The sequence below is a fragment of the Rattus norvegicus genome, chromosome 17 (genome assembly GCF_036323735.1).
Source record: "Rattus norvegicus strain BN/NHsdMcwi chromosome 17, GRCr8, whole genome shotgun sequence".
Taxonomy (NCBI): domain Eukaryota; kingdom Metazoa; phylum Chordata; class Mammalia; order Rodentia; family Muridae; genus Rattus; species Rattus norvegicus.
The window spans coordinates 74,114,730-74,257,500 of NC_086035.1; the positions used below are offsets into that span (position 1 = coordinate 74,114,730).

At 39.2% G+C, this 142,771-nt stretch overlaps 3 long non-coding RNA genes across 9 annotated transcripts in view; all 3 read left to right on the forward strand.

Moving 5' to 3' along the window:
* Positions 1–5,502, forward strand: part of LOC134482601 (uncharacterized) — a 13,463-nt gene extending 7,961 nt beyond the window's left edge. Inside the window, exons 2-6 of one of the 7 annotated variants that reach the window (XR_010058982.1) lie at positions 1–310; positions 401–447; positions 2,480–2,580; positions 3,507–3,652; positions 4,616–5,502. The exon at positions 1–310 is cut by the window's left edge and continues 6,589 nt beyond it. This is a non-coding gene — a long non-coding RNA (uncharacterized LOC134482601). Of the gene's footprint in view, positions 3,653–4,615 lie in introns of all 7 variants that reach the window. The other 6 variants (XR_010058979.1, XR_010058978.1, XR_010058981.1 and 3 more) reach the window with 6 other exon arrangements.
* A 16,886-nt stretch (positions 5,503–22,388) lies between these two features.
* LOC102546763 (uncharacterized) lies at positions 22,389–116,832 on the forward strand. The gene is made up of 16 exons (XR_005495511.2): positions 22,389–22,728; positions 25,563–25,818; positions 26,485–26,562; positions 27,302–27,372; positions 30,198–30,308; positions 34,765–34,861; positions 35,421–35,528; positions 47,147–47,326; positions 49,326–57,589; positions 57,787–57,950; positions 58,393–58,657; positions 60,645–60,754; positions 62,313–63,820; positions 110,274–110,357; positions 112,648–112,739; positions 116,484–116,832. It is a non-coding gene; the product is annotated as an uncharacterized LOC102546763 (long non-coding RNA).
* Positions 116,833–137,185: 20,353 nt separating this feature from the next.
* Positions 137,186–142,771, forward strand: part of LOC134482602 (uncharacterized) — a 21,997-nt gene continuing 16,411 nt past the window's right edge. Inside the window, exon 1 of the long non-coding RNA XR_010058984.1 lies at positions 137,186–137,961. This is a non-coding gene — a long non-coding RNA (uncharacterized LOC134482602). The remainder of the gene's footprint in view (positions 137,962–142,771) is intronic.

A 142,771-nucleotide genomic window follows, 5' to 3' on the forward strand; every position in this document is an offset into this window, starting at 1 on the left:
GCTCTACCCACTTAGTTATAACGTAGTTGGGAGCAAAAGTACCAGAATGTAACCCACTGGGAAAATCAAGTCAGGAAAGAAGACCTGGTGCTGAGAATTTGCCTAAGGAGCATCTCTTAGGCATTTCAAGGCCCATCTGTCACTCACCAGCTGGGTGTTCTTCCCAAGACTCAGAAGTTCTAATTTCTCTGACCTAAATTGAAAACACCCATTTCCTTTATATTACAGGTGGACATGGTTCATTCCCATCTGTATTTTGAGAGTGACTTGTCCCTAAAGACACCACTGAAATATAAAAAGGAAGCCAGGAGTAAGTTGTGTCATACAACTCATCCAATGAAGAACAAGGGGCGGTGCCCCGTAGATCATGAATTTCTATCTGCTACCCTTCTCTCAACAGGAAACACATCCCCGCCTTTGGTTTGAATCCAACTGTCTTTAATCTGGGTATGTGATCATTTGTGGGGAGCATGACAGGTATAGTATTCCTTAGGGCTATCAAATTTCTGCCATTAGAAGAAAAAGTTGTGTGCGCCCATGTGCGTTTTTAGGAGAGCTTTCCCTGACTGTAAGATTTTCTCAGTGACACAGGATACCAAAAAAGACGAAGAGCCATCGATGTCATGACCCAACATGATGGATTGTAAAAAGTCGTCCCATATTGGGATGACACGACTTTTACTGCTTGGGAGGATTCCTTTGGTTTGGGAAGGATCATGAGGATTATCCCCCAATCCTTAGAGCCAGGAGGTCATCTTCCCTGACGTAGCTTCTCTATTACTCGAGAAATTGTGGTGTGGTTTTTAGCTGTGGTTAGTTCCTTTATGCTTTTTGTTTTGTTTTGTTTTTAATTTTTTTTTTGATTTTGCTTTTTGCGGGGAAGGTAGTGCTGAGGACTGAACCCCAAGGCTTTACAAGTGCCAGACCTCCGTCAGTATTGCCATATGGCACCTCTCATTTCCCAAAACGTACTCTGACAATTGGTAGGACTTTGAGGATGAAGGAAAAGGAAAGCACACATCAGGAATTCAAACTCTGTGAGAATTTTCCTACTTCTCCTTTAGTCTCCAAAGCCACCAAGTCTTTACTGAGAGCCTGGTGCAGCCAGAAGCGTAGATTAAAAACTCATTTGTAAAGGGATCAGTCCTTAAACAGATCTCCAAAGGGATGGGAGCTTTCAAAGGTCCCACCAATTCTTTAGTGTTAGTATCTGTTACTCAAGAGTTTACCAAGTTTTACTTGGAGAAACTCACCCAACATACACTGTAGCGCACAGATCATAATAAATCCAAGTGGTTATGTTTTCTTATCTTTAAAACGAGAGCAGTCAGATTCCCTTTCATATGCAGAAACTGCCTAAGCAAATATTTTCTTAGTGCACAGTACAATGGCAGACCAATATGCATTTGAGCTATGTTTCCTATTATAATTACAGTTATGAATACAGTAGAGTTTGCAGAACAGGAAACTGAGAAACACAGAAGTAGGGAGCTTGCACGAAGGGTTACCCTTATATTAACGTTTGCTTATTCAATCTTCATTGAGTCTATGTTTTAAAAATTCATCTATTTTATTTATGTAGTTGGTATGTGTGTGTGTGTGTGTGTGTGTGTGTGTGTGAGAGAGAGAGAGAGAGAGAGAGAGAGAGAGAGAGAGAGAGGGAGAGAGGGAGAGAGAGAGGGAGAGAGAGAGAATGTGTGAGCATTTGCATCCATGGTGTATACGTAGAGGACAACTTGTAGGGGCCTCTTCTTGCTTTCTGCCATGCAGGTCCCCGGGTTTGGTGGCTGGTACCTTTATCCACTGAACCATCTGGCTGGCCCAAATCTAAGTTTTACCATTTGCTAGGAATTGAAAGTTAGTTCAGCAGGGCCATATTAATGTTCTTCCGTATGTATATGCTCATGTGTGTGTAGAAGTGTATGTGTGTGCACCTGCACATATGTGTGTATGCATTTGGAGGCCATTGGTCAATCTTGGGTCTTTTTCCCCAAGGGTCATCTATTTTGTGATACATGCTTTCTAAACTGACCTTGGGCTCACCTGTTACACAACCGTGGCTCACTAGTGAGCTCCAGGAATCCACCTCTCTCTACCCAGACATCAGTGGGAATACAACCACATGCAACTGTGTGTGACGTTTTATGTAGGGTCTGGGCATCAAAATCAAGTCCTTACTCTTGCATAGTGTAAGTACGTCTCTGACCGAGCTGTTTCCACAGAGCAGAACTTACTTAACTCATCTTCATTTGGAGCTTCTTTTTCCTCCATCTTCATTGGATGTCATATTTTAATGGGTTCTTTTTACTTATCTAAAAAATGGATCGATAAAAAAAAATGGATCGGACCTATATTTGCTCCAGATTCTATGTTTTAGAGTTAAGAGATCTAAAGGAAATGACCATCCAAATCTATTTAGTATTTTCTGCTACTGTGGGGGCATTTGTGTCTTTCTGATACTGTTTGTGTTAATTGGCAGGAAGGAAGGACCCTATTAGGAGAAATTTGGACATGGTAAGGAAGATCCTTTTTAAAATGTATTTGTGTGGTGTTGGTTATTCACCCGTGGAACCTTTGAAGGTAAGGAGCACCCATATGGCTTATAGAATAGTATGTTTCTAGTAGGGACTAAATATTTATATATGACAAAGAACATTTGTGGTCACTCGGTTTCAGGGAAAAACACAGCTCCATCAATCTTAGCGCTGTGAAGGCAAGTACTGTTCCCTCCACAGAATATTATGTTGCAGGGAGGTGAGGTGTGTTTAAGGAGCTCCTGACTGAGTGGAAAAGGATGGAAAGCAAAGTGACCTAACTACATGCAATCCCGTCATCCTTCTGATGCTGTTGCCTATGTTCAGTGCCATTGTGACTTCTTCCCTTCTGCCCTGGGCACCGAGCTTGATGAATCACATGCCACTCCTTCTCACCACTCTTGTGGCCATCGTTCAAGTTGCTGACATGGCTCTCTATATCTGGGTACCTGGGAGAGTCATGGCCACACGTTGTGAGACAATGTTTCCTGTTGGCTTGTTTAGGGGAGAAGAGAGGGATAAGCTAAAAATTTGACTTCTGTTTTCAACCAAACATTTTGTCTGTCGTGGAAAATTTAGTCATATTAACACCAGTAAGAAAAAGGCTCTGTTTAAATTTGTTATTTAAGGTAATAATGGAATGACTGATACCTGGCTAGCTCTCTGTAACGAGAAACTTGCAAGTCAAGAACATCATTGATCTTTCTTATGAACGTGGTTTTGGTTGCCATTCTGTAAAAGTGTGTTAAGATGTTCAATACAGTAGCTACTGGTCCCAGGTAACTACTGAACACATGAAATGTGAGTTCAAGTCCAGATGTATTTGTAAGTATGAGATATGTTATACACATGACGTCACAGACCACAATGATTTTTGTGTATTGAAGGCTGAAAGGAACTATTTGGAAACTATTGTACAGGATGTCATAGACTTCAAGTAAAAGACAGCTCAATAATTTCTTTTCATTGTAGGTTGAAAGGGAAATATTTTAGAAGTATGATATAGCTGCCTCCTGAGAAGCTCTGCCAGAGCCTGACAAATACAGAGAGGTGTATGCTCGCAGCCAACCGTTGGACTGAGAACGGATCCCCAATGGAAGAGTTAGAGAAAGGCTGAGGTAACTGAGGGGGTTGCAACCCCATAGGAAGAACAACAATATCAACCAACCAGTTGTCCCAGAGCTCCCAGGGACTAAACCACCAACCAAAAAGTACACATGGAGGGACCCATGGCTCCAGCTGCATATGTAGCAGAGGATGGGCCTTGTCAGACATCAGTGGGAGGAGAAGCCCTTGGTCCTGTGAAGGCTCCATGGCCCAGTGTAGGGGAATGTCAGGAAGGAGTGGGTGGGTGGGTGGGTGGGGGAGCACACTCATGGAGGCAGGGGGTGGGAGGTTGGGATGGGGGTTTGCTGGAGGGGAAACTGGGAAAGGGGATAACACTTGAAATGTAAATAAAGAAAATATCCAATAAAAACTATCAAACTCAATGCCACCAATTTCCTTTTCTCTCTCATCTCTAGCTATTAGAAAAATTTAAAATTTACCTGGCCTTTGCATTATATTTCTGCTGGCTAGTATGTTCTTTCCACCGAGTCACCTGACTGAGCAGCCTAGGTTTCCAAGTCAGTGATCTTAGCTGGAGCTTGGATGCCTTGGGCACTTCTCATCATGAGCACAAGTCAAAACATTATTTGTATTCTCCTAACTGGAGAGGAACAAAGCCATGGACTGTTCAGGACATTTTCTTTTGCTGAGGGTGCTTGTCAAATTCCAAATGTCACCTGTTGGATATGCACACAATCACAAAGATGACTTTTGTGAGAAAAAAATCTGGAGGCAACAAACCCTGTTTCATGAAGATATGACTTCTGACTGACACAATACCATTAGTTCCTAGGTAGGAGGAGCGATCGAAGGCAGTCATTAGACAGTGATAAATTGAAGATGTACGTGTGTGCGTGTGTGCATACGCATGTGCATGTGAACCCAGAGGGAACGTTCTGGAGTTGTTCTTCAGGATGCCTTAAACTGGTTTTGTTTGCTCCTTTGTTTTTTGTTTTGCTTTGTTTTTGATGCAGGATATCAGCCTGGCCTGGGCTTGGCTGGCCATCAAGACTCAGGGACTTGCCTGACTCAGCCTCTCTGGTATTGTGACCCAAGGCGTGGCAGTAACCATGACTCTGGACTATTTAAAACTGTGAATCCTGGAGATGGAAGTCTGATCCTCGTGCTTGCATGGCAATCATGTTACTCTAAACTAGTACCCAAACCTTGTTCCATTTATATGAAATGTCCAAAATGCTGAACCATAGAAAGAAGCGAGTGGTTCCCTAAGGGTGAGGGTGGGAATTTAGGAGATAGGAAGTAAAGGACCTATCTTTATGTGTGCTTGATGATAAAAACTGGTTTGAACTGGACTATTAAAACATTTGCACAATGATATGAATGTGCTACAGCTATTAAATTGTCTCCCTTATAAGGCAAATTTTATGGTATGTTCCTCAGTGAAGCTGTGAAAATCCGAAGTGTATTGCCCTTTCTTCTTTATTGAATTGGTGCCTTGTGGATACAGGATTCCAACGAAGGAACATTGCCTTTGGAGACATAAGATCTTAGACTAATAAAGGAACATTCCAAACATAATCCGGAAATGATGACAAAACATAACAATGGTTCTCAAAGCTTCTGAAAAGTTAGAGATGCCCGAATGTCAAAAGCTGGGATTACAAGTGCCCAGAGATTGGAGAACAAATCTGGAGGAATGGGCTTTGTTTCAACACCTGCCTCTGGACTGAGAGTCCTAATCTAATGATCTAATGATCGCCGAAGAGATGCAGGCTCAGCAAAGGCCAAGGCAAAAAAAAAAAAGAAAAGTAAGAAATGTGTTCAATAGAAAATTTCTCCATCCACCCCAAAAGTGCAATCCCCGTTCATTCCTATGCAGAATAAAGATTTCTTACAAAAATTTCATTTGTTCTATGAGACTTTTATCCAATGTACTTTGATCTTACTCACCTAATACCTCCCAGACCAAAAGCTTCAGGGGAGGTATTCACAACCTAGTACTGGACTTAGTATTGCCCAAACTCTGGCTTCTGGGATGAGCTTTTCCATCTATGTAGGTCAACTCCAATTAACTTTATGTGAATGAGCTGCCATCCTCCTGTGGGCACTTTGTCTGAGGATGATTCTGCATCCTCTAATAGTCTCCTTTTTGTAGCCAGTAGGTGAGGTGACATAGGCCAGACTCTTGTCTCTATCAAAGACTACTTTTACAAAGCACCTTAGCCCCATGGCTCAACTGCTTTCTCTGCATGGGTTGTCCTCGTTTTCTTTCCACTGCTGTTGATGTTCATCTCGAGGACAATTCCTAATATAGACCTATCTCTCTCAGAGGACCTATCTCTCTCTCTCTGAGGCCATTGCATATGGCAATTGCTATTATTGTTATTTAAAACACAGGGTAGGTCAGTTTTATACATATAAGAATTCAGTACACACACACACACACACTCGCGCACACACACACACACACACACACACAAAAGTGATAGAGGTCTGATTAAAGAAGAAAAGAACAAGTCATTAAGAAATAAACAATAAAAAAACCCAACCAAATAGAACTTTCACAATGGAAAATAATCATGAAAATTGAAATGCAAAGGACAAAATGATTGATAATTAAGTGCAGGTGAAGAAGGCAAAGACTAGAAGTCAGATACGAAAAAATGATCTGGAACGAAGTACACACAAAGTTAGAAAGTCTTAAGAGGTTAACATACTGAGGATTCAAAAGTTCTTATACACGTCTGTGGGAAAGGGGGAAAAAACGGAAAACAGAAATATAAAAAATACAATGGCTGCTAATTGAAAAAAATGAAAAATATAAAGATTTCAAATGTACAAGGATATACGTTTTTCCAAAGGCCTAAAAGTCATTTTGCCATCTAGTGGGTAAGATGCAGTCAACCATCAATAGATCTGAAATCCACTAGATGGAAAAGATTCCTAGAAAGAGGAAACAATACAGTGACAACAGACATTGAAAAAGTAACACTCAGAAGAACTTCAGAGTGCCATCAGCCTTGAATGGAAGAGACATTACTATTAGTTTAAAAGTCTGTACCTAGTTTTTTACTACATAAGAAAAAGATCAAATTAAAATATTATTACACCGAGAGAATGAGAGGCTACTTATATACCTTACCTATTATTGAGGTTGATTGGAGAAGAGATTTAACTCCAAAGACTGTATGAGTGTTATTCATGTTAAAATCCTTATTAAGGGATTCATAAACAGGTGAATTTAAATAAGTCTAGACAATGTTAATTTGAGTGCTGCTGATACTGCTATAAATAATAATAATAATAATAATAATAATAATAATAATAATAATATGTTTTAAGACAGTATTAGCAACAAACAGATTTAACTTAGAAAGGGTTAAAATAATGAATAGAATAGAAGGTTCAGAGACATGGTTCAGTGGTTAAGAGTATTTGCTGTGCTTTTGAAGGATTTAAGCTCAGTTCTTGTGTCTGGCAGCTCACGATCACCTGTAATTACAGCTCCAGGGCATCAGACACTATCTTCTGTCATACATAATCACATGCATGCAGACAGAATACATACATACGTACCACACACACACACACACACACACACACACACACACAGAGACAGAGAGAGAGAGAGAAGAGACAGAGAGAGAGAGAAGAGACAGAGATAGAGAGACAGAGAGACAGAGACAGAGACAGAGAGGCAGAAAGGGAGACACACACACACAGACACACACAGAGAGAGACAGAGACACACAGAGAGAGACAGACAGAGAGTGAAACAAAGTGATAATAAAATAAAATGATGACCAGAAAAATAAACTAAGGTTAAAAGAGAAGAGAATGTAGAAGTAGTTTATATATAGATGTATAAAAGTGAGACTATTTGATTTGTAACCTAGACATCACAAATCAGAGAAGAATTGACAGACTAATTAAAAGTGATTCCTGGGAAGTCAATTCTCCCGACAGAGGAGAATCTGAAGATCTCAATATGAAAGTCAGAATGTAAAACTTGGATTAGGATATATTCATGATATTAGGTAAGGAAACGTTTTCTACAACGATGTAAAAAGCAAAAACGTTGAAACATTTGAATAGTGTTGTGTGCTCCAACCTTAAAAAGAGAAACCCTTATTTAAAGAAAAGGGAGTGGAATGGACCTGAAAAATGTAACAAGAACAGTTCATAGTACAAGAAGACAATACTGGTTCTGTTCTCAGAGGCAATTTTTTAATGTATATGAGTGTTTGCAAGGATGTGTGTGCATCCTGTGTGTGCAGTGCCCTCAGAGGCCAAGAGAGGGCACCAGAGCCACCACCGTGTAGATTCTGGAACCACACTCTGATCCTTTGCAAAAGCAAATGCTCCTAACCATAGAGCTATCTCTCTAGAAGCTTGTTGCTTTCTTCTGTATATACCACGTTTTCATGGATTCTAACTTCCATTTCCAAATAGTTTTTCCTCTTTAAAACACAAGCTATCATTTAGTTCCCACCCTGAAGACATAAATCCTGCATATTCTGCACTTCATATTCTTCATAGATTCATATACTCTCCCCCACAAGTTTCCTCTGATAGCTCTCCTTTAGACCACAGCTTCTGCGTTACTGACCATATTCCTTAACCATATTGTCATGGTGCATGTTTTCTTTTCTGTCATCTGGATTTCTTACTATTTGTTCCTTGGATTGAACTTGATTCTCTCTGATGGTATCTCTGGCTTCACCAATGCATTTCTCATCTGATCTTTGGCCAATAAACTCCTTCGTCAGGCAGTATGCTCACCAGTAAATCATAATTTAATATAGGGAAGGAATCTCCTATTACATCTACTGAGCATATTTTTTTCCTCCCCATTTAAGTTACAAGGGCTAAATTTAGCAAACAAAGCAACGATTATTACCCCAGTGTTCACTGGCTTTGTAAAAACCTCTCCTTTCTCTTCTGAAGGCAGCTCTGTGATGAAAGATACTCAGACACTACCGATGCCCTCAGGTCTCTGTTTGCTGACCTGAACTTCAAAGTCTCAGGAGCTGTGTTGATGATCTTTGATGACTATGTCAGGTCTTCCTACATGAATCAGAATGAGTGGGTAGTGAACCTTAATTATTCCTGGCAGGTCCTCTGCCATAACTTATGTATGCTCTGGGAACATGGCATACATCCCAATTTGCTCCATCAGAATGATATGCATTTATCTCCTTCTCTACTCACTTGGTATTGCTACCTTGAGGATCTTCTTCAACTCTGAGATATCACAATCAGTTTCAAAATTGCTCTCCTATGGACAATCAGATATTCAATGTAGACACGTATGCTATTTCTCCTTTCTGGCATAGCAATCCAGAAATGATAAATTAGAGAGTACATTTAATAAGGAAAATAAGGATTTGGCCGAGAGAGAGAGAGAGAGAGAGAGAGAGAGAGAGAGAGAGAGAGAGAGAGAGAGAGAGGAAGGGGAGGAGGGGGGAGGGAGGGAGGGGAGAGAGAGACAGAGACAGAGAGAGACAGAGAGACAGAGAGAACAAAATTTGCTTGATAAGTCTTATGTCCTCAATGCTAAGTTTTCTAGGGTTTCACATAAGCTATCCCTATTCAGGTATATAATTTAATGGGGAACATTTTAATCAAAAGTGTTATTCTAATCAGAAAGTCATTTCTCCTTTGTCTCTTTTCTGTTCTAACCCCCGATATATCCACAGACTCACATCTCTTCTTTGCTCCCTTGGAGACTTTCTCTCTCTGGCTGTCCTCTTGGAATACTTTCCTCCTTCTGGTCTAAGAATCCTGAGTAGTCATTAGTAATTTGGAGTGATGAAAGGCACAGTTTAAGGGCTTTACATTGCCTTTTATCAGGAAGATGAGATCGCACTTGTCACAAATAGGTTGCTCCTCACCTTGGACTTCTGGGGGACAGTCCCAATCTCCTCAGCCAACTGCATCTGCTCCTACTGTCTCTTTGTATCTCTAACTCAACTAATAATTTTGAAGATTTACCCGTGAGCATCCCTTCAAACTTATTTATCCTTGCATGCATAACAAGATCTTCTCTGTGGGAGCTCAACCTGGGAAGAAGTTTCACATATCCAGGGAGAACCTTCTTTGAAGTCTGGCAGGCTCAGAATATTTCCATAGATATCAGATAGATGTTGCCTACAGCACTGATTCATAAAGCCTGTCTTGTTCTCATTAATATGTGAGGACAATGGACACTCTAGTTGAGAACAAAAAACAGGCTCAGTGTCAATAAAAGAGCAGTTTATGCATTCGTGAGTTGTTACTTGCCGATGTAACAGATGTGGAACAGTTAAAACAAAGGGCTGGTATTTCTTCTTGCTTCTAGTTTAGAATTTTTGAAATATATAGAAACATGTGAAGATGGGAAAACACCTAAACAAAATCTACCTCTTCTTAACGCAAACAATTACCTCTTTAATGAGATAACAGTAAGAGTGGGTAATAGAAACGGTGACTGAGATGAGATACAGCACCCAGGCTGTGTGGTTCTCTTGCTGTGCTTTAGTCCTTAGTCTGTTTCCTACCTGCAATTACTTCTTAGATGGCTACCTCAAGGACCCTAGAATAATCGCAGTGCCAGGAGAACAGGTGCTAGCCATTTACTCACATTGCTTTCCTGAATTGCTGTCATGACCCTTTATGGTACATATGGGGCCTCATCATTCCCATTTTTATATAGGGAAATAGCCCATGGTCAAGTTTCCAAGGCTAGTGAGCAGGGTAACTGGGGATTTAAATACCTCTTTGAAGAGCGTCTTTACTCTTGGGCACTGTCATGGGCTTTACTGGTTGACTGAGCTGCTTCAGTTGAAGGGGTCTCAGGTGTGGTCTTTGCCAAGTTGGTAACTCAGAACCAGAGAATGGAGCAATTTACCGAAGAAAATAGAAATAGGGAATGGCCTTGATCAGCACCCAGGTCTCCTTACTGCTGGGAAGTGCTCTTTCTGTTCAATGGCACTCCAGGTAGGGATGTAGAGAGAAATGGGATTGCTAACCATCGGACAGTTTATATCAGAGATTAAAAACCCCAGTGCTGAGGGCTGAACTCATGGCCTGTGCATGCTATGTAGGTAGTCACTGCCTCTGAGCTAAACCTCCAACCTTCATGGGAACTTTCTTCTTTAAATATTTTATAAGCTACTTGAGATTATAGAAATATATTGAATATATTGAAATATATTGAAATATAGAATTTATAGTTCTCTAGAATTTATTTTTAATTACTAAGCATCTGTACATAGACCACTGTTTTATTGAAACACACAAAGCCCGAAATATTTCTTCATTTTAAACAATTTTTTCTATAAAGTATGTGTGTGTGTGTGTGTGTGTGTGTGTGTGTGTGTGCGCGCGCACATATCAGGCCATTATCTGTTCCAACTTTATTTTTTGTCGTTGTTGTGTTTTGTATTTGTGATTGTTTTATGAGTATAGCATGTTTACATATGCATTGCATGATGCATATGTGTTTATGTATGTGTATGTTCATATGTATGCCTACACATGTAAAATTCAGAGGCCAACCTTGGGTGTCAGTCCTTGCCTTCTAATTGTTTGAACGAGGACCTTTTTCTGACCTTCTAGTTCATGCAACAGGCCAATCAGTCCTGGGTATCTCCCGTTTTCACTTCTCACAGAGGTTCTGTGACTACAGGAGCTCACACCTGCTTTCTTCATGGCCTCTGTGGTTTCTAACGCGGGTATTTATGCTCATGTAGAAACAATTCACCTTGACGCTGTCTCTGCAACACTTAGTTTCTTGAGAAATTTAGATGAGTATTCAAGGCAGCCAGGTATCCCCAGTTGGCTTTGACCTTGGTTGCAATCCTTCTGAGTCAGCTGTCTGAGGGCTGAGGTTATAGACAGGAGCCACCACGTGTCCAGCTTCTGCCTACTTTTCCCTTCCCTTTACTTTTTTGCAGTTGCCTTAAACAATACCCAGCATACACTATTTATACATAATTGTTGGCCCGAGCATGATAACTAGATATATGTATAATGCGGATGATCGGATCAGAACCACCAGCATAGTTACTCCCTCCTCTTTCCTGGTTCTTCATAAAATGTCAAAGTGACAGTCGCTGTAGTCTGCTATACAACTGATTTCTTCCACGGAACAATATTTTGTGACTGTCACCCAGTCTTCCTCTAGCTTCCTTTATAAACTCCAGTGATCTATATTCTACTTTATATCCTTATGGCTTTAAAACCCATTTTAGGGAATTATTTCACACTATTCCCTGAACATCATTTTTGGTGCCATTGTGGTAGCCATCCTGTTAGGCAACTTCCAGAACAACAAGAAGATGAACAATCGTCTTGCATTTCATTTATTTAAGTATTTTTCCCTCACGATCAGAATTCACCCAGGAAAAGTGAAGTTCTGTCTCCAGGTTGTTAGACTCCCCATTCTAAGAAACTCAAGGCAGTCTCTGAAAGCCAAAATTCCAATCCCATTTAAGTCATGAGATGGACTTTTGGCTCCTCAGCTCCAATTGTTAATACACTTTTCGAGTACTCATTATAGATCAAAAAGAAGAGAAAACGGACTGAAAAGCACGTCTCTAACTGAGACAGAAAGCCTTGCTGTGTGGTGAAGGGCATGGGCTTATAAATGTAGCTCCAGGGATAGACCAAGGTAAGGTGTCTTTATTCTTTGAGTGGCCATGAAAGCCTTAAACGTTTTGTCTTTGCACTTTTCAATCAACAGAAGCTCCCTGTATGGCAGAGAGGAGCAGAGCTTGAAGGAAGAGGCAAGGCAGGAAGGGAAATATTTAAGGTCAAAAGGTGAGCAAACATGAGGAGCCAAGAAAAGAATTCCAGGGAAATCATCTGTAAGAAACAATGGGCCATGTCTTCTCCTAACAAGGATCCTAGTGGACAAGCACATGTTGGGCAATCCTCCTGTTTTCTTCTTGGATTCTCTATGCTCAGTCTCTGTCTCCAAACATTTTACCTATTACTTAATGTGTTTCTTTAATTTCTTGTGTTCACTGAGGAGATGGTGAAAGGGCACAGAAGTCTTTGCCACACTTCTTGCCAGTCACTCATCAGATAGACAAGAAAATAATCTCATTGCCTTGGACATCAACAGAATGAATATTATTCAATGTAACTATTAAATTCCATGGGTGCATAAAAGAGACATGGCCTTCCTTTCTCTTGTTCCTAGGCATATTTACAGAAGAAAAATATCCTGGAGTGTTTGAGGGATTTGAATTTCTTGTTTTACTTTCCTTCCACAAGATATAAATCATCTACAGTTTCAAAATTTTCATATTTATTTATTTATTCATTTATACGTGTGCAAATGCCATATGTGTACATGGAGATCAACTTGCAAGAATTGGTTTTCTGGTTCCACTGTTGAGTCCTGGGGATTGAGCTCAGGCTTGGTAGGTGGTAAGTGTTTTTGCCACCTAAGTCATCTTACTGGCCCCTATGTGTGTTTTTAATTAGACATATACTTTTGGAGAAAATTTTTGAGCCTTTTACCCCCTTTTTTTTAATTCTGAAAAGCAATCTACGCTTACTTCATCCTCACGTCAGGCATCGTATTGGAAGGTCAGACATGTTTTGTAGATGAGAGAGACGATATAAGCCAAACAAGGATCAGGTATCAACTTATGTCATCTCCATGATTTTCAACATAGAAAAAAATCATCTGGCGGTTGATAATGTTTGCCAGTAATTAATTATTATAGGTCAATTTACTGGGCTCGTTTTAAAGTTGGATCCGTGATGAGAAAACCTGCACTATTACAAACGTTAGCAATTCTTGAGGATGCTGTGGGGGCGATCTACACTGAAGGCCATGCTGTGTGCTCCTTTGTCTTCTCTAGGCTTCAGTCTTATGAGTTTGGCAGCAAGTAACCCATCATACTTTTCATGCCCCTAGGGTACCAAATGCTACTCTCCACTTTGCATATCTGATGGTGGGTTGGTTTTACAAAACCTACCAGATCTGTCCTTTCTCCCTATAATGACTTATCAATTCCTTTATCGCTCAGCTAAGTAGAGGAGCTTACTTAGTTGGCTACACTTACCGAGGAATTAAAGATAACCATCATCAATAAATATTTATTGAGTGCCCTATTATGGTTAAGAGACTATACCAGGCACTGTGCAAAACCTGATTACAAGCCCACAGCTACTGCCCAAAGCATCTAGCAATCTAATTACAGATAATCCAGAGCAGATAAGTTCTTGCCAGGCCTGCCCACAATGTTCATCAGAGAATTGGAAATAAAAAGGGAGAGAGAGAGAGAGAGAGAGAGAGAGAGAGAGAGAGAGAGAGAGAGAGAGAACAATTCAGTTTATTGGGTTGCTATTTGACATTTCTTCTCCCCTTTTGTGTTTATTTGAAGCTGGATTAAGGAAAATAAATTTGAATTGGAGCAGATACTGAAATCCATGAGGTCTTATGGAGGAATGATTAAATTTAACACGCACTTCATAATTCGTCTCTTCTCCTACCTCATTGGCCTCTTCTGCCTCCCCAGGCTAGATCACTAATTAATGCCATTCACAAGAGGAACAAGTGGTCTCCTAAGACCTCTTCAGTGACAGCAAGGTTTATGACCCTCAGTTTGCTCCAAGTTACAACAGCAGCAGACAGGATGAGGTGAGAAACAAAATACTGAAGTTTAAACAACTGATCCCTGGGACTTAGAATAGTCATCTAAATGGAATAGTCAGACCACTGCATGAGCATCGTTTGGACCCTTGTTAGAAATGTTTGCTCAGTTTCCAGTGGGGGATCAAGGACCTAGGCTTCTAATGAGACTGGTAAGGTTATTCTGAAGTGGACACGGGCAGCTGCTGCTTGGTGTTCTTAGTAACTGAAAGAAAATGTGTGTGTGTGTATGTGTATGTGTGTGTGTGTGTGTGTGTGTGTGTGTGTGTGTGTGTGTGTGTGTGTGTGTTTAGGTGCAGATGGATGTGAAGGCCAAAGGACAAGTTTGTCCCTCATGTGCTGTCTATCCTTTAAGGTCTAGTTCTTTTGAGATGGGATCTCTAACTGGCTTAGATATTGCATAGTAGCCAAGACTGGCTGACCTCGGAGATCCTGCTTTTTCTGCCTCCCCAGTGCTAGGATTGTAAACGTGGGTCATTCCACTTGAGTTTCTTCATGGATCCTTGGAATTGAATTCTGGTCTTCATGGAAGCACTTCACGACCAAGCTACACCCCACACCTCAGTAATTCTGGGGCAGATCTATTGCTGTGAATTGGTACAAAAAGCTTCAACCAAAGACATAGCTTTACCATTCTGGAGTCTACAAGACAAGAAGATTTAGGATATGAGCAAAGAAAGACAGAATAAACATGTAGGGTGTGGATAATCCAGAAGCTTTCTGGAAGATTTGCTTCCTAGATAGTCTCTAGGTGATTTCAGAGAAACCTGAGAGTCAGTGCAGAGAAAGGAAGCAGGAGAAAATGAGGGAGGGGTGGGTGAGTGGGTGTTGGCAGCCAAACATACCATTCTTCCAGAAAATAAAAACATATGTGTGTGACATGCAATCCTGTATGTATGTTATTATTTTATGTACCTAGATTCTATATGTATATGACAGTGCAGAGGCCTGTGAATCGATTATCCAAGGGAAGAATGAAAGGGAGGAGAAGAGAAAGACAAATCTGAAGATTCAGGAGAGAGACACAGAAACAAGTCAGGAGTGTGTAAACGTGACCACATTTCCTCTCTTGATCCTCAGTTTTAGAGGCACCGGGTAAAGTCTTTAGAGTTGTAAATACTGGAGTCAGGAGTTGAACCCAGGTTTGGTACTTAACCCAGGAGAATCCTAACAGGTAGAATTATTAGGAGAGGCACCACAGTAAGACTTGGATTTGAATACTTAATGTATTTCACGGTGATCCTCCTTCCCAGGTAAGGCAACCAAAGACATAGACCTTATCTCCTCCTCGGAAGATGTTTACAGTGTGCAGAAGGATCTTACCTTCCCTATATGAGAATGTTGGAGATAGACATGGATCGAAAACTGATCTCTTTCATGCAAAAGAGCAGGTATTTGCAAGAGTTGTCTTATTCTCTTTGCCATCATTCATGTGGCTACTTCCAACGTTGGAAAATCAACAGTAATACCAATAGTGACACAAAAATGAGGACAAGAAGCCTCATCCTGGAAAGTCCTTCTTGGGAGGAACATGCTCCCTCTTGAGTCACCTATAGGCCCCTTGCAAGGACTCATGAACTAATGAGCCATTTCTAAGCTGTTTGTGTCTCTTAATTTTCAAGTTTCTTTTTGAAAGTAACTCCCTAGGAGTAGCCAAGTACTCTGAAAATGTAGGGCTTGAATTGATTAAAGACATTCTACTAGGAATTAGCTAAAATTAAAAAAGAATATATGTGCTTAATTTCAATTTAAATTAATAGCCACATATTATTTAATATGGGTGTTACTCTGATGCTCAACAATTTAATTTTAAAATGAGTGTAAAAGCTTCCTCTTCCTAATGTTTTTTACAATGTAATTAAAAAGTGAATTCATTTAGCTATAATGTGCATATATATATTCTTTGGTATAATTATGTATGTATGCCACAGTTAGCCATTTATAGAATTAACTATGCATAATTTTATAGATTTAACCACATACAAACATAATATTTAAAAGTCTTATTAATATTAAATATTTACATAAATCTCTGTATTCATTAATATTAAAATGAATACAAAGGCAAACAGTGGATATATTGTTTTCAGTTTAGGCTTTGTTGTATTTCAAGGGGATATATTTAAAAGATTTGTTTTAATTTAAAATACCCCAGTAAAGTTACTTATTAAAATATAGTACATTGGTTTGTTTGATAAAGAATGATGCAATTTAAAGAAATACTAGCTCATTATGTCCTAATGACAACCATAATTAGGAATGTCTGTCTCTGAATTTCACAAGAATAGAAGAAAAGTTGTTGTTCAACCAGAGCCAAAAGCATACTCCCCACCCCATCTGAGTAATTGAAACCCGGGCTGAATTGGGAAAAGGACAGGTGTAATTGGCCTAGTCTCGGCTACTTCCAGCCTTACAATTACCATAATAAGGTTGTCTATAGAGAGGTCAGAAGCTAACGGCCAGTTTGGCTGCGTCCTTCTAAGACTGTCATCAGCTAAAGAACAAGGAGTCCATTCGGTCAGAAGGAAAAGCTGAATAGTTATTGATAATTGGCCTAGTGACAGGAGGCTCTGCCAGAAGGCAAGAGACAGAGGGAGGGAGGAGCCATGAAAGACAAGGTAGCAACAATGACAACGTAATAATATAGGATGAGTGACTTCAGTGAATTTATCATAGCATTGTAAATAAGGCTGGGGGAAGGGCCGTTAGTTATCTAAAGCATTGTGTATTGATGCTAAGTGCATGAAGAGAAATAGACGTGTACCTCTAAGCAGTTCATGAAGAAACAGATTCAAGTACTTGGGCCTAGTTATCTAGTTATCTGGATTTATCCAAATGATTCTGGTCCTTCTGCAAATATCTGCAGAGGAGAAAACTCTGCAGAAGCAATGGAGTTTAATTAATAAATTCCATTAATGGAGCACTCTGGTGGAGCGTGCCTCGAACACCAGTCAACAGGGCTCTGTTTCAGCTCAGAGTATTCTGTTGTAGGAAGTAGGTCTGGTGGCCCTGGAAGCAGAGGATGAGTTCCACACTGCAAGCCTGATTCCCAGGATGGGGTCTTGGGGGATTGACTCTCATTCTTTCTAATTTGCAGCTGCAGGGGTCTCTCTAGTCTGAACTAAGAGCCTGCTAATCACACGCCCTTCCTATACTTTTCCCTGCAGATTGCAACATCTGCTTCCTCCACGTCAGTTCCCTTGACCAGATCAAAGTTTGAAGGGTCCTTTATGGGGGCATTGTCACCAACTCCGTAACCTCTCTTTTCCACTGAGAATGCACTCAGAATCATTCCACATGATGCTCATTTTGGGTAACTTCAAAGAATGAGCTGTAGTTTCCATGATAAAATTATGTTTTATGATATGAGCTACTGTGGATTTCTAAGACTAGGTCCTTCAAATTGTGTTTGGGGGAAAAAGGACAAAAAGGGGATAGGAAGGATGAGAGGGCACAGCTACTTTGCTTTCTGGTTTTGTCTTCTATGGAGTGACATCATCTGTGAGAACATTCAGAATGTTTCTCCAAGCATTTTAGCACAAGACAACAGCTTTACCTAATTTGACTTTCCTTTACCTGTGGTCAGCTTCAGTCTAACAATTTTCAATGGAAAATTCCAGAAATATCTCATGAGTTTAAACTGCATGCCTTTCTGAGTAGCATGATAAAATCTCACATTGCTGCATATGCAACCTGCTCATTAGTGACCAAGGATCCACCTGGGTTATCAGATCAGCTAGGACTCTATCACAGTACTTGTCTTCCAGTAACCTTTTCATGGTCCCCAAACTGGGGCAATTACAGTGTTGACAATTTGGATATGCTAAAGGGACATTATAAGGTACCTGTCATAAGAGAAAAGGTACAAGTATACTACGACATTTGATAGAAGGGACACCACGTTCACATAGAGTTTTATACTAAGAATATTTTAGTATGGTTGTTTAATCACTGGCTTTGTAGTTAAGCTTCTATTATGATTAACACATAAATTAATTTCTATATCAAGCATGTATATAGAATAAAGTATTATGTACTACATAAAGGCATTTTGGCTAATGATGGGTTGCATATGTAAAGATGGTCCCATGAATGTATATTATCTGGTGAGGTTGTAACTAATTCAGTTAGTGTAAATATACTTTATGATCTTCCCACCACAAATGAACAACCAACTAAGACATTTGTCAAAATCTGTGACTATGATTAAGTGATGCATGGCTATGTGTAGAGCTAGGCATTGCCCAAAGATTCAATCGAGGTTTTGAAACATACATCTTACAGATAAGGGAGTATTGCCACATATTTTCATGGTAAATTTAATACATCATAGGTAGTATACCATACATCTATATGCATATCTATGTACATGTACATAAAATTATATATATTTATACACACTAGGCACACATACAGTTCTATGTGAGATAAAGAAGAGACATTTACCATATCCATGCATGTAGATGGATGCCAGGGAGAGCTACCTGATGTGAGCATGAGATGAGAAAGAGACAAATTAATTAATTTGATTATCAATGTCTGGTTAACTAATTAATTAGGGTTGGATTTCTGGAAGAAGTTGGAAACTTGAGCCAAAAAAATAACATCATATAAATAAAAATGTTAGAAGACAGGAAGAAGTAGAAGAGGATATAGGGAGACAAAAATAGTTGCATCATAGAGAGATTCATGAAACACATTTAAACTTAAAACTGGATGAAAGGTTTATAGCATACCAAAGATTCTCTTTACAGGATATCAAAGACAGGAATGCTGCAGTGCATGTGTATTGTCTATGTATAAATATGTATAACTTCCAGCTTTAGAGAAAGAAAGAAGAAAGAAAGGAAGAAAGAAAGAAAGAAGAAAAAGGAGGAGGAAAAGGAAAAGGAAGAGGAGGAAGAGGAGGAGGAGGAGAAAGAAGAGGAGGAAGAAGAAGAAGAGGAAGAAGAAGAACGGCAACAACAACAATTCTGAGTTCATTTAATATTTTTGAAAATAGTCTCTCTTCGGTTAAGGCTGGATTTGAACTCACCATTTATTCCATATTATTCTAAGGGAGTATTCATTATACCTAAACCTCCTCAAAGCTGGAATTAGATGAGGTACAACTATGTCTGACCAGGTAAAACTGAAATTCCAATAAGTAAGGAACAATTTTGAGTGTGTCACTGAATCACACTAAAACACTACGGTGGACTGACCCGAAGATTTCATTGAAATGAAATTTTTTTCTCTTTTATTATGTTAAGTGTGTGGATGATGGGTTTGAAAGAACTTTTTGCAAGAGAATGAGAACCGATTAGATAAGTAGTGAGTGGCTAGACAAGAGGAGGATGATATGCACATCCAAGAAAACTGATTCTAAGTTGGATAAAGAAATCTCTTTAACTCAAATGACTCCACTGAATTAGATCCTAGGTCTCTTCTGACTTTTGAAGTCACATCTTATTCCCAGTGGCCCACTCCTCCCTTAAGTGGATTCTTCACTCCTAAGCCTCATTAAAATTGAAATCCACTCGATCATTTACAAGGAGTCATTGCTGTTATACAAATATACTGAGTGCAAACTATTGTCAAAACTTAATTATTCTGAAACAAGAGGGTCCCCTTGGATCTGTTAATGCTCAAAGTCATTTTAACATTATCTTTCTTAGCAGATGCTGCAAGCACCATGGCTTCTCTAAAGTGTATGCCTACATTAACAATAAAAATCAAGTTGAGATAATTTAAGAATTACTTCTGGTGTTGGCTTGTTCCCCACTGTTAATCTTTATTGACTCACGAAAGTTCTTTCCTTGTGTAGCTCTTTCCTCCTGTTTTAGTTTTACAGTGACCTTAGGAAGTGATTTTTAACTCAGTAATTTCAATTCAAAGGAACAAGGACAGCACAGCTAGGTTAGGCCTTAGAAGTTAATGGAGCTGCTTATGATAGTCTCAAATTCAAGTGTCTAGCGACAAAAACCAGAAATATGAAATAGATCTTAAAAACTACAGAGACTCAGATATCCTGGTCAAGCTTACCAGCCCCATGAGCATCTATAAGTTACTTTTAAACATAGGACACGTAAAAATGGGGAAAAATATTTTCACCGCATTTTAATAATAAAGACTAATTCTTCTAAACATAATTTTCATAGATATCACCACATAACCTAATAGATGGTATTTGTAACCCAATGACAATTTCTGACATGTAAACTGTATTAATTACTTGCTCCATTGGTGTAGTACAATACCTGTTAAGAAACTTAAGGGAGGAAAGGATATGATACAGTGAGTCTTGGTGGGGAAGTCATGACAGTGGAAGCAGGAAGTCATTACATTGCCCTGTAGTCAGGAAGGCAAGAGACTGTACAGAAAGTGGGACTGGTCTGTGCTATCATTTTCTCCATGTCTCAAACCAAACCAAAGCCAAAACCAATCCCCAAATTCTACAAGGTCTAAAACCAATGACTCCTTTCTTTGAGTAATGTTTGACCAAAAATTCTACAACATTCCTAAATGAGTATTCAATCACATACAACTTTAAAAACATTTAACACTCAGCCACAACACAAACCCAAGTAAACTGCTCACTTAATTCCAAGTATTTAATTATGAGAAAATAATTGATTATGATTGACTCCTTATAACTATTTTATCATATGTCACCTACAAATATACTCCTTAGACTCTGTTTGGTAGGACTTTTTTATGATATTTAAAAGCTGAGACTTGTTTTAATGTTCATTTCTCTTGGATCTTTCTAATAGAATTTAGTTCTTGAGTATAAAACTAACGTCATTAAATATTCTCACCTTAGAACAGGAGAATATAAAGACACCAGTATGATGTAGTTTTGTCTTTATTCTTATAATAATAAAATATTAACTAGATGGAGAAAATGAACTAAAGCAATATTTAAAGCGATATTTTATGGAAACATACATATATATATATATATTCTTTTGATTAACTAATCTAGTTCAACTAGATGATCAAAATTAGTTGACGACGGGGAAGTAGTATGCATATAGGGTGAAACTAGTACATTAGCTAGTACATTTTGTCATCCCTATGTTCAAGTATTTGAGAGAAGCAGCATTAAAACAGAAAGATTTATTTTGGCTCCTGGTTTCAGAGAGTTCAGTCTGTGGATGTTTGGGTTCACACGCTCAAGTTGAACATCATGCATCCAGAGAGTGTGCCACAGGACAGTGCTTCATCTCATTGTTAACAGGAAGTACAGAATAAGACAGACAGTGGCCAAGAAGATGAGAGCCTAAGGCCCGCTCACTGCTCATGACGTACGTCTGCCAGATAAATCTCATTTCTTAGTTTCTAGAATCTTCCCCTCCTAAAAAACCTCACAAACCAAACCAGAAACAAACAAACAAGACAAAAACAAAACAACCAAAAATGACCAGCAACTGGTCAAGTGCTCAGTAATAAGTGGGCCGATAGTTCATATTCAAACCATAAAAGTTACTTCAGGCCAACCCAAAATTTCATAGTGTTTCTACCTCTACATACTTCTGTCGGTAGTATAAAATTCTAGTATTTCAAAGTTTACTTTGAAGAAAGTTTCAAGTCTTCCTTTTGAAAAGTAACTCATAATTGTTCTTTGAGTTACTAGAATAATCAAACAGTTAAAGATGTCTGATGCTGCTTCGTGATTCAGAAAACTGTTGTTGATTTATTTCCTGTTGATTATATATATATATATATATATATATAAAATCTTCCACACAGGATCTTATGTTAAAAGAGAGAATAACATCTTTATCCATTTTTTTAACTGTGTGAAGAGACAAAGAAATAAGTAAGAAATGACAACATTTTGTCTGAAAATAAACTTCAAATCTCTAGACTGGAGTATGGTGGTCCTGTGTTATTTTAAGCTTGCTGAGAAATATAAGTAATTTAATAAGACAGTTTGTTTCTGTTTTCCCTGGACTATACAGCCTTTGCCCCTTCCTTTCCCTCTACCAATTCAGAGGCCAATCTTGGGTCAAATTTGGAAGTCAAGTGCTGGTAATATAAATACGTGTTGCTGGGTAATGTTAAGAGTGGAGTGTGGTCCGTGATCTGCCCTCTGGCTTTTTATTTCTTCATTTTGGGGGAGAGAATGTTGATTGAAGTCTTTAAAAGCATTTTAACCTGGCGTGCTTTCAGTTTCTCAGCCCGAGCGGGCAATTATCTGGAGGAAAATAGTTGATTGCATCAATGAAAGGGTTTTCATCTGGGTTTGCCAAGGCATTTTTTTTTTACTAATGTGAATTAATTAACTTTGCTAACGTTAAAGGCAGAAGAACAACTTTATTAGGCTTAATGGAAGGATCAGGCTGTGCAAGTAAGAGAGGTTGGATGGCATCATTCAAGATGTGGCTGGAGGGATCAGTAGCACTCACGCTGTTGGTGTCCAGAGAAGTTTGAAGTCTTAAAGAACAGTTGAAGAGAAAGTCAGATTGAACCACAAGTGACCTGCCTCAGGTATTTCCCTATACCTCTGCTTCAAATCTTAAGTGTGAAGACAAGGCCCTTCTGCAGTAGGAGACCTTAGTGAGCTCTGCCCTTGGCTCTCTTCATCCCCTTCCCCCATCTGTTGTAATTTGTGACAAGCTCAGCAAATTTCTTCTGAGTGGTCCTGCATTTTAGTCAAATTTTCAAAAGCTGTGACGGAGAATGGAATAACTGTGTGGATCATTCTGAAGGAAGAGTTTCCATCTAGATTCTAAACGTGATCCTTTTAGCACTTCATTTTCTTTGGTAAGTGAGCTCCTATTAATCTGAGCTTGCATTTATGGATGAGTATAAACCAATAAAAGAAAAAATACTGGCTGGTTAGAAAACAATACAGGACCGGGAATTTGGGGTTTTAGATCATTGATAAATTATTCAACTCTTTGCATATAAAGCGAATGTTGACTTTTTCTTGCCTTGTATTCCTGGGGATTGAAGCCGGGAAGCACTTCAGTAGACTGTTGGGTAGTTATGATATATTGCCTGGCCTTTACTCACAGTCAGTGACTCTTAACTTGGACTCAAGAAAGTAAAAGGAGAGATAATAATAACGGACTAATTTCGAAAAAAATAAGAGAAATATGTGGGAAGGTAATTCATTAACATCAAATACACAACATGTCGAGATGGTTAGCAATATTTCATAGCTTTCAAAGAAAATTCAATGTACTTATTTACATATCTGTTTTGAGAAATATATATTTGATATTTTTCTTTGTCAAAAGGCAGAAATAATTACCAAATGAGAGAATGCTCTATTTCCTTTAAACTGCTTTTGTTCTTCTCATCACTTGAGGGTTTAGTTCTCAATTGTGTTAAGAAAACCGCAAACTTATCAGCATCTCATCCAGCCCCTTTCTCACTGCAGGCATAGATCTCACTATTTGATTTGATATTTCCTTTTGATTAACAGTTCAATGGGTCATATTTCCTGGCTCTGATCTAAACTCTGTCGCTTGTGGCTCACGACATTCTTTCTGAAAAATTGTCCAGTCCTTAATCCAGGTTAGCCACACGCAATTTGCAAATTTGTTTATAAGCAGCGCTCAAATGAATCTCATGTTGAGTGAAGGTCGTTTTGCTCTTCTTGGTGCCTTGATGCTGGGTATCCCATGGTTAGGCAACTATAACTGTCATCTGCTATCATGGTGTGAAAAGAACTACCCTTGATTAAGAAACCCGATTCCAACAACCATTCATAACCTCAGAAAGTGTTTTCTTCTGTTTCAAAAGCTCTTTAGTGCTTTGATAATTGTTATAGAGTTATACAATCTAATGGCCACAGTGAATTTCAGATTCCACCCAATCAACTGTGACCAACATTTCCTCAAGTTTGAAGACCAATGGGAAAGAAAGGGGAAGAGAAGCTGGATGTTGGTGGTCAGAAGGCAGTTCTCTCTTTTATGATGTAATCATCAAAGTCTTTCCCTACACCACAGGTTTCTGCCTCCTACATTCCCTACAAATTGAACTGGCCAGTGTGAAAGGACTTGGCTTTCTTTAGCAGGCTTTCTCCCTAGTTGTGTAGAAAATTCTGAGCTTGGTTCTATGAGGTAATTTATGAAAAATTTCTCTCTCACTCTCTCTGTTTGTTGTTGTTGTTGTTTTTTTTTGCATAAAATCTGGCAGCCATTTGGTTAGTTGGTGGATCTCTTTTGGCATAGAGATCTGGAATTAAGCCACGATCCTCCTTGTTTGTAATACATTCGGTTTCTGAATTAAAACAGGAAATGCCAAAACAGATGAAGATGGAAACAGCCGCAAGCACTATTTTCCAAACATGAATAAAATATCAGTTTGAAACAGTGGGGATTTCCATGACCAAAAACTTTTTTCATTTCCCTAATTCTGTTAAGAATTGCTTTCTCCATCTGGAATGGCTATATCCCACTGACAGGCACCGATGAAAGATGAGCACAAGATAAAGAAAAGAGATGCCTGGGGAAGGAATCAAGTAGAGCTCCACACTCATGGAGGTGCCCAGTGCACCTGACGAGTGTCCAGTCAGGCACCATGGGGTATGGGGTTTGATGTGTTCTCTCTCTCTCTCTCTCTCTCTCTCTCTCTCTCTCTCTCTCTCTCTCTCTGTGTGTGTCTCTCTGTCTCTCTGTGGTGTGTGTGTGTGTGCTTGTGTGTCTCCCCCCTCTGTCTCCGTCTCTTTCTGTGTTTGTCTTTGTCTTTTTCTTTTTCTCTCTGTCTCTCTTTTTGTGTCTGCATCTGTCTCTGTCTCTGTCTCTCTGTCTCTCTCTGTCTCTGTGTGTGTGCATGTGCGCGTGTGTGTCTCTACCCTCTGTCTCTTTGTCTCTTTCTTCTCTCTTGTTTCTCTTTTTGTGTCTGTCTCTGTCTCTCTGTCTCTGTCTCTGTCTCTGACTGTGTCTGTGTCTCTGTGTCTATGGCTATCTGTCTGTCTGTCTCTGTGTGTGTGTGTGTGTGTGTGTGTGTGTGTGTGTTAGTAGCTCCAGACTCCCACATGTCTTTAGATTTGCTTATGATTAAACCATGGATTTAGTTGATAAAGTTCCCACAAGATTGAAGCTGAAGGTAGGAATGGACATTTGGAAGCCAAAACTTTTTTACATCACCAGTGTAGAGCTGCTCTCTGAAAGGACGTATTTGTAGTATGAACATTTTACTTGAACATCTTTCTCTTTTGAAACAGGATCTTACTGTCATCCATACTGCATTGATGTTGTGGTGCTCATGCCTTAACCCCCACCCACACTGAGATGACATGCGTGAGCCACCACTCCTGGTAACCTGAACACTAAAGCTGCCATTTCTCTGTCAAAAATTTTCCTTTTCAGACAGAAACTAAGTTTTTTTTTCCAAAAAAAAAAATTCACCACCAAGGAAGAGTTAGAGTGCAATGTCTAAATGGCCTAACGTCTAAAACCTGCAGTTTGATGATGCAAGAGGGAACAGAGATTGATTCTGCCTGCCGTGAAGTCTGGCTTGATGGCTGGAATAGGTCCTGAGAAGTGCTATGCCTGCAACATAAACCAATAAACATTTCTTTCAGTGGATGCTAAATCTCTGGGTGGAGCTGCAGAATCCAGAATGGTACTATTCATATTTCATTTCTAAAAAAAATAAGAAAACATATTCATTTGTCTGTCAACATTTCTTTTTGCCTTTTTGTCTCCCTTTCTTCCTCTACTTTTCTATCTGTTCTCTTCCCCTTCCTCTCTTTCTCTTTCTCTTTCTCTTTTCTTCTTCTTTTACCTTAATGTTTTGGGATAAGTTCTTATGAAGGTCTTATGATGGCCTCAAGTTCTGTCTTACCCTGGGCCTCTTCAGAACTAGGGTCATAGGTGTGTGTCACTGTGCTTGGCAACCACCTATTTATATTATGGAATAGTTGACTGTGATGACCTCCCCTTATTATTTGGTAAATGATGTGTTCATAGATGTGGCAGGAGGCCAATCCTTTGGTCTTCATTGGTCAGGCTCATGAAATCTCTTTCCCTCATATGAAGATCACAAGGGCGCAGAGAGGAATACAGCTAGGAGGTTACTTGACCTGTTACTGAGTCAATGGGATAAAATAGTGTGTGTGAAAACCCTCTGTGAAGTGCACACCTCTACATAAATGTCACGTGTTAATCACCAGTACAGCTTTTCTGCTAGAGGATACAGTGTGTTCCTAATGGGCAGCTCCTGAGCTGATCTGCTTAATGATAAAACGGTCCAGAAAAGCACTGACCTGTTCATTTCTCTTGCCCTTAGTCATACACTGAGCAGATCATCTTCGGAACAAATTTAATGTACTCACTGGCTCAAGTCTAGATAGGAAGAGCTAAAGAGGTAATTACTGTTCTATCCTATTAAATTAATACTGAAACATGCACTCTGTTAAATGGCAGAATTCTGAGAGGAGTCACCTGCCCTGTAATTGAGAAATGACTTCGATTAGACCCATCCCTAATAACCCAATAGCACATTCTCTCTAAATTGAATAAGTTATGACAACTCGCTCATGTGGCATGCTACTACTGGGTAACATGGAGGCCCGGCCTTGTACCTAAGAATTCCTATTGTTTTGTTTACATGTTTTGGGGAAGAAGATCAGAAAAATGCATTATTCAAGGAAAAATGTATTCAATGAAGAGCATCAAGTGATCATATAACAATCATATTGACCAGAAAAAGTATTTGTGTTTTGTACTAAAAAGTGTTGAAATAAATATTCTCACTGTCTGCTGTATTGATGTCAAAGATATATAAATTCTTTGTAGTAAAAGGCAGAAAGCATGATGTTTCTGTTGGCCTTTGACTTGAATTTCAAGGAAATATTTAAATATTTAAATCCTGTGGAAACATGCTCCTATGAATAAGAAATGCCATATCATCAAGTAATTTATAATATGGCATAATGAGAGGGAGACAGAACATATGTAATGAAACATGAAAAGAGGAACTAATTAGTGATGATGTTTATATGACTTGGGAACACACAGGGACTAGAGACTCCACATATACAAGTCCTACAGATTTCTAAATAACAAATAGAGATACTCTTTGTCACCTTTTCTTTTTTTTAAAGCTCCATAAGAGAAAAAGCTTCAGATAAATGTAGAATGACCTGGCTCAAGTCTGTCTCGGAAGAACACAGAGGTGAGAGAGAGAGGGGGGTGGTACAGCCTAACATCAAGAACCATGAGCCCATGACTGGGTCACTGGCTTAAGTCAAAAGGGGATGAGTGACATTTTTGAGGGTGCCTGATACCTGACTCACCTCCCTGTATCTGACGTGACAACGTGGCTCATTTATAATCTTGTCATAATCTCCTATTTTTCACCCAGAGTAATTTTTTCTGTTCTCTCTTCTTAGAGACAATGATTCTTAACCTTCATTGTCACTGTTTTTCCATGAAGCTAGGTTAGAACAGAGGACCCTCTCATGTGCCCTGTAAGTACTCATCAGGGGGTGTTTGTCACCCTTCACACACTTGTCATTGGCTTGTATCACTAGACAGACCGGAAACTTGATGACATTATGGCCTATGACTGTTTCCTAGTTTCTTTACTATTCTGAGTCATATTTCTCCTCTCCTAGATCCTATGAGCTCCTTACCTTATCCCCTTTGCACTGTTAGTTACCCAGGTTGATAATGCTGATTCTGCAACCCTATCTACTTGAGTCTTAGCCAAAAATCTCCCCTGTACTCTTTAGAAGCCATTTTCTACACTTAGCTCCTCAGTGCTGGGTCTGTTGTCCTGCTGACTTCTCTTCTGACCCTATGTTAAATTGCACATCCTATGCTAGAACCCAGGAGTAGGTCAGATAGGACTGTGAAATGCACATCTTCGTTCATTTTCTAGAACTTTCTAGGGAAATAATACTAATTTGGTTATTCTTAAAAAGAATTGACTTTTAAAAAGGCTTTAAAATATTTAGTTATTTGTGTGTGTGCATGCACACACATACACACACATGAATGTGGGTACCTGAAGAGGCTAGGAATGGGTGTTAGGACTGCCAGAGCTGGAGTTCTTGGTGGTTGAGAGTGACCCTATGTGGGAACAGAACTCTAGTCTTCAGAAAGAGCCTTCAGAGAGCTCTGAACTACTGATCTATCTCTCTAGACCCTTCATTTATTTTATGCATCAAAGTATATGATGTGGTCAGGCCCGGTAAAGTCACCTGCAATAAAACCCCAAAGTAAAAACCGTTAACTTTTTATTTTTTTGAGAAACAAGTAATGGAAAACACAAAGAACAAAACTAGATCCTACAGCCACAATGATGCTCAAACATTGCTCTGTGTGACCTTTTCTGTGATATGGTGGTCACAGGCTGGAAGATAAATTTTACCACTCTGGACAAATGGGAGCAGAAGGGTTGAGACTTCTCGGTGTCATTTTATAGTAAAGGGAGCATGAAACAGGCTATTTTAAAAATGGGTATTTCTTTGAGTTAGCAAAAATCTAATAAACTTTGTATTAGTTTAAAAAGATATTGATACTTACTGTGTCATTCAAGATTTAAAAATAGTTGTAAGACTAAATCAAGAGCTGTGTGCTAGTTTATGATTATCTTATTTCTGTCATAGAACAAATTAAGAAATCATCTTTAAGACTTCCCACATGTAGTTTCTTATGTGTATGTGGATGCAGATTTAATATTTATATAAACTGTGCCATTACAATTTTAAAAATATTTATATGCCTAATTTTTATTTAACATGTGCTCATGTGCCTGAATGCAGATGTAGATGTGCACATGTGCTTAAGGCTATATACATGCATCTGGAGGTATGTGTGTGCATGCTGGCCCATGTTCTGTGCTATATAATACATGTGGAGGTCAGAGAATAAACTGTGGTAATTGGTTCATTCCTTCTGCTAGGTGAATCTTGAGAACTGAACTCAGTTATCAGGCCTAGTGGCAAACTACTTTGATAACCTGCAGTTAAATTTACCGAGGTGTAAAGCCTTAAACTCCCTCTTTTTTCAGACAGAGATAAAGACAGAGAGACAGAGAGAGACGGAGAGACAAGGACACAATGGGTAGAGGTGGATATATTTTAAGTACATTCTTTAAAAACAACTTAATGTGGACAAAGGCTACCATCCTGGTTTCACTTGTCAACTAAATTCATAACAGGGCAGAGAAGGATGACTGGTTTTGGAAAACATTTCTTTCCTTGAACAAAAATAAGTCAAGGTTAGCCCAAGAAGACTGATTCTATGACTTCCTTCTATCTACATGAACATTAATTTTCCTTTGCCCTGTGGGACTGTAAAGCAGAGTGGAATTAGTTCTAACAAGAGACTTGCGGCCATATTACTGAATGACATGAGGAGTTGGTTTGGTGTTTGTTCTGGGGACTTTTCATATTTCAACATTGAATTAATATTCCTGCTCAATATTTTATTGTAACCTTTGTTGTAATAGGAAGGTTTATTTTGTAAAATAAATATATAAATAAAATGATGTCTATATAAATATAGACTTTAATTCACCAATAATTTGTTTTTGGCACTTGTTTTTCTCTCATTTGTCTCCACGGTACAATAATATCATTGACCAGTAGTGTCTTTAGCCAAAGGATACTACCCGTGAGACCAATTAGAAAACAAGGCTATGTATTTATAAATAGCCCAATGTAAGCAGTACTCATCATGTAAATGTATATTTATCTAAGATCACAATCTAGAAACAATAGAAGACATGAATACAATTGAGGTTGTTTCTCTATAATGACAGTGTACAATATTTGCTGGTGTACAAAAGCTATATATTTCTCGAGGATTTGATAAAATTCCCCATGCATTACCATCAACCCAACAAGGCAGGAAAGCTTGAAGCTATGAAGGACTTCCATGCCCCTGAGAGCAGCGGCATCCAAACTCCTTCCAGCAAGCTTTTCTCACCTCTCAATAGCCTTGCTTTGTATCACTCACCAGCATCATTTTCTCTGTGCTTGACTTCTCAAGTTGATCCAAAGGGATGACATTGAGCTTTGTTCTGACTCTTCTACTCCACCGTTGTTCTTACATGAGAAGCCGGAAGAGAGAAAAACTAAACTCAAATTATACGTAAGCAACGTGAGTCTCATTATCTTAGATTTTCTTTTTAAGAATAATGTATTTCTGATTTCCTTGGCTTTGCTTCTCCATGCTTACTTGTTAATATTTTGCATATATATAGTTATAAAGTTTTGTATGTGTTCCCACATGTATGTGCGTATGTACTGGTACATATATGGAGATAAGAGGATAACTTTCAGTTGTTGGCTCTGTCTTTCTACCACTCAGATTCTGAAGTCTAAACTCAGGTAGTTTTAGTTTTGGTTGCAATTGTCTTAATCCACTGAGCCCTTTTGCCAGCTCCATAATTATTTGTTATTTTAAAGAATGTAGAGGACCATTTCCATCTTTCTGGTAGCTCTCCCAGAGTTGGTTATTTGCAGCTTGTACATAAGGTCCTCAAAGTATCTTTGGTCTCCTCCCAGTCTTTGCTGCTTGGTGTTTTTCAACAGGACCATTTTTCCTTTCAGTTACTGTTGTCAAATGTCCAAAGGTTTATGGAGCCAAACTTGAGTCTCAGAAATATATTATTAGGCCCTCTTCATATCAGGGAAATGTTACCAATTATATTTTCTTATTCAAATGTCCAATCATTATAACTTGGTCTCACAGGGTAGTGAAATGTTCTGATATATACACAAAGAGGCACATGAAGGATTCATATTTTGGAGTTATTTAACAACCCTGAAATAATAAAAATTATTAAACAGGAGGTAGTCTGAAGATGTGACCCAGCAGTTAATGGTCCCATACTACTCTTAAATAAAAGCTATTTAGTTTCCAGCTGCAACACTGAGGGCTCACAACTGCTTGTAACTCTGCCTGTAGGCAGAATCTAACACGTTCCCTTCCAGGGATACTACATGCATGTAGCATATATTTCCACAAATACATACAAATAAATCTAAAAGTCCTAGAACTAATTTAACAGTACAACAACAAATATGCTTATCAAATGATGAGTTTGTTATGGAATATTATATGCTCACTAAAGTAATAATGAAGAACTGATACATACACACTCAAGTATTTATGACAGTTGGTCAAGCAAATAGAGTTTCCTGATTACAACTTTGCAAAAGAATTTTTTTTCAGGTAGGGTAGTTTGTGTTTCCCCCTACTCTGAGGAGGCCACATGGGCTGGTGAAATCAAGTATTGCCTCAAGTATTCTTCTGAATAACAGACATTGACTTCTTTCCACTAATGAGGGCTTTGCTGAGAGGCAACTTGAATTATTCTTCACGGAAGACCCCCTCAAGCTTTCCAGCTATAGAATGAACAAGACACCAAATTCAGCCAATTAAAAATCTATTATAGACAGAATAAAAACTATATGAAATCCAATGTCGAATTTAAAGGTGGCTTGGTCAAGGCATTGCTCTTACAAATGAATCGTGTATCATAGAGCAGGCTGGGGTTGGGGGTGGGGGGAGAGAACAGAGCCGAATCAGAGCCTGCTGGGGCTGCCGCCTCATCACACATTCATTTTTTTCCCCTCCCACAGTCAAATGTTGCCAAACAGAATGTGTTCTCCAGTTTCTGGCAAGAGGCTGCTGTGAACTATCACCAGCTTTAGCAATGGGGACTTTCTGTTCTATCGTTATATACATATAAAAATGTAAGATTGGGCAAGCCGATAAACCTTTTGTGTACATAATTAATAACTCACACTTGAATTTCTGTATCTCATTAGAGGTAGTTGTCTCACCTTTAACTAGAGAAGACAAGCTTTATTTTTGTAGTGCTCTGCCCTATTATGTTCAACAATAATAATTCACAGTGACAGATGTAATCCACCAAACTCATTATTTTCAACCCCGATCCATTTATTTTGCATTACCAATACAGTGTTGATGCCTATCGTTCCCTGGACTGGAGTGCTTGATGAAATGTTTTATTGCAATATGTCAGAGTCTAAATAATTAACGGCAGGAGTAAGGCTGAAGCCTTCCAAAAGTTACTGTGTGCATTATAAAGTATGTAATGCACCCTGAACTCAGAAGATCAGGTCTTAGAGATGTGGTTTTGATAAGATGGTTATTTTTGGGTTAAGAATAGAGCATATCTTTTATAGAGAGTCACGTCCCTTTGAAGATTCAATATATGGATATATTTATATATACTCACATTCTCGGTTTATCAAGGAGAAAAGCAAACACTTTTGGAATCGTTTTTCTTTGGGGGGGGGAGCTAAAAATCCGCTGTGAAAAATAGCACTCGTAATTTAACATATTGTCCTATAAAAACAGTATGCTTTCTATGATTTATATTCCATCAAAATTCTGGGGTGGAACAGAAGGACATTGTCATCTGATAGGCCAAGTAGGGCTGTGTGACTTTTCTTTGACTTTAAAGGAATTGTGGGGAAGTCTGAATTGCAGCTATTCAACCTTGAAGGGAGAGAAACTAAATGAAACACCTGTTTTTCTGATTACTGCGCCACAAGGCCTTTTAATTAGTTTGTGGAAATAGAAGTTTTAGTTATTGAAGCATATGGTTATTTTCCCCCAAGAAAATGGACATGGGACTACACACCATTAATTTGTGATTATTATTAAACTAAGAAGGCAATTTAAGCGATTGTATATTAATAGATGTATTTTCTAGACTAGAAAAGAGACGGAGAATAAAACAGGAGAAAATTTCACATAAGAATTCTAGTCTTTGACAGTAGTGCCGTTGGGTGTCTCCATCGTGACGCTCGGAGGGTCAGTTAGCTCCTCTGGATGAACGTGCCAAACTTATTTTATGGATATTTTCCTCTCTTAATCGCATGGGACTCCTCTTTCAAAACCGCAGAGAGCAAGCTAGTCCGAAAAACAACGGCAGTGTAACGAAGAAGGCCAGGGTCCTCAGCATGGCGAGGACCACACACCTCTGTCGTTTTCAGAAATGGAAAACTCTTCTTAAAATGTTCTAATGCTTTCATGGGGAAATTAAAAACAACCCATAGAATTGTCAAGGAATCCTTTCATTACTTAGATGTCATCCTAAGGTCACCTTAAGTCTGGCCTGTCATGATAGATCAGGGAAATATTTGGTTTGCTTCTGATTCGTTCCTAGACACTCGTCGGACGCAGTGCTGAGAAAGGTTTCTGTGGAGCAACTAGGGTTCCTAGCATTTAGCCCTGACACCTCAGAGCAGACAAACTCACAGTTGTGAATTAATATCAGGGACCCTGGACCCGGGGACGAGGAGAATGAGCTTACTCACATTCCTGATCACAGCTTGCCTTGTGTCCTATCCCTTTCCAGGTCACTATTTACTCTGAACGATAAGCAGCTGATAAAGACTTAATCAGTGGAAAGGGTTCTGTCAAATGACTCCATGGTAACGAATCAAATGAGCACGTGTGATAATTTAAACGTAAAGAAAGACCCCCACACACCAGAGGCATCGTTAATAAAAATCACGAGAAACTACAAACAAATAAGTGTTCACAGAGGCAGATGTGACTCAACTCTTGTGAAATTTGAATTTCTCTCATTGTTTATATCTAAATATGAAGCATACCTGGCAACGGCATGGGATGGAACATGCCTTCTCATTTTGCCATATAATTTACACCCTGTGTTTGGCTGACAGCACCGATTACAAAATCCGACTGCAATATGAGAGCAAAGCAAACGGATTTCCACACCTATGGCATGAGGCTGGGTTTGTTTTGATTAAAGTCATAATTGTGATCCAATTTCATAATGTTGATCACAATTTCATCCCCCCGTGCCTGCAAGGAGAGGAAAATATACGAGGGGTACAGCAAAGTGCAAACTCATTAAAAAATGTCTGGGAGACATTGCGATCATTATGGCACAGGCAGAGGCATGGTGGTGTGTTTAATTACATGAAGTTTTGTGAAGCATTAGTGAACTTTGGCCCGATGGTGCAAACTTGGGCAAGGTATTGTTTGCAAGCTTGTCTTTAGAGGGGTATTCTAAATGGATCAAATAGAAAAATATCGTGAGACTGTATGCCTTGCATACTCTTTTTTTGTTGAAGAAAAGATATTATCCTAAGAAGACAAATTCTACCATACCAATTAAATTCTTTTTAAATTTTAATTTTTAAATTAGCAAGCCAAGTAGTAGGGTTTCATTATGACGTGCTCATACATAAGTTGTTTTCCTCTAGTCAGTATTGTAATGGCAAATTTAATATATTTGTGATTAGGTGTTTAGAAAAATGGAGACATATTTCCTTGACTGTCAAGTAGATTCTTAAAAGATGGTTGATATTATAGTGAACTTTGTATGCATGTGTATGTGTGTGTATGTGGGGGGCGTATTCATATCAGCGTATAATTATGCAATTTCATGACCCCATATGTAGAGGCTTGGGGAAAACATAGGTTGTTTTCAACTCTAGGTGTGCACCACATAACCTTGAGACATGATCTCTCATTCAGCCAGAAAGATCCCTGTAACCACTAAGCCGATTGGTCACTAAGCTCTTGGGATTCTCCTCTTCCTCAGATTCTCTTTCCCGGCGTGGAAGTTAGAGGAAGGCAAAGCCAGGCCTGGCTTATTACATGATCCCGAAGATTCAGACTCAGGTCCTTAAACATGAGCAGTAAGTGCATTTACTCTCTCCAGCCTCAGATTTTCTTTTTTAATGATGCTACTGTGTGTCGATTTACTTTTTAGGTAATTTTTAAGTTAGTGGAAAAAATAAGGTCTGGAAAGTATGATCAAATTTCAACAAAATATGCTGCCCATGCTATTTTATTTATTATTTTAATTGGAATCCTATATGACACTGAATATGAGGTCGAGTACGTTTACAACTTTCTCTATCAACTTAAACATTTGGCCGGAGCATTATCCTCAGATTCTCCGCTAAGAGAATTGTCTATGTTTGTAAAAAATATTTGAACTAGATTTGCTCCCAGCTTGGAGCAGGCCTTGTCATTTGAGATGTATTTAGAATAATCTTGTTTTTTTTTTTTTTAAATAATTCAGTAAGTAAGTGATGTGGAAAATTTTTTTATTTAATATCTAGAGATAGATATTCACATTGAGTACAGATAGTTGAAAATTGAAAGTTAAAATTTTAATGTAAAATGTCCAGCTTCAAATTGCATGTCAACGTTTTAGGATGAAATTTACATTAACACTTTAAATGGTTGCAGCCGCCTTTCGTTGTGCTTTCTAATGAAGCATCTCTTGCCAAGACATTTGGAGAGGGAGAGGAGAAAGACGACTAGTTAAAGGACCAAATGAATGAGTGAGTACAAAAGGTGAGGATCTGAATTCTGATTTCTAGAACCCTAATACCTCATACTTAGTGCAAGTCTTTGTAATCTCAGTGCTCCGGCAAGGTGATGGGAGGCAGGAATCATGGACGCTCACAGGCGAGCTCGCCTATGCATACGCAGCAGAAAAACACAAAGGCACCCCCTTTCAAACAAGGTGGGGAGAGAACACTAACACCAAAGGTTGCCTTTGACTTCCACACGACGTGTATGGTGCTATGTGTGTGCCCATATTCACATGCATGTGCATACACACCATGTATACACATATGAATGCCATTTGTACACTGTACGCACACGCGCGCGCGCACACACACACATACACATACACACAAACCCACAGAAATGTAAATGGAGAGGCAATGAAGCTAAACAAATAAGCAAAAGGGACACAGTGTTGTGAAATATGACGTGCCAGCATGCCCTACCTAGACTTGTGAGTTGTACTCCCGACAGCAGCGATCCATTTTAACAGACCCTGTGGTTCATCCTGCAGGTCCCTATGGGATATGCGGTAGCATGGAGGAGGTTTACCCAACAGGTAACCATATCCAATGATGAAAGACCGAACGGTGCTTTTGAAATGGGTAAAAACAGTTAGGAAATTATATAAGTTCGCAGTTGGATGTTCAGAGTTGGCAGGCCGAGCTGAGTGAGGTCAAGGAGGATTTCAGAAGAGAGGTTAAGGAGAGGATTTTCACACACAAAGACTCAATTGTAGGTGAAGGGCAGGCGAGTAGTTTTAGCTAGAGTAATTATCCCTTGGAGCTTCAGAGCACATTACAGCTTGTGGAACACTTTCACAAGTGCTACTTGATGTAACTGTTACACAAATCCCAGGGAGCAGGACCTAGGATGTGATGACACAGACAGGGCTGTTTACTAGGCATCTCCTGAGTCTTAGAGCACATGTGCTTGGCACTCTCGGGATTCCTGACTCACTAGAAGGTGGTGTGAGGGGCACCACTGAGGACATTTTAGACAAAGAGAGCTGGTCAGCAGAGTTGCCGAATGAGCCAAAATTTATTCTAAAAATGAGATGGTAATAAGTTTTTGAAAACCCAAGAAAATAACTATATGGATTTACCACTCAGGAGAATGAAGTATTTTCATTTTTCTTTTTCTTTCAAGTTAATGGAAACAAGCCTTTATTAAGTAACTTTTAATATCAGAAAAATAAAGCTCTTATAATTCTCTTTACAGCAAATATATAATATCAGTGCTTTGGCCCTCTTAGGTTAAAGGCCCTTTATCATAAAATATATGGTTTTAAACTTTACTCAAATTGAATTTATAATCCCCACGACTTCCCTACATATACATAACAAAAGAGTGTAGTAAAATTAGCAAATACTAAACTGTATTGATAACTTACCACTCTTAGTTTGTGGATTTTAGAAACAGTACATGCACCTAATGTATGTTGATTCCTTGGCATATTAATTGCAGTGTACAATGCAACAAAATACGAAACACATGCTTGGTGACATTCGTCCATATCTACAAGACGGCAGCTGGAGATTAGGATTCAATACCGACAATCCACTATCCTATAAGCCATTAGCATTACATCATAATGTGCCATCAGGGCCACTTTTTATACTGGAAAAAATCAAAATTAAAGCTGTTATTTGTAAACTTTATATGAAATGTAAGTCTTCAAGTGGAAATAAGTAAAATTTTGTCTATTTCCTATTGAATACACATAAGATTTCAATTTTTGTTGTACTGAGAAATAGAACTCTTTTGTGTTTGGGAAAATGACACTTCGAAAAATGATTAGCAGAAAAACCCACCAGTATAATGTTTTGTCCTTTCAATACCAGCAAATTTGGGGACATAATGAGGATGACGTTAAAACATCTACAAGTGAAATGTACACGGGTGTCTTAAAGAAATCTTTCTGTGTGATTGGAAATAGATTTGAAATGAAGTAAACTGATTGGAGGTTGTCACAGCTGCTTTCATGAATCATGCTAAGGGCATCCCTCCCTACATTGCTAAAAAATAAAAATATATTTATAATGTGCAAGACAAATATGGATTGAACAAAAAATGTTTCACATTTTGAGCTACAGTCTAAATATAATTAATATCTTGATCAAACAAATGAATGGAATGTTTACATTCTCAATTTTTCAGCCAATATAGGTGTTTGCCAAAGCCCATCCAGAAATGGGAAAACCCAGGCAGACATTTCCACATTCACTGAGAGAGGCAATGGGTAGGAGTTCACAATCAAAGACAATTGTATTCCTGATCCACTGAGCATAGCAGCCCTGAGCACTCTGGGTGAGATGAAAGTCAATGTAGCAGTTTTTGTAAAATAAAAAAACAAACCTGTTTTTGTCAAAACTGGCAGTGTGAGAAGACAGCACTGGGGTGTCAGTCATTTGTGAGGCCAGGTGCCTCCATAAACTCCATGTGGCTTTGTGACCCACTGACTGCAATCTCAGATGGATATATTTTGCTCAGGTTACACAGCCAAGTAGAACTCCAGTTTTGACAATTCCTGTACAAGCCATGTCTCTGAGTCTACAAGAGAGTCTTAATAATTCAAACCAAATGAATAGACAAGACACCACTTAGGTTTAGTGTTACCATAGCAGCCTTTTATAAGTGTACTAACAACTTTAGCCTAATCCCAATAAGCATGACAAGAGTCATAAGAATTTATTAGGAAGTTTACAGGGGTGCCATTATACCCATGCCTTTATGAGTCCATATAGAGATATAATATGTATAACATATATAGTGAATTTGGGTTGTCTGAGTAACAGCCAGCTGGAAAACTGGACATGGCGGCATTCTCTTTTCACAGATCTTGCCGTACACTGCTTTTACTATGTTTAGATATGGGCATTGAATTCCTAGTCTTTCCAGGATTTTTATCATGAAGGGGTGGTGAATTTTGACAAATGCTTTCTCAGCATCTAATGAAATGATCATGTGGTTCTTATCTTTGAGTTTGTTATATAGTGGATTACATTGATGGATTTTAGTATATTAAATCATCCCTGCATACCTGGGATGAAGCCTACTTGATCATGATGGATGATCGTTTTGATGTGTTCTTGGATTTGGTTTGCCAGAATTTTATTGAGTATTTTTGCGTCGATATTCATAAGGGAAATTGGTCTGAAGTTCTCTTTCTTTGTTGGGTCTTTGTGTGGTTTAGGTAGAAGAGTAATTGTGGCTTCATAGAAGGAATTTGGTAGTGCTCCATCTGTTTCAATTTTGTGGAATAGTTTGGACAGTATTGGTATGAGATCTTCTATGAAGGTCTGATAGAATTCTGCACTGAACCCATCTGGACCTGGGCTCTTTTTAGTTGGGAAACTTTTAATAACTGCTTCTATTTTTTAGGAGTTATAGGGTTGTTTAGATGATTTATTTGTTCCTGATTTAACTTTGGTACCTGGTATCTGTCTAGAAAATTGTCCATTTTTTCCAGATTTTCCAGTTTTGTTGAATATAGGCTTTTGTAGTAGGATCTGATGATTTTTTTTTAATTTCTTCAGATTCTGTTGTTGTGTCTCCCTTTTCATTTCTGACTTTGTTAATTTGGATACAGTCTCTGTGACCTCTGGTTAGTCTGGCTAAGGGTTTATCTATCTTGTTGATTTTCTCAAAGAGCCAGCTCCTGGTTTTGTTGATTCTTTGTATCTTCCTTTTCGTTTCTACTTGGTTGATTTCATCCCTGAGTTTGATTATTTCCTGCCTTCTACTCCTCTTGGGTTTACTTATTTCTTTTTGTTCTAGAGCTTTTAGGTGTGCTCAAGCTGCTGACATATGCTCTCTCTTGTTTCTTTTTGCAGGCACTCAGAGCTATGAGTTTTCCTCTTAGTACTGCTTTCATTGTGTCCTATAAGTTTGGAAATGTTGTATCTCCATTTTCACTAAATTCTAAGAAGTCTTTAATTTCTTTCTTTATTTCTTCCTTGACCAAGTTGTCATTGAGTACAGCATTGTTCAACTTCCATTTATACGTGAACTTTCTCTCATTATTGTTGTTATTGAAGACCAGTCTTAGTGCATGATGATCTAATAGGGTGCATGGGATTATTTCTATCTTTCTGTATCTGTTGAGGCCTGTTTTGTGACTGATTATATGGTCAATTTTGGAGAAGGTTCTATGAGGTGCTGAGAAGAAGGTATATCCTTTTGATTTAGGATGGAATGTTGTATAAATATCTGTTAAGTCGATTTGGTTCATGACTTCTGTTAGTTTCTCTATGTCTCTGTTTAATTTTTGTTTCCATGATCTGTTCATTGATGAGAGTAGGGTGTTGAAATCCCCTACTATTATCGTGTGAGGTGCAATGTGTGCTTTGAGCTTTAGTAAGGTTTCTTTTATGAATATGGTGCCCTTGCATTTGGAGCATAGGTACTTAGGATTGAGAGTTCATCTTGGTGGATTTTTCCTTTGATTAATATGAAGTGTCCTTCCTTATCCTTTTCAATGCCTTTTGGTTGAAAGTCAATTTTATTTGATATTAGAATGGCAACTCCAGTTTGTTCCTTTGGGCCATTTGCTTGGAAAGTTGTTTTCTAGCCATTTACTCTGAGGTAGTGTCTGTCTTTGTCTCTGAGGTGTGTTTCCTACATGCAGCAAAATGCTGCATCCTCTTTACGTATCCAGTTTATTAGTCTATGTCTTTTTATTGGGGAATTGAGTCTGTTGATGATGAGAGATATTAAGGAATAGTGATTGTCACTTCCTGTTATTTTCATTGTTAGAGGTGGAATCATGTTTGTTTGTCTCTCTTTTGGTTTCATTGCATGGAAATTATATTCTTGCTTTCTCTATGGTGTAGTTTCTCTCCTTGTGTTGGAGTTTTCCATGTATTTTCTTTTGTAGGGCTGGATTAGTAGAAAGATATTGTGTAAATTTGGCTTTGTCATGGAATATCTTGGTTTCTCCATCTATGTTAATTGATAGTTTTGCTGGATACAGTAACTGGGGCTGGCATTTGTGTTCTTGTAGTGTCTGTATGACATCTGTCCAGGATCTTCTGGCTTTCATAGTCTCTGGTGAGAAGTCTGGTAAAATTCTTATAGGTCTGCCTTTATATGTCACTTTTTTTCCCTTACTGCTTTTAATCTTTCTTTGTTTCATTCATTCTTCTGGTCCAATCTATTTGGAGTTCTGTAGGCTTCTTGCATGTTTGTGGGCATTTCTTTCTTTAGGGTAGGGAAGTTTTCTTCTATAATTTTCTTGAATATATTTACTGGCCCTTTAAGTTGGGAGTCTTCACTTTCTTCTATACTTATTATCCTTAGGTTTGATCTACTCATTGTGTCCTGGATTTCCTGTATGTTTTGGGCTAAGAGCTTTTTGCATTTTACGTTATCTTTGACAGTTGTGTTGATGTTTTCTATGATGTCTTCTTCCCCTGAGATTCTCTCTTCTCTCTCTTGTATTCTGTTGGTGATGCTTGTATCTACGGTTCCTTGTCTCTTCCTTAGGTTTTTCTATATCCAGGGTTGTCTCCCTTTGTGCTTTCTTTATTGTTTCTATTTCCATTTTCAATTCATTCACCTGTTTGGTTGTGTTTTCCTGTAATTCTTTCAGGGATTTTTGTGTTTCCTCTCTAAGGGCTTCTACTTGTTTACTTGTGTTTTCCTGCATTTTTTAAAGGGAGTCCTTTATGTCTTTCTTAAAGTCTTCCATCATTATCAAAAATTTGATTTTAAATCTAAATCTTGCTTTTCTGGTGTGTTTGGATATCCAGTGTTTTCTTTGATGGGAGAATTGGACTCTGATGATGCCAAGTAGTCTTGGTTTCTGTTGTTTAGGTTCCTGCACTTGCCTTTAGCCATTGGGTTGTCTCTGGTGTTTGCTTGTCTTGCTGTTTCTGAGTGTGACTTGATCCTGCTGTTTGTGTCAGCACTCCTGTAGAACTGTTTTCCTGTTCTCTTTCACCTTTCCTGAGAACAGATGCTCTGCTCTCAGGTGAGTCGGCGCTCCTGGAGACTGCCTTCTAGCTCTAGGCACTGGCAGGAATCAAAGGGTCCTGCCCCTGATTGCTTGCAGGTCTTTGCACCCTGCAGGCACAGTTGGCACTATGCGATTCTCTCTTGGGTCTGGACTGTGGGCAGAGGGTAGTCTCCTCTGACTTCTCAGGAGTATCCACACTTCTGAGGGTCCAGCTCTCTCCCCCACAGGATTTGGTTGCAGGGAGCTGTTTGTCCAGTTCAGTTAGGTCCTGGGCACAGACCAGAACTGCGGGTACTGGCAACTGTCTGTTCCTATATCCCTGTGCCCAGAGGCACTGTGCAGTTTCCCCTTGGACCAGGATGTGGCCAGAGGTGTGCAGAGGTGGCAGTCTGTCCTACGGTCTCAGAATGTCTGCACTCTGGGTCATCAGCTTTCTTCTCCACAGACTGTTTGTTTTTTTTTTAAATGACCTTTTAACAGATCTTGTTGGCATATTCCATGCAGAAGAGGGTGTGGCCACATGGAACTAGGGCAGCAATAACTTCATTCTCAAAGCAAATCACATAGTCGTGCTTTCTTCTTGATTCTGGAGGTAAGCTAGAAGTGGAACCACCACTGGAAAAGGAGTAACTATTGGTACCATTAGAAAAAGCAGGGATGTATATTGGAAGGCCAACATGGTTGCCTGTACCATGCCTGCCCAACATGGTGGGTCACTCCTAACCCTTTGAGCAAGTGGGTATTCTATGCTCTCAGGAAATATAGGAGACAGACGAGGAGTTGATGGCTGACTTCCCCTACACTGAGTCTTCATGTTACCAGAAGAATTCAAGATGACACTAGCATGAACATCCATGATGAACGTTTTCAATTTTTTTTCAGATTAGCATACAAAGCATCAGGTGTCATTATGACATTTTGAAGCAAAATCTGTCGAAGCAGATTCACCTGCCCCTTCACATCTCTGATCTGCAGGGTGGCTATGACACTTGCTTGTGGCTCACCCTACATAAGAGAGCTGGAAAAGGGGCACAGGGATATAGGAACAGACAGGGGGTGAAGGTAAGAGCCAATGAAGCACAGGATAGGGATTGGTTAAAGCCCTTGGTCCTTTGAATGCTCATTTCCCCAATGTAGGGGAATTCCAGGGCATTGAGGTAGGAGTTTATGATTGGGAAAGGGAGCATCTTCATAGAAGCAAAGAGAAGGGGGAGGGAGTATGGGGGAGGAGGGGATAACATTTGCAATGTAAAATAACCAGGGAAATTTTAAAAAAAAGGACACTTGTGAAATAGCATTATTATTACCATTTAAGGTAAGACAAGCATGAAAAAGTAAGACAAACAGGAACAAAATATAAAGACAATGAGAAGCATTGCCAGTGCACAGCGGGTACTTCCTTGTGCATGGCATTCCCTCACCTTTGTTAGCTGCAAGGACTGTGGTCTACCTGTGGAAATAGTAATCTCTGTTGAGTGGGAGGCAGAGCAGCACCTAAGTACAGCGTGAACACATGTGACCTTGACAACTATGAACCAGAAGAAGAGCATCCACCCTTCCAATAAGTCAACAGAAAAGGATCAATTAAGTGTAGTGGCGAGACATTTTTGGAGGGCAGGTTGCCTACTAATGTTAGTTTGCCTATCTCAGAACAACATACAGGGAAACAAGACTTTAAAAGTGAATGAGAAAAATATATTCAATCCATAATCAAATGAGAAATGGCTTGGGAATGGTTCCAGGGAGAGTTCCTGAATCAGGTTTTCTTTGGCATCCACATTTAGCCATCCTGTCTTCTATTTTAAGAACCATTCACATGTCTGAAATGAAGGATTTGCCTTTTAATGAAGACACCCTAATTTCATTGTAAATATGGGACCCAGCATCCTTGACCTTGTAGTAAATTTCATATGATAAAAAGAGGTGACATCATTAGCCACCATCAGTCTGACACAGCCGGTGCTAAGAAGAGGCATTGCTAATCACAAACGGTATTATTCTCCAGTGTCAGTTGTTCTAATACAACTATATTGCCCAGAATGTCCAAATCTGTTTGCTAAAATGTAACAAATTTGAGTAGCCATAGCACAGGGGATTTATTGAAAAATGGCTTATTGTGGAAATAGCTAAAATTCTTGAAAGATGTAGTGCTATTCTATGTCCTTCAAAGATTACAAAAATTACCTTCAAAAACATCCATTATTAAAGAAATGAATTGCATTATAAACTCTGAGGAAAGAGAATATATTTTAAACTCAGTTTGACACTACGAAAGATTGTAGTAACTAAAATTTCTTCAGGAATATAGTATACCCGGGAAGTCTTACTTATTTAAAATCTTCTTTATTGTGATCATTTTTTTGTTCAATGTGGTTTTGAGGCCGTAATTATGGATGAGAGGAGCATAATATTTCCCCAAGTAAAGCACATAATCAAGTGGGGATTACAATGAAATAAATAATTAGTTTCATATATGGTCTCAATTTAGCTTAGTGTGTTTGGAAGGTGAGTTTATAGGCTACATGCAATTCAAATGGTATTATCCTTATGCAAAATAGCATGAATTGTTTTTATTCTATTTATAGATAAATACAGTTTTATCATCTGAACTCTAACCGATGTGCCATGCTTACTGGATGTTTTCAATAAGTTCTTTCTAGTAGTTTACCGGTGCCTGCACAAGGAAAGTAGCATTGGTGGGGGTTCAAGACAAAAGCTTAGTAGGGAACACAGTTGCTATTTCGTGGTGACTCCTTGGCAGCTGTGTAGCAGACTCTGTGGTTATCACATCATGTTTCAAATGCTACTTGGAGTCTCTGGTGAGCTAATCACATTCACTGAATGAACAGAATTCTAGATTACCAAGAAGACCCATTGTACTGAATTTAAAAATAATTTCATTTATTATGAAAAGAAACTTTAAGCTATGTTCCTGGATAGCTATTGCTCCATAATGAAGCACCCTAAAAACCAGTGGCTTTGAAACTAAACTTGTGCCAGGTGATGTGGCACACACCTTTGACCCAGGAACTCAGGAGGCAGAGGCAGGTTGACCTCTATGGGAGCACAGTGTTATCAGGCTATGACGACCACTGGCAATCATCTTGAACTCTGATTGCCACAATCTGTCCTCTCTCACTCAGTGAGCATGTTCCTTCTGAATACAAAACGCATTGCTAGTCGGGATGTGTTGTTGTTGTTGTTGTTTTGTTGTTGATGATGCTGCCCTGTTTTGCTCCTTTGCAAGTTAGGTCTCCACATCACAGGCTAGCATTGGGCTAACTGTGTAGTCAAAAGTGATGTTAAACTTCCAATCCTCCTGCCTCAACTTTCTGAGTGCTAGGATTATACCACCGCATCCATTCTATGTGTTACTGGGGATCAAACCTGGGTCACGTTTGGAATAATCTCTTCTCTAAACAGTAATAAAAGTTAAGGTCCCAGGGATTATGGTATAGATGCCATTGGAGAGACATTCTGTCAATCACGATACTTGGTAACTCCCAAGCCAGCCAGCCCCTCATGCTACTGACTTATGTATGAACTCAAAAATCATGGCGAGCACCAAAAGGCAAGTCCACACACAGACAAGGCTTTCTGAGCGTCTTTCAAGTACAACTCCCCTTGATTTCACCAAGTGCGATGTTGGGATGCGTTGGCCAAAACTGCAATCTCTCACCAGTTCTCGGGGCAGGTAGTTCATGATTCTCATGGGTACTGACGTGTTCCAACAGTTCTCAAATCCACCTCGCTCAGTGTTGGAGTGATGGGCTAAGCACTCGACCCCACTCCTGCTCCTGAGTTATTCCCTGAACTCTTGTTCCTCACGCTTCCTCGCCAGCTTTGTGCTCAGATCACTTAATCCTTTTTCCTTCATGAAGTGAAGGGCTTGTTTACAAGTGAGGCCTTGTGTTTATCACATCCCTTCCCTATAGACTCTCATGGCTAGTTTTCATTTCCTGAAGTACGATTATTAAGGTACAGTTGATGTCTATATTGAAGGCTTAGCAATAACGGCATTTGACATGTGTGCATACCATGAAACCATTACTGTAGCACATCTATTTATCATTTTAAATGTCTCTTCTCGCTTTATTATAATTCATATGCTAGCCTCTCATTGGCCCTGTCCCAAGAAAACCACTAATCTGCTTTCTGTCAGAAGACCTCATTTTCTCGAGTTGTATAGAAATATAACATGTTTTGATGAGGTGTTACTGACATCCTATTTTAATTTTTATATTTGGAGTTATATTAGTATTTCTCCTTTTTCCTTTTACCGCTTCGTCTAGCAGAATTTTTTTTGTGGGGGTACAAGGGTTGTTTGTTTATTTTTGAGACAGTATCCCGCTGTGTAGCCCTGGCTGGTCTGGGACTCGGATGTAGAACAGTCTGTCCTGGAACTCATAGAGATCTACCTGCTTCTGCCTATGGGTGCTGAGATTAAAGTGTACAGCACCATTCCTGGCTGCATTATGAGTAACTTTAAATAAACCATTGAATGTCCTTGGTGAGATATTTGTCTTACAAATATTTGAACCTATCCTGACTTGTTTTAAATTCTCACAACAGTGTATTTTAAGAGTGCAGATACTGAATTCTGTATAAATCCTACATGTGAGTTTATTATTTTATATATCTATTATTTTTACCTTTTCAAGGAAAATTTGAAAATATCAAGCTAGTGAAGATTTTTCTCCCATGCTTTGTTTTCTTGCATATTTTAATTGTTGCCTCTGTATTGAAATGGTTTAATCTGCTACTGTTTGAATTCAGTTTGTTCTCTCAAGAACTTGTCATGTTATTTGATTTTGAGAGGCAGTAGGACAGATCAGAGATGAACATGTCCCAGACACACGGAGACAATCTTCAGACATAAAGATTGATCCTACCATTATAGGATCATGTTAATTACCACAAGAATCATTTATTCTGGAGCAGGTCTGCATTTTCTGTTTATTCTCTTCTGCCCTTCTAAACATATAGACTTCCATTTCTCTATGATATAAAAATGGATTACTTGGCCCCTGCTTGAAGCAGTCATTTTTTTCTTAGACATCTATACTCCAGAAGTGTGGACCAAAATTCCTTCCTTAGAAGTAACCCAGTTTCATGCATTCTATGTAGCAAGAGAAAAACAGAAAGAGGAATGTTTTTTTGGGGGGGTTAATTTTTTAAAATATTGTTTTTAATTCTTGATATTATGATATAATTATATTATTTCTACTTTCTCCTTCTTCCTGCAAAACCTTCCATATACCCCTCCTTTCTCTCTGTCAAATTCATAGACTCTTTTTTTGGTCATTGTTACATACATATATGTTATGTATGTGCATATACATATTCTGTGTGTGTTAGTTCTATTTAAAATTGATGCAAGCTGTCAACTCAATTGTAATTTTTTTTGGCATGTGACTAAAGCATTGATGCAGCAGCATGGGCTCAAACATCACCCTTTGTCTTAAAGAAACAACAATGAAACCTAAGCTACTGCCTGATCTCCTCACACTTAAGTTCGAAACAGGTCCCCACTTTGTTTCAGCAGCTTGTCACTTCAAGGCATCTAAGTGTGTGATGAGCATCAGTGGTTTTTTAATATCGTTTCCAGAGCTTCACAGCTTAAATCATGAACTATTTGTTCTCTTATATCATTTTTGTGCAGAAGGAACCTAAGAGCAGCCTGGCTGAGTGTTCTGGGTCAGAGTTTCGCATCAAAAATGAGACAAGATCACCAAGGCTGCTACATTTAAAGACTTCGTTGGGCTGTTAATGCCTTCTTAAATCTGAAACATGATGTTAGCTAGAAAATAAAGCCGTTTTTAATTCTCTATCTTTTTTAATGGTAAGTCTCTTTTCTCAAGTAAAAGTAAAATTGAGGAGAAAGGAAAGAGTGAGGAGGGGAAAGAGGGAGTTGAACAGAGAAAGAGGAGGAAGGGAGGAGGAGGAAGAGTGGGAGGAGGAAGGGGAGGAGGAAGAAAGGTAGGAGGAGGAAGAAGGTTGGGGGGAGGATGGAAAGAAGGAGGAAGGGTGGGAGGAGGAAGAGGAGGAGGCAGGAAATACTTGTGTAGGAAAGAAACAGGATAAACTAGGGAGAAACAGGGTTTTTGAGAGAGGCTCACCTTGTAAATGATGTAAATCAACAAGTCCATGTGTTCTTTTGGGGACATGACTCTGGCACAACCTGAAGTCAGGGGAAACTACACAATTATTATTACACGTTAAAGGAGTCAGAACATTGGAGGTCATCTTGGATGCCAGTTCTCCGGGAAGTCTGTTTCTGGTTGTAATCCTTAAGGATTTGTGAATATTCTCTTCTGTGGATAGAATCACAAAATGACAGTAGAAATGCTTGATTTCCTATTTGTGAAAAATAAACACCTTGGTGGTCAATGCACAGTATTTGTACATGACTCCTGGGAGATTTTCATAGCTAACTTTTAAGCATATCACAAGAAAGACATCTTGTGGATATTAGGACTTTTAAGTACAAAATGGAGAAGGTCATGAAATATATTAATAAAGTTTAGAAATTCATCAATCTCATTGATTTTTGGCACACATGTGGGGATACCATAGCCAATGAGTTTCAAATGTTTGATTCTTTACAGCTTAGTTTTTGTTTATTAAAAACTATTTTTGGCTAGAATTGCTATGTTCTTATTCTGCTATCATTTACGAATTACCCCTGGTTTAAGCAATGAAAATTTTATACTTATTCAGTGTTTTCGCTTCCTTATTCCACTGCAAAAGATTCTGTCCAAGAATCTTTTACTGGCAGTAACTGCAAGTTTGCTTTTAAAGAAACACAGAACATGATGTTTAGTTGAATAGTGAATTCTATGTGATAAGGAGTCAGGGAAAGATGAATGGAGGAGGGTTCATATTCAGACCACCATAGACCAGCAGTTCTCAACTTCTGGGTCTTGAATCCTTTGGGTGGAAAGTTTAATGACCCTTTCACAGGTGTTACCTAGGGGGGAAGGTTTAATGACCCTTTACCAGGGGTCACCTAAGACCATCATAAGACACAGATATTTACATTATGATTCACAGTAATAGAAAAGTTACAGTTATGAAGTAACTACTAAAATAATTTTATTGTTACAGGGCACTACAACATGAGGAACTATATTAGAGGGTCACAGCATTTGGACGGTTGAGAACTACTGCCACAGACAATCATGTAGAGATGATAAAAAAAATGAGATCTTCTGTCATTTAAGCTATCATGTTATATTTAGATTTCCAGCACTTTCTAAACACAAGTTAACATAGTATAATATATGTTAATTTTTGAATGAGATAGACTCTCCTAAGAGGATGTCAGAAATTAAATACAAGTCCCAGAATGCATGGATATATATGCAACTATGTGCTTATGGTATCCAGCAGGTCCTACATCTCCCAGAACCATTAGTATGTCCTCATTCTTTGATATGCCTTTATATGCCATAGTTTTCCTGTTAAAATTAATTTAATGTGAGAAAATGCATTACTGCTAATATCAGTTTCTTACATCACTGGCTAAGATAATTTTTATCAAGGCAATATATGTCAGGATATTAAATATTCTTTATAATAAAAGAGTCTTAATATGAAATATATGGTATTAAAGTAGAAAATAGACTTTGGACATCAAAATATTATACTTTGGTACCCCTCTTTATGTCACCTCTAGGACATTCTTAGAACATTTCCACCATATACAAATGTTTCATCCCTTGGTTACTTAATTAATATAGGATTGAGGCTGGAATTACTAAGTCAAACTTTGTTAGTGAATTTGTTTTAAATTTTAGATGTGAGGAATTTCTTCAAGGCATGTGTTTTATTTCTTCTAGTGTAACACATCTGATGGGCAGCTTGTAAAATCCCAGAGGACGGAATAAAATCTAAAGAAGTGACAGAATCAGTCAAAGCGACATTAGTTTTTAAGAACGAACCAGCCCTGGAAAGAAATAGCAGCTCATAGCCAGGCAAGCCAGGGCAGCGTCTGCACATTCCAGTGGGAGTTCTCGGGCATCTATAGCCATGGGTATCTCTGAAAGGAAGTGACCCCCGTGAGACCTACCCACCAAAAGCAACTGATCTGCAATGAGCAAATGATCTTGCTGCAGGGGCAAGGTGTATGTCAATTATGTACTTCAGGAAGAGAAAAACCCTATGTCCCCAGAAGAGGAGGAAGCTAGGTCAAGCACAGGCTTGCCTAGAAATGGGATGGGAACAGAATAAGGACTTCAGGCTGATTTAGAAGAGAGTGTTTCAATAAGTCTATGAAATGCTCCTGACATGAAATGGATTCCAATGGGAGAGCTGCAGTGGCATAACACCGGAAGAAATTTAACAGATGCTGGCACGATCCTGATCTTGGAGAGATTAGTGAAGAAAAACTTGGTTCTTGATTGGAGAAGGGAACTTGGCTCTAATGTGTGAGAGTAGATGACGTCAGCAAGAAGTACAGTGGCCATCTAGTAGAAAATGTGTTTGTAGTCCCTCTCTACAAATGCGTGCTACATGCATTACAGCCACGCCCATCCATAGAACGCCATCATCTGACAGACGATGAGACTCCTGAAAGATGCTCACAGTTTTGCAGATTATAAACCTCCTAGTTGTGGACTCTGAAGCCCAAGCGCACCATTTCTATGCAAGACGCACAGGAAGGAGGGACCTTTAAGTATTAAATATATTGAGTATATGAGCATGCACATATGTATGTAAGTTTGTACTTAAATGACATTGTATAGCTATAATGAACAGATTATCATAAGCAAATTGTCAGCTTGATACTAATGGTTTTTTTAAATTAGAGGTAATTATTCACAATGTTGACATATCTGTTTACTTAGTAAGCTCAAGCTATTTAAAATTAATGTGTTTATGTCAAGTAAGGGACAGGTTGTGGAATCATATGCTTACCATTGCATCTATGTTTGGACAATGTGGAGTCTAAGGCATGAATGGCTCCAAACAGGAGACCTGACCACCAACCTTTGCTTTCTCTTCACATGGTATGACTGTGTGCTCTTCCAAACAATGATTTGTCTGTCACAGAGAAAGCTATGGCAAAGAGAGAGAAGGGAAGATAGAACAGTGATGTCAGCTCCTTAACACAAGGCCCTTAATACGCTGCTCTGAATAAATTAGGTCTTAATTCAAGTTAAGCCAATGGCCCACTGGCTTTCCTTACAATCCCAACGTGCTGGACATTTCAGGATGACAAAGGACAGGACAGTTGAGATGTAAACATACATGTAATATCCATATACATGCAGATTGAGTTATTTACCATGTCACAAATTCTCATATATAATTTATGTTTAATTATTTATTTTTCTTTGAGTTTGTTTACATAGTGGATGATGTTGATAGGTTTCCATGTATTGAACCATCCATCCATCCCTGGGATGAATCCTACTTCATTATGGTGAGTGATCATTTTGATGTGTTCTTGGATTCATCTTGCAAGAATTTCCTTGAGGGAAATTGGTCTGATGTTCTTTGTCTTTGCTGAGTCTTTGTATAGTTTAGGTATCAGGGTAACTGTAGCTTTATAGAGTGTATTGGGTAATATGGAATAGTTGGAAGAGTATTAGATCTTCTTTGAAGGTCTGATAGAATTCTACAATAAAATCATCTAGTCCTGGGCATTTTTTGGTTGGGAGACTTTATGACTGTTTCTATTTCTTTAGGAGTTATGGGATTGTTCCGGTGGTTTATCAGATCCCGATTTAACTTTGGTACCTGGTATCTGTCTATAAAATTGTCCATTTCATCCAGATTTTCCAGTTCTGTTGAGTATGGGCTTTTGTAATAGGATCTGATGATTTTTTTTGGATTTCCTCCATTTCTGTTGTTATATCATCCTTTTCATTTCTGATGTTGTTAATTTGGATACTGCCTCTGTACCCTCTGGTTAGTCTGGCTAAGTGTTTATCTATCTTGTTAATTTTCTCAATCAGCTCCTGGTTTTGTTGATTCTTTGTATAGTTCCTTTTGTTTCTGCTTGGTTGATTTCAGCCCTGAAATTGATTATTTCCTACCATCTATTCCTCTTGGGTGTATTTGCTTCTTTTTTGTTTTAGAGTTTTCAGATGTTCTGTTAAGCTGCTTCTGTATGCTCTGTTCAATTTCCTCATGGAGGTACTCAGAGCTATGAGTTCTGTCCCATATCTTTTGGTATGTTGTACCTTCATTTTCATTAAATTCCAAAGAGTCTTTAATTTCTTTTTTCTTCCCTGACCAAGTTATCATTGAGTAGGGAGTCGTTCAGCTTCCATATGTATGTGGGCTTTCTGTTGCTCTTGTTGTTTTTGAAGATCAGCTTTAGTATGCGGGGATCTGATAGAATGCATGGTATTATTTCAATCTTCTTATATTGGTTGAGGCTTGTTTTGTGACTGATTATATGGTCAGTTTTGGAGAAGGTACTATGAGGTTCTGGGAAGATGGTATATACCTTTGATTTAGCGTGAAAATTTCTGTAGATATATGTTAAATCTATTTGGTTCACAACTTCTGTTAGCTTCACTGTGTCTCTGTTTTCTGTTTCCACTGGTGAGAGTAGGGTGTTAAAGTCTCCTACGATTATTGTGCTAGTTTCAATGTGTGCTCTGAGCTTCACTAATGTTTCTTTTACAAATGTGGGTGCCCTTGCATTTGGGACATGGATGTTCAAAATTGGAAGTTCATCTTCGTGGGTTTTTCCTTTGATGAGTATATATATTGTCCTTCCCCATCTTTTTACATAGCTTTTGGTTGAAAGTCGATTTTATTGGATACTAGAATTACTAATCCAGCTTTTTTCTTGGTACCATTTGCTTGGAATTTTTTTCTAGTCTTTTACTTTGAAGTAGTGTCTGTCTTTTTCACTGTGGTATGTTTCCTGTAATAGCAAAATGCTAGTTCATGTTTATGTATCCAGCCTGTCAATGTATGTTTTTTTTATTGGGCAATTGAGTTCATTGATATTGACAGTTATAAAGGACCAATGATTGTTGTTTCCTGTTATTTTTGTTGTTAGAGGTGTAATTATGTCTGTATGGTTCTCTTCTCTTGGTTTTATTTGAGAAGATAAGTTTCTTGCTTTTTCTTGGCTATAGTTCCCCCTCCAACCCCGTGTTGGAGATTTCCTTCCATTATCCTCTGTATGGCTGAATTGGTGGAAAGACATTGTTTAAATTTGGTTTTGTCATGGAATATCTTGGTTTCTCCCTGTGGTAATTGAGAAATTTGTGTGCTGTTTCTGCTTTCTGAATGTCACAGTGCCATTCATTTGTGATCCAGGTAACACTAGGAACTAAGTTTCTCTCCTCTAAAGATACTTCTCCACTGCCATTCCAGATCCCACTGAAACATTCTCTAGCTCCCTTTTGGACCTATCTGCTCCCTATTGTTAAAGTCACTGGTGCACGCATTGGATTTGATATAGAACCACATCACTTCTTATAAGTTTAAAGGATACCTACACAGGAACCTTCTGAAATCTACTGAATTATACAATGAATTGAGCATTTGGGATAAGTTTTATGTTTCATGCAAATCATACTTCAATAAAATCCTTATAGAAATTATTTTCTCCTAAACCACTTTTGTGTTGCTTTTTGAAACAAGGTATTGCTATAGGGCCTGGGCTAGCTTCAAACTCACTATGTAGCCTAGGCTCAGCTCAAACTTTTACTGATCCTCCTGCCTTAGCCTAGCCTCCCAAAGGCTAGGAATATAGGTGTTCACTACCCTGACTGACTACACCTGTTTTTCAAATACAGTTATCAGAAAACACAAAATTACACATGTGGCTGGTTATACTTCTGTAAACACAGGGGTCCTAGTTCTGGAAAGGCGTTTTTTTTTTCTGGTTCAGAAGTGTTTCTTTATTGATACTGAATTATTGCCAAACATGACATATTTTCCACATCTGTGGGAAAACATAACAACACTTGCTGAAAATATCCTAATACATCATTTCACACAATGATCTAAATATATCATCTTCAGAGTTACGTGTATTTAAGTTTTAAATGTCAGGTATGGAAAGGCGTTTTTTATGGAGAATAAAACTAATGAATATCTTTTGGAGAAAAGTCTATGCACTGGTGTCCTAGCTTTGTCCATGTTAAGTATTAACATACAGAAGACAATTTTCAGCCAATTGCTTTTTATGAATTTGAAAATAATTAGTAGAATATGTTCATAAATTTTTTTCAATGCTTAGATTTCTAAAGTACATTACAATAACACAAATTCTAAAGCTAGAATTCTAAAGCTAGAGCTTGGTGATTTTTCCCCAGTAATCCCAGTACATGGCAAGCTGAGGCAGGGGGATTGTTATAAGTTAGAGGTCAGCCTGGATTATTATAGTAAATGGAAAGACACTCTTGGCTAAAGGATGAAATTTTGGGGTAAATAAGATGGCTTAGACAGTAATGGTGCTTGACACGAAGTTTGACACCTTGAGTTGGATCCCTAAGACCTTCATAAGGGAAGGAGAAAACTGACTCTTTTTGCCTTTAAAAAGGAATTCATGGAAAATCAACTTACATAGAATTTGGAGATGTTTTCTGAATTACCTCCCATCTGTGCTTCATGATCAGGGGCTTTGGTTGCCCTGTCATAAAGTCACGATGAAGTGCCAGTATTGTCAGGACAGCCAAAGCTTGGGTCTGAGTTTTCTCTTCTACAAAATAATTCTTTAAGTCATCTGAGTAGAACAGTTCCTAGAGAGAATTACAGATGATAGGAACTTGATGAAGACTATTAAGAGTTAATTTGTATAGTTTTTGAAAATAATTTTCTCTGCTCTCACTTTTGAAACTATAGGAGTATGTGTCTGTGTGTAAACATTTTCCTATGGTAATTGAAAAGGATATATCTTGATGTATAATTTAATGATAAGGTATAGCATTTCACAATATTCTATGAATATGCAAATCATATAAGAAGATCTACAACTGAAATAACTCACAGAAAATATCATTAAAATCATACAAATAGCATGAAGTTCTAAAGTTGTGTATTTCATAGTGCACTAATTATTTTCAATGATAACTCAGAATAGCAATATTAATAAACTGAATCATCATTTGCATCAAAAATAATTCTTAAAATGAACAGAAACATAAATGCTTATGTTATTGTCTGTAATGATGTTAATAATTTATATTAGTACATTTGTATTATATTTTAAATATTTTATCTTTTATGTGAATACTATACCACTCTTAGGCATATACACAAAAGATGCCCCAACTTGTCACAGGAGCATGTGTTCCACTATGTTCATAGCAACCTTATTTGTGATAGCCAGAAGTTGGAGACAACTCAGATGTCCCACAACAAAAGAATGGATACAGAAAATGTGGTTCATTTACACAATGGAATACTACTTAGCTATTAAGAATGAGGACATCATGAATTTTGCAGGCAAATGGATAGAACTAGAAAATATCATCCTAAGTTTGTTAACTCAGACTCAAAGGGATCTGCATGGTATGTACTCACTAATACCTAGATATTAGCCAAAAAAGTACAGAATATGCAAGATACAATCCATAGAACTCAAGGTTAACAGGCTGAAGGGTCCAAGAGAGGATTCCTTAATCCCACTTGGGAGGGAAAAGAAAGAAATCATGGGGCCAGAGGGAGTGAGAGTCCCTAGTGGGAGAGGGGACAGGGAGGGGAAAAGGAGAACATGGCCAGGTATTAGGGGGAGAAGGAAATGGGACTGAAACCCTGAGGGCCAGCAGAAAGAATGGAAACGGGCAACCTTGGGAGGTAGGAGGTGTGCGGACCCTCCAGAATGTACCAGAGACCTGGAACACTAGAGACTCTTAGGACTCAAAGAGAGAGACCTTATATGAAATGTCCTACAGTGAGGAGAGGGAACTTGTAGAGTCCACCTCCAGTAGAAATACAGAATTGTTTCTATCTGAAAGAACTGTAGGGACAAAAATGGAGAAGAGACTGAGTGAAAGGAGGTCCAGTGACAGACTCAAACTGGGATGGGGGCGGGTAGGCTTCAAGGCCTGAACTATTGCTGAGGCTATGATGTGCTTATAGACAGGATCCTGTCCTCTGAGAGACCCAACAAGCAGCTGAAAGAGTCAGATGCAGATATTTACACCCAACCAATGGGTGGAAGCTGTTGATCCCTATGGTTGAATTAGGGAAAAGCTGGAAGAAACTGAGGAGGAGGGTGACCCTGTAAGCAGACCAGCAGTCTCAAGTAACCTGGACCCGTGAGGTCTCTCAGTCACTGAGCTACCAAGCAGGCAGCATACACTAGCTGATAGGAGCGCCCACTCCACTCCACCTCTGTCCCCCACACATATACAGCAGAGGACTGCCTGGTCTGTCCTCAGTTAGAGAAGATGTACCTAATCCTTGAGAGACTTGAGGGCCCAGAGAGTGGGGGGTTATGGTGGGGTTGGGATAGGGACATCCTCTTGGAGATGGGGGAGGAGGTATAGGATGAGGGCAGACTGTACTATTAAAAAAAAGATTAAACATAAAAGTAAAAAAATAAAAAAAAATAAAAAAGGTTCAGGAAGGTACAGTGTGAATTAGGGCACAAGATGGGGTAGATGATGTCATCAGGAGCATGTGACCGGTGGGAGCGGTTACTAAGTTTCTGGGCAGGGAGTTAGACATAGTGCAATGGTGTCTTCCAGGAAGTTCTTCATTGGGGGTCACTGGAAGATCAACGGGAGGAAGAAGTGTCTGGGATAACTCATCTGCATCCGGAATGCAGCTGAGGTGCACGCAGACCCTGGGGTGGTTTGCGTATTGCGGACCGCCTACACCGCCAGACACAAAGGAATCCCTGAAGAGTTAAATTTCAAAAAGTTAGTCATAAACAAGGTCCGGACTACCTGAGGGAGACTATAGGGCTTGCCCAACCATTTGGAGCTAAAGAGTTAAAATAAAAACTTCATAAAAACTACAAAAGAACAGCAGATAAGGGGACAGGACAGAGCTGGCCTGAGATGTGCCCGGCCAAGCCTAAAAACAAGGTCGAGGGATTGTTCCAGGAAGGGGGCCATCCGGACGGATGACTCCCTGCTCTACAGATAAAGATAAGACGTTCTCCTATATTGAGAACACCCCAGCCGCATGTACTGCTTGCAGATGAGACCTTGTACCCATTTCCCTTGCTGATAACCACACGAAACCCCCTGGCTTCTCCTATATAAACCCCTGCCTGAAGAGGCTCGGGGTCGATTCCTCTGTCTCCTGTGTGAGATACGTTTCGGTCCGGGATCTCGTTAATAAACGCTACCTCTTGCTGTTACATCAAGACTGGCTACTCGCGTTTCTTGGGGGCACCCCAACCCGTGACTGGAGCGAGAGTCTCCCCAAGTTTGGGGGTCTTTCATCCCAAAATTGCTGTGGCTGTGCAGAACTGTTGCAAAGTGACCAGGGGGGCCTTCACGGGAGACAGCAGTCCTGGCATAATCAAAGACTTAGGATCCATGTAGGTAGTACCGGGGCACTAGGAAAGGAGACACATCTTTGAGGAATCAGACAAGTTGATTGGGCAGCAAGTGAGTCATGTCTTAGCAGAGAACGTTTGCCCTCATTGGGGAGAAGTTAAGATGAAAGGGAAGCTGGCAGCCCTGAGAAGACTGCGAGCAATCCGAGATCATCATCGCCGATAACGGGCAGCCTACAATTCTTAGGTAACCAAATGAATGTACTTGGTATGCCAAAACTATTGGCATTGTTGACCAAGTGGAGAAGCATCTAAGACGTAAATGGATCCAAAGTTTACGAGCAAATGTTCTGGTTTTGCTGCATCAGAATTGAGTCTCATAACTCTACCCAAACTGAGTGTGTTTTCTTTATGATTTGCACCACAGCTCATCTGAGTGCTGCTAGACTCCCTTCCTTCTTCAGGGATCTTCGACTAAGTAGAAGAGGAGAAAGCAGAGCATGCTGGGAAAAACACGGGTTAGAATCAGAAAATGGCGATCGTTTTGTAAGACTCTCATTGGCTAGTGTTTCCGTTGGCCATTTGTGTTAGTTGCTTTTCTTGGTGCTATAACAAAATGCCAGACAAAATGGAATTTAAGGAAAGAAGGGTTTATTGTGGCTCACAGGTTTGAGGGTACGTCATTGTCGTCTATCGTTGTGGGGAAATAATTGCGACTGAAAAACTAGGTAGTTACTCCTATCACTTCCATTGTCAGGAAGCAGAGAGACGGGGGAGAAGGAGGGGAGGGAGGGAGAAGGAAGGGATGGGGGGAGGAGAAGGGGAGGGGAGGGAGGCAGTGACGTTCACCTTGTGCTCTCCATTTTGTGCAGTTCCAGACTCTGGCCCACATTTAGGATGACTTTTCCCTTCCTCTTTAATAAACACTTCCAGAAGCAGATCATAGACAGTGTGTTGCCATGCTATTCTCAATCGGATTAAACTGAGAGTGAAGATGGGCTCTATCCTGCCTCAGTATTATTGCTTCAGTCGATAGGTAATTCTGTGCAATGTGCCCTTCCAAACAGAATGGCGTGGCATCCTTCCAAGTATGATTTCTTGGGGATCAGAAAATAGGTTATAGGTTACAATTTACCATTATAGCAGAATACCACTATACCATTATAGTAATAATAATAATAATAATAATAATAATAATAATAATAATAATAATGATAAATTGTTTTCTGGGTTTCTGCTGTTTTCTTTACACTCTCTGGCTTGTAGGAAAATGTGCCTACACAAAAATACAGAGAAGAAAATAATCCAAAGTAATATGTCTTCAGTTTTTTAACTTAGGTCCAGGCACTCAGTGGTGGAAATTGAGTTATTCTTTTTCCTTTCACACTAGGAATAGCACAGGTTGAGAAATGCAGGGGTAATGAGATTTGAGATGCACAGCTTCCGAGAATAGTCTTCATGTCTGTTTTCTTCCCCAGACCAAGAACACAGTGGCAGACTTCAAAATACTCTGGGGACCTGAGAGCAGGGAGAATTCCTGCACCTTTCTGGAGAGGAGGAAAACGAAAGAGATTCAGACAGATACAACAGCACATATCAGGGGAAGGGGTTCAGATGGAGAGTCTGACTTACCATCACAGAGGATTGGAACAGACAACGCCACGTCACAGAGGGACTGTTCACACAGTCCCTGAGGTGGAAGACTCTTTAACCAAGTGTCACAGGGTACAAGCAAGCCTCCTAGTGAGTAGCAAAGGTGAACGCCTTAGAAAGTATTGCAGAAATCCTTGATTATAATGTATGTATATATGCAAACAAATGTATACATGTATCAAATGCAAAAATACAATGTGAAGGAATACAACTTTCATTCCAAGTTCTTATTGTATAGAAGTATAGTGAGATATGTAGACTTTTTGACTTATTGATTTTATCTTTTTTGTTATTTTTATATGTATTTTAACATACTGCACTTAATTCTTTTTTTTAAAAAAAGAATATTTGTCTGCCTATAATTTTCTGAAGTCTAGTCTTATTTCTACTCCATGATTTGCCTCTTGATCAATATGTTCTGGAAACATTCGCATTCTTTCTCCTGCTCTAATGATTGACAAATATTGAAAGCTACTCTCTTCCCCTTTCTTGTTAACAAAAACTGACCCTTCCTGTCGCATATGAAAGTATACATTAGGGAAGAAAGACCCTTCCTCATATTCCCAGTGGGTTAACATCAATGGACCCAACCTAGTGATTGTCAGTGTGATTTGTAGACCAACAGCATCGATATCTCATTATGTCAGTTCCTGCAAAACTTTAAAGTTCAATTGTAGACCTACCCACCTGGCAACCAAAGCAGATACGAGTCAGCAACCTGTGCTTTAAAGAGCCATTCAGACTACTGTAATACGTGATCAAGGATGAGAATAATCTCTCTAAGTGACTAGAGTAATTCAATTTTCCTTCGAATAATTGGTCCAGGGTGGGTAGATGGTACCCAGTGCTGCAAAAATCTATTTTACCCTAAGAGGACAAACTCTAGGGTAAAGGTGAGCATACTGAAGTGAAGCAGCAGCAAACAGAAGTCATTCTGCTTGACTTAGTTAGTTCCAGAATTTCCCTTTCTGTGATGTTGTCTGGTGAAATGTTTTCCATATTGATTTCTGTACCTGACCCAGGTTTTCTATGAATGACCGTCAAAAGCATGAAAACTGTTCTATATTGTCAGAGGAAAGTCCTCTCCAGTCATCTAGTCTACAGGGTGACTTTTAACCCTCTGTTTTCTCTACAAAGAGCATTTATACTTGAGGTCTCTGTGAAAGAAATCTGTGCATTCCAATGTAAGGATTTGAAGCATCTAATGTGAAGTAGAAGAATCCTAGGCCTTGATTATGTGATCATGGAACTGGGCTGTAACTCAGTGGTAAACTGCTTGCCTACATATCTAAAGCCCACCCACAAAGAGGAACTAAATGATAATATGTTTGCCCTGGTGTGTACAACTTTGAAGGAGGGTGGCATGTTGGAAAATTCCAGAGGTTCTAGGACTAAGGATTTTCAAGGACTATTCTCCATTTAGATTTAAAGCAGAGGTTGATAGTCTTAGAGCAAATAGAATTATTTGCTCGTACGATTTGTTTTGAAAATCAAACTTCCAATTTTTCTAAAAACAAAACAAAACACCCAAAACCAACCAACCAACCAACCAAAATCAACAAAAACCAAAGCAAAACCCAGTGATTATTCTTGTTACCTTGGTAGAAAGAGAACAGGCAGAAGGTGAACTGGAGATTAGGACATACTTCTGTCTTTCCTTTCCAGAGAGAACTATTGTTTCATAAATATTTTCATTTATCGGTGGCTGTCAAATTGGATTTCCCAATATACTGATCCCAGACAGGCGGGAGGGAACACCCACTGATGGGAAGATAAGTACTGCTCCCCATGAAGGATGAGCAGAATGAGTCAGACAAACCTAGTGGCGGACCAGTTAGCTTCCCTCGACCCAGGAAAGAGGAAGAATGAAAATACTGGGAATGAGTGCTCCCAGAGGTGTAGCACAATTAATAAAATAATTAGGCATGAGTTTTGACTGGTATTTTTGGACATAAATGCCTGTCAACTGTCAAAAAGGGAACATGTTTCTCATTAGTTTAACTGGAGAACAACCTAATCTTTTTTTAAGAAGTCATGGTTCCAGCACAGCTAGCAGTGCCTATATTTTCCACTGCAGGGAGCAAGCCGCTGGATCCATCATGTGAATGGTCCCAGGACAGACAGAGCTTCTATCCTAAGGACCAAGCTGACTTTCTATAGCAAGATGTCATCAGCGTCTTTTTGAAGGTATTTATCTTATGAATACATCATCCCTTTTCCTAATTCCAGTCCGATGTTTAGATAAACTGAAAAATTATCTAAGCCACCCACGAGAGATTTAGAATTCTCTGTCTAGTCTAAGGACACATGTGCCTTGAAGTAGCTAGCAGGCAAACTCAACGACATGTTTTTCCATAAACACTTCTATTATCTGCCTTGCAGAAATATCAGGGGATCTGCCTTCATCTTGTTCTGAGTCTACATTCCCTCGGGAAGGAGAGGGATGCCTGCCAAAAACTTTCAGAACCCCAAGGAAGGGTTTACTGGAGCCCTGTGTTCTTTCAATGTACTTAAAGATTTAGCTAAAACATCTTTAAGAGGAACACAGTTGTCTCTCAGGCTCACATATAAACGGTGCATGAGTTCTTAAGGTCAATGCCAAAGTTCAAAGACATATATTGGTTTTAGATGCTTTGTCTGATTTTATAGCTTCGCTTCTATCAGGAGTAAGAAACACTGAAAATATTACATTTGAGGCTGGGCTCTCTGGGCTCAGCAAATTGTTCTAGGAGGGATATATACTTATATTTTTGGTTGTGAGCCTAGCCTTTAACGGCTGAGCCATCTCTCCAGCCCAGGAGGGATATATGCTCATGCATGATTTAAACTTATTTGACCATAGCAATATTTTTCCTACTTACATTTTACTCATACTTTGTACTCCACTCTCTTTTTGTAATACATTACAAACATACTTAACTTATAACCTTGTGTTCTGAAACTGCTTGCCTCAAAGGTTTAAAATCACTGTCAAATCTTCCTCCTTCAACAGTGTCCTTCAAATCACCTACAGCCAGATCTTTTTTTCATGGTCTGCCTAGCAAGCAACTTCTTAATGACATAATACAAAAACTAAGTATCGTAATTGTGATGGATGATGTCTGTCTCATTGAATATACATAATACTTTGCCAAGAAGATGGGGGTGTGTCTCAGAGAATGGGGCTGATGAGTGACAAGCATACAGTCCAATCCCCTACTCTTCCAAGACTGACGCTTCTGCCAGTTTCTATCAGTGATGTGTGAGGAAGCAGAGACGGAGGGTAGAAAAGAAGTTGGTTTATTTACTGTGGTGAAGAAAAAGAAACACAGTCTATTGATTGACATCCCTTAAGTTCAACAGACTAATCAAATTTATCACCTTTAACATGCTGTCTGAAGTGACAAGACACTTTGCCATGTGGGGTTGACTGATTTTCTGCCTTGATAATAAAATGAAAAAAAAATGCTTGTATACAAAGCACAAATGTCAAGGGAGAGTTAGTTACAAGGGGGCCCTTTTGTCCTGAGTAAATTCCATTCCATATGAGTTCATGGTAATTTAAGAATTAGTGACGTTGAGCTAAGTCAACAGGATACAACGTTGAAGGAACCCAAATAATATAGATATCAGAACCCCTGAGTAATATAAGGGCTTAGGCTTCCGTTGCTTAGGAAAAGAAATGACAAGAAGATATTCTGGCATTTTCTAAAGTAATTCAGGAAAGAAAACAATGGCTTGTAATATCTAATCCTTTCTATTTCAGGTCTATTCTATCGATTCATGTCTTCAGGCCTAGATCCTGCATTGATATATGGAGAGATGAAGTTGATCCGAATGTTGTCAGAGCAGGAGTTAATGAAATACTGCTCACACAGCACTTTCCAGAGGGCACTACACGCAGGTTTTCATTGATGCTTACCTAGATTTCATAAATGATTTAGTGCACATAGATATGAGTGCACATGGCCATCTGTGACCCAAACAGTGAAAATCTGGCTGGGAAATTGTGAGGGACATTCTGTGAACTTCAACTGATGAGGGGATGATGCCGTGGTGTAGTCACAGGGAGGGTGTTTATAGTCACTCACGTAACTAGACCGCCCTGTGCTTTGTGGGTTACAGATTGTGGCTAGAGTTGACTGAAAAGCACCTGACACGATTGTGAGTTCTGCAGAGGTATAATGTGAAGTTGACTTCGATGACATGTTTCCAATACTGTTCCTAATGAGATGGCAATGTGGAATGTGATCCAGGAGGCTCACACCTTTCCCTCATAGCAAGGACTCTCCCAAGGACTTCACATGTCCTCATTGACATGGACTGGCCATTTCCTCACAAAACTGTGGCCTAGATACAAGGCGGTATATTAGTACCAGGGCATCCTGCAGCTCAAGTCTTCTTAGATCACAGGTTTCTTTTTTGTTTAAGTTGCAAGAAAATTGCTTATGCCTGTAAAATTGCTCTTTACATATGAGAATAAATGACCCACATAAGTAACATTTTGTGCTTAGATAAGGGAGACTGTAGGCACATTTCTTTGGGTAGGTTTGGCCTGGAAAGTATACTTTATAATAACAAGGACCTGAGACTGAAAATGTGATTTTATGACTCTTTTCAATATATGTCATCAAAATGTAGGAAGGTTATTTGTAGTGTATTTTAGAATGGTAATTATAATAAATAAGCATATTAGCACACTCTCTCATATATTTTTTACTTAACACTGCTTGTGTTCCTGAGCTTTCTATCCTGCAGAAATAGAAGGAAATCTTTAATCGATTTCCACTGGGCTTTCTCTCCAGTCACTTCACCCACCTAGCAAGAGACTCACTTTGATGTTTTGTCCTTTATCAGACCCTAGTTCAAAGAAAGTAAACATTAGGAAATTTTAAATGTAATACTGTTCCTACCCTGCTCCTATCCTGGAAGGCTCGTAGACTTTTAAAAGAAAGGCAGGCTCTGTTGCCCAGAACTTTGTATTGTAAAAGGACCAATTTTACAGTAGTACCATATTGAATAGCAGGCAATAAGTCGAATTGAATTAGAATCTTTATTTGTTGGAAAAGGAACAGTCAGTGACTTGTTTCACCAGATGCGCTGCAATTTACTCTGTGTCTATTGAGATTCAATGTATAGACCCAGACCAATTACTAAGATTATTCCGTCATTTACAGCCTTCTCATTGAGAAGAAGCTAATGGCGACTGTGGAATGAGGACTTGTTCTGCTTAAAACAACTTGAGCCCATCTTTGTGATATATATTAATACCAGGTAATTTTATAAATAGACATCTAACTACATGGGCAAAATATGTCATATGGCCTCAATGATTATGTGTCTACGCTGAGTAGTTCGGAAGTAACATATATATTATTACAGACTCCTTTACTTAATTAGACATGTGCAATGCAAACTGGTAAAAATAATGCAGATCTGAGTATGCAATCTCTTTTCATTTATTGAATTTTTAATGCCAACTATAAAACATAGAAAAGTAGAATGCTTCAAAGAAAACACAAATTATAGAATTTTACGGGTGGAAAATCCTAATATAGTGAAGGAATAAGTTCAAAACCAGCATCATACCATGGAAGGATGAAGTTCAAAGAGAATAACTGATTAGAATTATACCCAAACAACAAATTGGTAACATAAAATTGTCTTCCATTTTGTCTAATGGGCTGGATGTTGACTTGATTGAACTCTTGTGTTTGTATTTTTCTCTAATTTTTCTGGGTCACGTTGGCATCCAGTTGACAGTGTCTCCAATTTAGAGACAGACCCTTAAAGAACTCTCTTCATATGCTTCCCCTGTAAGTTAGGGGATGCTTTGCAACCCAGACCGCCTGGTTCAGGAAGGCAGTAGATCGTCAGTCAGTGCCATGTGGCGGAGAACTTCAATAGAACGTATGGGAACAGACCTACTCCACTCACTTCTGCAGCCACTTTAGATGTAGTCGCAGCCGGGAATAGCTTCAACACTGTCTTAGATCCCACCGAATCAGGAGTGAGCAGTTTGGTTAGAGGAAAACACGCACAATTTTGAAGCCAGAGAAACTGAAGTTAGAGAGATGGCTAAGTGGGTGACTGATGTCCTTAAACGGGGCTGCTGTCACTCAGTGCCTGACCTGGTCAGGTTGAAACTTGAGGCAAAAGGAAAACCATGCACCCCCGTGAATATACACTTATCAAAATACCTACTCACGTTGCCAGTGAAGTAGAAACAGTAACTCAGCTCTAAATTAAAAACATGACTGTGTAGAAAAGTCTGTGTCACCAATCTCTTGGAAGCTTCCGCACTTGTCAGATTTTACCAACTCACTGTAGGGAGACAGAGGCAGATTTGCAATTTGTGGACGGTTAGAGGCCAGTACACTGACGATACAGTCATCTAGGCCTGTAGAGTAAACATCACATCTTTTTTTTTTTTTTTTTTCGGAGCTGGGGACCGAACCCAGGGCCTTGCGCTTGCTAGACAAGCACTCTACCACTGAGCTAAATCCCCAGCCCCTAAACATCACATCTTTAAACAATATGTTGTGCTCACCATGAGCTTCCAGCTATAGCTTTATGGATGGCATTTAAATATTTCCAAAGCCCAGTACATAGCATTTCTGAACCCTCTTAGATAATGCACCTCTGGTCAGTGCTTCATTCCCCTCCTTGAATGCTGGCTTTGTTACCATTCATGCAGAGATGTTTACCTGGATGGGGGAAGATTATATTTTCAAATCTACTAAGGTAGTTATAGTAAAGAACAGGAAGAAAAATGGGTATTAAGAGGAGTGCGGAGGAGGGTGAAAATTTTCCAAAATAAAGCCAGGAAATTTGGAAATTACACCAGAATCCTCCAAAAGACATTGGCAGGGCAGGGTTTATTTCTGTGATTCTAAGGTGTCTTTTATGTGGTTCATTGCTAAAACAAAATCATCCTCAGAAGAGTTAGCATGTGTGACATGTGGAATTAGCCACAGTAAAAGCCTGGCTGTTCCTTGCGACTCTGACCTGGATCTGTCAGTCCCACAGTGAGAGCTGTGCAGAACTCACAATGAGGAGGCAGAACAAGGACATAGAGGGCCAATGTTTGTGGCCCTTGGGTCATAATGACAAAGAAGTAAAGAGCAAGCAGATGATATCATGCTTTATATGACCAGGAAACCATGAATTACTAAGTATTCGTCTTAAGAGGCAAGGTCTGAAGGTGTTTCTTTTTCTTTGGTTAAACAAATGATAGCCAGCATCTCATGGTGCCTATGTAACAGGGTTATAGCATCTCAATGATCAACAAATTACTAACAAGCTTAATATGGATTGGGTTGCAGCTGACTGCTACAGAACTTTTCTCTCAGGCAGGCGACTCTGGGTTGCATCCCCAGCAATTCACATGTAGGCTGTGCATGGTGGCAGAAGCTGTTAACCTTATCATTTTAGGGAGGAGGAGATGGGGTGTCCAGGAGTTCAAGTTTATCCTTGGCTACTTAGGAACTTTAAAGCCAGCGTGGGGTACATGAGTCTCTATGCCTCACCCAAAAGATGAAGCCTAATGTGAACATAAATTAAACACACACATGCGTGCACGTGCACACTCGTGCATCCTTTAGTTTTTAGTATGAGTCTAATTTTCCGATTTGAGTTTTTATTTTTTTGAGTCTCACCTTTGCAGTAGGTCAAATGACTGGCATATTTTAAGGTGTTCTAAGACAAATATTTCTCAGAATAGCTTTTTCCACATTCTTTATTTTGAAAATGGTCAACATGCCAATGCTTTAGTCTCGGTACTGTTCAAAGAATTCAATTCTCGTGCAAGTGTGGTTAGAGAGCCATGATTTATCACTCTGAGCTGGAGTCCAAATGCTCTGAGATTCAAGGTCAGAAATATAGGAGTTAGAGGAAAGAAGGAGTATCCTAAGAAACCGTCAGTGTGACAACGTCTGATGACATTTCAACTATCCTCAGAGAAGCCATGTTCTACGCTCACGTCATCTTTGGCCAGGCTGGAAGACTGGAAGAAAGAAAATACTAGAAAGTAGGTTCACTCTGGGAAGACAATGGGGCACTTTTCAACCCCTCAAGGTGGGATGCCTTATGGCGTGCACCGTAGCGCCTGCGCAGTGACCCTGGACTTCCCTTGTACCCACAGCTATGCTGCGCCTTCTGCGTTCCCCCTCCTCCAGTGGGAGTGCCCACTGCAGCTACTCCACCCTTCTTTCACAATTTTGCATGGGTGTGAGAGTGTGGGGAAAACATTTCTTTCAGCTCATGCATTTTCCATATCAAGACGAGCCCGGTGGAATTGACCAAGAACTCACCAGAGCATTTTCTAGACGCTTGAGCTGGGTGCAGTGGATGGCCAGCATCTCTCTCAGAGAGACTTACGCGCGATTTTTGCGGAGGGAAAAGAGATCGCATAAAAGGAGCAAGCACAAACTCCTACCTCGGGTTCTTAGATTCCATTGCCACTGCGTGGAGGAACGGGGCAGTTCTGGAGCAATAAATCTAGGCAACAGGATGATGCCAAAGGTAGTTACAGACCAGTGCACCATTCTACCTCCTCCATTTCCACCGACACTGGGGAATCCAGGAATCAGAGCTAAGAGCTCTTAAGTGCGCATGTTTGTGTGGCTGAAAACAGTTCTTTGAAAGTTTTTAGCAAGGACATACTACTTCCAAGTCTAAAGGATAAATGCTTTAGGGAAAGGGAGTCCAGAGTGCAGGAGCCCAGATGTGAATTGCTCTATTGGTGGCAATATCGTCTTTTCTCATGTTGACTCTATCTTTTAAAATGAAAGTGAAAATACATTCAGGAAACATGGATCTATAGAAAAAAATAGGAAGGTAGAAGCATTTAATTAAACAACCTGTTGTGTTCTGCCTAGTTAATGTAGCTTTGAACCTACTCAGAATATAAGGGTAAAAGAAAAAAACCTCGTAATTGAGATTTTTTTCTTCCTTTTCCTTTCTTTCTTTCTTCCTTTCTTTCTTTCTTTCTTCCTTTCTCCCTCCCTCCCTCCTTCTCTCTCTCTCTCTCTCTCTCTCTCTCTCTCTCTCTCTCTCTCTCTCTCTCTTTCTTTCTTTCTTAATTGTTTTTTCCAGATGTGGTTTCTCTGGCTGTCCTGGAACTCACTCTGTAGACCAAGCTGTCCTCAAACTCGGAGGTCTGCCTCTGCCTCCCAAGTGCTGAGATTAAGGGCATGTGTCACCTCTGCTTTGCCTGTAGCTGAGCTTTTTATCAATGAGAATGTGGATAGAAGTAGTCCTCGCTGGTGCTCTACATCCAAATATGAGTAGTTTTCAAGGGAAGGTAGAAGAAAAGCCTTGTAAGTTTCACACCGTATTGAAGATTATAATAATGTCTTTTGATTCATGACACTGTATGGTGCCATGTAGATGAAAAAGTTTCTAACATTTAAAGTAAAAATAAAAGGCCACAATAGGCATACATCTAATATTAAGACACTTTAAGTATAGGTTGCATAGCAAAAAATGTGTTCTATTGAGAAGAGGGTTTTAGTGGTCATGGTCGGTGAAGACAGACTGGCAAGTGTGTGATTTTAAACTCACTTGGAACGTGGGCATTTATTTTAGCATTGTGCATAATAAAGTTTAGTTGTTTAAAACTGAGCATAGTGAAGTGTTAAGATATTTCCCCAGGATTAAGCTAATCCTTCTCTCACACAGGGAACAGGAGTTGCCAAGAAATTATTTTTAACATCCACTTGAGAGAGACGGATGAGACTTATAAAAATCTCTTTCAAGAAGTTTCCCAGTACAATAACAGGTTACACCCAACACACACAGAAATGCATTTCAAAAACGCTGCGCCTGCCAAGTTGCAAAGTCTGACTTGTCAGAATTACATCACGTTTTAAAAGCGTGTTCGCAATGGAGGTTGGTTGCCTTACATTACGCACCAGTCCATCAAGCACTGTCGTTTTGTTTGGAAACTCGGTGAGCTTCCTTCCCTTTGAGTTTACAGAAAATCATTTCACTTTCGAAAGGCCACACATCCATGGCTAAGATGTCCGTGTTTAAGAGTGACTGGATACACAGGAACCTGAGTTTTAATCTCCAGCATTCATGTTCCATCGAATGAGTACCTTTAACCCCAGGGCCAGGTAGAGAGATGGGGTGGGTAGCAAGAGGATCATAGGGGCTTCCTAGCTTCCAGCTCCAGGTTCAGTGAGGGATCCTGTCCAAGTGAACAAAGCCAAAGATGATAGCATAGAATGAATGATATCCTCTGGCATCATCATGCAGACGTGCATACACATGCATACATATGCACCTGCATGTGTACACACACACACACACACACACACGCAACATGCATGCCCTGAAACACAGATGCACACGTATAAACACACTCATTCGCAAACAGAAAAATAACCCAAATGGCAGTCTAGCAGCATATGACTGCTTCTTTTTCTCTTCCACATCCACGTACATGATCTTGGGTTAGGCTTCAAAATTGCCCTGAGCCCATTTCTTTGTGTCTTTATAATCTTCCAACCATTACCTTCATAGAAATTACCCTTATCTGTAATTAGCTCCTAGATGTGACTATTCAATTATCGGCTATCATTTCCACAGAGTGAAAGCTTACTGTGTGTGTGGGTGCTGTTCATGTAGCTCAGCGTCCTATTGGCACTGCCTTTCATAATTTTGGCTTTATATGGGCATCCAGAAGAACACAGAGTGAATGGACAAATGACATTTTCTGACACACCATCTTTCCTGGAGGGGCATGCATGACATTAGGATGCTATTGGACCTTTTTAAAGTTCCTTTTCCTGGAAAAGTATTTGTATGCATATATATCTTTGTGTGTCTATAGGCTACACGTGCATCTAAGGAGGGCAGAGGAGGGCATCTACGCCTCCTGGAGCTGGAGTTGCAGGTGGTTGTGAAGCAACCTATGTGAATTCTGGGAGCTGAACATGGGGTCCTTTGCAAGAACATCAAGTCCTCTTTACCACAGAGCCATCTCTTCAGTCCCTGTTGTTTAGTTTCTGATCTGCCCATTTCTTTCTTCCACATCTGCATCCTGTGATTAGAGGTATACACCACCATGCTTAGTTTTATATAGTGCTAGAGGAAGAACTCATGTTTTCGTGTGTGTGAGGCAAGCGTCCCAGTTGACATCAAGATGTCCTTATTGCTTACGGTTTAGGGCTGATGAAGTCATCTTTCTCCAATGTGGCCTTTTCTGAAATCAAAGCATACCATTGGGGGACTTAAATTCCCCATTTGTTTAAGTGGATATTGGCTATTGCCATTCTTTCTACTCGCAGTTGAGTAAGATCGTGCCATTGTGTCTATCTTACCAGTTCATTAGTATGGATAATCCATTCCCCATCTAATTTTGCTGGCCTGGAATTCATTTTATCTTTTCAAGCAGTATTTTCACATGTTTATTAGATTCACTAAATTCAAAATTTGCTCTGCATGTGATATTTCCCAATTACTTAACACATGTAAATAAGTGTTAGTATCGAAAAATGACCAGTGTATCCTTTTGGATGTGGAATGTGTATGTGTGAAATGGGTGAGGGTAGGTAGGTGTATGGGATGGTGCACATGAGGAAGTTAGAGGACAGCCTTTATTACATATTATATCATATATCATATGTCATCATGTATCATAAATTATTACACATTACATATTATGCATTGTATATTATGTATTATATTATATATTATATCATATATTATATATTGTATACTATATATCATATCATACATCATATGCCATACATCATGCATCATACATCATACATCACATGTCATTATATATTTATATATATGTTATATATATATTATATTTATATTACAGAAAGGATTTCTATCTTCCGTAAAAATGAAAACAATATTAAATGTGTGATCATGTCGAGAGTTTAGGTGACACTGTAAGAAATTTTATGAATGGTGCTATTTTGGTTTTCTTACATGAAATCCAGGTGGTTGGTTTGTGTTGTTGTGGTTGTGGTTGTGGTTGTGGTTGTTTTGTATTGAAGTAACTGCCAAATGAGTAGCACTTTTATAAATAACTATATTCATATTTTTAAAAAGTGAAAAGGCCTGGAGAAGTAGCTATGTTGGCAAAATGCTGGCTGTGGAAGCATGAGCCTAAAGTTCTTGAACCATTTTGAAAAAGTTGAGCACAGAGAGACAGAAGAAATCTCACTACTGGGAAAGAAGAGGCAGGTGTGATTTTGGACCTGGGTATCCAGCCAAACCATCCTGTATGGTGATCTCTAAGCCGGTGAGAAACGCTGTCAAAACAGAATAAAGCAAACAAACAAACATCCAATAACACATAGAAGCACATGAAGACTCACATCTGCACTTGTCCTCATGCCTCCATAGTAATATACACACACATGGGTATGTATGCATATGGTACCCAAACACAATCACTCATGCAGGCATGAGTTCTGAGAGCTGTGTATCATGTGTACACACACACACACACAAACACACACACACACACACACACTCTACAAGAAAAAAAGAATGAGGACAGACTTACAAGCTGACAGAGAAGAAGAGAGATTCTTGAACTCCTCTCTCTCTCTCTCTCTCTCTCCCTCTCTCTCTCTCTCTCTCTCTCTCACACACACACACACACACACACACACACACACACACACACACACACCCCAAAATAAGAATGAGGGCAGACTTACAAGCTGACAGAGAAGAAGAGAGATTCTTGAACTCGAACTCTCTCTCTCATACACACACACACACACACACACACACACACACACACACACAAATCATCTGTGCATGGTGTATGTGGAATTCCTGAGTTCTCTGCAATAACAGCAATTATTCTTAACCACTGAGCTATCTCTTAAGTCCCCTTGAGATTCTGTATTTTATTATTATAGCCAGCAGCTTGTTATGCTGACTAACAGATGACTTCCATAACCCAATATCATTTGGGAAAACAGAAGCAAAGACTGTAAATCCATCTAATATCCAACATATATACTGTCCTACTTAGCTTTAACTGTAATTGCGAAACAGCCTAGAAACACTTGAGAATGGAGTCACAACTGAGGAATGATCCAGATAACAATAGCCAGTGAACACATCCTTGAGAGGTTGTCTTGATTATTAATTGATATAGGGGGTGTCTAGCCCACTGTGGGTGGCACCATTCTCTGTTCAGGTGTCCCTGGGATGTATAACAAAGCCATTGAAGCAGAAGCCTGTGAACAAGTCAACAAGCAGCATTCTTCCATGGTTTCTTCTTCAGGTTCTCACTTGAGTTCCTGCTTTCACTTTCATCAGTGATAGTCACTTGGAAGGGTGAGTGGCTCTCTCTTTCTCCCCTAAGTTGTTTTTGGTTGATGCTTTGTGACAGTGAAACAAGGGAACTAGAAGATAGGCCAGAGTCATGAGTAACTCACTGATATCTTTATATGCAACTGTCTTCTCCTCAAATAAGAATGGTACCTGTGGAGTAAAGGTGAGCTTGCAGAATAGTCTTCTGATTCTGACATTAATTTCTGTTCACCAGTGGAACAATCTAGAAACATCCATATTATTGGGCAAAGTTTTAGGGTATATCCATGACAATTTACTAAGTGGTAAACCAACGGTGTACATGACTTTAAGGAGATATTTATCAACTTTTTATTCAATTCGTTGCTGTTGATTTGGGATGATCTTGATATGTAACCAGTATGGCCTTGAGCCCAAAATTCTGCTTTCGTCCTGAGTTCTTGGGTCACAGGTATAAGCCATCATGCCTAGGTCTATCCTATTTTACATGATTAGTCTAATTTCAAAGCTTTCAAAAGACTGTAGATCGTAAGAAGATTATTAGACCAAAATTAGCAAAGATTTTGGTGTCATTACATGCCTTAAAGCAGTAGTCCTCAACTGTTCTGATGCTACAACCCTTTAAAAACTATTTCTCATGCTATGGTGACTGCTGGCCATAAAATTATCATTGCTACTTAATAACTGCGACTTTGCTACTGTTCTGAATCATAATGTAAGTATCTGTGCTTTCTGATGTTCTTAGGTGACCCCTGTGCAAGGGTTGTTTGACCCCCCCCCAAAGAGTCCGAGACCTACAAGTTGAGAACTGCTGTCTAAAGAAAGTTTACAAAACCTTCATTTTCAGTTCATACAACCCACAGCATTGTTTTGTTCCCCATAATCTTTGTTTGTTTTTAAAATGCCTTCTAGCACTACCAAAAAAAAAAATCTCTATTCATTATAAAGATCTTGAGACGCTGGCTAAAGCAGAAAGGATACATCTCCCCCCAGGCTTAGCACGTTTTACCATTGTTTGTTTTTTCAGATTTCATCTAGAACACCCTGTCAACTACAGGGCAGTGTCAACTTGGAAACTTGAGAGGTTGGGTCATTCCTGCTAATATTTGGGATTCTGGTTCCAGGAAGTCTAGCTTTCCTCTGACAGATTAGCCTCTCCAATAAAGATTTGGCCTCACTCTTCACCCTTGCTCTGGAAATGCATATAAAAAGAAATCTTCTGAAGAGTGACATTTTTTATAGAGACATCAGCGTTTTTGTCTTTCATGATTAGTTGATAGGAGGCAAGCTTGTGCCCTTTAACCCCACCTTCATACCTGCAGTCTGTCCATCAATTTTCACATTCTATAAAGATGTCTTAACTGTCTCTTTGGCTAATTCATGGTTCTATCTTAATTTGGCAACTTACTTTCCTGGTTTAACATAGTGCACAAACAAAAACAGCTACTCTGAGAGTCCTTCACAGGGCTTAGTTTATAGCAGTTCTTAAAGTTTGCATCACAGAACTGACTAGTTTGGTGCTCTCTTATCTAACCACTTGCCTTCATTTGGAGGGCACTTCCATGGGCAGCATCCAGCCATGATCAAAATATCTTGCATTGTGCCTTTCAGTGTTTTTCAAGTACAAAATATGAAAGTTGAATATTTTACAGTTTAAAGAAGTTTTTGTTAGATTTAGATTTCTATAAATAAGTACTAGTGACTGCATATCATGGAAAGGTCAACAGTATAATGCTGTTTACCATAGAATTATTTTGAAATACGTAAAGGCATTATATCTAAGGAGTAGTATTCAATTTTCACTTCATTTGTTCATCTTATCTCTGTTTCTATGCATTGACGTTATAGTAGTGTGATTTTTTTTTTTTTGGTCTTAGTATGTACAGGACCAGGTAAGCCACGGAAGTAAAAATTAGCATCAACACATGTTGAATGTTAATAGTTCCCTTGAATTGAACACAGTGAAAACGTCAGAGAAACAAAACAATATTTGGAATCCTTGATATTCTGTGGCAAGATGAACATTAACAGTTTATTAAGAAGAAAACTTACAGATAAATTTCTATTATAAACCATTTCAAATATGTGACAAGATCATCAAAAGGTTCACTTGAGATGTATTGTAGTTTGCTCCAGAATAATTATGACATTATATTTGTCTTATTTGTTTATCTGGGCACACATATAAAGCAGGTCATATACCAAATGAATTACATTCCAACCACTAGATCTCACAAGTTCATCTCCATAGCCTGAGAGTAAAGACTGATGGGTTAGTCAGTTTGTGTGTGTAGAAGGAAGTATGTTTATTTCTTCCTTTCGTCTGACCGAGTAATGGAGATGATCAGACCTTATAGGCTAGGAGAACAGTCACAACCACCGAATCGGTCTAATTTTCTAAGACAGCAGAAAGTTGATTGTGAAGAACAAGGACATTGAAATTTGTACTTCCCAGGAGATACTTGTGGCCCCTACTTGCATTTCTACTTAATTTGAGACCTTGGGGTTATTGGTGTCAGATGATCCACCAATTAATAACCTATGATTTAGTTAGACCAGTTGCAATATCTCCTTAAGAGTCTCTAACTAGAAATAGGAGGGAAAAAGGAAATGAAAGAGAAAGAACAAAAGTGGAAAGCAAGAGCAAGCAAACACATGAGACAAAATTTGTTCCTTTTCAGTAATCAAAGCAAAAATGCTTAAAATTCACAGAATTACTTGGTCATGCTGAACAGAATCTATGACAATCTCTGGAGTCCTGTTTCTGTGCTATTCTCTCTCTCTCTCTCTCTCTCTCTCTCTCTCTCTCTCTCTCTCTCTTTCTCTATTTTGGGCAAACCTAACTTTCTGTTAATCTGTATAGTAAGGCAAAGGAAACAGTTATCATTTACACTTGCATTAATCATGTAAGATCCTATCTTAGGCTGGCATTGAAATGTAAGCTTCAATCAATCTGATAATTATAGATGAATGAATTCTGCCAACAACCCAGAGAAACCAAAAGTGAATCCTATTTTAGTTGTGTCTGTTGATCATCAAACAATGACTGTTAACCTTCCTCGTAGTTTTATGAAGTCCTAAGCAGAGAACCCAAAGAAGCTATACTCAGACCGCTCACTCATAGAAACTGCCAATGATTATTGAAAGCTGTTTTATGCTGTTTGGTCTTGTGATAGTTAGACAGTATACCATCTTTTCCAGTAGTTGTCAAGCTGGGAGTATTTATTTATTTATTTATTTATTTATTTATTTATTTATTTATTTATTTATTTATTTTTCTCAGATCCCAATCTGAATACAGGACCCATGTCTATAATCCCAGCACATGTGACCCTATGCAGAGCTTGGGGTTTTTATTTTAAAATCCCCTTTGTGTTTATGAGAAACTTAAATGTGAAGTCATATAGCACAGAATGTGTTAGCTGGTTCTGAATACTAGAGTGTGACCACTCACTCCCGCAGTGCTCAGAACACAAGCTCTGGTTTTGATATTTACCTTGATGTTTGATGATAGAAGTAGGCCCACATTTGAAAGTAACAGTGTTGAAAAATTTTGGTTATACTTTCTTTTTCTCTATAATGTCCTGTAGTTGTTTACTGATTTTGAAAGTTTCCTAACATAGACTCAAAGAGAGGCCCCTGTCTTTTTTGCTTTATTTTCTCAGATATGCTTCTTAAATTTTTATTTGGACACAATTGCCATAATCACTACATCATCCTAACTGTGTAAATAATGAAAATCATTTGATTAAAACAATCATAAAATGTTTACCCCCACACAGGAGGTGACGTGGCAATGTAAAACAGAAAATTAAAATGTCAGCATAAACCAGATGAATTCAGCCGGATCCCTAAAGTGAATTGCTCACATTATCAGCATGTACTTAATTTTATGTTTCTTATTCCTTTAATTCGTGTGCATAACATCAGGCTATCTAACATTTTCTCTTCTCCCTTGCTTCCTTCTAGTGACATAAATACTAGAAATTTTTTGTCACAAAAACAAGAATTTAGTTATGTAAATATTCTAATTGTATAAAGACACATTTGGGTTGAAGTTAAGTCAACAAAATTTTCTCCTTGATGCCATGCAGATCATGGAGCCACCGAAGGGAGACACAGGACCACAGAGGGGAGACCATGAGGGGGACCACAGAGCTTTCTCTGCAGCAATTTTCTTCCCTTTTTACTTTCTATTGGGAAGTTGTTGTTATAAGCAAATGAGAAAGATGCAAGCCTTTGAGGAACCATCATCGTTCATCTGTGTTCTCATTCGGAAGCCATTTACTTAATGTTAAACAGATATATCAGTCTCATGTAATAAACATTAATTAATGATATACACATGGAATCTGGAGTGTTCAGGAGAATGGAAATCCTTGAATCTATAAAGACCTTTCAGGGAGGCATCTATTCTTTCTTTGCTCTACTCAAGTTATGTGTCTCAGCTATATAGTGTCAGGCAGCTTCTTACCATACATTCCATCAATGACATCAAAGATACTTTAATTCATAAGGATCAATTCCTTGCTCTTACTGGTCATTAGAGCCATTTGCAATCACAATTTTACTGATGCTTAGATCCAAAGGCCTGTTCTATGAGTAGATGTGCCCAGGACAGATCTCAAATGTTCCCTGATAGCCATTGGTCTAGGATCTCAGTAGTTGTTCTCTGAAGAAAATGTTTCATGAACAAGTAATCTTGAAATATATATTTTGTTACAAATATTATTAAATAAAGTTGTTTTGTAAGGGGAGGTTCTGTCACTAAGGTCTTGTTCCCTAATTGGTTCTTGACTTGTCAATAAAGAAGGCTGGGGGACAATTGCTGGACAGAAGGTACAGATGGGACTTCCAGGTCCTAAGAGGAAAAGAAGATACAAGGATAGAGAGAGGCTCTTTTCTGCCAAGCTTTGGAGGTAAGGGGATACTGCAATCATTTAAGGTCTTGGGCAGCTAGGCCCTGTGGCCTTCAGCCTCTGCTATAGGTGATGTCCAAGGAGGTTGGCAGGGGCTAGCTGATACAAGCCACTAAAAAATCCACAGACCCCCAAAAGCTAAATTACAAGAAGGGCCCAAGGGACAATGCTTGGGTCTCGCTCAGAAGTGGATATAGTCTTCTGGGGCAGATTGCGGAAGGAAACTTGATGGGAGAGGGTATAGACAGAGGAATGGGAGGTGGTGGGAATTAGGTGTGGGGAGAGACAGGAGAGCAGGCCAGAGGGCCAAGAGAGTGAATGAAGATCTGCAGCTGTTGGGAATGGGGAGAAATGGGTGCATTTTTAGAACATGCCAAAGATGTGAGGGAAAGCTCCTAGGAGTCTATGGGGGTGACTTTAGCTGAGACTCATAGAAGTGGGCATATGGAACCTGAAGTGGCCATCTCCAAAGCCTCACAGGCCCCTAGTTGAGAGATAAGGACACCAACTAATCCGTAAAATTTTCAACTCAAAATTTGTCTCATCTACATGAAATGCAGGGGCAACGATGGAGCAGAGACTGAGGGAATGGCCAACCAGTGACTGACCCATTGAAATGCATCCCATGGCAAGCTCCAATCCTTGATACTATTAATGATACTCTCTTATGCTTGCAGACAGGTGCCTAGTATGCCTGTTCTCTGAGAGGTTCCACCCAGCAGCTGACTGAAACAAATGCAGAGACTCAGAAATATTGGACAGAGCTTGGGAACTTTGTAGAGGAGTTGGGAGAGTGACTGAGATCCCTGAAGGGGATAGGAACCCCACAGGAAGGCCAACAGGATCAACTAACCTAGACACTTGGGGGCTCTCAGAAACTGAACCACTAACCAAAGAGCATACATGGGCTGGACCTACCCCCGCCCTAATACATATGTAGCAGATGTGCAGCTTGGACTTCATGCAGGTCCCCCAGCAACTGGACTAGGGAGTTCTTTAAAGCTGTTGCCTGTCTGTGGAATCCATTCCCCTAACTGGGCTGCCTTGCCTGGTCTCAGTGGGAGAGGATAGGCCTAGCTCTGAAGAGACGATGTGCTACAATGGGTGAAGGGTCTCCACCATCTCAAAGGAAAAGGGTAAGAGAGGATGGGGAAGGACTATATGAGGGCTGCAGTTGGGAGGGCAGGGACCAGGTGTAAAGTTAAATGTTTGTAAAGACTGAGGGTACGTGAGCAATCCTTTTTTCTTTGAAAGATAATTTTATACCTTTGGTTTTTAAAAAGTTGTATATAGGTGATTTCCTTCTATACCAGAAGTGTGCCCATGCTGTTGATTTTGTTTTGTTTTGTGTTGTTTTTATTTATTTTGTGTGCACATGTGTGGTGTGTGGTGGTGATGATGGTGGTGGTTTTTATCGAGATAGGGTTTCTCTGGGTAGCCCTGGCTCTCCTGTAACTCAATCTGCATATGAGGCTGGCCTCAGACCGACAGAAATCCTCATGGCTCTGCCTCCTTAATGCTGGGATTAAAAGTTTGTACCACTACTACCTACCAACATCATTAATGAACCTATTTGTGTCAGAGTTAATATAGCTTCCTGGCACCTCAGAACTTCTCAGGGTAGACCAGATGTCTCTCAGAAGACCCATATACACTGATTACTCTAAGGTTCCTTTAGATTATTTAATACTTGTTTATTTGATAATGGTTTTATTTCATACCATGCTACTATGAAACTTCTATTTAATATATGTTTGTTTAAGCAGTTAGATTCTAGCACCCACCAAGTACCAGAACCAGAGATAGAGAAATGTTGGTCCAGCTTTTGCTAGACTGTGGAATCCTTCGTAATTCTCCTCCTGGCAGCAGGCTCTATATAAGAAAATATTACGGCTCAGGCTTGATTTTTTTCAATTAAACTTCAAATGAATACAGGAATCTGAGCACTTATTCCTTTTAAATGGTTTAAATTTAACAATATGATTTGCATTGTGCTATAAAGAAGCAGCTGTAAGCGCAATGAATGTTTGTTTACGATGTCTCTGGTAGTAATTGTGTTTCCCAAAGCATGCAAAGAGCAGTTTTCTTCAAATGACTTATTGGAAATGTGAAAGGAGGATGAGTCTCCTTTCTAGGCAAGCTTTCTTCAGCCCCAGTGATGGCATTACGAATAAATTGCAGAACAGATTTAATACCAAGCATAAAAGACCCTTGTCCTGAATTCATGGGCATAACTTATAATTACTGTACTATGTAAAGTATGCTATTACTATTTGACTTACATTTGTTATAATTACTGGGTATTATTCTTCAAGTAGCTGGGAATAAATGATCATTAACAGATGATGTCCTTTGTGGGTCTGATATATGATAACCAGGGAGATTTTATTTTTTTCCTTTTGAAGGTAAGGTGCTTAGCTTACAATAACAATTTAAGAATCTGGAGGAGTAGAAGGTGGGAGCCTGCTTGTAGGTCCCCCAAAGTTCTGCCTCTTCTATGAAATGCCCTAACTGTATTTATCTAGTATTGTTGTGTTTAGCTTTGGCCAAGTAGTATTTTTCTATCCACCGAAGAGACTGTGTCCTAGTTGTGGTTCACTTCAGATGCCATTGTCTTTAAGATTGGAGGCTTGGCACATGACAAACTGGAGGATGCTTCCCCCACCCCCTCTGACTGAGGTTTCACCTTCAAATCCCCAAAGGTCACTCAAAGGTAATGTTTTTCTTAAAACATACCAATTACAATGACCCAAGCCTTAACACAAACACAATCTTTTAAAATGCAGACACTGGGAAAAAAAATACAAGGTTTCAATCCTGGCTCCAGCCTTTGAATATGAAAAGGAGAACAAAAGAAAATGAAATTCCTTTGAAACAAGACTTCTCATTTTAGAGAAGCTGGATCATTTCTTTTATTCCCCCCTCCTCAGCATACGCATTTTGAGCTGAGAATTTCTTTTTCTATTGAGGAAAAAGGCGTCAAAGGCCAAAGATAAGTGCTGCCTCTTCTGAGTTAATATCTCATGGGGTATTTTTACAGTTCTTATGATTAGGTTAGTAAAGGGAAAAGAAAGAAAAGAAGAGGAAACTAAAAAAAGAAAAGACAAGACAACAAAAGAGCAAAACACCAATAGCATTCTTTGACCTAGAAGCTGTTTAGCACCAATATCACAGAAACACTGGAGCTAGGCCCAGTTGATAGGTTTACTGTTTCTTAGAACATAGAGATCAGGCCACCATATTTTCAGCTCTTTTTATTATGTGTCTTGCAGTTTCCTGAACTTTTCAACATTCTTGCAGTCTATTTAGAAGGATGGCATGGCTCGACACTCTCACCTCTGTCCCCCAAACCTCCTAAGTGTCTGTACTGACTTTTGATAGTTAGGAGATTTTTGCAATACATGCAAAATATGGAAAATAGAATTCTCATGACCAACTAACATTTCTATTACACCTAAATAAACATTTTAGTAAAGGTTCCTATAAAAGCCAAGACAGGAGAATTCTGCTGACTTTATATTTGATTTTAGAGCAAGAAATTTTGTGGCAAAATTTGTGACACTCGTGTCCATGTTCCATAGGACACAATCCTTTCAAAAGTCACAAAGAGATATCAGTGATAGAGGGGTTGGAGCTTGGCAGGCATCTGCAAGTTCATCCAACATGCCATCAAATCCCTCAGGACAGCATGAGGGTAAGACCAGTCCTTAGCTGTACCTGTGCACCCCCATTTCTCTTCTGGTTTCTCTTTCCTATTTTTGAAAACTTGCCTCACACAGACAAAAATCCATCACATTTATTGGAAATAAAGGCTTATTAAGTTGAAAACAAATTTTGCCTGAGGGTGTAGAGTGTAACACCATAGGGAAAATGGATAACTTACTTGCTCTCTGTCTTTCTGTTTCTCTCTCACTGTGTATCGCCCCCCACTTCTCTCTCTTCTTTCATTGCTCACCTTTCTCTTCAATATTCAATATAAGGGCATTTTTATTGATGAAATGCTGTTCCACTAAAGAAGAAATATCCCCTATTCAAATCAATCATCCTGGGCAAACAATCCTGAGAGTTTGTAATAAAAAGAATGTCTTGAAGAGGTGGGACTCAGACCAAGAGGGAGAACATTGGGGCAGGCAAATTTACTACATTCTTGAGATGGAGTTTTATATTTGTGAGCACTTTTTTAAAGGCCTTCTTCAAACAGCAGTATCCTAGACACTGTCACTATTCTTCACTTATGGGATAATGTCAGATTAAATTACACCGTGTATGCTATAATGTTACGGGAATCACTTGTATAGAGAGTATGTGCTTATGGACAGTAGAGAGCTTTCTACCACTTAGCCACTATATGGTGATTTGAGGTCTACTTGGATGGGATTCTGGGTTGCAGTTATTTATTTCTTCAATAATAATATTCAATGCTAAAAACCAACACTAAAACCCATTATTTACTTTGGCAGAATTTACCTAATTTTCCAGAAACCTGTTTTTAAGTAGGTGTTTCTAAGCTCTCATATTTTCTCTGCCATTTATTTATTAAATCTTTGACAAGTCACGATCCAAATCAACTTTCTTTTCTAAAAATCAGATGCAGAATTGCCGTAAAGAACAAATGAGATACTATTGAGATGCATCGATGAGTACTTAGCTTAGTGTTAATTATGCGATAACACTTTTTATATTCACAATCTCATGCCCTTAGGATGTAGAGACAGGAGACACATTCTTCTTACTTTACCATCATTATTGTTTGAAGAATATGAGACATCTTATCTATAATAAATATTAAGAAAACCTAACCATTACCACTAGAGTTGACCACCACTTCCCCCCCTCCATTTTGAACATAAGGCATTGACTCGAGTGTGATCTTAAGGTGGTGAGTGCTGAGTTGTTATGGATGACAGATTAGAGACTAGATGAGTCTTCTTGGTAATACCACCATGACTATTTTGCCCAGTGAGTGTCTCTATGAAAAAGAACTCTGTATAATCATGTTCATGATCAGAGAACCTGAGAATCTCACTTCATAATCATTGTGGACATCATTATGTCCTTGAGTGACTAGTATACACAGAAGTTTCCCTATGATAAAATAAATGTAAAATGATATTGGTTTGATATAGAACGGGTGGTTTTTCACCCAAATATCGGCCAAGGTGTGAGGGCTAGAAAGGATGAAACCCTGTAGACCACAAGACCCCAGGCAACTTATATTCAGCTCTGTTCAGCTTTGGACCAGTAAAAATTACTAATATCTTGGCTCTCATGCTTTGTAACACACTCCATAACTTTTTATTTTCATTGTGAAACATAATAAAAAGCAGTTTCTTGTTAGTTCCTTGTATTTTGTAAATTCAGAGGGTTTTTCCATACATTTAAAACACTGAATTATTTCCCATTCTTTCTACAGTACCTTCGTCTTTGGCTTGTTAAGCCTTTGGCTTTAGTCACTGTAAACATTCATAAAATTCACATTTTAAGTGGCCATTCTTTATAAGCATCTGTTTAGTTTACAACCACAAATAAAGCTTAGGGAAAAATCTTTCTAATAGCTGCTATAATTTTTTACAGGGTAGAATAATGTCACTTGAACTCATTGTGACATCAAGTCCATGGTATTTATTTTCTCTGGAACACAGGCGAAGGCAGATCATGCCCTCTAGATCAGAGTCATACCATTACTTATGAGACTGAGTTCAAATTCCTTGAATGCTCTTTGTTCTGTGGAGCTGACCTGGCCATCCTTGGTAACACCATGAGATCCCCTGAAGACATTACAGTGTATTCACATAATTTGTTCTGTTTCTTTGCACATATTTTATCTGTTCTTTCTTTCTTTCCCCTTCGTGCTTCATCCCTCTCCCTTCCTTATCTCTTCCTTTCTCCTTTTCTTCCTCTCCCTTCTCTACGTTTCTCTTTTTCCATCCTTCCTTTCCCCTATCTCCTTCCTACCCTCCTTCCCTCCTGTCTCCCCCCACCTAATTATATGTTTATCAATTCTCATATAAGGTGGTATATTCTCCCCCACCCCAAGATAGGGTTTCTATGTGTATCCCTGGCTATCCTGGACTCACTTTGTAGACCAGGCTGGCCACAAACTCATAGATATCTTCCTGTCTTTGCCTCCTTAGTGTTAGAATTAAAGTCTTCTGCCACCACACCCAGCAAGGTAGTTTATTTTTAAAATTAGGAACTATGCCCTAAATATTTATCATAGTCTTAGTAACAGTTACAATGTCCAACTCTTAATACATGTAGAAATTAGTATCATTTAGTTAGTGAATTCTATAATGCTGAGTAAATTGTGAGTCTATGAAGGGCAGGCACTAATATTCCTCTGTATATTCCTAGTATCTATGGTGTATCTGAAACGTATAGAAAAAAAGAATATTTAATTAAATAAATAAGCAAAATATCCATCATATATAAAAAGAAAACATTGGACCAAATTATATTTAGTGCTGGAATTGGTTGAACATTAAATTTTAAATTTGTGTGTGTGTGGAGAGAGAGAGAGAGAGAGAGAGAGAGAGAGAGAGAGAGAGAGAGAGAGAGAGAGATTGTGTACATGTGCAGGCAGCAAATGCTACAGCATATATATGGAGGTCATAGAACAACTTGCAGGAGTCAGTTTTTGTTTTTAAATTTTTATTCTTCTATCATATGTTACTTTCTGACAACAATTTCCCCTCCCTTCATTCCTTCCAGTTCCTCTTCTCTACCTCCTTTCTCCCCTAGATCCACTGCTCTTCGATTTCCTGTCAGAAAGAGGAGGAAGAGGAGGAGGAGGAGGAAGAGGAGGAGGAGGAGGAGGAGGAGGAGGAGGAGGAGGAGGAGGAGATGCAGCAGCTTTCTCAGGAATATCCACTGAACATGGCTTAACAAGATACCATGAGTCTGGGCAGATACCTTTATATCAAGGCTATGGGAGGAAAAGGGTCCAAAGCTCAGGCAAATAAGTCAGAGACACCCTCACCCCATTCCCATTGTTTGGAGCCCTTCAAGATCAGGAGAGGGGGAGTCATATTTTCTATCTACCACATGGGTTCTGGGGATCAAAATGTTTGCTTTTCTTAGCCCAGTTTTTAAACATTGCCACGTTGTTGGCTCCTCATCTTCCATAGAATATTGATTGCTTAAAATACTATTTTTTCTTTGCTTTGATGTTTGTGTGGAGCATTCTGAGTATTTGGTACAGTGATTAGGCTTGTAGGTCAGTAGCAATCTACATGTATGAGGTGATTCTCTGATTCCTACTTTTCTTTTTGGTATTTGTATAAAGGAATATGTTGTTTCTCTGAAATGGAATCTGGAGTGAATGTGAGAATGATTTAGAAATGGGATAGATGCAGTTCTGGTCTCTGTGCATGCTTTTGGCAAAAATTGATTACCCAGTGATATAAAGAATAAAATTGGAGGGACTAGAGAGATGGCTCAGTGGTTAAAAGCACTGACTGTTCTTCCAGAGGTGCTAAGTTCAATTCCCAGCAGCCACGTGGTAGCTCACAACCATCTGTAATGAGATCTGATGCCCTCTTCTTGTGTGTCTGAGGACAGCAACACTGTATTTACATATAATAAATAAAATATTAAAAGAAATAATAAAATTGGAGATAATTCTAATGCATTAGTCTTTATGGCTTTACTTCGGCTAGCTCTAACCACGTGGTCTTGACTGCTGAAGTTATGTAGTGCTGGAACTATGAATCCTTTAATATTGTCATTCATTAAAATGATTATTGTTACTAATTTTGCTATCTTGGGTTGCAAGCATTTCCCCATGAGCTTTAGTACAATTGTATCGGTTATTGCACAAAGTCAAACGTGACAAGGATTTTTGTTGAATCTCTAAATCAACTTGGGGATAAAACTGTCTTATCAATATTATATCTTATGTCTATGCACAGGGGTTCTCTTTCCATTAAAGTAGGTATTATTTAAGTTTTCTGAAATATTTTGCTGAAAAAAAATCACAGACGTCTGTTGCTAAATGTATTCCCATACATTTCATTTATATGGATTTTGATATTATCTTGAATCCAATTTTATTCTTAAATTCTTTTCTTATGGCTCATTGTTAAATATTTGAGACTGAATATTTATGTTTCCACTTTGTAACCTCGCTGAATCTGCTTATTATCTTTAACAGCTTTTAGTGACGGATTTGCCCGTGTTTTTCTCCATGGGAAAAAAATGCCATTTTTTGAGTAAGGTCATCTTTTCCTCTTCCTTCCCCATGTACTTGCGTTGTATTTCTTTTCCTTGTCTAATTGCTGGTGATAATTTTGAAATGGAGTTCTGTATGCTTTGTTCTCTGGAAAGATTAGGCAACTTGGTTTTGTAGTTTTGAAATGTAAGAACGTTATCTTAGTCCATACATTTTCCAGTAGCAAGGACAATGTGTTTTTTCGTGTCTTCATTCGACATTCATAGAATGAATTTCTTTTTACACCAGTTATCTGAATCTGCTGTTCATGCTTTATCGGTGTCTACGCTTCCTTATACATTAGTATGACTATTTGGCTAGGGAATACATTATAAATGCATTTAAATTTAATTCTACTCATGTCAGTTCTTGCCATTTGTTATACACAATCATGCTATCATATTTATACATAATCATACATGGAAGTCATTTGGCTTTACTTACTTAAATCTTTTTTATTTTGTTAGGGTAGAACTCTGGGCCATCCAATGCTAGGTGAGCTTTCTATCACACATCAACACTCTCTGCTCAATAGCTGTCATTTTATTTATGGTGCTACCATTGTGTTAAGATTGGGCATGTCTTTTTTTCCTACCCGTAAAATTATATGCATCGAGTGGCCTTTCTCTTTTATATCCTTGACTAGAAGCCCGAGAGAGCGTGCATTCAGCTACTAATAAAACTTTTGAGAAAAAAAAATACATGTGTACAAACCCCTGCATTGGACTATCAGTTCCTTTGGGTATGTGCGCAGAAATTGTGCAGCTGGGTCGTAGGGTAGTTTTGTCTTATTTTGCTTTTTCATTGCATTATTCACAATAATGAGCAAGTAAAGACAGTCAGTGGCTGAATGGATAGTAAAATTGTCATGCACGTGAAGAATAAAGTTTTATTCAATTGTGAAAAAGTAAATTCATAAAGCTTGCGGGAGAATGGATAGAATGTTAAGCAAGGTAAGGCTCAGAGAGAAAGTAGTCATAATATATTCGATCTCAAATATAGATTCTAGCTCACTTTGCCGGTATGTGTTCACAAGAGTAGGTATTAGAGTAGAAACGGACTGTGAAACTACAAAGACCACCAGAGTAGGAAAAAGGGTCCTGGGATACAATGGGATGCATGTGACATGATAGCAGAAAGGGGGCACTTGGGGTAGAAGATCCAAAGTAAACGGGAGCACGGAAGAGGAAGGAAGGGAGGCGGGCAATCAACAGAAACAAATTTTGTTTGAAGATGATGTAGTAAAACCCAATATTGCTATATTGCTTTAAAAAGAAAAAAAAAGGAAAAGGAAAAAGAAATCCAAACAGAAACTTCTAGATATTCAAGTCTGTAAGCCTGTAAGGATAACCCAATGGACTGCCATTGCATATGGAAGGGGTGACTGCGATTCTCCTTTCCCCGAGTCTCTTCAGATACTGCCCCATTGGAGCCTCTGCCTCTTGTCTTGTAGGCAGTTTCCTTAGAGACAAGGCCACCTGTGCTGACTCTAATCACAAGTGCAATCTAATTAAAACTCATTATGCTAATGCGACTAGAGGAGGAGGTGAAACAAGACAGTGAAATGTTTCCCCAGGGCCCAAAATAGTTGACTTCATGGGGCGGGCATGAAGAAGCCCCAGTTGGTAGGTTGCTGCAGTGACACAAGGTACATGCAAACCAAGCTAGTGACTAAAATCTGGTAGAAAGAGAGATAAAGGTTTATCAGTGTAGAAAGGGCTAGTGGAATGTCGACTAACACCTTTGTATGCTTTCTTTTAAACCTTTTGGCTTCTGTCACATGTTGTCTCAAACAAAGACTTCTTTTCCATAAAATTCTAATAGTGTTTATCTGGAAAACAAAACCGACACACTGTTTCCTGAAAATGGCATTGTCATTTCCCTTTGCCCAGAAGAGTTTGTATATTTAATTAACACGGCCTACAGAGGAAGTTAGAGCAACCAAAAATGTTGATTCTGGGAAATGGGGAGTTGATAAAACTCTTGCTTTGTGAACAAGAGGATCAGAGGATCTCAAAAGGTCAGATTGTGGCAACATGAGCCACTGTGCTAAGACATCAATGGGAGGAGAGGCCTTTGGTCCTGTCAAGGCTCAATGCCCCAATGTAGGGGAATGTCAGGGCAGGGAGGTGGGAGGGTATGAGTGGGTGGTTGAGGGAGTACCCTCAAAAAGGTGGGGGTGGGGGCTGAGGGTGGGGGTGGGGTGGGATAGTGGGTTTCTGGAGGAGAAACCAGGAAATGGGATAACATTTAAAATGTAAATGTAAAAAATGCAATAAAAAAAAAAAGGAGGACAACAGTACCCTGGGGCTTGCTGGGCATCAGTCTACCAGATCAGCAATTTCCAGGTTCAGTGAGAGACCTTGCCTCAAAAAAATAATATGGAGAGCAATTATGGAAGGCAGGTAATGTCTGACCATGGCCTCTACATGAGCGTGTACACATATGCATACATACCTGAGCATACGTAGAAATACAAGCAAATTCCTTTCTCAAAATTACTAAACTCAATGGTTAACTTCAGTTAATAGTATTTTAGTCAGCATTGATGATGGAACCTGGAAGAGAAGGAGTGGAGAACAGCATCATCAACAACAAATTTTATTTGAAGATGCCATAACGAAGCATTATGTTAAGTAAAAAAAGAAAAATAAATCCAAAGATCCATACATAAGAATTATGTCTTCATATTAGTGGTGCAACTATGTTATTGGTCGGGGCAGGTTCAAATAAATTTGGTCAAAGGGCCTGAATAGTCATTTTCCATCTAGAAGACATACAAATGACCTACAGCTACACTAAATGTGGTGCAAGATTTATAATCATAAGGAAAAATGTAAATTGACAGCCCAATATGACATCACCTCACACCTGCTGGGATCAAAGGTGAGAGATAAGAAGCATTGGCAAGGTTAGAGAGAAGAAGGAGCCCTTGCTCACTGTTGGTGCGAATGTAAGTCAGTACGGTCATACGGTCATACAACTATATGAATGATATAATGTTTGTGTGTTTTTAAGAAATCCTATAAATATACTAGGTTAACTTGGGGGGGGTGACTTTAGATTAGAAGACCACCGAAGCACTCTCTGAGATTTACATATAGAATTTTGGACCTGCATGATGATAGGCACTCTGTTATAGATGTATTGATGGATTCTTCTAGGAAGCTGAAGACTTTGCATGGTGACCTGAAGGTAGATATAGGCTTGCTTATTCAATATAAAGCAACAGAACCTCAAGGGATTAAAAAAATAGCAAAAGAATGAGGTCAGAGGACTGTTTTAATATATCTCTCTCTCTCTCTCTCTCTCTCTCTCTCTCTCTCTCTCTCTGTGTGTGTTCCTACGATTATGTTTAAAATTAAAAGTTTCGGGGCTGGGGATTTAGCTCAGTGGTAGAGCGCTTACCTAGGAAGCGCAAGGCCCTGGGTTCGATCCCCAGCTCCGAAAAAAAGAACCAAAAAAAAAAAGTTTCTTGGGCTTCTAATTATAGACCCTGCATTGTAGCTTGTGAGGGCTTTCTTACTGCATCAGAACATATCTAAAGGCCTCATAAGGGAGGAAGAGAGAAGGGGGAGAGGGAGAGGGAGAGAAGGAAGAAGAGGAGGAGGAGGAGGAGGAGGAGGAGGAGGAGGAGGAGGAGGAGGAGGGAGAGAGAGAGAGAGAGAGAGAGAGAGAGAGAGAGAGAGAGAGAGAGAGAGAGAGAGAGATCACAAAAGCCTGAGCTCTTTGTTAGCTAATACTGAGTTAGCACCTGATTTGGGTAGATGATATCTCCAAGCCATCAGAGTATGCCATTAGGGGTCAATCCATGATGATCTATGGTGAAGAGTTTATGTTCATTGTGAAGAGTAAAAAAGTTTCATGTCAATTGACCAATAAGGTCATATTGAGGGCAATGTTTATGAGACAAGAAGATATAGAACCAGAAGGCATTGGATTCTATCAAAGTTTGGGTAATTCATATTTCAAAGTCTGAGTCTTACCATCTAAGAAACAGACAAAAGCAATTTCTGAGGCAAAAACAAAGGAAAAATGAAATTATCAATTTTGTGTATAAATTTTTCGTAGAGTAGCTAAGAGCAAATATTCTGATATTCTGATTTTGATTATAGGTACGACGACAGGTAAAACAAGGGTTAGTAGATCGTGGGAAAAGTGTCGAGAAAGGAAAAAGCAACATTAAATATTATTTTTTAAAGATAAACTTTTAATTCACAAATTGTTTTGCTATGATGGAGCAAAGAACAAAAATGCAGATGAGGAAGGCTATTTTGTTGAAATGATAAAATACCTATTGGGTGTTATTTACTATATGTTTTGAGCAGCCATGTTTAAGATGTTAGCAGATCTTAGCAGTTAGAGCAAAGCCAGCATCTCAGAATGTGGGAGGAAGAGGCATGAAGACATGCACGTGCTTCTCTGAGGAACCAACTTTGTTTAATCTGGGTATATATCCAGAAATGGCACAGTTGGATCAGATAGCAGTTTCTATATGTTTTGAGGGACCCTCATGTCATTTTTTACCAAGATGGCTGTAGTGATTTACATTCCCACCAACAGTGAGCAAGGGCTCCTTTTTCTCTCTAACCTTGCCAATGCTTCTTATCTCTCACCTTTGATCCCAGCAGGTGTGAGGTGATGTCATACTGTGGTTTTAATTTGCATTTTCTTATGATTAGTGATCTCGTGCCACATTTTGTGTACCTGTAGGTCATTTGTATGCTTTCTAGCCAAAACATTCAGGTCCTTTGAATAGTTTTGTGTGGATTTATAGATATTATGAATTTGTTTCTTACAATTGCAACACCTGGGAAGGTCAAGCTCAGGAACTGGCAGTTTCCGCATCTGCTTCAAGATGGTGCCTTGCTGCTGTACATTCTCTAGAGATAAACACTGAAGAGACTTGAGTGCAGGAGACCTCTGGTGACACAACTCCTAGAAGAGCATCTCCTTGATGCCATTCAAGCAGAAGGAATCCTCAAGGGCTTAATTATCTCTCAAAGGCCTCACCTTTTAATATTGCCTCTGAGCTTAAGTTTCAATATTAAGTTTGGAGAGAATACAAATACTCAACCCATAGCATATGTAATAGCAACTCCTCTCAAAGATGATCAATATTTCCATCTCCAGTGACTGTCCTACCTACTTCATCTGGAGACATGGGTTCCTGTGTGCCTAGGTGCCTAGCGGCCATCTTTGCTTTGCATAGTCTTGTCTTCTTTTTCATAACTGATAGGGAGACTTGTGCTATCTAAGCCCAGACAAATCCAAAATCCAACCCAATCTCATTCATTCTCTCTCTCTCTCTCTCTCTCTCTCTCTCTCTCTCTCTCTCTCTCTCTCTCTCTCTCTCCCCCTCCCTTCCCTCCCCTCGCTGTTCCTCCTCTCTTAAAGGTAACATATACTGTTAGGTTTCATTATAGCATTTTCAAACAAATTTGTTTAACCCCTCTCATTTTCTGTTTTCTTCTCCTCCCTGGCCCCTTCTCCCACTCTACCCACCCGCCCCAAGCCTCCTTTCCACGACCATGTCTCATGCGTCCTATTGCCCTTCTCCATTCTTCAACTCTGCTTTTCCCTATTTGTGGTATCCTTTCTAGCTTCAGAGTGTAAACCTACACTCAGTTGTGAATAAGCAGACATACAAACACTGTAAACTGGAACCTGCATATGGGAGAAGAGAATTGAGTTTGATAAAGGTCTGGTATTTAGTCTTTAGTCTTTCTGTTTTTTAATCTCTTGAGTCTTTGCTATGTATCAGAGATAACCAAGCAACATAAAAACCAGTGAAACAATGAACACTCTTATGTTAGCGGATTAATCTTTAATATTTTCAACATGATACCATCCACTTGTCCAAGGTAAATTTAATTTGCTGCCTCTATTCCTTTCTTTTCTTTTCTTTTTTTTATTAACTTGAGTATTTCTTATATACATTTCAAGTGTTATTCCCTTTCCCGGTTTCCGGGCAAACATCCCCCTCCCCCCTCCCCTTCCTTAAGGGTGTTCCCCTCCCAACACTCCCCCCATTGCCGCCCTCCCTCCCATAGTCTAGTTCACTGGGGGTTCAGTCTTAGCAGGACCCAGGGCTTCCCCTTCCACTGGTGCTCTTACTAGGATATTCATTGCTACCTATGAGGACAGAGTCCAGGGTCAGTCCATGTATAGTCTTTAGGTAGTGGCTTAGTCCCTGGAAGATCTGGTTGCTTGGCATTGTTGTACATATGGGGTCTCGAGCCCCTTCAAGCTCTTCCAGTTCTTTCTCTGATTCCTTCAACGGGGGACCTAGTCTCAGTTCAGTGGTTTGCTGCTGGCATTCGCCTCTGTATTTGCTGTATTCTGGCTGTGTCTCTCAGGAGCGATCTACATCCGGCTCCTGTCGGTCTGCACTTCTTTGCTTCATCCCTCTTGTCTAATTGGGTGGCTGTATATGTATGGGCCACATGTGGGGCAGGCTCTGAATGGGTGTTCCTTCAGTCTCTGTTTTAATCTTTGCCTCTCCCTTCCCTGCCAAGGGTATTCTTTTTCCTCATTTAAAGAAGGAGTGAAGCATTCACATTTTGATCATCTGTCTTGAGTTTCGTTTGTTCTAGGGATCTAGAGTAATTCAAGCATTTGGGCTAATAGCCACTTATCAATGAGTGCATACCATGTATGTCTTTCTGTGATTGGGTTAGCTCACTCAGGATGATATTTTCCAGTTCCAACCATTTGCCTACGAATTTCATAAACTCGTTGTTTTTGATAGCTGAGTAATATTCCATTGTGTAGATGTACCACATTTCTGTATCCATTCCTCTGTTGAAGGGCATCTGGGTTCTTTCCAGTTTCTGGCTATTATAAATAAGGCTGCGATGAACATAGTGGAGCACGTGTCTCTTTTGTATGTTGAGGCATCTTTTGGGTATATGCCCAAGAGAGGTATAGCTGGATCCTCAGGCAGTTCAATGTCCAATTTTCTGAGGAACCTCCAGACTGATTTCCAGAATGGTTTTACCAGTCTGCAATCCCACCAACAATGGAGGAGTGTTCCTCTTTCTCTACATCCTCGCCAGCATCTGCTGTCACCTGAGTTTTTGATCTTAGCCATTCTCACTGGTGTGAGGTGAAATCTCAGGGTTGTTTTGATTTGCATTTCCCTTATGACTAAAGATGTTGAACATTTCTTTAGGTGTTTCTCAGCCATTCGGCATTCCTCAGCTGTGAATTCTTTGTTTAGCTCTGAACCCCATTTTTTAATAGGGTTATTTGTTTCCCTGCGGTCTAACTTCTTGAGTTCTTTGTATATTTTGGATATAAGGCCTCTATCTGTTGTAGGATTGGTAAAGATCTTTTCCCAATCTGTTGGTTGCCGTTTTGTCCTAACCACAGTGTCCTTTGCCTTACAGAAGCTTTGCAGTTTTATGAGATCCCATTTGTCGATTCTTGATCTTAGAGCGTAAGCCATTGGTGTTTTGTTCAGGAAATTTTTTCCAGTGCCCATGTGTTCCAGATGCTTCCCTAGTTTTTCTTCTATTAGTTTGACTGTGTCCAGTTTGATGTGGAGGTCTTTGATCCACTTGGACTTAAGCTTTGTACAGGGTGATAAGCATGGATCGATCTGCATTCTTCTACATGTTGACCTCCAGTTGAACCAGCACCATTTGCTGAAAATGCTATCTTTTTTCCATTGGATGGTTTTGGCTCCTTTGTCAAAAATCAAGTGACCATAGGTGTGTGGGTTCATTTCTGGGTCTTCAATTCTATTCCATTGGTCTATCTGTCTGTCTCTGTACCAATACCATGCAGTTTTTATCACTATTGCTCTGTAATACTGCTTGAGTTCAGGGATAGTGATTCCCCCTGAAGTCCTTTTATTGGTGAGGATAGCTTTAGCTATCCTGGGTTTTTTGTTATTCCAGATGAATTTGCAAATTGTTCTGTCTAACTCTTTGAAGAATTGGATTGGTATTTTGATGGGGATTGCATTGTATCTGTAGATTGCTTTTGGTAAAATGGCCATTTTTACTATATTAATCCTGCCAATCCATGAGCATGGGAGATCTTTCCATCTTCTTAGGTCTTCTTCAATTTCTTTCCTCAGTGTCTTGAAGTTCTTATTGTACAGATCTTTTACTTGCTTGGTTAAAGTCACACCGAGGTACTTTATATTATTTGGGTCTATTATGAACGGTGTCATTTCCCTAATTTCTTTCTTGGCTTGTTTCTCTTTTGTATAGAGGAAGGCAACTGATTTATTTGAGTTAATTTTATACCCAGCCACTTTGCTGAAGTTGTTAATCAGCTTTAGTAGTTCTCTGGTGGAACTTTTGGGATCACTTAAATATACTATCATATCATCTGCAAATAGTGATATTTTGACCTCTTCTTTTCCGAACTGTATCCCCTTGATCTCCTTTTGTTGTCTGATTGCTCTGGCTAGAACTTCAAGAATTATATTGAATAAGTAGGGAGAGAGTGGGCAGCCTTGTCTAGTCCCTGATTTTAGTGGGATTGCTTCAAGTTTCTCTCCATTTAGTTTAATGTTAGCAACTGGTTTGCTATATATGGCTTTTACTATGTTTAGGTATGGGCCTTGAATTCCTATTCTTTCCAGGACTTTTATCATGAAGGGGTGTTGAATTTTGTCAAATGCTTTCTCAGCATCTAATGAAATGATCATGTGGTTCTGTTCTTTCAGTTTGTTTATATAATGGATCACGTTGATGGTTTTCCGTATATTAAACCATCCCTGCATGCCTGGGATGAAGCCTACTTGATCATGGTGGATGATTGTTTTGATGTGCTCTTGAATTCGGTTTGCCAGAATTTTATTGAGTATTTTTGCGTCGATATTCATAAGGGAAATTGGTCTGAAGTTCTCTTTCTATGTTGTGTCTTTGTGTGGTTTAGGTATAAGAGTAATTGTGGCTTCGTAGAAGGAATTCGGTAGGGCTCCATCTGTTTCAATTTTGTGGAATAGTTTGGATAGTATTGGTATGAGGTCTTCTATGAAGGTCTGATAGAATTCTGCACTAAACCCGTCTGGACCTGGGCTCTTTTTGGTTGGGAGACCTTTAATGACTGCTTCTATTTCCTTAGGAGTTATGGGGTTGTTTAACTGGTTTATCTGTTCCTGATTTAACTTCGATACCTGGTATCTGTCTAGGAAATTGTCCATTTCCTGAAGATTTTCAAGTTTTGTTGAATATAGGTTTTTATAGTAAGATCTGGTGATTTTTTGAATTTCCTCTGAATCTGTAGTTATGTCTCCCTTTTCATTTCTGATTTTGTTAATTTGGACGCACTCTCTGTGTCCTCTCGTTTTTCTGGCCAAGGTTTTATCTATCTTGTTGATTTTCTCAAAGAACCAACTTTTGGTTCTGTTGATTCTTTCTATGGTCCTTTTTGTTTCTACTTGGTTGATTTCAGCTCTGAGTTTGATTATTTCCTGCCTTCTACTCCTCCTGGGTGTATTTGCTTCTTTTTGTTCTAGAGCTTTTAGGTGTGCTGTCAAGCTGCTGACATATGCTCTTTCCTGTTTCTTTCTGCAGGCACTCAGCGCTATGAGTTTTCCTCTTAGCACAGCTTTCATTGTGTCCCATAAGTTTGGGTATGTTGTACCTTCATTTTCATTAAATTCTAAAAAGTTTTTAATTTCTTTCTTTATTTCTTCCTTGACCAGGTTATCATTGAGTAGAGCATTGTTCAATTTCCACGTATATGTGGGATTCTTCCCTTATTGTTATTGAAGACCAGTTTTAGGCCGTGGTGGTCCGATAGCACGCATGGGATTATTTCTATCTTTCTGTACGTGTTGAGGCCCGTTTTTTGACCAATTATATGGTCAATTTTGGAGAAAGTACCATGAGGAGCTGAGAAGAAGGTATATCCTTTTGCTTTAGGATAGAATGTTCTATAAATATCCATTAAGTCCATTTGGCTCATGACTTCTCTTAGTCTGTCTACATCTCTGTTTAATTTCTGTTTCCATGATCTTTCCATTGATGAGAGTGGGGAGTTGAAATCTCCCACTATTATTGTGTGAGGTGCAATGTGTGTTTTGAGCTTTAGTAAGGTTTCTTTTATGTATGTAGGTGCCCTTGTATTTGGGGCATAGATATTTAGGATTGAGAGTTCATCTTGGTGGATTTTTCCTTTGATGAATATGAAGTGTCCTTCCTTATCTTTTTTGATGACTTTTAGTTGAAAATTGATTTTATTTGATATTAGAATGGCTACTCCAGCTTGCTTCTTCTGACCATTTGCTTGGAAAGTTGTTTTCCAGCCTTTCACTCTGAGGTAGTGTCTTTGTCTCTGAGGTGTGTTTCCTGTAGGCAGCAGAATGCAGGGTCCTCGTTGCGTATCCAGTTTGTTAATCTATGTCTTTTTCTTGGGGAGTTGAGGCCATTGATGTTGAGAGATATTAAGGAATAGTGATTATTGCTTCCCATTATATTCATATTTGGATGTGAGGTTATGTTTGTGTGCTTTCATTCTCTTTGTTTTGTTGCCAAGACGATTAGTTTCTTGCTTCTTCTAGGGTATAGCTTGCCTCCTTATGTTGGGCCTTACCATTTATTATCCTTTGTAGTGCTGGATTTGTAGAAAGATATTGTGTATATTTGGTTTTGTCATGGAATATCTTGGTTTCCCCATCTATGTTAATTGAGAGTTTTGCAGGATACAGTAACCTGGGCTGGCATTTGTGTTCTCTTAGGGTCTGTATGACATCAGTCCAGGATCTTCTGGCCTTCGTAGTTTCTGGCGAGAAGTCTGGTGTGATTCTGATAGGTCTCCCTTTATATGTTACTTGACCTTTTTCCCTTACTGCTTTTAATATTCTTTCTTTATTTTGTGCGTTTGGTGTTTTGACAATTATGTGACGGGAGGTGTTTCTTTTCTGGTCCAATCTATTTGGAGTTCTGTAGGCTTCTTGTATGTCTAAGGGTTTCTCTTTTTTTAGCTTAGGGAAGTTTTCTTCTATGATTTTGTTGAAGATATTTACTGGTTCTTTGAGCTGGGAGTCTTCACTCTCTTCTATACCTATTATCCTTAGGTTTGATCTTCTCATTGAGTCCTGGATTTCCTGTATGTTTTGGACCAGTAGCTTTTTCCGCTTAACATTATCTTTGACAGTTGAGTCAATGATTTCTATGGAATCTTCTGCTCCTGAGATTCTCTCTTCCATCTCTTGTATTCTGTTGGTGAAGCTTGTATCTACAGCTCCTTGTCTCTTCTTTTGGTTTTCTATATCCAGGGTTGTTTCCATGTGTTCTTTCTTGATTGCTTCTATTTCCATTTTTAATTCCTTCAACTGTTTGATTGTGTTTTCCTGGAATTCTTTCAGGGATTTTTGCGATTCTTTCAGGGATTTTTGCGATTCCTCTCTGTAGGAATTCTACTTGTTTATTAATGTTTTCCTGTGTTTCCCTAAGGGAGTTCTTCACGTCTTTCTTGAAGTCCTCCTGCGTCATGATCAAATATGATTTTGAAACTAGATCTTGCTTTTCTGGTGTGTTTGGATATTCCATGTTTGTTTTGGTGGGAGAATTGGGCTCTGATGATGCCATGTAGTCTTGGTTTTTGTTGCTTGGGTTCCTGCGCTTGCCTCTCGCCATCAGATTATCTCTAGTGTTACTTTGTTCTGCTATTTCTGACAGTGGCTAGACTGTCCTATAAGCCTGTGTGTCAGGAGTGCTGTAGACCTGTTTTCCTCTCTTTCAGTCAGTTATGGGGACAGAGTGTTCTGCTTTCGGGCGTGTAGTTTTTCCTCTCTACAGGTCTTCAGCTGTTCCTGTGGGCCTGTGTCTTGAGTTCACCAGGCAGCTTTCTTGCAGCAGAAAATTTGGTCTTACCTGTGGTCCTGAGGCTCAAGTCGCTCGTGGGGTGCTGCCCACGGGCTCTCTGCAGCGGTAGCAATCAGGAAGATATGTGCCGCCCCTGCCGGGAGCTTCAGTGCACCAGGGTTCCAGATGGCCTTTGGTGTTTTCCTCTGGCGTCCGAGATGTGTGCACAGAGAGCAGTCTCTTCTGGTTTCCCAGGCTTGTCTGCCTCTCTGAAGGTTTAGCTCTCCCTCCCATGGAATTTGGGTGCAGAGAACTGTTTATCCGGCGGTCTGTTTCCTTCAGGTTCGGAGGTGTCTCAGGCAGGGGTCCTGCCGCTCCTGGGCCCTCCCCCACGGGAGCCCAGAGGCCTTATACAGTTTCCTCTTGGGCCAGGGATGTGGGCAGGGGTGGGCAGTGTTGGTGGTCTCTTCCGCTCTGCAGCCTCAGGAGTGCCCACCTGACCAGGCGGTTGGGTCTCTCTCTCTCGGTGTCTGGGAGCAGAGAGCTGCTGCGGGCCGGGATCCGCGGGTGTGGGACTTCCGGTAAACACCGAACGTGCCCGGTCCTAGAGGAATTCTGCCTCTGTGTGTCCTGATTTCACCAGGCAGCTTTCTTCCAACAGACAAGTTGGTCTTACCTGTGGTCCCGAGGCTCAAGTTCGCTCGCGGGGTGCTGCCCCCGGGCTCTCTGCGGCGGCAGCAACCAGGAAGACCTGTGCCGCCCCTTCCGGGAGCTTCAGTGCACCAGGGTTCCAGATGGCCTTTGGTGTTTTCCTCTGGTGTCCGAGATGTATGTACAGAGAGCAGTCTCTTCTGGTTTCCCAGGCTTGTCTGCCTCTCTGAAGGTTTAGCTCTCCCTCCCGCGGGATTTGGGTGCAGAGAACTGTTTATCCGGTCTGTTTCCTTCAGGTTCCGGCGATGTCTCAGGCAGGGGTCCTGCCGCTCCTGGGCCCTCCCCCACGGGAGCCCAGAGGCCTTATACAGTTTCCTCTTGGGCCAGGGATGTGGGCAGGGGTGAGCAGTGTTGGTGGTCTCTTCCGCTCTGCAGCCTCAGGAGTGCCCACCTGACCAGGCGGTGAGGTCTCTTTCCCACGGGGTCTGGGAGCAGAGAGCCCTCTATTCCCTTCTTAATTGTGTCTTTTATGAAATTGCCACACTGTACTGGGTATCAAAGCTTTATAAAATAGTTTAAAAATTAGGAAATATTATGTCTCTGGCTTTGTTCTTGCTCTTCACTATGTAGGGCTATTTTTGGTTTTACAGACAGTTTAGGATTGTGTTTCCTAATTCCATGAAAATAAAATGTCACTAGAATGTGATGGATACTATATTCAATGTTTTGATTACTTTAATAATATTAAAATAATATTTAAATAATATTATTGATATTTCTAACCCAGTAGTCTTTAGAACCATTTATAGGAGGACTAAAATGTTTGGAGAAAAGGAGATCACACCCAGTTCACAGAGGTGATTGAAAGAGACAGAAATAAATTGTCGAGAAGGAACAGTCTGAAGATGCTGGCCACAAGGTACACAGGATAAAGAGACCATAAATTACCACATCCCTGTCTACCTCCACTACAGGAGTCTGCAAAACATTTCCTTGACACCTCTGCCCAGCTTGCTCACTATTAGCCACTTATTGCCACACTTGAAAATTTCAGTAACAATGAAGGGAATGTGCCATTTGCACACTTTTTTAGTGTACTTGCACGCGTGGTATGTGTGTATGTGTAGATGTTCATGTGTGTGCATGTGAATAAACAGGCATGCACTTTCTAGGATTTTTTTTTTTTTTTGAGACTGGATCTTTCACTGAACCCTAAAGCTTAGCCACTTGGCTATAGTGTAGTGAGCTCAGAGGATGTACTTGTGTCTGCCTCTCAGCACAGGGATCATGGATGTGTGCCACCCACTGCAGTCTTTTAGATGGGTGCTATTGGTTCTCACTCAAACCTTTTCCTTGCATGGGACCTCTTTCCAGTTGTGTTTCTGTTAATACGTTCCATTGATGATGTCAGCAGGTGTTACACAAACCTTACTCTGGATACTTGTTTATCCTGTAAGTGCTACCTGAGCTTCTTTGTGGCACTAAAACACTGAGTTCACCACAAAGGACATCTTGAGGAAATATTACTGACAGAACCACATACACAGCCTGCTTCGTAAGGTCCTAAGAAAAATGTGAGGTAGGTACACACAGCTGCCTTTGACTTTACTAATCACATAATAACAGGGCATAGTAAGTTTTAAGGGTGGAACAGGATACTTGCAAATTACTTCACAAAAGGCCAATTGTCTCCTTTGGGATTTGGGACACTGTTCTAACAAGTTGAAGTTGATCGGCATTCCTAGAGCCCTGCCACACAGTGCTAATCCCACCGCATCACTCAGATGCACTTTAGTAATTTGTATCAAAATAAGAAGGCAGTATGAGCCTGTGGGTCCGCTTCACCCGAGTTCACTGATCTGCCAAATGGATGGGTGAATTTGTGGATTTCCTCGAAGCTGGGTGTTTGAAAAACAAAGAGGAGAGAGCCGCAAACTGCCAAGAAGTGTCGCAATACACATGACAACAGAGTAAAGAAAGAAGCTTAAAACATCTCCAGGTTCTACTGAGTGTTTCAGGCAGGGAATGAACAACTAAGAACTACAAAACAGTGATGCCCACCTCATACCTTAGAAGATCTACTACTGTTTGCATTAGTCATGTTATTTTAACCATGAGTTCCATTCTTTTCTGTGCTCAGATGTGTACTGCCTTCAGTGCAAACTGGCTACTCGAATCACAGCATAGAAAACAAGGAAGAGGAAAATATTTGAGAACTCCTAGTGGTCAAAGCTGCCAGGCCTTGGGCGAGAACAGCTCTCTGTACATGTACAATTTTGGAAACTCTTCATAGTCATATTTAAGAGCAGGCTACTAGAAGCCATCTTCCAGGTCTTTTCAATCCTAAAGGGTTCTATACTTGTGTCCTGTCTATTGCTACTCTCTACAGTAATAAGGAGAGTCTCTCTGGTATATTCTTTCCACTTTCACCTTCTCTTCTACATATCCTTTTGGGCAGGTAGACACTATGGTATCCTCAAGTTCTCATGTCTTTAGGGAAGCTGGTGTCTATTTCTACTGGATTTCTAAGAGGTAGGAGAGAAGGACAGGAGAGAGAGAGAGAGAGAGAGAGAGAGAGAGAGAGAGAGAGAGAGAGAGAGAGAGAGACAGAGAGAGACAGAGAGAGAGAGAGAGAGAGGAGAGAGAGAGAGAGAGAGAGAGAGAGAGAGAGAGAGAGAGATTTCGTAGACACTGAAATCTGTCTTTTGAGGTGGCTTTCATCTCCTTGGATTATTGAATGGTTATTCTTTGTAAGGGTGGCAAACAGGCTCTTATGTCAGCTATATTTCTCATATCTATAATTCATGGTAGAAATCATGAATACAATTGTAGTCTATTTATTTTCAAATTATTACTTGCATGAGCCCACATGCATTTGTGTGTATATGTAGGGTGGAGAACAACTTCTGGTGTCATTTTCAGGAATAACCCTCACTTCTTTTAAAAATGAGTTTGTTATTGGACAATAGAGCTCCAGTTAGGCTGGCCAGTATGGCTAAGGGTTTCCCTTCTCATTACTGACTTCAAGGTGGGATTACAAGTGTACACTACTTTGCCCAACATTTTTATATGGATTTTGATATTGAACCCAGATTCTTCTGCTTGCAAAATAAGTCCTTTGCCAACAGAGCCATTCTATAAACCCACCATAAGGTTTTGAAAACCCCCATATGAAAGTTGAATGCTGATCCTATGCCTGAAACAGGTACCCATACTTGCGTCTTTTTGCAATGTCAGAGTTAACTGCACAATAACAAATGTACAAGGTTTATTGGTTTCGGTGATAGCATATTGTCATAAAAATCCTTCTACCTTGGTAGCCTAGCCTAAGGACCCACAAAATATTCATTGTAATCTTAATCACTAATATTAACTCTCAGATCACACATTATGCAGCAGCACAGAGTAAATGTATCTCTATTTCCCTGTATGTGTATATGGATTATGGAAAGAATATAAGTTAAGGCAGCTGCATTGGAGATTGAGAGGCTTCAGGATTGGGCTGAGAAGACATCTGTGCAGCTAAGATAATGAGGCAGTCCAGTACTTGGGAGGAAATGCAACTAGAGCTCTTGGATTCTGATCTGAGAGCAAAGCTATAGAACCCTCAGCTTCACTGTGAACCACGGTCAGATCAGGAGACAGTCAGAAGACAGTGCGTCAGGTCTAGGTCAGACAGGTGAATGGGTGGGTGGGGAAAGATGTAGACTGAGAAGGTTGCATCAACAGTATGGACTGAGCCAAGCTGAAGAGTTCTTGGTCTCTGATGCACACATCAAGTATCAGATGGTTCTTGTGGGGACATGCCATCATGTTAGTTATCCATAGGGTCCAAGAGTTATACCCTTCCCTAAATCTGCCATGTCTGAATAGTTCTTTCTATGATTTCTGTGAAACATCTTTCGTATGCCACATGATTTTCCTCTCCCCAATAACTGTTCAGTATGACTTACTTTCCCATTTTTTTTAGGAAAGTCATTTAGCACCCTATGCTATATGGGTGGTGTCTGACTGTGTACAGTATGGGTCCATTAAGTGACTTCAGTCATCCTTCTCCCTTGAAATGGAATCAAAAGCCACTTATGAAATTGAATCCCCTAGGGCAAGGCACAGCCTGGGAAACCATTGTCTTATACAACTGTTTCATACAGCATGGAATAACTTAGAGTTGTACACCACTTCATCTCAATACTTTCTCTGCAGAAGAAAATCAAAGGCTCAACTGTAATGTGCTCGCCCTGTAAATACACTGACTTGCATTTTTTGAAACTTGTGTTCTATATTGTTATATGCAAAAGTTTAAAATTCTAAACTTCCTTCTCCATAAAGCAGAACACATTGGTCTTAAATGGGACACATAGAAAAAGGGATTTAGACTAGGGACATATAGACTCTAAGATAATTAGATATTTTTAATTGTTTTCGTTGAGACAGACTATGTAGCTCAGTATCCTGTCAGATTCATTATGCAACACCCACTGACTTTGGACTCGTTCTGCTTCTATAGTCCTGGGTTTGAGAATAAAGATGCCTGGTTCTCTTTCCTTAGACTTATCCCCAAGAATGGTATTTCTTTATTCTCTTTTCAACATCTGCCACACCCATGGCTCAGTAGAAGGAGATGTGGGACAAAACTTGTCCTTGAATGGCATTCCATGTGTTGCAAGTAGCTTCTTTTCTTAGTCATGCATTTCTCCTATTATAGAGGATAATTATGATGAAAGCACAGACAGACAGATGGACAGACAGATAGCATTTTGTGGCACATGGGGACACCTGAATGTGGAAATGGAGAAGGGCTCATCTTTAGCTAAATGCCTGAACTTGATTTCAAAAGAAATAGGGATGAGACATGGCAAAGCCGAAAGCCATTTTGCACATGATCATGTCTTATTCACATGGGTGATTGACCTGGCCTAGGCTGTCATTAAACTGTACATTTGTTTGTTCCTTTTCCGTTGCATAGTGACTAAGCAAATGAGTTTACTCAGAATAATGACAAATGGGTCCCACTCGTGGGGGTCGAGCTCTTCACATTGTGCCAAGTTCATGACCGATCCTCAGCAAATTTCTCCATTGGAACCTTTTGAACTCATGAGGCTCATTCTTGAGAAATGTAAATGTTTTGTGAAATACTCCGAGACTGGGTCACGGTTGTCAGGGGCTCACAAAATTCATCCAATATGGCTCTCTTATAACATTCCCTGCTTCACCTGTTTCTGACTAAAATGGTTTGTAATACTGTCACAGAGAGACCTGATAACTCTTAAGGCTGGAAAAACAATACCTTCTCTTAGACCCAAGTGTGTGAACAGACAGTTGAACTTTCCATTCCTTCTGGGAGGACTGCACTTTATCTAGAGTTATGTCTTTGTGGCTATAAAACTGTTCATGTCCTAAAAGAAATGATGGTTATGTCCCAATGCTGAAGTATCAGCTAGGAAACATATTTTTAATTGTCTCTTAAGTATTCCATTTATTTAGCACCAAATGCTGAAATCTAGGAGGATACCTTTCTCTATATCAACATCAATATCTGTACCTCTAATCAGTCTAAACTGCCTATAGGCACAGCGTCGCTTGAGTCCGTTAGGCGGAAGTTGAGATGGTGACTAACAAATTCTTTGGAACAAGGACGATTTCATGTGAAATAAAGCTTCACACCCATATGGTCTCCTGAACGTCTTTTTTCTCTTTATCAGCTAAGTACATGATCACCACCAGCAGAAGTGTTTTGTGTTGCCAAAGTAAGTTCAATAAATATATCTAGCTGGTTTATTTCTCTCTTTAGGATTATGTTGGTATTGAAATGCATGATGGTACCATTCATTCTCTAGCCTTAAAATAGTCTATCACCCATTTCCAAGATTAATATGTCTCCTTTCTTCAATACATAAAAATTGGTTTCCAGTGTGTGGCTGATATGGTCACAGAATAAATTATCACTGAAAACTCAGCCTTGTCAATCCTTGAGGCCTGGACCACTTCTTTCTCTAGAAACCTTTTCTCCTTGGGCCATGTACATATTGTAAACATTTACCAGCAGAGTTTTTTAGTTTGATTTGTGAAATCTCTGAAGTGCCATATACCATCTCTGAGGAACAGTGATGCAGAATTTATCAAAATATCACATTACGTTTATGATTCTGAATTAATAAGTATTTTACATTACAACAGCAATATACACTGAGGACAAAATATTCAAGCAGTAGAATGCCAAAGGACCATGACAGGCTTCTGTCTCTAAGACTCCTCTAATGAACTACACAGCCCTAGCTACTGTTCATCTACCTTGTGTTTCCTTAAATAGGAAATGGCTATTGTTTCTCTCTTTCTCCTTCTTCCTTTCTGCTCTCTCTCACACATAGAACAGACACACATACACACACGTGATGGGATTATATGTTTATAAGTCAAAAGCCATCTGATAAGTAGTCTTTATTTACAATTCTTCCAAAGATTAGGTACTATAAAACCATCCCAGGATTCTTTAAATCTATTTTCACATAAAATAGGAGACACAGTGCACAGAAGTAATGCTGATAGGGAACATACCCTTCAAGATGCAATGTTCTAAAAACAACAATTATAACACCCCCAAAGCACAGCATGTATGTAGTTTATTTCCTAACACTTAACTATGCCTTCTTGTTCATATAATATTGTCATCAATAATTTCGGTTTGTGAAAATTTCCAAAGGATGAATTATTTATTATCACAACGATTTCCAACTTACTTTTAAATAAAATGTAACCAAATATTTGACGACTTGTTTACAAAAGAGTTCAAGTCTCGAGTTGATTCACAAAGACTTTTTTTTAAATAATCAAACATTTGCCACTTGATGGTGGCAGTAGCAATAAAAATCATGGGCTTACTGGCATGAAAAAACTGAGTGTATGTGTGGGAGAGAGTTTACATCAGCTAAAGAAGGAGAGAGAACAGACCTCATGAGATGCCAGCCATAGTAAAATTTAAGAAATGTGGGCTATATTTCATTAGTAAAAGATTATTGCTAATTTTAATTTAGAAGTATACAATTTTCTTTAAGTTACAGATTTAACTTTTTAAGTTATAGTCATAAGGACACTACTTTTGCTGTGATACTGCATATCAACAACATCTTCGCCAATGTTTGTAATTATAATATCACCTTAAAAAATAGGTTTTTCGTTTTGTCATTTCAATCTGGATTCATGATAACATTTACACCAGTACCTAATGATTTATGCTCCCTACACACAACCAATTTCCATGCATACTTAGGATGGAAAATTGAGCTCCTTTTGGAAGTAATTCAGTATGTTCTTTTGCGTGTGTTTGTGTGATATGTGTGTGCATGAGGAAGCAGATGCTTTCTCTTGTATGTCTTCCAACATCATTCTCTAGTTTACATATTGAGGCAGTGTCTCATAGAACTTGGTGTTTATCTGTTCAGGTAAGCGGCTTGCATTGAGCAATGTCTCTTACCTCTGCCCTATAAGGATTACAGATGGGGCACGCAGGCCTGGCTTTTAAATGTGTTCTGTGGATTGGAATGCCAGTCCTTATACTTGTATTTGACTAAACACATGACTTGTGTTTGAACATCCAATAGCAGGATATAAAGCATAGAATAAAAGGGGAATAATGACAGCATTTGCTCACGTCCAAGAACATTTGTAACTCAAAATCAACTTCAAATGAAAACCAACAATCAAAGGAATAGAGTTACATTTCCTGTGGAGCTCTTATAGCTTTGTCTTACAGTCTTCCCATGTTTCTACCAATATTTGAAATGCCTCTTCATATGGTGGTCTGTCTGATTTTTTTCTTGTCATTTAAGGATGATGTTCTGACACCCATGGGAGATACCAAGTTCATAAAAATGCATGACACCACATATACAACTAGCATCAAGCTTTAAAAAACAAAAGAAAATTTTATCATTGTTTTGAGAAATATACTTTTAGTCTATTATTCCTAAATAATTTATTATAATCTTAAAAATATTTTTATTTTTAATGAGTATATACATGTTGTGGGAATGTATCTATGTGTGACTTTGGATGCCAAAAGAGTAAGATCTGAATAGCTGGAGTTTGCGAGTACTGAGAAGGAATCAGGTCTTGTGAAAGTGTAGGAAACACTGAGCCACTCTTTTTAACCTGCAAGCTATGACAAAACCATAGTCCCTAAAGGACAAGCTTTCTGTTCACTATTACCTAAGTCCATGGTGACACTTACAAGAGCATGGGATAGATAACCCACTGTGACACCTTTTACTTCAGTTATTAATATGTATATACACAACATGAAGCACACCAGAGGCAAATATGGGAGCTGTGGAGACAGTAACTGAAATGAATGGTCATTCTTCCCATAGCAGACATCCCTGAGTTGACCTTTCCAGTACACGCATTTTGTCTGCTTTTCATAAAGGTTCTTAATTCCTACTTGTTTTTCCTTCATGAACCATACATTTCCACTCCAATTCCTTGTGTTTTAGGTGGTTAACAACACCATTGCATGACTTTAGTGATAGACCCATGATCCAGCTGTTGCCTGGCTAACCCAGGGAAACCTTCAATCAGGATCGCTAAGGAAACAGTGTGAGTTTGGTCATGTCTATCAATGAGTGTGATAGGAGGTTCGCTGTTTTAATGCTCTTTGTCAGATTCCTGGAAACCTAGAACATTTACTGGCTGTGTCAGTGGTCCAGAGGGAAACATCTGCTCAGGAGAATCAGTACAAAGGACTGCATGGGAGATGGAGGGATGGAAGGAAGCAAAGACGGCATTCATTGAATTCTATATCCTTTCTTTTGAATTATTCCAGTTCCATTGTCAGTAAACCCTACTTTTGCCTTTCTGACAGCCTTTCTTTTGAATTATTCCAGTCCCATTGTCAGTAAACCCTACTTCTTTTCCCTTTAAAGATAACTCTAATTGCATATTTTTTTATTACTTAAAATCAAACTAACGGAAAACTCACTCTGTGTTCAAGAAAAAGATAGACTGTATTGATGATGAAACGATCACCCACTGTCCCAGGATGGGGGAGATGGGTGCTTGGGGAGGAAAGGATGAGAGTCAGTAAATTCAATTATGCAAAACAACTCTGAGTCATGGCACGAGTAAGTTATTAAATTTGTTCTGTTTATTTGAGGTCTTTTCCCCTGAAAGAACAGTGCAGCACCACAGGACCATTAGCGAAAATCAAAACTGGGTTACTATTGACACAGAATGAAAAATCAGGGACTACACAGCCTTTGCTAAAGGGAGAAAAACAAACTCATAAAATACTTATCGGTGGCTTTCAACTAAGTAGTGCTGAGTCCAATACAAGTGGTAAATCCTTTCTGTTTCTCCTCGACTTGAACCACAGGAACACTCACAAAGTGAGTTTAGTTTCTGAAAAATGTTAGAGGTTTAGAACCGTTTAGAATTCTGGGGGTTTTCTGGAGCAAATTCCTCTCTCTCTTCAAAACCTAAAATAAACCAAAATCAAAACTCAGAGAAAGCAAGTTGTACAAAAGGATGATTGAAACAAAGACCCTTTTTTCCTGTGATACTTAAACTGAGAAAATATATAAAACAACATGAACATTGAAACCTAGGTGAGAATGCTAAAACTGATCTTTCAGAAGGAAAATACCTGGGTCTGAAATATGTGAACACTCTTGATGTTTATGAGAAATAAACATGAATATGTATACGTTGCCTCTGGAAGTTGAAATGGTAGAGGACTTTAGCTTTACTAAGCATCATGTTTTATATCTTTCACAGTAATAGGAATATAATATTTAAACTGTATCTCTTCATCTTCCTTTTAAAATTCTTGCTTTTGTTTTTTCAAGATTACAACATAATTTCTGACTTTTCTCCTTCTGAAACAGACTTCAAATGCTTCATATACTTCCTTCAAACATTCTCATATACTCCATTTTGCCTTTTGCAAATTCATGACGTCTTTTTTCATTTACTACTGCTATACATGTAAACACACACACACACACACACACACACACACACACACACACACACACACACACACACTCCTGATTACAAGAATAAAAGCATCCTTAGTCTGTATACCTCATATGTTGTTTGCAGGGATGATCATCTGACATTGGATAAGCAGTTGGTATATTATTTCTTTCCTCCTCAGTTGCCTGTAGTTCTTCTTGTAGGGTTGTGCCCTCTTGGAGTTCCTTCCCTCTCCTCTCTGGCATGTGTCCTCCTTGCTTTAGGAAGTTCTACTTTTAACTGCCTCTATAAAGACATTAACTTATCCTCTTTATAGTATCTAAATGTACTTTAAACACGTTCTGATACTTCAGATCTGTTAGTGCTATACAAACAAAGAATTTGGAGACTTAAAGTTACCAGTGGAGGTGAGAATCAGTGAACTCAGAACGGCTGTGGAGTTGCCCAGTCCCTTGGTTCTTACTGGGAAACCAGCACTGGGCTCACCTGGATACCTTGCAGAATTGCTCAAATTCTAAATCTATCTTAGCTGTGTGGGATGAGACCTATTGGACCCTTTGATTTAATAAGATCTCCCAAGGGATTGGTAAAGCATGCACCGGGAGAACATGCAGGTAGAACTCTGGGTTTTGGGGACTTTCATTGTCTTGTCCATCCTGCCCCAAAGTTTCCATTGTTGGGCAAGTACATTTAGCCAGAGCTGCTCATTTTCTTTTCTTTTTTCTATTCTTTAGATTACTTTTCTTATTTATTTATTTATTTATTTATTTACTCACTTATCCTTTAGATTTAAAAGGGCGGATGATCCTGTCTCAAATGTTTCTCTGTGCCAAGAGCTATAATCAAATGCTCATAATTTCAGATTATACAACTCGGTAGCTTGCTCAATACAATCTCACTTCTTATCATTAAAACCCCACCTTTTGGCCCTTTAGTTTTTTCATTAAATGAAGACCTAAAGGCAATGTAAAACAAAGACACATAGCTGCCTCTAAGCTATTATGCTGTTGAATCCCCCAGGCCCAAATTTCTGTTTCTATTATTATGCTTTTCTTATTTCAGGAGGGTATCTTTTTGCTGTATTGTGTTTTTCCTTGTTTTTGTCTCAACCAGTATGCAAGGACAGGGTCTATTGGCAACTGGCTTAATGGGTAATTACACCCCTATTTGGTCAAGGATATGAGTTAAGGAATAAACCAGGGCCTTAAGGGTTCAGTTCGTGCCACTCTGGTTATTAGATGTGTGTCACTGAGCAAAGTTCTGATCAAAGCTGCTGGGGGAGACTGAGGGGACGTGGAACGTGCTCTTGTCTAATTACTGGGCTGAGTACTAAAGGAAGTTTGTAATAAAGGGCCATTAACTACCAGCCTTTCCGATCAGTGAAGCAAGAGTATGGAAAGATTGTGTTTATCAGGTAACAATTCGAAGGAAAATCCTCCATGTTAACCATTTTTTCTCTTTTCCACCCCTGATCAAAACACATTGTGTACATGTATAAAACACTCAAATGATACAATAACAACAACAACAGCAGCAACAACAGCAACAACAATAGCAATAGCAACAAAAAACTCAGAACAAAATCAACCATGAGGCAGGCAGCTCGTCTAATTTGAATTAGCACAGGGTTAATAAACTTTATTTGTTTATTGATTGATTGATTTACTTACTGTTGTCCTTTTTTGAAACAAGGTTCCTCTATGTTACTTAACTGATCTCAAATTTGAGGCAGTTCTCCCTGCTGTCTCCTGAGTACTAGGGATTAAAGTATTCGCCACGAAACATGGTCAAAATTTATCTTCTGAAATCATTCAAATATGCTCCCCTCATAGCTTTTGCATACCCTTCCCATTTTAAAATATGAATTTGGGAAGAAACTAAATGCTAAGTGTATTCATTTTAAAACGTGTTCATTACAGACAAACTTAATCTTCAGAGTCAACTATCACACACTGTCATGTGACTTGAGAGTGTTTCTCTCCTCCGCTTGCCTAAGACCTTCCGTCTACTAAGATAATTTCTGCTCTGCTGCATCTCTACACCTCCAAAACCACAGAGGAAAAATAGATGCACCGTTAGCTTTATACTGTACTCTGTTTATTGCCTCAGCCATGACTGAAGGCCACTTTATATCCCAGCTACTAACTCAGCTCCATATGTAGACGCAACCTTCGCATGTTGAACTGTAGAAATGATAATTCTGGCTTGTATAGCACCACTGGAGTGCAATGGCCATTACCTTTTTGCACTTCCGTGTAAGCAAATAGTGGTCCTTGTTGTGATTATCTCTTTGATTAATCTTATTAGGGAAATTATATAAATTATTATTGATCTTTGCCATTTAAGGCTTACTCATGAGTTATGGGGATTTGTATAGCTTAGAATGGTATAATCCTTTTATCAAGACAAAAAAAAATTAAAGGCATATTCATAGCCAATTTTACTACTTTTTTCATGCTCTGACCTAAAATAGTTATGCAAACTTCTAGGGGGTCTGTGAACAATGAATAAATAACCAATGAACGAGAAGGACGCACCTCAAGGAACTACTCACAGATGTGTAGTTCATGTAGATCTATTGTAAACTCCGTTAAAAAAAAATCCCCAGAGTACATAACTAAATCATTAACACTGAGCTTTATTTGCCTCAACATTGGGTCTGTTTCAGTCCACGTTTAGAGTTTGATAGACTGCAATTTGCCATCAGCTCAAGTAAGAGCTGCGCACCACGAAATAAATCCCACCTGGTTGTCACAAAACCGATTTATTGCAGGGCAATTAAATGATGACATCAGTTTCCTGAAGGTTGAATCTGCAATTTGATGCAGGTAGCGGCACTATCTGATAACTGCGCCTCTTAATTTTCCCAGCATTCTTTTTAACTTTTGTTTGTGTTGTGCATCTGATGGCAGGGCCTGCTGTTGGACTCCCTGGGAAGTTCTTTTCAAACTCACAAAGAAGCATCCACCCCACCGAGCACGGGGGACTACATGAAGGTAAGAAGCTCGTTACACAGTAACTCCAAAAGAAGGATATTATTAAGCATATATAAAAAATTTAGTGTTCGTAGTTACTTCAGAATATTCTTGCATTTGAATCCATCCAATGAATCCCACAGTCACCACATCTCTTGCCTTGCTATCCAGGTTCCCTGCTCTATGTGCCAGGCCTGACTTAAACAAATAAGCAGCACGCAGTAATGATTCAGAGGGTGAAGGACGTGCTGCTCATTCAAGTCTACTGATTTGAATTCACCCCTGAAAACACGGAAAGAATCAGGGAACCAACTTTACAAAGATGTTCTCTGATCTCTGCTCTGTGACACTTACTTCCACTGTGCACATATGCATGGTAATGAATGAATGAAGAATGAATGAACGAATGACTAATAAGAAAAAGAAGAAAATGAAAGTAACAAATAAGAAAATGGTCTTAGCAACATATCTCATCCATTTCTTTGATGTACACAGCATCATCGGTGGTTGTGGACACTACAATACTTTGTCTCAGGTCTTCGTGTTTGTGATTTATATCTATGGGTCCAACCTTGGAAATAGAAAGTATTTCAGAAGAGAAAACACAATAACTGGAGGCTCAAAAGATGTCTTAGTGGTTAACAGTGCCTATTTGGCTTTAAGAGATCTCATACTCTCTTCACAGTTTAACTGGCATGTTATGCAAATGGTAACATAAGTGCATAAGTAAATAAAACTTTAAAAAGGAAGAATAGTATGTATATGCTGAATACATTGGCTTTTGTATTTATCCCCTAGATGATGCAGTATAATTATCTATATATCTGTCTGCAACACAACACAATTTATTAGTAGTTTAGAAGGGATATAAATTATACAGGGAGATGTGCAGAGTTCACATGCACACAGTGCACACGTGAGCATCCATGAAATTTTCTGTGCTTGGGATCTTGGAATAATTTCTCCATTGATGCCATTGGGCAGCTATCCCTGTCTTTAAGGAAAGGACTTCACTCTTACACTGAGAAGCATAATTGCCATCATTAGTTGGTGACCATCGGGAACTTTCATAAGGCCATCAGAAGAATGTGGAATGTGGAAAGGGTCATGCAGTTGTTTTCGAGGGGCAAGTAATGGTCAGCCTGTTGCTAGCCATATGATCTTGAGCAAGACATTTCATCCTGGTAGGTCTGCCTTCAGTCTGAGAGACAGAGAGGAAACCCATTTCCCCACACGTTTTAATGAGGGTGAGGCATAATAAAACATTACACTGAGTCAAATCATGGTAATAATTCCTGTTATCTGTGTGTCTGGGATTTAGATCATATCCCCTTACAAGCCCAAGCAACAAGTTCACTGAAACTTGACATGTATATTATCTGACTTGTGTTCTTATGATTGGCCTTATCATTTACAAATCATTAAATATTAGAAATAGAGTTTCCCAGTTATTTTTCTATTTTGTTGGTTTTATTTTTATGTATTAACATTTTAAACTTTTTGAAACTGAACTGTACATAATGTCAGACTGAAATTCCCTCTCCCTATTTGATGGACCCTGTCTTCTTCTGGACAAATCAGGAATAAAAATGGAGATGAAAATCTCTATGTTATTATCTCATTAGTGACTTCCAAGGTTATATTATTGAGGAAACCAAAAGGAAGGAAAATTGCTTTCTGATCCTATTACTGAAGAGAAAAGCTGGGAGATATTTAAGTTGTGTTCTCTCCTAATACACCGTATTTATGCTTCACAAACTTCATGTGTAATGTGAGTCACTGAAATCAAGTTACATTTATATTTAGTATTGTTCAAACAGAGATGTGTGTTCACATCCCGAAGAGCTAATTGCTAGTTTAGAGAGACACGTAATTTCTTTGACATAATGGTAAGGGGAGCCATAAAGTTGTTCTGTGCTAAACTGAAAAGTCAATTATGATGTCAGAATAATCTGTTTTAAATAAAAGGTAATTATAGAGATATTTCTCCATTTGTACAAATCAGTACTGATGTAGTTAATTTTTGGACATGTCTACTTGACATTTCTAGATATATGTTACCGGGATCATATGTCTACATTGAACAATACTGAGGAGGTTAAGTTTTCCTGGCTGTATCTCTAAGAACCAAGGGGTGGATTTAACTTAGTGTTCCATAAGCAAATTACCATGGAATTACAACCAGAAGGAAATATCCACATGGTCCTGAAGCAATGTGAGAATACGTTTTATGATGACATAAAGGTATATCTTGGTTCTTTGAACATGTCGGTGATAAAGACAAATTATTCTGAATCTCTATTCTTTGTAGCTTCTGAAACATTTCAGAAAAGCTAATATGAGCGGGAATGAATGTTTTAATTTGGGCCATGAGCATAATCTACTCAGTTGGATATGTGGCAGGTAAGCTGTCATGGATTACTGAGAAGGTAAAATGAAAAAGGAAAATTGTTTATTTTTAAATTCAATTTATAGACTCAACTTTGAGACAGGCCAGGGCTATTTTGCTTCATGGATCCACAAATGAGAAATTTAATGTATAATACATGACCAAATTACTATGCTTTTTTAAATAATTTTTTTGGTAGAAGAAATTTCTTTTTTAAAAAAGATTTATTTATTTAATATGAACTTGTACACTGTCTCTGTCTTCAGACAGAAGAGGGCATCAGATCCCATTACAGATGGTTGTGAGCCACCGTGTGGTTGCTGGGATTTGAACTCAGGACCTCTGGAAGAGCAGTCAGTGCTCTTAACCCCTGAGCCATCTCTCCAGCCTGACCAAATTACTGTGAACTCATCGTAGGTAGTAAGAATAAGCAATTTAATTCTAATGGTGAATGACAAAGTATCTTTCTACCACGATTCTTCAGTAATGGGGGAAATCTGAAAAGTAGGAAGCATGAAAGAAAATAATGAAGACTAATCCGAACTTGGTCATGCACTCATTGAAAGGCAATTCATAGTAAACAACTAGAACACAGTAACACATTTAAAAAAATAATAATTAATGGGACTTTATCCTATTGCAAGTCACATGTTAGCATTTTTAATTTTCAAGTAAGCTCTTATTCTCAAATAAATAACAGTAGAGTTTGAAATGAAATTTTAGTGTTGGAGGATGATATTAAATAGTTATTACATTTTATGTCAGAAAAAACATAAAATAACACAAATAAGTGTATTGGTGTCACTGTCATTTACAATTAATATCTATAGCTAGTATTTTTGGATATTTGGTATAAAGATGTTTGCATGTGTATGTGAACATTTTGATGGCCATAGTTTTAGGTTTGATTTGGTATTGCTTACATGAAAGTGAACACATTGAAGATGACAAAACAATACTTAATTCAGGTTAAGGACTGATTTACCTTTATACCTGTGGCAAGAGATGTCCAAAAGAAAAGGAAGGACATGAACTAAAGTAATAAGGTGGGAGAGAGTGGGTGGGTGGGGGAATGGGATGGGGGATTTCCGGGGGGGAAACCGGGAAAGGGGATAACATTTGAAATGTAAATAAAGAAAATATCCAATAACAGAAAAGAAAAAAAAAAGAAGTAACAATAAATGAAGCTCAGAAGAAGGGTAGCGATTGCTAGAAACTGCCAACAAAAGAGCGAAACCTGGAAAGTTCTGGAAGGGATAGTTTGGTAGCTTATCTCCTCATGGGCTGGAACTTCACTGAGGATGAACTTTAGATTCTCCAGAGGCAAATATTAAAGTATCCAGCCATAAACAGATTATGTGAGGACAGATGTATGGGAAAGCAGAACAACACTGAAGAGGTAGCTCGGTGTGGAAGAAAAGACATGAACCGTGGACAGCATCAGCGCATATCAAATTTTATTTTGTAAATCATAGAGACAGATTCTGTGTGCTAGCTGTCTCCTCGAGCATTCCCCATCGGCTTCTTTGTAGCTCCAAATGAATCACCCTGAATATAGCTTTCATGTTGTCTTTTGCTGCGAAGTTTATATCTCAGTGTGATGTATGGGGATCAAGGGTCAAAGCCCGGTGCCATACGGGATGCCTTGCAGCCTGGCACGAGCAGAAGCAACTAGTGGTTAGAACTTCTTTCCCTGGGACGCCCTATTTCCTCTTATGCTGTAAATTCTTTGCTAGACCAAAGGGTCCCACTATGAGTTTCTCTCTTCCTCTGTCTTTGATATTATAATTTAATTAGAGAATTTCTTCCATCCCTTCCATCCCTCCCCCGCTTCCCCCAGCCCTCCATACATGCCTTTCTGCTCTCCTTCAAGTTCACGGCTTCTTATTTTCACATTCATTGTTACTGCACACATCTTTATATGAATACATATTTCTAAATATAACCCGTTGAGCCCATATGTTATGTGTTGCTGAGACTAGGTGCCTAATAAGAAAAAAACCTAAAAGAGGGAACCTTAAAGAGTAATTTGGATCGCCACTATTTATCACAATAGGAAACGTGTGCTGGCAGAAATGGTAGGTGGTTGATGGCATTGAGTCCACCGGAAGCAGATAGTCAACAGGAAGTGAAGCTAGGCTATAAAACATCAAGGTCTTCCTCCAGTCACCCCACTTCTTCCTGTGCAACTCTACCTTCTGAAACATCCACAACCTTCTATAAGACAAAGCGCTGAGGACAAACTGTTCAAACACACGAATCTATGTGGGACATTCCTATTCAAGGCAACAGCAGGTCCTCCTGGAAAATTAATGATTTAATTTCCATTCTATGGCTACTGATCCTGTGTTCTGATTTTGTGGTACCTATTTGTTTATTGGATGTTTAGAAAATGAATGGAGATGTCTTGAGTTTAAAACTCAAATTAACTTGGCTAATGTAATTTCTTTGAAATACAAATTGAGTTTACCTGGACCCCTAGTGACTATTAGCACTTCAGTAAATTCTTTAAATTTTTCAATCCCTTGTGCCCATACATAAAAACTTAAAAATATTATAACTTCCTTATGTAATTAATTCTTAGACTGACTGTGATAATTTACATATGGATAAAATACCTAAATCTCATTAAACAGCATCAGGTCTTATTTTTATTGTGAGAATTCATAAACTCTATTATTCAAAACATCTTTACAGGATTGGACTGCCTAATATTTAGACTGAAGTAGTATTAAAATACACAAAGTGTAAATAATAAAAATGAAATACATATTTCTTTGTGAAAGTTATTTGAGTTAATGTGGCAATTTTTAAATTTATTTTTGTGTTTGAGATAAGGAATGGTGTCTATCTTGGTTAGTTTTAACTGTAAACTGGACACGCTATGTAGGATCATCTGGAAGAGAGGACAAATGTCTTAATAAAGACATTTGAAGGTCAGGCTGGCTTGCGAGTATGTGTTTGGAGAATTTTCTTGACCATTTATTGATGTAGCAAGACCTAGAATACACTTTGGGTGATATCATTCCCTAGGCTGGCCCAGAACTGTGGAGAGTGAAGAAGCCTAGCAACCTGTTCATTTCCTCTCTACTCTTCACTGTAGAAATGACATAACTGGATATTTGTGTTCCTGCCTTTAGTTCCCAGAAATGGTGGACTACAGTCTGGAACCATAAGCCACATAAATGTGCTCCTTCTTTCTGGGTTTGTTTTTGTTCAGGTAATTTATCACGACCACAGAAATGCTATCGGGTCAAGGTTGTTTGTAGTTTTGAATGAGGTCTGGGATTATAGAAGCGTCTTCAAGGTCAGAATTTAGAGTTATTTCTTAAAATCTCGACTTGTAATGCACACCTGAGGAGATCCTTTAGATTTTATTGTCCTCAGTGGTGAAAAGAGGGTTTAGATTGAATAATTATCAGAAACCGAATGCTGTGTCTCAATACAATACTGATATTCTCATTAAATTTTTCATTAAAAAATTCTTAATGAACTTATATTACAGTCAGGCTCCCATTATATATCTGATTTATTTCTCCAATTTATGACTTAAATTAATCCAAATAGTCAAGGCAGTGATTTATTTATTTCAAAAACAAACAAACAAACAAACAAACAATTTATCTGGCAGGACATTGAAATATTTGCCGGAAAAGTATTTAAATATATTATCATTTATTGTTGCAGAAAAAAAATCTTGATATTTGTTTCCATCAGATATGTCTTTTAATGATGCCATCGTGTTTCTTTTATTACAGGGATAAGACAAAGCCAAGGTTGTACGATCCAATGAAAGAGTGGAGAACGGGGAGACACTGGAAGTCTTGCCAGGGAAATTACTGTGGTAGATCTGCAAGCTGATCTCCAGACTTGGGCTGTTCAGATGAACGTTGATAAACTTCAGAGACACGTCTCCACTTTATAGCTTTATCTGAAACACCCCAAATGCTGGCACTTCTCCCATCCTGCTCTCTAGTTTTTCCTAATGAGAGACTGTAAGATTCATGCTCTTCATCACCACTGCAAACTTCTGGTGTTCAGTTGTGCAATCGTTACAGAAAGCACATGCCGCATCGTTCTGTGCCCGTTAAAGTGAGAGACAAATGACTTGTTTGCTTGAGCGTGTCTGTCTGTCCCTCCTAAGCTCCTGCCTCCAGTAAACCAGTGGATGCCCCAAACCTACACCAAACAGTTTTAAGTAGGAAGTAGTGTTTATTTAAATGTTGTAACAAATCACAGTTGTATCCAATTATGCATACAAAACAATTTTATGCAATAGCTATATGGTATGGAGTGGTCGAATCAAGGCATGCAACATGTCTCTCTTCATGAGAACATATTATTTATTCTTCTTGTCTTAATTCATATTTGTGTCCTTTGATTCTTATCTCTCCATTCTTTCCCCTCTCTAGGCCCTTGCGAACACGTCTTCACTTTCCGTTTAAGTTTGTCTTGTATTCTATGTATACATAGAATGTGAAAGATAAACCTTGCCTTTATCTTTCAGGGCCTGGCATATTACACAGTGCTCTCCAGGTCCATCTGTGACTGATGGAATTTCCCCCTTGTCGGGTGAGGAATGAGTGCTAGTGTCATTTTTGTTTGTTTGGTTGTTGTTGTTGTTTTTATTGTTATTGCTTTGCATAGAGCAGAGAAGCTGGCCCCCGAGCTTCTAAGGAGTTCTCCCTTCTCTGCCTCTTGAGTATCAACACTGGGATTATAGATGTGCACTACTAAGTCCAGATAACATGGGGATGCTAACTCATATCCTCGCACATGGAGCAAGTGCTTTATCCAGTGAGATCGTCTCCCTACCCCTGATGGTCTCCTTTTGAAAGGCTGAATAGTAACTCTTTCGGTAAAGATACCATATTATCTGTGCCTATTCCTCCTCTGATAGACAAAAAATAATGCACCTCTGACTTGACTTCAGTGAATGATACTGAAGTGAGCATGATAGGGCATTTGCCTTTAAGATAATGGGTTTGATTCCTCGGTAGTTTGAATCCTTGATACTTACTAGAGGGAGGATTGCTGCATTTAAATTTTTTTGATTTCGCTGTTCTCAAAAACACCCCATTGTTCCTGCTAGCCAGTGTTTTCTCTTAGTGCAATGAATAATCCCAGCTTGTTTAACTCTAAGATTTCTACTGCTAGTGGTTTCTTCAAAACCCACGTAAAAAGCCTGTTGTTGTCATGTGGAATTCCACATGGGAATTCTAGCATGTGGAAGGCAGGGACAGAGGCATCCCTCGTCACTTAATCAGCTACCTGGTGATTAGTCTTAATCAGTCTACTTGGTGAGTTCTAGTCCAGTGAGAGTACCTGTCTAAAACAAACAGAAATGGCACCTGGGTTGGCCTTTGACTTTCCCATACCCAAACATATACACATCTATATACATGTACTCATGTGTATGTGAACACATTCAAGTGCACATTTGTACAGGTGTGCGTGTGCACATGTACATGCACTCACACACTTGTGCGCGTGCGCGCACACACACACACACACACACACACACACACACACACACACACACCAGGGAAAATACAGCTAGCAGGAAAGTAAATTTTAAGTCAGTAAGGAAAAAGAATAAAAATGTCTTTTCTAAGGAAACAAAATTTAATCCATTAAAATATTATAGGTTGAAAAATGCAACTTTTTAAACCAGTGCATGTAACTGGAGATAAGTCTACCATTAAAACATATCTCTACTCTGAATAAATAATGACCAAATGTAGCTAATGAGGATTAGGGCTCTGACAACTGGATTCATATTTGGAGAAATGTGCAGATTTGTCATTCATTAAGGTAAAATTATGACAGACACGTTCCCTCTCTCTTTAGTGATGATTAAGGATGATGTCTGGTTCAGCTCTAGGAAGAAGAGCAGGTATGTTGTCTTATGATTAGCGAGTGAGAATAGAAGCCTGAGTGTGGGAGCCTAATTAGAAATCTTTATAACACACTTTGAAGATGAAAAGAACTCAGGGACTCTGAAGAATAGTAAAATTTCCAGTATTATTTTTCTTAGTTCTTCTGTGTGTGTGTGTGTGTGTGTGTGTGTGAGAGAGAGAGAGAGAGAGAGAGAGAGAGAGAGAGAGAGAGAGGGAGAGAGAGAGAGAGAGAGCGAGCACTAATTTTGAATCTAAAAATACAAGAATATATTTTGCTTGGTTTTTAAGTTTATTTTTTATTTTAAATCTAAATATGACAAATAAGCTAAAAGAAACACAAGGTAACTTTCACACCTTACAAAAATGCACTGTTGTCGGTGTCCAGACAGAGCATTTCTACAGGAAACTACAGCTACCATTCCTTCCGATTCTGAATTTGTTCTTCATTCTTTTTCCAGAGCTGGGCATAGATCCCAACACCCAGGCTGATCTACCACTTTGCTATTCTCAGCTGGGCTCTCAACTTCTGTAAAAGATGTATCTTGGTTGGAACTCCAGTGTCTAGTTCTCTATAGGAACATAGCTGACCACTTATTAAAATTACGTATGGACGACAGCTGGAGGGATAGCTCCGCAGGTGAAGGCACCGATCCATAAGATTAGTACTGGAGACGCGTGCCCAAGACCTGTACGGAGGAAGGAGAAAACTGACTCCTGAAACTTGTCTTCTGACCTTCATGAATGTGCTTTGGCATACATGTACATGAACACACGCACACACATGCACACGCACATGCACACACTGAATAAATGGAAAAATATAAACTGTTACTGTGACACACATATTCCAAATACTCAGTTTGGATGAATAACACTGTAGAGATCTAACATCAGTTGCACAGTGTAACCATTGGCCCGGTCTGCTTTCTGAGGATATGAATGTCTTGATCAGCTTTAGGACAATTGGGGTTTTGGCATTGGAGCACAGGCATTGTGCAGATTCTACTGATTCTACTTAAACCAGGAAATGGGAAGATTTAAAAATGGGCCTTGCTTTAGAGAAAGACTTTTGCCCTTAAAATTTCCCAAACAATTAAGAAAATGTTGGGCCAGGGAGACGACTCAGCAAGTAAAAGCATTTAGCTTCGTGTCTCACAACTTCAGCTTGATCCGTGGGACTCATATAGAGGAAAGGGAGAACCACCTCCTGCAAACTGTCCTCTGATCTCTTCACACTCACAGTGGCTAGCACACACAATTAGTTAATTGAGTGTAATAAAATTCTATTTCATTTGTCCAGGTTTCAGAACCATGTGACTATCTTGGATGTTCCTAACACTGGCAAAAAAAAAAAAAATGAAAAGCAGAGGAATAAAAGATTAAACCTGTAGCCATTTCAAACATTTGAAAGCACTGTGGTGTTTTCTTCTATTGCTCACTCTTGTCACGTTTCTAAGTGTGCTGAATTAGTAGGTCTGATGTCCTTATGTACCAGAGAAAGCTTACCTTCAAATTCTAGCCAACTCTCTCGAAGATGACTTTGAGTTTTTCAAAGCAGCAATCCAGAAGGTAAGGTGGAAGATGGTTTCTTGTGGAAATAACCATTTCAAAGAGCACACACACAGCCTGCTATTGGTAGGCCAGCAGCAGCCACCTCTGGAGATCGTAACTCGCCGGCAAATCGCAACAGATGTGCAAAGCATTTAACTTCATGGCTCGCTTTGAAACTGCAAGCAAAGATCTTCACTTCATACACCTGCACCTCAACTGACGGCCACCTGACATGGGAAATGAGAGGTGTGGAGTTCAGAGGCCGCACGGAGAAGAGTTTTGCTTTCACAGTTGGGTTTCTTGATGGCTGGAGGAATCTGAGCACATGGGCTGTCGTCTTTCCAAGAGCAAGGGGAGTTTGGTATCAAAGATGGTTCGATAAAGCGGGCGATTGTGGTGGCCTTTCAAGGAACAGAGAGAGCAATTATTTCTTAGAAACGGACTGCTGCAAAGCCCTGCTTGACGGCTACAGCCTTTTCTTGAGCTTCGGAGCTGAACTCATGAAAAGCACTGCGCTTGGATCAGTGATTCTGCTAGGCTGTTCGAAGTACAGGGAGAAGACCAGGGGGTTGATGGGAACATGTATGCATTTCTTTTTTTTTATGATGTATGCATTTCTAAAAGAGTGTGAAATGTATTTTGCAAAGCATCTTACATTTCATGACAGACCAAGGTCATACCGTTAGAAAAACATCTCCCAGTTTTCTTTTGTGGTGTGTGCATAGAGAATATTTGTGTAAGGAGGAAGCTAGGGCAGGAATGTTTGGCATTGAGGTGACAGGATTTGTTATGGATGGATAGCAAGATGTCAATAAATATGACTCATACAGAACTTAGCAGATTTCTCCAGTGCATAGTGGGGATACGGGTAGAGTGGGAAGATAGGAGAGAAATTAGGCAAAGGAAAACATATTCTAGTAGAAAATGCATTCTATCATCTCAGCCTCTTGGGGACCTGTGATAACCAAAGCACACCAAAATGTCGTGTCGTTCTTCCATGAAGTGATTCCAATTTGATAAAACGCTTTCCTAAACCCTTGACAGGAGCTGAATGTCTTCAGAAAGCAAACTTCATAGGATATAATCAACACAATTGGCTTTCAAACCTAGTAACTGATTAGAAAGGCCTCTTAGTAGATGGCAACAACTTCACATGTCTCTTGGTATTTCTTAACATTTCCTGTTCTCAAACATGCAAATGGCCCCTAGGTCCCCGTGTTACAGTGAGTCACCTTGTTTTCTGGTGTTTTATTAGAAGCAGTCATTAACTAGGGCATGATAGCTTTAGTTTGTTATCCTGTGAGTGAATATCTACCTGCATGCAAATGTATATTTAAGAACAGTTCACTTTGTACTCATTTCACTGAGTACATGAAAACAAACATAAATTTACTCTAAGAAATGTTTATTAAAAACAACAACAACAGTCATCTTGTATTCTGAGTGGGGCTCAGAGATAGTACATATATTTTTTAAAGCAGTATTGGATAAAATAGTCATTCAAGACATACAATAATGTGTTGGGATGGTATATTTTATATTGTGGAAATATTATCAATTTGGGATTCATATTCCTTGAATACATAAATACAGAGGAATGGTCTAACACTGCATTCAGTGTTTTGTTTTAAACTAACAAAGCAACTTAATAAGAATGCTTTTTAAAGATTTACATTTATTGCTTTCAAATTATATGTTTTTCTCTGTGCACGTATGGGTATGTGCACATTACAGTCTAGTCCCTGTAACCACCAGAAAACAGCACTGAAAGCCTGGAGCAGAACTTACAGGTGGATGTGTGCGTGTTCCTTGCTGTGGGTATTGAAAATGAAAGTAGGTCCTGTCTCTTGCAAGAACAGTGTGTGCTCTTAGCTATGGAGCCATTTTTTTCTAGCCCCATTATGAGGTTGTCTGATTGCCTTACTTGGCCAACATGTCTCTCTCAATTGGTTGGATTTTGGAGTTCAGCAATGTGTATCTGAAGTACATGTGTCTTTGCAGAACCCACTCTGCCTTCTAGGGCAGGTTTATCCTAATATCGATGTTTATCATCTAGAGAGAATATGTGGCTTTTCTTATATCTGTTAGGACCTGACATCGTAGTTATAAAGACTCAAGTGCAGCAGATTGAATGGCATCCAGATTTATTATTTTCCACACAATGTAAGTTCAGAAAGGATAATGATATGACTTTATTCTGATAATAGATGATAACTATTTTCAAAACCTGTTTTCAAGGTTTTGAAAAGAAATCGAAGGCAGGCAAAGTGAGGGGACAGAGTCACTAAGAGAGGGACTCGTATTGGAATATAACATATTTATAGCTCTAGGACTACTCCCCAGTCTTCACGCTGATCATTTCATACTTACTGATACAGTTCAATCTTGAACTTAATTTGGGCTCAAGGTGTCCAAAAAGTAGACTTCGGGATACCCATGAGATTTGGAAATGAAAGGGGGAAACAGAGTGGGAAATGGTAGAGTCACTTGAGCATTTGCATAGAGATGTTTAACAGATCTTTAGAGAGTGCTGTGCATTCAAGGGAAGACACAAGGGACCAGGGGGATGCAACAGATGCTTCGTTTCCAGTTCAAATGTTAAGATGACTGTCAAGTCTTTAGCTTCCGTACCACAGCAGAAGTGTCAAGAACTACTCATGAGAGAGGAGGTCAAATTGAGAGTCTGTACCCTGTCATATTGGAATGGCTTGATAAATACTTTAGGAACTCACTGAAAACCCAGAAGTATTTTGCCTCAGGTATGAGGTTTTTCTCTAGGGACTAAGAAATTTATTTTAAAATGGAAGTAAAATCAACACAAACAAAGTTAAAACTATCTTCAAGGACATAGAGATTAGTCAGAAGTTAAATTATATCTAGAACAAAATCCCCCACTCTGATGAGGACTCTATAGTCTCTACAATTGGCTACAATTCCTAGAGGATTTACCTATAGTAAAACTAGAAACTAAAAGTCATTTATCATATATACCGAAGTTGTTCTCTATATTCAAGGGAAAAATTGCTTTAAATATACTCTAAAGAGACAAGGAAATTAGAGTGAGTAGATATGACTTTTAAAGAATTAAAGGAAACAAAATGATAATGAATGAACAGATGAGGACTCCCAACAAATTCAAAAAACAAGTAGAAAAAAATTCTCACAGAGCATTTTCTAAGAATTCCTTAATAGGGGAAGGAGAGATGGTTCAGAGGATAGGAGTATTGGCTACTCTTCCAACAAAACTCAAGTTCAGTTTCCAGCACCCGCAGGCACCACAACCTGCCAGTAACTCACGTTGCAAGGAAGTCAACACCCACTCCTGGACTCTGAGCAGCAGCACCTATGTGCACATACTTAACTTCCAACAGACGCATAATTTAAATTGGAAAAATTAAAATAAATTGAAAGTCAGTAATTTCTGGGGAAAGATAGCTCAGTGATAAAGGACAGCACCCACACAGTGGCTCACAGTCGTCTGTAACTCCAGGCAGGAATCTCGATCTTAGTGCATTCATTCTGGGTTAACTCTTCGTTCTGAGGATCCATTCTTCACAATGATGAATTTGTAAGAGAGTTTCTGAGCCGTGTGCATCACAAGTCAGATTGCACACATCTTCAAATATCTCATAAAACAGGTAGAGTTTGGCAAATTTGCCCATGGCTGAGCATCCTTATTTTAGATCACCCAGATTTCCATTTCTCATGCAATCATTTAGAAAAAAACGGAGCATTCTTTGTTAACATTCGCTTTTGTGATCCAGCTATGTAGCTGTAGGTGACTGTTGCTTGAACATACCTACAAGTTTTATGTTATGCATAGATTTGGAGGTTTGGAAAGAGTTAGACCATCTTCCTGGTCCTTCCCAGACTTTTCCTTTGGTTAAACTCAGCTTTTATTAAACCCAGTAACTTGCCAAAGAGAAATTAACCTGCTATCTCTTTAAGCTCCACAATTCATCTCAAATGAATCATGAGACAAATCATGATTTCAGACAAATCATGAGTACTGCATGACACAAAGTCCATTAGAGTGTGTTCAAGGGCACTCTCTTAGGCGCACAACAGCCTGTGTCTCTCTGGGACCCGCTGCACCTGCTCACAAAGGTCATCACAGCCGGGATTGTTGACTGTTGAGATTCCTTCACAGAAGGTTGGGCAGAGACAGTGGATACTCATCCTAGGTTCCAGCTGCTAGTCCAAGCCATTTGCATTCAATTCTGCCCTAATTGCAGGTGGCCCCAGGCTCTGGGAAGGTGCTAAATAATATAGGAAGCAGGCTTCACTCCTATAACCATGGGGTTTCTGTCAATCATGCAGGACTAAGACTTTCCAGCAAGGTTGCTTTTGGGTCACCCACACTCCTGTGGACAATCTCACACTGTTACCATGTAACAACCACGTCTTGTAAAAGCCCCTTGAGAACCATCTACCTGTGTGTGTACAGTCTGCTCTATTGAGAGTTCCCATGAATGTTTAATAAGTGAGCGACAGGATGGGGATCTGTTCAGATCAGAAAACAAGAGATGGGAATAAATTCAAATGTATTCTAATGTATAATATATTAAGGGAAATACAACTTTGCACACCATAATATTTGGTTGGCATGACCTCTTACTGTTGGAATTGATTACAGTGGAGCACACAGTGAGGTAATGCTATGCTGTGGAGATAGCTTGATCCTACACTTCTGTCTTGCTTTTAGCCAGCACCTTTTCTAGGGTCCTAGCATAACTGGTGATCTGCTTCAGTTGTTCTTGTCTCTAGATACATGTAAATGTCATATATATCTTAGAAAACAGCATAAAAATTTTTAGCGTGAAAAGCTACAACCAATTACATGATTCCAGGTACCCTATAAGGTGCTGGAATTTGTGAAATAGATTATTTCTTAATCTAATATTTCCTTTATCTATTTTACAAGCTCCCAGAAAAGTAGTAGTCAAATCTGTCCTTTACTTGACTAAATACTCAATTAAAATATTACGATTAAAAAGTTGTATTTCAAAAACTTGTGATTCCTTCACTAACGTTAAGTATAGAACAGCAGCGAATGTACTTTGCTAGGTCAGGTCTGAGGACAGTTCTTCTGCTCTTTTCACTATGGTGTAGTTTTGAAACTGAGACCCTGTGAGAAGCCAGGGGTTCCTCTATAGCTGGTGAAGCTGGCAGGGTTCCCTGAACATGATTTAAGTACAAAGTGGCTCTTCTGAAAGTAGGGCAGCTCCTATCATAGGCTCCATCTACTTTGTACTTTAAAACTGGTCCTGATGTTAGTGTTCTTGCATCAAAGGTTTGCTTTGGGCTTTCCAATGAATGGGAGTAGAGCATCTAGATGAATGGCCTCAGAATCTCAACTACAAAAATAAATTCTAAATTTATGATCGTGTGTGTGTGTGTGTGTGAGAGAGAGAGAGAGAGAGAGAGAGAGAGAGAGAGAGAGAGAGAGACTAGATCCAGAGAAATTGAAAACAGCAGGAAGTAATAAACAAGATATGTTTACTTATTTTCCCCTTTGATATTGGAAGTTTTGAAATGCAAATTAGAAAGATTAAGGAAATGTTTACAGGTTGAACTAGCTGGGAAATTTCCTTTTTCTGAGTCTTGGGAATAATCATTTCTGTTTTGGTAAAGATATGACTGATCTTTAAAAAAATAAGGTGCAAAAGAACTTAGAATTATACAAATGTGTTAGAAATAAAACTTTCTCAGGTAGGAATTTAAATTTCTATATTGCTCCAGGGGAAGATGTTGAAAAGCAATCTTGTTTTCTTTAAAGTGTGAGATTTAAGTAGAGTGTTGAATTTTTTATTTAATATAATATTGTTTAAGTTTTAGCCTGTGCAATAAATATTGCTGAGTACCTCAAGTCCCAAATGCAAAAGTTTTCATGATATGTAAAACATTTCCTCATTTCTCATTTTTTTTTACTTAGTAATGGTTTTGTATGAGAGTGTGTGCTTTTGATTCACACTTGATTCATCCTAATTTTAATTAATTCACTAACATGAGCCTTTAGTAGAGAAGTATTTTGTGATTTATGTACTACTGTCAATTTATACTTGGAATAAGAAAAAAAAGCCAATTTGTGATATTTATTTAAAAGAATGCTTCTACTTTGCAAGTCACTTCCATTAAGCCTGTATTAATGAATGTGAACGGGTCAAGACGCAAGCATCTGACTTCTCTCCATGTAACATTTCAAAGTATTGGAGCGGTTCTTAGTGTGATACCTAGTTTTTATTATATTAATCCAAGCTAACAACGACTAAATAAGTGAAGTGGGGCTAGCTCATAAACATGTTAAGACTGAAGTTCCCTTTAGCTTGCTTTCACCATTGAGGTCAGCTAGGGGGTAACATCAGGAAATTCCTAGCTAAGTGCCTGTTCGCCACGCCTCCCTTCATTTGATGTAGATCTGAGGATATTTTGTCAACATTCAATGAATTATTCTGCTTTCAAAAGAAGTCCATCCTCACCCTCACATCCCTAGGACATTACTGAGAATAATTCGTTTTGAATTTTTCATTATATTTTTGACTCACAGTCGAGTCTCTGTTCCTATAATTTTTGGCCCCAAGTAAGTTACTCGTTTGAAAGGGGATGTGCAAGTTCGCGCTCACGCATGCACATGCTCGTTTCCGATTCAACGTAATTCGAGATTAAACTTGGCTCTCTTCCTAGAGGTCCCTACAAGTCATCAGTACAATTTCTTCTGTCATTGACAACATTCTTTCTTGGCTAAGCTCAGGGACTGCGTTTGTTTTCTCTTCACATGAAAATTTGCAAATACTTCTCTGCCCTTAATTGATTAACTCGTCTCAGAATGGCTTTCTGGCCACAGTTGCCTTCACTCTCAGGTTCTCTACTCAAAGTAGAGTTAGTAGCATTCCTAGCACCAGAAACAAATATCAACGTGTCAGTGATCCTTTATTTATAGAAGCCTTGGCTGGTGTAGTCACAGGGGACAGACACTAGCTTGGGAAGGAACTTGCTATGGGTTCGATCCCCACAGCTGAATACTGACTAAAGCTGCCTTGGTAGTTGCCTGTTAACCCAGTGTTTGGGAGGTTGAGGAAGTGGGGCAGAGCTTCAATATCATCTTTGTTTTTATAAAACGCTTAAGACATTTTATAATTGTATATACATATGTTTCATATTCATGTATCATATATACATATATCATATACTATCTATCCCATACATGTAATATTCATACAAACATATAGTACGCATATAAACATAGATTTACATTACATATTGTTTTTATAGCAAGTTCCAGGCTATTATAAGATTCAATATAGAATTATATAGAATATATATAAGATTATATAGATATACATATATATATATAAACATAAGCACAGACACACATCACACACACATATATACACATATAAATATATATATGCATTAAATCAGACCCTGAAAGATACAGGAAGATGTTGTTTGTCTGTGGCCACGTGCACCTATCTTGTACTCATGAGTTCTGGTGGCAGTATATAAGCATAGATGACATACTAAATCCTGCAATATGACAAGGAAAGAGGCCATTAGGCCTGGTTAGATTTCATAAGGTTTAGAGAGGCTTAGGCTGTGGAGAGCTTGCCTCTGCTTTCTCCATGTGAAGCGTCCATTAATGTATATCCATCTAATAAGAGCAATAAACCATTACTACAGAAAAAAAATTAGCTGAACTTCTGGGTGCTGGTGTCATGGAGTTGGGCCAGTGGGTAAAAATGAGTGCTTGACATCGGATCCCCAGCAACGCTCACATAAAAACCTGTGTGTGTTAGGCTGAGCCTGAAACTCCAGAGATAGGGTAAAAGTAGGGACAAGTGGATCCCAGGGGTTTACTGTCCAGCCAGCATGTCTGACTCTTCAAGCTTCATGTTCACTGAGAATTCCTGCCTACTAAAATAAGGGAGAAAACTCAGAAAGATACCTGACATCTCCCTTTGCCTTCCTGCCTGCCTGCCTGCCTGCCTCCCTGCCTCTTTCCCTCCCTTCCTCCCTCTCTTTCTCCCTCTTTCCTTCCCTCACTCCCTTCCCACCTTCTGTCTCTGTCTCCCTCTCTGAGTGTGTGTGTATGTGTGTGTGTGTGTATTTTTTGTGTGTATTTGTGTGTGTGTGTGAGAGAGAGAGACAGAGACAGAGACAGAAAGACAGAGAGAGAGAGAGAGAGAGAGAGAGAGAGGGAGGGAGGGAGGGAGGGAGGGAGGGAGGGAGAGAGAGAGAGAGAGAGAGAGAGAGAGAGAGAGAGAGAGAGAGCAAAACAAGCTTATGATTTCCAGGTGGATTTGCTCTCTAAGGTCACGATAAGATCCATGTTAGGTGTTTTGCAGTTGCTATGCATCCTTTACATGCATCACATTTAAAAACGAAGGTACTATTTTGTGCCCCTTGGGGGTGGTCACTAGGTTTACACAGCCCATGCTCTAAGGAACTGACTGTAAGCTGGGTCACAGAGTCGCACTGGGCAACCGTCTCAGCATAAAGTTCACCCTTGACATTTTTGCATAAGTCATTCACAGCAGAATGGCTTTGTTAAAAAAAAAAAACCTTCTCATTTCCAGTTTCAAGAAAATGAAATAGGAGAAATGTCTCAACTGTTAAATTTTTACAAAGCTCATGGTGAGGGAAGCTATGATCGTTTGGCAAGAATCTCTGGCAATCCTGTCTCTGAGGAGAGCGGATCCCAACACTTGCTTCCTTACCTCAGTAGACTTGTAGCGGATCTCTGGGGATAGAAGGAGAAACGATGGTTAGTCGACATTGATCCAAGGTTCTGATAAGTCACGAACCCACACACCATGGTTCTTAATTGGCACGCACTGGAACTTGGTTGTGCAATGTCACAGAGATAGTACATTGTGGTTTGTGCGTTTGTCACAGATTTGCACAACCCAGCCTACTGTCAGACTCGTAGACCCTGTTCTCAGTGTTGACAGAGAGAAGGCAGCACATATATATACATGTGTGTGTGTGTGTGTGTGTGTGTGTGTGTGTGTGTGTGTGTGTATCTATATATATATTCCTATTGGTTCAAAGCGAAGCAGACAGGTACTCCTGTTAGGAAAGGACTGTGATGGTAGCTCCCTGGAGTTGAAGCAGGGGGACTGCAAGTGAACAACTCCCTTGTGAGTTCAAGGCTTGCTTGGCAACTTAGTGAGACCTTCCTTAGAGTAGGAAGTAGGAAGGAAGAATGTAACTCTGTCAAGAACCCTTGTCTGTAATGTGTGAGGCCTTACGTTCAGTGCCGCCCACCAAAGCAAGAACGACGATGAAATAAAAACAAAAACAATCAGACAAAGGACAAAGAGAGCACAACTATTTCCTCTAGGGAGGCCTTGTAACACTTGATCTTTTCTTAGAGCCTGAGACTAGAACAGGACTCCCTCAGGTAAATAGGAGAGGACCAGTTCAATGTACCATACCTGCACAGGTAAGGTGAAGCTGCGAGTTTCGATGTACAAGCACTGTGTCCACACAGGTAGGGTAAAGAAGCCAGCTATCACTGCCAGTGAATGTTCCTTTTCCAGCATCATACGTTAGTGGGTTTTTCCTCAATGATGTCACTAGATGCTGACAAGCCATTTGTCTATAGTTCACATCCCTACTAAAGCCTTTGAAGTGTTCTCTCTCTCTCTCTCTCTCTCTCTCTCTCTCTCTCTCTCTCTCTCTTTCTCTCTCTCTAAAGTGTCATGCATCAGTTTGCATCACCTAGCATCTTCCTACCTCATAGCAGGCTTAGCATATAACAGGTGATGACAGCCCAGCTGGTTTTCACCATTAGCTTACTTTTACCAGAATAATGATATTATAAGAGACTCGAGTTAAGGTCAAATTTCTGGAAGACCTCTCTCCTCCATGGATCCCATCCTCTACCTGTACCCTTGATTGTTTGGAATCAAACCCTGGGTCTTATGCATGTTACCCAAACATTCTGTGACTAACCATCCTGGCCACCCCTGAACATGTACAGTTAAGTAGATTCATAATGTTAGAATTTTTGAGAGGACCATTCTGTCCTATTTCGTCCAATCATCTTCCATATATACTATGATAACTCATGCTTCTAAATGTCAAATTTTATAAACCAATTTGACAAATTGGTGTTGTCTCGTGATTTCAGGGCTGGATTAAGTTTTTAATAAATAATCACCGAAATGAGGTTCAACAGGAAGGGAATGGGGTATGAGTATTCTAGCCTGCCCATGTTCTGTTCCTCAATCTCATAGGCATGTTGACTGGGGCAGAGGAACGTGTGGTCTTAGAATACTCTTGTAGCAGCTTAAACTCTTATTTTACATCTGCATATGTGGTTGTCACTATGCCAAAAACATAAAGAAAACAGAGAACTGTTCTTTTCAAATATATGTGTTGATATGGATCATGGAAATAGTGTAGGTAGTTGTAATTTTTTCACACTTGGCTGTTTTGGTCTTATATCATTCACTAAGTTAATGCATATATTCAGTAACATTATCAACACCTCCAACATACACACACAAACACACACACACACACACACACACACACACACACACACACACACCGTTAGATTTTGTGCATGCTGAGAACCAAGGCCAAGCTCCTATGATTGCTAGGCTAGTGTTCTTTGACTGAGATGAATCCATATCCTTCATGTTGTTTAAGAATAAACAAAAATATTTCAAGAGTGTCTTCCCCAGTGTAGAGGAATCTCAGGGCTGGGTGTTGGGAAGCGGTGGTGGTTGGGTGTGGAAAAGAGGATAACATTTGAAATGTAAATAAAAAAAATACCCAATTAAAAATTGCAAAGTGAAAAAAAAAAGAGCGTCTTCTAGGTTTTTTTTTGCGCACGCGCGCGTGTGTGTGTGTGCGGGTGAGTGCTGGCAGGCTTGGGAAGTTTTTTTGCCATTGTTCTATTTTGTCTAAATTTAAGTACATAATTAGAGCCAAACCCAAGAATGGGAAAATAAATGTATGAGAAATAGAAAATGGGATCTTGCAAACTATCAAATATATCTCATAAAAGTAAGGCTTGGTTTAACTTTAGAAGCCGCAAAGTTTATGTGGCACTTACCCTCTTGTAGTCAATGCATTAAATAAATGAGCACGTGTTTAGCCCTAAATTCCTATGTGTGGCAATAAATAAGCACGGCTTTGAGTGAGTGTGTTGACAACGTTGTCTGTCCTTGCTTATCTGTCAGGAATCCAATCTTATGTTCTTCTCGCTCTGCTGGTCAAGATCCAAAGCAGCAAGGACACCAGCGAGAATTCCACTTCCTTTGCTGCGTGAGGTGATAGTGACCTCATCAACTCCAGCAGGCGAAACCTGATAGCTCTAACCCCAGCTGCTTCCAGGAAGGGGGAAGAAAAGGGAGATTTTTTTTTCTTGGTCACTGTGTAGAAATTTCCATTTCATTCATTTCACGTTTATACTTCTTGGAAATTTGAGTGGACCTGAGAAACGGCTCTGAAATTTCACAGCGGCACGTCTATTTCAGAAGAAAGCATCAGTCACGGTAAAACACGCCTGGTGAGATCATGGTGAGACTGGGCGCTGCCTTTTCAGTTTTTCATGACGCAAAGAAAAAGCCCACCGGAACGTGAGGAGGCTTTTCGTTGACCTGTGGAATTTTTTATGTCAGCCTCCCATTGATAACTAAAATAGGCTGCGTTTGTTCAATGGAAGAGAGTTTGTGAATTTTGCATTACCCACTCTACATGGGTTCGCGGTATCATAGCGGATGAATGGAAGAGAAGCAGAGAGAATTTGGAAGCTCAGAAGGGAGAAGAGGAGGCAGAGATGACAGCCAGGAACTGCCCCAAAGACTGTGAAAATTTCCCCGCCGGCCACCCACAGTAACATTTTTAGCAGACATTTTTTCAGAATATTAGCTTCATATTTGGAACTACCAAAGAGCATGATGCATTTGATCATAGGTTCTGCTTCACCTTTAAATGATAAAGTGTGTGTGTGTGTGTTCCTTTGAATTCACTAAGAAAGCAAGATGGTGGAGTTTTAAGTGCTTTCCGGTCTGATCAGTTGGGCTCTCCGGGTTTGAAGCTGTTAGGAAGAAAGCTAATATTGTGCTTAGCTGGATGTCTCATACAGCTCAGAGGGAGACCCTGCTAAATCAAATGCTAATGCTAGATTTCCCGCCTTTACAAACAGTAGGTAAACAGAGTCAGTTCCCACAAGTTGATAATGCAAACAAGGTCCTTCTAAACCTCCCAGACTTCTCAAGGCATCAATCATTCTGTCTAACTAGAGTCATCCCCCTCCAACCCCAGACCCCCGTCTCCCCTGACCACACCCTCACCACCCATGTATACTTCTGCAGTCCGTGTGGTGGATGTGAGCCTGCTCTCCACCTAGATCCCCAGGGAAGATGCGCTTGGTGCTACAGACCAGAAGTTTACAGATAACAAAAGAGCAGGGCACCTTCAATAGTTAGCAGAGTCTAATGCGAGCTATGTCACAGTACCTCAAACTGAAGTCAAGGATGCAAAAGTGGAGCGTGGTGACTTCTGTTTCCTGACGTCTGCCTGTTTAAAAGAAAAAGTCATGTTCTTAGGTTGCTCTAAATAGAGAAAAACAGCTGCGTGAGGCTACTGGGCAAAGGAGTCAAATCTCTGAGTTAATGGGCAGCTTGGAGACAGCGACTTCTGTTTGTTTCTGCGTCTAGGCATCATTTGGGTGGTATAGGAATCTTGGCTAATAGACTGTGTTCAAAGTCATTTTGAAACACCTATGTAAGTGTGGAGGACTGCGTTAGCGTGTGTGGGCTTTAGCCAAGGTGCTGTATTTTACGCGCATGATTCTATGGAGGTGGGCATGTAAATATGTTTTATAGAGAACTTCTGCACACACTGTTCATGCCATCCTGTGTCCCAAGAGGTTTCTTATTGAGAAGCTTCTCTGGTTACTCTGGAGCCCCTTTGTGTCTACTAACCTTTGCTTTTGGGTAGGCCTCTCATTCCTCTCTAAGCTTTGACTACCGAGACACCAAAGAAGTAAAATCTAGTCTCCCAGAGTATATCATGCAAGATATATAATTCAAAATGAAGTGAGAAGTATTTTAGATGTTCATCTTTTAAGAGTGTTTGGGAAAGGGAGTTATCCATGCTTTTCAGATATATTCGCAATCTCTGAAGATTTATATAATTATAATTTATGTGTTTAAAGTAATTCTCAATTAAATGGTAAAAGTATAAAGAACAACTATTTTGTATCAATTGTATTATGAATTTGTAATTAAATAACAAACAAAATTTCACATCCTATGTATTTATATATTCCTGAATATTATGGATAGAGTAGAGTATAGGTCTTAATTGTTTAATAGCATGCCCTGGACCTTGACCTTAAATTGAAGAACTATTTCTGTTTATTTTTCTCCCTCTGCTCCTCTTAGATTTAATTGAATAACTCTTATTACTTCAATTTGAAGCAGGTGCTTTTTATTCCTTGATGAAAACTTTGGCTCTTGGATCTTATAAATTGCCTTGATTCTGGTATTTTTATCTCTTAGCATACCATTTCTATTGTCATACAATCAAATAAAACTTTTACAAAGGAAAAACCTATATGACTATACTTGTGGGAAAATATTAATGCCGTTTTTTTCCCCACTAAGAGCTAACTAGCAATCCGTTCCGTGATATAGAAGTTCACGGACCCTTTTGTTTTCCAAAGAAAGAATTCTCAGTAAAATCCTAAAAGCTAAGATTCATTAACTGAGCTTCCTTGGTGCTAGGCACTAAGTGTCTTACATAGTCTGTCAGTCAAAACTGAACACCAACACAGCCATGATGTTTGTTTTAGTGAGGAGGGGATTAAACCTTTGGTAGTTTAAATATCTTACCCAACATGACAGGAACACTTAGGAATGGACTCAAGTTGCTTGTCTAAGGTTTGGTACCATCTTTAAAAACTCTGCCCTGAATGAGGTTGACAGTATCCCCAGATGTGGTTTTGCAAGGAATTAACCTCCCCACTAAACGGTAATAGAAACATTTTTGAAACAAATAATTCAATGACTGGAGAACGTGAATGCTAGCAAAATAGATTTTCCTTGGCAGGGAGGAGAAGTTTGCAAATTAAATTGGCTAGATCGAATTCTCTTAATGAAAGTGAAACACTTTTCTCCCAATTAGTAGCTCCAATAGTTAAGTGGCGCTAATCGAAGGTTTCAGCAACGAAGCCAAAGCTAGGATCTCCGCGCCTCCACCAAGGATGTGAGGGCCGTCACATCTTTGCTCTAGATGCAGGCTTAGTCCATATGCTCAAGCAAATCGGTGACTGACGGCTGCATGGCTTCAGTTCAATTTCTGGTTCATGAATTGGTACTCTTTCCTGTGGGCATTGCGAACCACCTAGAAAAAAAGGGTGAGCCGTTCTGAGAGTCTTCAGAGGGTCCCAGTGGTCAGGAATAGACTCTTTTTCCTAGGTCTCTTGGGTTGTCCTGTGCTAATTTTAATCACCCTCATTTGCAGATCACTGTTCAGAGCTGGTTTTCGGGGTTATGTTTAGACTTCGCGGAGCCTTCGATAATCTCTGGTTTTAGCCTTCCTTTCTAGCAGCTTCTCCCATCCTATCTGTGTCCCCAATCTAGTTCAGCCCTTCTGACCTCATTGGGCTTTGAATGCCACCTTTCACCCGCCTCCCCTCGCTGGAGACTCATAAACCTCGCCGCTGGGATTTTTTCGTAGCTTCCATTTCAAGCATCGACTCCCTTTGTGAACCGAAGAAAGTTAAGTATCCTTTTCATAGCAGGTCCTCAAACCTCCTGAACATCTCCAGCATATTAAAAAAATTGTCATGCAATATGATGATGGCTGTTTTACTTTTCTATTTCTTTTAACAAGTTTCCATTTGTAGCTTTGTTTTAGATGATGATGATGATGATGACGATGACGACGATGATGATGGTGATGATGATGATGGTGATGGTGATGATGATGATGATGATGATGATGATGATGATGATGATGATGATGATTAAACAATGGACATTAAAACCAATGCTCTGAATTCACCAGGAAGCTGCCCTACCAACTAAAACATACCCCACACTAGTTTACAGGGGTGGGCTCTGTTCTGCTATCGACCACATGTGGGGGAATGGAGGATGGGAGGCTCCCAGTCTCAAATACCTGAGCTTATCATAGATGTCTGGCCCCACAGAATGCTACTGAATTTAATGCACTAAGGCAACTCTAATTTTTACGCTTACTTTGTATAATTTTATTTGTAGCCAGGTGCTCCAGAAGTAGCTGATGAGCAGGCCACACATATTTTTACTTTCACAAAATGTAAAGATCAAACGAAGACTTACCAGAATTTTACACTAACTTATTTATCATTTGTCTTTCTTATGTTACTATTTTAATTTATAAATAAGCAACACGAACGTACAGACATGTGCAAGAACCCATATTAAAAATAGCTAAAAGCATGCATAAAAGTAGTTTTATTCAATTTTGGTTCTGTCTATAATTATTAATTTTCTTTTCTGTTCTCTGTAATATTTCTAGTTCTAGTAACAAATCATTCCTTTCTTAAGTGTCTCCTCTATGCAAAATATGGGTTCAGATCTTTCTGCCAATGCCTCTCCTATAAAATGAGTTTCTAGTACTTTATTATGAAATTTTTGAAGAATGCTCTTGGAGTAGATGCCACGTTTGGGGTGCCACCTCAAAAAGTTTTAGGGGTTAATGTCAAATATATTAATTCCCCCAGCATGATAGTGGCGAACATGTTTTCAAGGGTTTCCTGAGTATAAAATCTGGAGCCCAATCTCTAGCTCTGTAATTTCATCGGCAGGAAGTGCCTTTTGCAGCCCTCAGTGTGGGCCTGATAAAGCCGCTGATGCTGCGGCTGTTGATAAACCCCCCTTACATTAAAGTCTTCAACCTTCGACAATTTTCAATTCCAGGCAAAACCTAACAATTTTATTTTCTGTGTGTTTCTCATTTACCCAGAGTAATATGCTGTCCTTCCCCAAGGCGTTTCAGGTTCGCTCAGCACACGGTGGTGGGAAAAGTTCGCTGCGTTCATTTTCCAGAACGCTAGCTGCTTCACATTGGCCAGAGTGAAACTCTGCTTTCCCCAAACTTATAATGAAAATGCCTCCGCCTTTCAGGAGAAAGCAAAGTCCACACGGGCACCGGTTTATGGTTGGACTTTCTCTCTGCTCTGTGTCTTTTCATTTAGAGTGACTCTATGCTCTCCTCCCGGGGTGCTGAGGACAAGTGGTTGAGAAACAACGCAGAGATCTTTACTCTGGCTTTTCTACTTCGCTTTTTCCTCTTCTCGTTTTTTGAAGTGAGATCAAGAGTCAGAGCGAGGGGGAGATTTACAAGCTCTATGTTTCTACATTAGTACCTCTACTTTCTCTTCTAGACCAGAAGCTGGGGCCAACAGTTGCAGAAACGTCAACAGATGGACAGATTTCTGAAATGTATCTTTTCTGGAAATCATGGTACTCCACAGCCAATCTAAATGACTTACTAGCTGGCACGGTCTGAACTGTGTACAGAGAAAGGTATTTCTCTTATTTTATTTTATTTATTTGAGACAATGCTTTGCTCTATAGTCTAAGCTGGCTGGACTTCACTGTGGTCCTGAACTCGCAGTGAGTCTTCTTCAATCTTCCAAGTGTTGGCATTGCAGTCGTGAACCACCATACTTGGTTAAAGGGAAGGTTTTAATGACCTGTTGAATCAGCATATGGATGTCAAAAGCATAGGTTAAAGTATGTGAACACCAGAAATCAGATGACATTTTTATGGGAGTAGGAGTGACAGGATCTGCGTATGTCTGCTCCCCCACTCGATATTTGGCAGAGTGAGGTAGTAAACGTCGGGTAGACAGATAATGGTGGGAACCCTTTTACCTCATTTGGATATACGTATGATCTAGGAAGTAGGTGACAACGGTGTGCATTTGGGGGCCAGTGATGAAAATGTACACTTTTATTTGTGTTGGGATTTCACAGAGGTTGCCAACTCCCAGTACTGCCTTTCAAAAGATCCAACACTCCATAAAGAGAACGCCGCCCTAGGTTGTAAACAAGTCTTGGCCGAATACATGCGTGCTGTTGGAGACAAGTCATTTGTCCACACCTCTACACTACAGGCTGAGTGGGAGAAGATTTTGAGCTGAATGTTGGGATTGCTCTCTCTGTTTCAATATACAGGCTTTAAATGTGAGAGCTTTATGAGGACCCAGTGCAAATCTAGGTTGGGAAAGAATGGTCAGCTTAGCCATTTGCCTGCAAATCTGTAGAGAAGCCTATATGTAGTCCCACCGATGGCATCTTTGGCCAAACTGAGTGTGGTTCCTCCAGTGAGGCTGAGCGAGGAGAGGTGGTCAGTGATCATCATTGTAGAGGTCTCTATGATGTCATCTCCTTTACTTGACCAGCCTGGACACCAACTTCCTCTCTACATGGTCTTTCTTTCTAGAAGCCACGGTTGCTCAAGCCAAAGCCACTAACCAGAGCTTTCAAAAGAACTTGGATTCCTTATTTTACCTGTTTCATGATTGTTTTAGACTGCTCAAGGCTCTAACAAGAAGGACTATGGAACAATGGAATCATTTTAATAAATCATACAGCCAAAAGTACTTCATATTTAAGAGCATTGAGAGAAAAAGCCTCCAAACAGGACATTACATGTGTTTGTTAAAAATGGAGACCCACGAATATTCTGTTTTTAAGCAGCAATGATCTATTCTCCCAAGTGAAGCCTTGGAATGTGAAGTCCCAGCTCAAGTATCAGCTACACTGTGGTAGGTCAATGTTTTGTATATTTATTAACTCTTGGAACATTGTTCCAGATAAGAGTTTCTTTGTTTCTTAAAGAGGGTCAATACTAGCTGGCTCCCTTAAATTTATAAGACGTGGGGCTGGGGATTTAGCTCAGTGGTAGAGCGCTTACCTAGGAAGTGCAAGGCCCTGGGTTCGGTCCCCAGCTCCGAAAAAAAAAAGAACCAAAAAAAAAATTTATAAGACGTGATTAAGCACCGCATGTATGATTATATGTTCAGAAACAATTTTAAGTAACTAAAACAGGCACTTTCTTTTTGTATTCATCATATATAACAATAAATAAAATATACAGAAGAAATGTAGATTATTATTGTACTTCTGCAGTACATAGATTATTATTCGATTTTTCACCTTCTCTTCCAGAGTTTTGCCAATATGTGAAACTCATGACAGTGGCTCAAAAGCGCTATCCTGAATTCCTGATGGAGGGTATTCTCATTTCTCCTTCTTGTTTTTCTTTGAAATTTATCTTTGCAAGGGTAACCCCACATTTCTTTTTCAGACCCTTAATCTGAAAAGTCCACTTTCCAACCACAGGGTGACCATATACCTTCAGCATTCAATAGACGTCCCCTGTCTTCTTCCATAACCTTCCATATAATCCCCTGATTGGCTCCCATTTGTTTGTTCAACTTTCATCACTGTTGGGTACAAATGACCCTGGGCCCAGGCAAGTCGGTGTGTACAGAGTAAATAATGTCATTTAGTTACAGTAAAAAAAAAATCAGTGTCAATAGTATTGTTCTGCGTTAAAAAGCCAAGTTGCAGAAGGAATGTGTGCAGAGTGAGTTTCCACATTGTTGATTACTCTTAAATGGCTTGCAGAATATAGTCCCTTAACAAAACACTCACCCCATAGTCTCAAGGTAAAGTCTGTTAAGGCTTCTCTAAGAAAATCTTCGCCATCCTTCCCAGAAAAATTGTTGATGGCACATGTACCATACATGTCTGCAGCATCCAGAGGAAAATCTGTCATTATTAACCTCCCCAAGCCAAAACATGCTAAGTGCAGCTCTCAGTAGACAGCCCCACCCACAGTACGATCAAACAAACAGTCTAGCTCTCTTCAAGACAGTCATTGAGTAAGGGGAGTAACAAACTACTCGTTCTTCAATCAATACAGCTTGATTCAGGGTTGATTTCATGACTAGCTTGTAGCCACCTTCTACATATAAGACATTTAAAGAAATAAAACATTTGTGTATTTTTTGGGGGGGTAAACAATTCTATTTAAATATAACTAAACACCATTTTCCTTTTATAAAAGTCCATTTAAATTAAAATTGATTATTTTAGTATGTGTGTGTGCACCCTTGCATATTTGCTCCCAAAGTGCACATGTGGGCCACAGCTATGTAGACTTAGTTCCGTCCTTCCAGCTTTATTTAGGTCCTTTGGACACAACTCATGTTGCCAGACTACTTATGTGAACGTCTCTTTTGTCCTCTTAAGCCACCTCCATGACCCTACAATTTCTTTATAATGGTGATCTTAAAGACATGGGATTCATATATAGTCATTTTGATATTAATTTAAAAACATTAAAAATAGTTTAATTTTTGAAATTTTCTCCTTCTTATCAGAAAAATAAACATTCAAACATTAGGGATAATTTTAGATTAGTATTCTACTGGAGAAACTGGATTTCTGTGGAAAACAGCAACTGAATTCTTCTATTTTTTTGTAGTGAGCCTAACCTTTAACAACTGAACCAATTTTGGGAACTGAATTCTTTAAAGAACGGGTTGTTTAAAAATAAGCATAACCATTTTTCTTCAGTTTAAATACTTGTACAGTAAGGACCTCAGATGGAGAAAACAGCTCTTTGTATCAGGTTCTGGGTAAATCATTTTCATAGTGACTATGACACACTTTTTCATCCAAGTATAAGTCAGTCCTTAGAGCATTTTCTCTGTTATTGAGAAGAACATTGATAAGAAAATCACAAACATCCAAACATTTCCAAGGAAATATAAGATGAGTGAAGAGTTATTAAATTCCATGGTATACTCCATAAGAGGGAAAAAGGTGTGATTTCTGTTGTGGCTGCTGTGGTTTCAGACTCAAGTGAAACAAACGAGTCCCAATACTTCAACATATGAGCGCTGCAGTGACAGCCACGAGCAAACTCACTGGCACCAGCAGAGGGGTTTTTACAATTCATGGAGTCAAAAAAAATTCCTAATTTGACTTTTGGGCCGTCCGTTACCCCCGTGATTTCCCCACGTTCAGTTATTGCTGTGCTCTCCCTCCAGTTATCTGCTTTTGCCAAGTACAGACAGCAACATTTAAAGCCACAGCATATAGAAAAATAGATTTAAAGCTTAGCCAGGACCACTTTGGGTATTTCCAGGAAAATAAATATACACTTTATTTTAGTCGCTGAGGTAAGGGAGGCATGCACAAAAGATAAATAAATGCCTTTTAGGGCAGCTCTGACGTGCCAGCATCCAAACACTCCTGGACTTTAGAAGTCAGGAAGAGCTACAACTATGTCGTGTTTCTTTTACCTCCATCCCTCAATGAAAGAGAAAAGAGGGAAAACAAATTTCTCTAGACTTCAATAGGATGAGCCTCTTGAAATTTTTTTTATAATGCCGAAGTCTCTCCAAAAATTGCTCTGGGGCCAGAGTGACAGTTTTGACAAAGTTGGCTGCAATTAAAATGTTTCGGTCTGGTTAGGCCCTACTCAACATAGAGCTCGTTTGTCCGCCCTGCCTTCATTTTTATTTGAGGACATTGAGAAAAAGCAGGAGAGCAGACAAACAAACTCAGAACACCTTCACACATTTTGGATAAAATTTCACTTAATGCAACTCTGGCGCCAGTATCACGCATGGGATGGTACTGTGCAAAATATGTTTATATAACATGGCTGCGTGCCTCTGAGATCTTTCAAATTCCTCCCTGAGAGCTTCAGTCACTCAATGTTCACTCATCCAAAACCCTTTATATTCTCAAATATCTCAACTCGGTTTCACTGTAAAAGCCACACATTGAATGGAAGAAAATCAAATAGATGCAGAAATTGGGGAGGATTCCATTTTTTCCCCCTTGATGTTTAATTACTAAGGAGGAAATAGATTGAGTATAATAACTGTGGTATTCTGAAATGTGTAGCTTTTGCCTCACTTGATCACACGATATCACGGAGTTTGACACGTGCCTTGGAAATTATAATTTTTTTTTAGCATTAAATAACATTTTGACCTGGTCTGAATTTTGTGGATGGGGGAAGGAAAACTCATTGAGCTCAGATTGTTTAATGTATCGATCATCAGGGACAGCAAGAAATCTAGTCTTTGTTATTTCAAGTCCCACACTCTTTGCAGTCAACAATGTCTGGTCTCTGTTTACTTGGAGTTCATATCTCGTCTGGATTCATAAGGATGAGCAGTCCATGTCACCTCGCTGTTCAACAAGCAATGTAAATGAGCTATATTCTTCCTAGGTATTGATTTCATCCTGAAAATCATTCAATTGATAACAATTAGCGGTTTTAGATGAGTGGATGAACACCATAGACAGAGGGTTAGAGCTAATTAATGAGGGATTCTGGGAAGCTCTGTTGTGTTCTTCCTTTCCTGTTGGATGGTTAGACATGAAACCTTGAGGTTGTCAAATGAGCAACACCTTTGCATCAGTATTAGATTCACACACAAGGAAAATTAATTACAGGAAAGCTATCTCCAAGCCACTTTGTCAATTTTCACAACAGGAAATCCTCACTCGGGAAGGAGGAGTCAAGAACTACTGTCTTAGAAGATTATGGTTTGTGTATGCTTGATTGTAATTATGTGTTCTTCTCAAGGGGAGATGATGGCACAGAACATTTATTTATTTATTTATTTATTTATTTATTTATTTATTTATTTATATATTTCCTTATTTGTTTCCTTACTTATTATTTGCTTGTTTGCTTGTTTGTTTCGGATGACTGTCAAACACAGCTCTCTGAAAGATTTAGGCATAGTGAAACCAGTCTGATAGTTCTTCAGTCCCCTCTTATGATGTAGTGTTCACAATTCTAGAATTGATTTTCTTAATTCTAGAAAATTAAGACCAATAGGAGCTATACCAATACAGCTCCTACCTATCTGCTAAATTTATGGGGCATTTACTAATTTTTATACCAAAACTTCAATCATAATTCCTCTTCTTACATTGATTTTTTTATGCATAATCCAAGTCTTAGCTGAAACTATTTACATAAGGTTTCCAAGTCAAGATTAATGAGGATTGTGAGGGGTTAGCTAGGATAGTCTTAGAAAACTGTTCAGGGCAAAAACTCCTGGCACTCTCATCTGGGATTCTCATGACTTTATGTGGCTATTGTTCTCAGAGACTTCTTAAAGTATTCAATACTTTACCTTTTAAAATCATAGGCAAGTTAACAAAACATCAATTATATTCTAGCATACATACGAATGTACATGTACATATTTAAATATAAAATCAAAATCATAATAAATTACTATTCTTTGAGACTGTAAAAGATGCCGGAGGCACTCAAGTAGCCCCATTTTGGCACAATATGGTTATCTTATTAAAAAAGATTTTATTTTAGAAGGAATTTACAGATGATGAGATTAAGTTAAAGGTATCTATGAGCTTCATATTTCAATATTAAATTGGGGATACACACACACACACACACACACACACACACACACATACAAATGTAGAAAAAAGGCTAGAAAAAAGACCTCTCTCCCTCTCTCCTTTGTCATAAGCTCAGAGGCTTAGAAGGAGATAACTCAATTACTGAGA